This window comes from Thamnophis sirtalis, unplaced genomic scaffold, assembly GCF_051295495.1.
Source record: "Thamnophis sirtalis isolate CommonGarterSnake01/CBP01778 unplaced genomic scaffold, rThaSir2_p1.2 scaffold_1, whole genome shotgun sequence".
NCBI classification, from domain to species: domain Eukaryota; kingdom Metazoa; phylum Chordata; class Lepidosauria; order Squamata; family Natricidae; genus Thamnophis; species Thamnophis sirtalis.
The window spans coordinates 114623624-114764011 of record NW_028261381.1 but is presented as its reverse complement, the minus strand read 5'-3'; the positions used below and the strand labels follow the sequence as shown (position 1 = coordinate 114764011).

General features: G+C 38.4%; 5 protein-coding genes, 1 non-coding gene and 1 pseudogene across 10 annotated transcripts; 4 read left to right on the top strand and 3 right to left on the bottom strand.

Annotated features, from left to right (window-relative positions):
- Nucleotides 1-41032: 41032 nt before the first annotated feature.
- On the bottom strand, nucleotides 41033-42321 carry LOC106544868 (prolactin-releasing peptide receptor-like; annotated as a pseudogene).
- A 10161-nt stretch (nucleotides 42322-52482) lies between these two features.
- Nucleotides 52483-63770, bottom strand: CCDC32 (coiled-coil domain containing 32). Of its 2 annotated transcripts, none has more exons than XM_087722692.1 (4): nucleotides 63616-63770; nucleotides 60468-60726; nucleotides 58304-58460; nucleotides 52483-54289 (listed from the first exon to the last, which is right to left on the bottom strand). In XM_087722692.1, the coding sequence occupies exons 2-4, from the start codon at nucleotides 60712-60714 to the stop codon at nucleotides 54145-54147; spliced, it is 549 nt and encodes a 182-aa protein (XP_087578818.1). In that variant the 5' UTR covers nucleotides 60715-60726; nucleotides 63616-63770; the 3' UTR covers nucleotides 52483-54144. The 2 variants fall into 2 exon arrangements, with proteins under 2 accessions (XP_087578818.1, XP_087578808.1); XM_087722682.1 differs by lacking the exon at nucleotides 63616-63770 and adding an exon at nucleotides 63448-63604.
- Nucleotides 63771-65229: 1459 nt separating this feature from the next.
- Nucleotides 65230-72245, top strand: LOC106555704 (protein-L-isoaspartate(D-aspartate) O-methyltransferase). 2 transcript variants are annotated; one of them, XM_087722663.1, is made up of 8 exons: nucleotides 65230-65466; nucleotides 66545-66649; nucleotides 68410-68441; nucleotides 69009-69113; nucleotides 69751-69871; nucleotides 70509-70594; nucleotides 70989-71158; nucleotides 71976-72245. In XM_087722663.1, the coding sequence occupies exons 1-8, from the start codon at nucleotides 65355-65357 to the stop codon at nucleotides 71986-71988; spliced, it is 744 nt and encodes a 247-aa protein (XP_087578789.1). In that variant the 5' UTR covers nucleotides 65230-65354; the 3' UTR covers nucleotides 71989-72245. The 2 variants fall into 2 exon arrangements, with proteins under 2 accessions (XP_087578789.1, XP_087578797.1); XM_087722671.1 differs by having other exon boundaries at nucleotides 65307-65466; nucleotides 70989-72245.
- A 1822-nt stretch (nucleotides 72246-74067) lies between these two features.
- On the top strand, nucleotides 74068-78146 carry RPUSD2 (RNA pseudouridine synthase domain containing 2). Its single transcript, XM_014074595.2, has 3 exons — nucleotides 74068-74634; nucleotides 75411-75707; nucleotides 76675-78146. Exons 1-3 carry the CDS (start codon nucleotides 74122-74124, stop codon nucleotides 77422-77424), a joined length of 1560 nt encoding a protein of 519 aa, XP_013930070.2. The 5' UTR covers nucleotides 74068-74121; the 3' UTR covers nucleotides 77425-78146.
- Nucleotides 78147-81345: 3199 nt separating this feature from the next.
- Nucleotides 81346-81427, bottom strand: TRNAS-GCU (transfer RNA serine (anticodon GCU)). Its single transcript has one exon. It is a non-coding gene; the product is annotated as a tRNA-Ser (tRNA).
- A 2052-nt stretch (nucleotides 81428-83479) lies between these two features.
- KNL1 (kinetochore scaffold 1) lies at nucleotides 83480-112641 on the top strand. The gene is made up of 25 exons (XM_087704493.1): nucleotides 83480-83514; nucleotides 83757-83796; nucleotides 84546-84617; nucleotides 85438-85499; nucleotides 86764-86810; nucleotides 86923-86968; nucleotides 87360-87397; nucleotides 88477-88526; nucleotides 89473-93912; nucleotides 94238-94382; nucleotides 95666-95733; nucleotides 96027-96125; nucleotides 97354-97469; nucleotides 98455-98545; nucleotides 99763-99879; nucleotides 100745-100832; nucleotides 103533-103616; nucleotides 105158-105197; nucleotides 105292-105393; nucleotides 107492-107592; nucleotides 108015-108083; nucleotides 108521-108630; nucleotides 109466-109584; nucleotides 111594-111716; nucleotides 111839-112641. Exons 1-25 carry the CDS (start codon nucleotides 83480-83482, stop codon nucleotides 111975-111977), a joined length of 6441 nt encoding a protein of 2146 aa, XP_087560619.1. The 3' UTR covers nucleotides 111978-112641.
- A 1472-nt stretch (nucleotides 112642-114113) lies between these two features.
- On the top strand, nucleotides 114114-124908 carry RAD51 (RAD51 recombinase). 3 transcript variants are annotated; one of them, XR_015697669.1, is made up of 10 exons: nucleotides 114114-114391; nucleotides 114656-114763; nucleotides 115598-115735; nucleotides 116241-116358; nucleotides 117004-117095; nucleotides 118169-118263; nucleotides 118367-118480; nucleotides 119739-119868; nucleotides 120381-120549; nucleotides 124210-124237. XR_015697669.1 is itself a non-coding variant. In XM_014061333.2 (10 exons), exons 2-10 carry the CDS (start codon nucleotides 114677-114679, stop codon nucleotides 124331-124333), a joined length of 1020 nt encoding a protein of 339 aa, XP_013916808.1. In that variant the 5' UTR covers nucleotides 114114-114391; nucleotides 114656-114676; the 3' UTR covers nucleotides 124334-124908. The 3 variants fall into 3 exon arrangements, 2 of the variants coding, with proteins under 2 accessions (XP_013916808.1, XP_013916816.1); XM_014061333.2 differs by having other exon boundaries at nucleotides 120428-120549; nucleotides 124210-124908; XM_014061341.2 differs by having other exon boundaries at nucleotides 114114-114396; nucleotides 120428-120549; nucleotides 124210-124908.
- Nucleotides 124909-140388: the final 15480 nt, after the last annotated feature.

The window sequence follows — 140388 nt, the reverse complement described above, 5'->3', positions numbered from 1 at the left end:
TCTTTAACATTCCATTAAATCATTTCAGGATAGTTATGTTTCTAGGTCCATGATGGTGAACCTGTGGCACGCGGAAGCCTCTTTTTCAGGCACGCAAGCTGTCAGCCCAGCTCAGCTCCACCGGGCTTGCGTGCGTGCCACCCGCCAGCCACCAGATTTTTGGGTCTCTGCTGAGCATTTGTGGGGAATGGTGCATGCAAGAGTCGTGTGTGCATGTACAGGAGCGGGGGTTGCATGCTCAGGGGCAGAGGGAGCATGGGGGCGGCTCTTCCCCCACCCACCCCCCATTTTTGGTCCCAGGAGCATTCAGAGAAGTCTGCTAGGCCCAAAATGGGGCACGGTGGGGGGTCACGTATGAGCATGGGATAGCGCGGGGGGTCACTCACACATGTGCAGGAAGTGGGGCACATTGCATTATGGATAGGGGCACACATATATGTTCTGTTGTGCTTGCACACTTTTGGCACGCAAGGACAAAAAAGTTAGCCATCACTGATCTAGGTGTTTCTTTTAAATAAAACTCAGTACTACACTGCAACAACAACAAATAAAAAAATTATAATTCTGTTACTATCTAACGGTTACCCAGATTTCTGTAGCCTCTGTGTCAGCCTTAGCCCTGGTCTTCCTTGAACTCAACAACTGAACAATCATCTGCCTTGGTGGGATGAGGCAAGGGGGAATAGTGGGCATAGATGAGAAAACGAAGATAAAATTTATTACAATGCTAGCTGCATGTTTTGGATCTCTTATAAATGCAAAATTTTCAAAGTAATTTCCTTATTGTTTTACCCAGCAAAAATGATAAAATTCCAATCTGTTTACTGAAATTTTGCTTTATGGATGTTTTAAATATACCTGTTTTAAAGCTATATCCTTAGTATTAAAACTTAACTTTGCAGATTGTGGAATATGAATTTTGTCTTTTAACCCGTCTTTAAAAATTAATATACACTGCACATTTACCATGTTATATTAAGGGAGGGGGGGGTCTGCTTGCCAAAAATAAACAAGGAAAAATTAGTCACCTCTTCTCTGATGAAATGACAAGATTAAGAAAACAAAGAAGAAAAAAAAAATCTTATCAGCCAGGCAGCCAGCACTGATATTCTATAGTAAAGATCAGTATTTAATAAAACAAAACATTCATCATGATTATGGAGGTTCTCAATCATCCAGGTCATGGTTGTCCCAAATGTGCTTTTTCCAAAAGGCAACTGGACTTTCTTGGATTTTTTTTTCCTTCTAAAACATTTTGCTTTTCAACCAAGAACTGAAGAAGTTTCTTGGATGAGAAGTGAAAAGTTTTCAAAGAAAAAAACGAAGTCCAGTTGCTTTTTGAAAAAAGCAGACATTCATTGTGAATTATGCATGCAAATTTCCTCAGTAAAGCAACTTACTTCTACACTAGACTTGCTAACATGATAGACTGAAACACTGTGATGAACAGGTCTTGAATCAACAACTTCTAATGTACATTTACAATAAATGTACTATAAAGGGAGTCAACCTATTCTCTAGAGCACCTGTGGGCAGAACAAGAATCAATAGGTGGAAACTAATCAAGGAGAGAAGCAACTTGGAACCGAGGAGAAATTTCCTGACAGAACAATTAATCAGTGAAACAACTTGCCTCCAGAAGTTGTGAATGCACCATGCACTACATTCATGAGATCCAAGAACTGTGCAGCTTGCCCGTGCTAAAGCTGAGCAGACCAACTATTGTTTACATTTTTAAATGCCAGTGGTATCTCCACAAATGAAAGCGTACAAGAGAGAATGTAATGCAATGGTTCACTTGGATAGTAGGCTGCTGGCCAAGCCAACAGATAGCACCTCTGTTCTTGGCAGGACATCAAACACACTGCCCCAGGGAGGTACAGCATGATAATACTATAAACCTCTGGCAATGCAGGCGTTATAAAGTTTATTAAAACAAAGATAGTGTTGCCTCTGTCCTGTCTGAGCAAACTAAACACTACTGTAGTATCACAGAAAACAGAAGGTGAAATTGAGTGTTTTGGAGGGGTTGGGAAGGAACTTTATGTGCTTGTTTTTTTATTTTGGTTTTGTTTAGTTAAGAGCCATCCATGTTAACACTACTAAAACGTATTTGTGAACATTGCAATTCCAAAGACCATGAACATTTAGTAGCAATAGGTTTTGTCGTTGTTTATTAAAAGAAGTTTTGATAATTCTTTAGTGGCTGACTTTCGTTATTTTCCCACAGGACTTATCTGGCAACCTAAAAAGATTGTTTGGAAAGATCCTCACTCTAATGTAGAGTAAAATGGTTTAGTATATAAAGGGTTTTTGTCAGCTCCACTAGATAAACGAGTCCATGAAGTCAAGTTCACAGGAAGGCTAACATTCCTTTCATTCAATACAATACAATACAATACAATACAATACAATACAACACAACAATACAATACAATACAATACAATACCAGAGTTGGAAGGGACCTTGGAGGTCTTCTAGTCCAACCCCCTGCCTAGGCAGGAAACCCAATAATTCAGATTGATTATAACAACCCAATTTTGCAAATGAGACTGTGCGGTACCTTCTCCCCTTCTTGAGTTCAGAAAATTAGGAATCTGTTTCAGCTGTTTCCCAATGTTGGAATTTGAATGTTCTGGATTTAAAAAAAAATGTTTCACCCCCTTCAGCGAGGCCAACAGCTTCTGCCTACCTCCATCAAAGATCATCTTCTTTACCCTCAAATGCAGTTTTGAAAATTTCTAGACCATATAAATTTCAACTTTTCAGCTTAGATTTCCTGCTGTAAAAAGCCAATTATAAAAAAAGGGCTGAAGAATAGGAAATTATATTAATTATGTTATACAAGATTATTCCAGTAATAGAGAAATGAAAGAAACATAAGCAATTAAGTAATTGAGCTGGACATATTAGGAGGTTTTTCAACATTGAAGAAAAGGAGTACTCAACAAATGTTCTTGTTTTCTCTGTTCTTGTTCTGGTTTTCTCTGTTTTTAAGTTATGTACTGTCTATTTTATTGTAGCAATGAGAAACAATATCTTAGTAAGGACCTTCTCTTGGGGAAAAAAGATAACACTACACCAGTGCAATTATTTAATGCCAAGAAAGGATTAGAATGTGGACTTTCTTTTTTTTAAGCAATACACACTTTTATGTACACAGTGAAGCTCAGAGGAAAAGACACACTAAATTGATCTTTAAAAAAAGAATGTTTACTAAAATATGCATTATTCTCTAGGAGATATGACCCAATTGAATTTTGGAGTGTAATGTTCACAATAGGATCTATACTTTATTTATTAACAAAGCCCATAATATACTTTTACTAGGACCAGACAAGCTGTCAACTTCTCCAGAACTTTTAATCAGGCAAGATTAAAATTAAATCTAAACCTAGAAAAAATAGTATATCAAGGAACAAGGTGGTTGTATTTGACAGGAAAAGGGAAGTGAACAATGACTAGACAGACATAATTGGAAAATAAGTCCCTCTAGAGTAAGTAGGTGAATTTGTGTAACTTGGTATACAAATTCTTGTTTTGCATAGTATTGCTTACTACAAAAAGGAATAGCTTAACATGTATTTTTTATGCATTAAAGATGTCCATGTCATCTTTAAATAATAAGATTTTGGCTTACATTTTCACAGTTCATAGCTTCTACTGCTTAATATAACCGCAGAAAATTTAAGATCAAATCAATAAGCCACAAAATGTTGTTTTCCATTTAAAAACAACAACAATCCTTCACTCTCATTCAGTACATTTACATATTTCGTACCTTTTATAACTGCTTTACTTTTTCTATAACCTGCCTGTGTCCATACACCTATTAGTATGGTTTCATTATTAACATTAAGTCAATAATTGCCATTATTGATGTGAACATGTAGCAGAAATATACAAAAAGAATAAGTGTATTTCATTATAGGCAGAAAAAAGAATGAAAAACATATATCAACAAAAGAATGAAATACAGATCAACAAGCATCAACGTTAAAGTGAATTGCTGTTTTTAATTGTAGCAAATCTTTCACTTAATTATTTTGGACCCTATCTGCTAGTCTACATAAATAATATATAGATTTATATAGATCACCAAATTCGATGCAATATTCGATGCACAGCAGTGGCCAAAATTGTGGAAACCTTATGGGAAAATACAGTATTTTTGAGGTTTGATGGCTAATAACATTTTGGAGTAGTACCATAAAATTATACATCGTTGGAAATATAATTTAATCAAGAATGTAATGCAATAACTTTTATGAATGATTTGCTATTAAAATAGCAGTTATAAAGAAGAAAAATGAAACACATAGAAAAAACTAGATATACAAAAATTATCACCATGTCAGTTAATACTTAGTTGAGTAACCTTTAGCATGAATTACAGCCTTACTACATTTTCCCATGGAGTGAACCAAGTCTTTTAGTTCTGCAGCTGTTATAATATGAAACAAAGATTGAATGATCGCTTCTATTAACTTGGTTTTATTGCTGGCTATATTTGGCTATAACCTTTCACAGAATATAGATAATTGAATAAACTTTGTTGCATTACATTCCTGATTAAATTATCTTTCCATTGATATATTATGGTACTACTCCCAAAAAAGTAGTGTTATTAGCCATCAAACCTCAAAAATATACTTTTCGCAAAAGGTTTCCACAATTTTGGCCACTACTGTAATTCAGTTACACCTCTAAAATTACAATCCTTTTAAGTAAATCTATAATTATGTCGATCAATGTTTGCTATCAGAAAAAAATGCAGCTTTATAATATGGAAAGCTGACAACCCAGGCTTAAAACCCAAACGCTGCTCCTGTTCTTGCCCCAGCTCCTGCTCACCTGACTGTTTGAAAGCATGGAAATGCGAGTAGATAAATGGGTAACACTTCAGTAGGAAGTGGGAAGCATTTTGTGTGCTTCAGCATATAGTGATCTGTTGTGGCCCAGCAGGAGCCGTTGCAGCTGCCATCAGACTCCGACAGCGAGGGGCCCTATGAGTCGGCCCTGGAGGATGTGGAGGACCCTGGACAGGGTTCTGACTCCGAGCAGGGCGCAGAGAGACTGGTTGGCCACCAGGTGGCACCTGAGCCTTGGACCAGTGGGGAGGAGACAAGGGAGAGTGATCCAGAAACCAGCAGTGAGTTGTTCCTGGATGCATGCCATCGAAGAGCTACTCGGTGTCAAGAACAATTACGCAATTACAGGAGGTAATTGCGCTCAGCTGGTGGTCATTAGGCTCCTCTGCAGACTATAAAAAAGACTGCTTGTGACACGCCCCTCTTGCAGAAGTCAATGCATTGACTAAAGAGAACGTAACTAACTTGGCAGGCTGGATTGCTGCCAAGGTTTGTCTGAATTACTGCCAAGGTTTTTCGGACTTGCTGCCAAGGTCCTTATCTGTTTGTTTGCTTGGCTTTCAGCCACGGAGATTCTGGTCTTGCTATTAAAGGACATTCTAATTAAGCTTGTCTTGGCTTTTGTTACTGGACGGAGGAGGGGGTCAGAACAATGATCCAATCTCTGAATACAAATACCCAGTTATAAGAATACTTTGAAATGTAATGGCTGTAAGAAGAATACAAATAAGGCATTTGGATGATAAAACTGCTTTATTACATGAAGAAATTTAAAATGTAAAAGATATAAATATGGAACATCTTCTGGTTTGAGGATTCAAATCTATCAAAAACTAGTGTATAAACTTGAAATGAGATAGGTTGAGAGCTTTCAAGCTACTTGAGAGATTTTAAAGAAAAGAGATGAGGAAGTCTTGTAAATGTTCCCAGAGGACAAAAGTCTATAATTCTCAAGACTTTTCTGAGCTATAATACCAAATATCTCTTAGAAATATGGAGAGTACCTGAGTTGGATGGAGAGTACCTGAATTGCGATTAAGATGCAGCTTATTTTTCTCCATTATCTGAATATAATATATTATGAATCATTTATAAAGAAGCATCCATGCATCTTAAATGGATAATTTAACCAATGGAGGATAATGAATATTAATAAATCAATGAATAATAACAAAGTGGAAAACCAAGACTGAAAATGGCAATTTCTGCTTTTCTCTGGGACTCCAGGCAATATATATTGTATCCCTACAAGAACAACCATGTAAGATAAGATCCTTTGCACAATATCATTCCGTTAATGCCATACTCAAGAACCTTAGTTAGGTTTCATTGATACAAGTTCAAAAACTATACTAGCTCTCATCAGATAGCATCACCATGATATCATCTAGTACATGAAAGTCCTTTTGTTGTTTGTCAAATTTGCTGTTGGGTTGCAATTCAAAGCTGGAACATCAGCCAGGATGATTTGGGTTTGTCCTTCTATTTCCCTTTGATCAGAAATTCATAGGAATACTAATTACATGGTAATCAGTGCCAGGCTTCAGCTGGAGGCCAAACTGATTAAGGAAGTTCAAAAGAATTTCACCAAGGTTAAACCTGAACTAGCCTTATTTTTAAATATAAGGTTCACAGTTTGCTATGTTTAGTTTTTTGCTCTACACTACTCGAATTATCCTACTTTGGACACATTTATCTGAAGATCTAGTTCTCTGGAAACAGCCTAATGCTGATAAAGGCAGAAGGAAAAAGAAGAAGACAATAACCAGGAGCAAATTCAGCTACAGTAGTGATGAGGTACAGTTGGAAAATTTGAAAGATCAGGTTGGGAACAGATCATCATCAATAAAATCTATGTATGTCAGGGGTGTCACACGGAAGGCCTGCCGGCCGGATCTAGCCCAAAACTGCTTATATCTGCCCCATGGGGCCACCCTGGAAACAGCAAAGGACTGGCCCGCAGTGCCTCTTCCAGTGAAAATGGAGCTCGGGAATCCTCTCAAGCTCCGTTTTCATTGGCAGAGGGTTGCAGGAGGCTGTCACAGCCGGAAATGGAGCTCAGGAGCCAGTTTTCGCTGGCAGGGCACTTGGGTCACGACAGGCACCTCTGACACAAGTGACATCAAGCTGGCTTTGCCCACCCTGGCCACACCCATTCCCCCCCCCCGAGGTCAAACACAATCCTGATGTGGCCCTCAATGAAATCGAGTTTGACACCCCTGATCTTTGTGGTCACTGGAGTCAAAAGCAACTTGAAAGCACATAATTTTAAAAAAACTAACGAAGAACTTAGCTCCCTCTTTTTGGCAGGTTGTCCTTTGTTTTTACAATGATTATGAGAAAACTCTCATATTCAGCATGATTTTAATCACCGTTTATCAACAATGCTACCTGTTCTCTGGCTGTATCTCAAGTATTTGAAGTTTATCAAGGCATCAAAGATTATTATGAATCATCTGTCTAGTAAACTACTCTGCAATACTGGGAAGATACGTGAATGCCAGTGTCAGGCCTCCAGTCATATTCTTTTTAGGATCTTTGGCCTGCCACACTCACTCTTATTTTACTACACTGTTTCATTAGTAGGGAATTGGGAGGGGGAATAGTAAGGAGTAGAATATTGTTGTCAAAATAAAACATTCCTTTCTAGAAGCCCAAGATCATTCTTTGTCTCTAAACCTCTGCACCTGACCAGAAGTGGATGGGTGGAATTGCCAGTGTGGCAGTGGAAGATTGGACAATGTGATGGACTTGTGGGTGTGGGGCAGTGGTGGGTTTCAAAAATTGTTCGAACCTACTCTGTGGGTGTGGCCTCCTTTGTGGGAGTGGCTTGCCAGCCATGTGACCGGATGGGAGTGGCTTGCCGCCCATGTGACCGGATATGAAGATGCCGACAACACTTGTCAGAACCACCTTAAACTACCTCACACACAGCACTGGCATGCATAAGAATATGATGTAAACTTGTTTTTTAAAAGGCATCTTTGGTTTGCGTTAAAACAACTTCAACACACGCAATGTTCTGATTGCACCACAAACGCAGTAGTCATCCTTACCTTTCACAGAGGCACTGAGTTTTATAAATATGAGCATGATAGTGTACAATAATCATATCCAAGGATCAGTGGTGGGTTTTAAAAAATTTTGGAACCTCTTCTGTAGGTGTGGCCTGCTTTCCGGGTCCACTGGTGGAACCTCTTCTAACCGGTTCGGTAGATTTGATGAACCGGTTCTACCGAATAGGTGCAAACTGGTAGGAACCCACCTCTGGTGTGGGGGCAAGATCATGAACTTTCAACTGGGTGAGAAATCCCGGAAGTTTTCAGATTCGGGTTTCCACAGATGTGCCAACATGTCTCTCTTAATAAATTGGAAGTTTGAGGAAAGTTCTGCCTTGAACTTTAGTTTTGGATGATATTTGAAATGCTGACAGCTGGGTCCATGGGTCCTGTTTTGTCAAATTTGATTAGTCCTTTTATTATTTATTTTATTTATTATTATTATTTAGAATTATTTTTACAAATAACTCAAGCAGCAAACATATCCAACACACCTTCCTCCTATTTTCCCCACAGCAATTGCAGGTGTGGCAGAACAAGTGTGCAATTTAACCTACACAGATTGGAAGACTAGGCTGAGAAGAACAAGATGTCCTTTCATCGGAAGAAAAGATAATAAGAAAGAAATATAGGGCCTTAATGAAGAATTCATGGTTTCAAAGCACTACATCAAAAAGGCCTGGAGGATTGTCATTGATAATAAACTGAAATAAGCAAATAGTGTGAGAAAACTACTAGAACAGCTAACACAAATATTAAAAGAACGGTATCAAAGATACACAAGATCCCTATTCATCTTTATTCTGCACACGCGGAGATTGGAGCAGCTTCAGAGGAGGATGACAAAGATAATACAGAGACCTGAGGACTTGTCTTATCAGGACAGGCTGAAGTAACATGGAATGTTCAGTCTAGAAAAAAGGAGGCACAGGTAGGCTGAGGATAGGCAACATATTATTTTTCAGGAACCTGAAAAGGTGCCATAGGAAAGACAGGAAGTGTATCCATAACCAAAGATACTAAGATCAATTGCATATACATTTAGATTTGCATATGCATTTAGATTTCATTAACCGATGAGCAAACACATACATATACTGTACATATTAAAAAAACACCATGAAGAGGTGTATACAGCAGTGGAACAGTGTAAAAGCAGTGGAACAATTTACTTGCAGATTGTAATTTTTTATTTATTATTTCTTTAACTTATATGCACCCATCTCATCTAGGGGCAACTCTAAGTGATTTACAATTAATTAAAAAACACAAGATGAAACATTTAAAACAATAAATAATAGCATTAAAATTGAACTGAAATTAAGAAAAGGTGGGATGGAGGGGAGCAAGGGGTGCACAGGAAAGAGGTAGAGGCTTATCTTAGCCCATTAACTACCCCTGGAATGGCACCATTGGGGCCTTAGGCTAATTGCCAGTTACAGATCTTCAGGCCATTTTAGAAGGTCAAAAGTGGAGGTGCAGCTCCTCCCTTGGGGGCATAATGTTCCAGAGGGCGGGAACCATGTCAGAAAAGGTTCTTCTCTTGGTCCACACCAACCGGAATTCTATGGTCCTTCTGCCAGTGGTGGTGGGGTGACCATTGGAGGTGAGATCATTCCTCAGAAATTGTGGGTTCTCTGTCTCTGGATTTTTTTAAACGAAGAGGTTGGGTACCATAGTCAACTCTCAGAATGGTTGGACTGGTTTTCCTGCACATTGCAGACAATTGGATTAGATCGGTGTTTCTCAGGGGTGAGTTCCAGCAGAGACTGCTGCCGGTTCACTCAGGGACGTGCTGCACGTTTGAGGCACGCTGTGCGCGCATGCACAGTACAACTAAAATTGCTCTGTGCATGTGCAGAAGCAATAACCAAGATGGCGGGAGAACCAGTTTGGGGGTGTGTGGCAGGCCTGGATCGCTGCCAGACCCAGGCTGCCAAGCTACTACTGGTTTGGGTGAACCAGTCCAAACCGTTAGGAACCCACCGCTGGTGTTTCTCAATCTTGGTAACTTTAAGATGTGCTGCCTTCAACTCCCAGAATTCTCCAGCCAGCTAAAGTTGAGAAGCACTGAAATAGATTATTTTTATGGTGATTTTCAACTCCACAATTCGATGATCGGCTTTCCTTAATCTTGCAGGTTTTTGTTTTGTTTTGCCTTGGTGAAAGACAATTCAACCCACCACACCCTCCCTATTAAGTACCAGAGGAATACTTCCTTTGGATGGGCCTCTTTGTGTCCTCTTTTGTCTGTGTGGCCTGATCTGAAATGCAGCAACCTGTGTTTCAGAAAGACCAGGCCAATTGAAGATTGGGTTTATTTTGCTTGCTTGTTTTACCCCTGTTTGCTTGGATTGTTGTTTGTGCTTGAAAACACAAGGACAAGCTAGTCTCCAAAGTATCTCACAGAGAAGAGAAAATAAGTGTGCTCTGGGCATCTTTCAGCTCCCAGTAAAAGCCATTTCATGTGGTGATAATGAGGGCAGAGCCCCTCTAGTCCACAGGAGGCGTATTGATTCCTCAAGCTACTCACTATGAAACTCCAAGAGAAAGAGCAGTTCTTCAAAGGTCTGGCCTTTCAGGACAACAGCTGTCACCGCAGTAACAACTTTGGTGTTTTTCTCTGCAGGAGGGGAAAGGATTATTTCTTCCATATGGTTAACAATCTCTCTGGGCTGCCCAGCAGTTATTAGATAGTTGGTACCCATAAAGAGCCAAGGTGGCGCAGTGGTTAAATGCAGCACTGCAGGCTGACTGCTAGATCAGCAGTTCAGCGGTTCAAATCTCACCGGCTCAGGGTTGACTCAGCCTTCCATCCTTCCGAGGTGGGTAAAATGAGGACCCGGATTGTTGTTGGGGGCAATATGCTGACTCTGTAAACCGCTTAGAGAGGCCTGAAAGGCCTATGAAGCGGTATATAAGTCTACTGTTATTGCTATTGTTATTATTGCTATTGCTATAAAGCAGAATTGGCTTAGCAGGCTAGCTGCCTCTGCTATTGCTTTGCCATTATTTAATGGGAGCTGTCGATAGAATTCTTTATTCTTTATTGGCCAAGTGTGATTGGACACACAAGGAATTTGTCTTTGGTGCATATGCTCTCAGTGTACATAAGGAGAATAAAATACAGTTATCAAGAATAAAAAGATACAACACTTAGTGATAGTCAAGGTTACTAATAAGCTATCAAATTGTGTTAGGAAACAAATAAAAACAATGTAAATTGAAACATGGTTATAGTCATAAGTTGGGAGAGGTAGATACTAGTAAGGAAGAGAAGAAGAATATTAATACAGTCTTAGTAAACTATTTGACAGTGCTGTGGGAATTAGTTGTCAAGCAGAGTGATGGCATTCAGGAAAAACTTGTGTCTAGTTGTTCTGGTGTGCAGTGCTCTATAGCATCATTTTGAGGGTAGACGTTGAAGCAATTTATGTCCAGGATGTGATGGGTCTGTAGATATTTTCGCAGTCCTCTTTTTGACTCGTGCAGTATACAGATCCTCAATAGTAACTCAGCAAGGAAACATCACAAATTAGCTGCCCCTAGATTGTATGAAGCTTTCTTGCATACAAAAAAAAAATAGGGAATTTTAAATCATAAGAGTACTTTGGGCTAGGGAGACACCTTTTAGTACTGATGAACACCTTTGATTCTTTGAAAACTTGCCATGGAAGTTATCACAAAGGGTTGCCTTCAAGAGTCACCAAATACCCGTGTAGAATCACAGATTCAAAAGGGGCCATTCAGACCACCGAACGCAGCTCTCTGCCCAGTGCAGACGACTCATGGAAACATCCCAGACAGATGGTTGCTCAGTCTTTGCTTGAATACATTCAATGAAGCTACCACCTGTTGGGGTAATTCATCCGATTGCCAAACTGCTCTTACTATAGGAAAGGTTGTTTCCTAACATTTACTTGGCATCTGCTGACTTTTTACCAAGTAGGTGCTGTTGACATTTATCGAAAAAGCAAAATGGATCATCATCCAGAATATTCCTTATTATCTCAGCTTTCCTTCATCATTTTTTTCTTCTTAGTGGATTGCAACTCCAACCTATACCTTATATTTAAACTTAGAAACTAATTAAAATTTAACATTTGAATGTTAAGAGTCTGGTGCTGTGCTCTGCAGCCTGGCAGTGTCCCATTAATTTTTCTAATCTAAAAACCATAATGATTCATATATTACCAAAAGGGAGCCTGGCAAGCAACAAGAAAGGTATCCATGGACACCACATTATTTACCCCTAACTTGGAATTTAATAGAATTCTACGGAGCATGAAAGGGATTAACACACATTATTTCCGATTCCGATATTTTTTTAAAAAATGAAACCAAAGTGCTTAAACATAATAAATGCAAAAAATTAAAGTGATTATTATTTAAAAAGCAAAACAACAAGTAACAAGGCAATCTAATCTTAGATAGGTTACTATACCATAAGCGCTTCGGTGCAGAGGCCCATCTTAAAATATTTTCCAAAACAATACATTTTATGGTGCCATTTCTTAGGAGAGAGCTTTATGATTGAGGTGCTACTGTCACCAAGAAGAGCATTCTCCTGGCAACTCATAGTGAGGCAAACCTATCTCCAGGACAGGTCTAGGACAACTCGCCATGGCCAACTCACCACAGCCAACTTGCCACAACCAACTCGCCATGGCCAACTCTCAGCAGGATAACTCGTTGCGGGACCAGTCAATACCGTATTAATCATTTCATTCAGTTACTTTTATTATTGGTGATCACATTTTTGTCAGAATTATTGTAATTCTTGTATTTCTGGATTGACTTTCTTTATTCTATTTTTATTGGCCACAGTTGCATTGAAATTAATCTAACTTTTGTATTTGCTGAATTGTTCTGCAGCGAGTTGTCCCAGGGTGAGTTGGCCATAGTGTGTTGGCTGTGGTGTCCTATTCTGTTCTGGGATTGTGAGCAAAGCCTTCACAGCTGATCTTATTGGGGGAGGCATTTTTAAAATGACTGGGTCCCAAATTGCTTAGAAATCTATGGACTAAGGTCAAGCATTTTAAATTGGACCTCCTAATTCCCAAGTAGCCCTTGTACTCCTTTCAAGGACTGATTTGATATAATCCCATTTAGCCACCCTACTTAACAATTGATAATTGTGTTCTGGCCTATTATGGATTGCCGTAATTAGAGTTATTATTAAGATAAGTAAAGTCTTCCAGATGTGTGATACCTAATGCAGCAACCAAAGCTGGACCTATGTTTTTCTTCTTGCTAAAGCTGTATATGTATATTCAGATTACTATCAAGGGGCATTTCCATATCACCTTTTCCTTTAAAAGGAGTGGCACTTTATCCAGAACAGGTTACCTTCAAAGCATCCAGTGCTGAAAGCACCTATTCAATATCTATCTCTATTTAAATTCATATGTGATCTGTTTGAACCCTCATTACAGCCTCTTGGAAATTGTCAAGTCCCAGGCTAGTCTCTCCTGATTCAGGTGAAAAAGACAGAATTAAGTGTCACATCCATATTAGACATCAAAGACGACATGTCCAGATGGCCACACCAGCAGCTTCAAATAGAATTACTAATTTGTGTAACTAAGTTGTATTCAAGAACAGCTACAGTACCACAGTTTTGAAGACATTGAGCATTGTACAAGAACTGATTGGTTACAAAATCCACAGTCAGGGAGAAATATAGATTTTTCTGGGAAAGAAGCATTGGAGAATGCCTTGTTGCATGTTTTTAGTACTCCATGAATACTTATTATTTATTTATTTCACATTTCTAGACTGCCCACTTTCCTCAAAGAACAATATGAATGCCATAACACTGACAGGAAATAAACTGGGCAGTATCTTCACCAAGTCTTAATATAAATGAAAAAGGAAATCGGATGAGCTTCTGAATGTCAAAATTAACCATTACACAATACTGATTATTTCAAAACATATGTATGTATGTATGTATGTATGTATGTATGTATGTATGTATGTATGTATGTATGTATGTATGTATATGTGGGTGTACATACATAGAACAGAATTAAAAAACACTTCAACAGGCAGCAGTGTTCCACCCTCCATTCCTGTTTCAAAATTCAAGTTTCCTCTAGAAATGCTAATATTTGTGACTATTCTGTTCTGGGATTGTGAGCAAAGCTTTCACAGCTGATCTTATTGGGGGAGGCATTTTTAAAATGACTGGATCCCAAATTGCTTAGAAATCTATGGACTAAGGTCAAGCATTTTAAATTGGACCTCCTAATTCCCAAGTAGCCCTTGTATTCCTTTCAAGGACTGATTTGATATAATCCCATTTAGCCACCCTACTTAACAATTAGTAATTGTGTTCTGGCCTATTATGGATTGCAGTAATTAGAGTTATTAATAAGATAAGTAAAGTCATCCATATTCTCCAGATTGATAATTTGTTATTACACAAAACAAAATTTCCAACCTGACATACAGAGAAATAGTTTGAAAAATCTGTTTGTATTTTCTTGATTTGCATTCATAGCCATGCTAGAATTATTTGGCGAAATAAAATGTAAGCATTATAAGCCTGCTGGATTGGGAATTATGGGAGCTGAAGACCACATCTTTTAAAGGTTGAGAAACTCTAATCTAGAGGATCAGATTAAGAAAGGATGTTACGCATTCACTTTTTTGTTTATTATATAAGGCTGAAGGAAAGAGGAGCGGAATTGAGCTATGAAAATAAATTCTGTGTTGTCATTCAAATAATTGCTTGAATGAGATGGCTAGCATAACAAAAAATTGTTACCATAGAAACGTCAAAAGTTGTTTATTAGAAGTCATTATCCAAAAGCAAGGAACATGAGAAAAACAACATGTCATTAGTGCAAATCACTCAATATAATCACTGGTACAACTAGAAATTGTTCTTGTAGCTGGCACTTATAATCCAGCAGCTATGTGGATGACCAAAAATTTGCAACAGATGATCGGCATAACAGTTTTTAGGCATAAACATCTGTGCTGATATGTATATGACCCACCAAGACTGACTTCGCCTGATACACAATCCCTGTATCTTAATTTCTTTATTTTGTATTTTTTATATTTTATTTATTTATTAAGAAAATTTAGAAAATATGGCCACTCAACTAACTCAGGGTAACTCCAGGTTGTTTATAGAAATAGAACTCCAGTGCAAAAGCCAATAAATACTTAACCCTCCTTCCAGATGACAACAATGAAACCAGCAATTTGATAAGTTCATATTACCCTGGGGTCCCCAGACCTGTGGGCCAATCCATGTCTTTAGGGCTTTTTGAAATAATGTCAAAGTAGCAGGCAATCTTATTTCCATAGAAATGATGTTCCATAGGGAGGGAGCCACCACAAAGAAGACCATCTTCTTGGTCCCACCAGAGAGTGGACCCATAACATATCCTGCCTGGCTAATTTGGGTGGCTTGGGTAGATATAATTAAGTAAATATGGTCCTTCAAATAATCTGACCCCAAGCCATGTAGGACTTTAAAAGTGACAACCAGCACCTTGAATTGAACCTGGAAGAAAATCAGTAGTCACTGCAGCTCTCACAAAAAGAGATGATGTGTACAAATCTAGATTTGCAAAGAATCATGTGGGTTATTGCATTTTGAACCAATTGAAACTTCAAGACATTTTTCCAGGACAGCCCTCTGTAGAGTGCATTGCAGTAGTCAAGACAGGTGGTGACTAGGATGTGGGTGACTGTGAGTAGGGATTGTTGCTCTAGGAAAGGACAAATCTCACACACAATCTGCAGTTGCACAAAGACCCTTCTATCCATAACTTCCACCAGCTCCTTGAGTAGGAGTTGTGAGTCCAGGAGAACCCCAGTTGATGCACCGCGTCTTTCTGGAGCAGTGTGACCCCCATTGAAAACCAGAGATGCCAGTTCTCCATGGACCAAAGAGTCCCAAACTCAGAGCCATTCTGTCTTGCTAAGGTTCAGTTTTAAGCTTGTGGCTCCCTATCTAGTCCTTAACAGCCTCCAGGCACTGTATCACTTAACTCACTATGTCATCAGTATATTAATGTTATCTCAGCCCATGGTGGTGAATGATCTCACACAATAGCTTCATGTGTATGCTAAACAGCAGCAGAGAAAGTACAGGACCTGCAGGACCCCACAAGTAGACAAGGATGGACATGCTACCTCCATCCTGTTCCTGCCAGAGATAATCAAAAAATGCTGACCAATGCCATTTCCATGCCATATTCAGACCTCAACTCTGACTGGAAATGGTTTGATCCAGAAACCTTAAGTATTGCAGCGCAACCATCTTCTCAAGAACCTTCTCCAGAAAAGGAAGTTTGGAGACAGGATGAAAATTATCCAATAGGGTGGAATCTAGCAATGGTCTCTTAAGAAGAGGATGGATCACAGCCTCTTTAAAAAGCTGGGGCATTACCTCTTCCCAAAAGGAAGCATTGATCACTCCAGGAACATATCCACATTTCACTTCGCAAGAAGCTTTCATAAGCCAGGAGCACATTGATGTAAATGCAGGGTACCTATCTATTGTTATGTTTCTCCCAATATATCTGGTGCTTAGAGAACTACAGTATAGCAATCTTTTACCCACTAATGTAAACTTCTGATATATCAGAATGTGCTTTGGGATTACCCAGTAAAAAATGATGTGCAGAAAAATAAATGGACACATTTAATTTGGGTTCCAGTGAGTGGCTATGGTTATGAAGTTTCAATGCAGCAAAACGTCTGCTGTCTCATACTGCTACTTCTTTATTCAAATACACAGAATTTATGCACAGAAACACCAGGGAATGAAATGATCACAGTGACTTCCTGTTTTACAAGTATTCACAAGGGGCCAGTTCTACTTTGCTAAATGTAACAAGTATATGAAGTGTGCAAAGGGCAGGGAGAGCTTTGTTTCTGATTCCTTGTCTGTTGTACAGTTTTTGTCAATTTGTTCAAAAATGGCAGGTAAAGTTTTTGGCTAAGATTAGAAATAAGGTTACATATAACTTGATCTCCTGAAGCTTCTTTAATGTCCCAAAAGCAATTTACAAGCCAATTCCAATAAAAGTGATTAAGAGGGAAGGTGGACAATCCCTTTGTCCTTATGATCCTGACTTGAAAAAAAAGCTGTTTCTGTTGACTCCCAGAGCTCTAAAATCCACTGGAGACCATTACTCACTATCACAGAGATCATCTGTAAGGAGCCCTCTGGATGATCTCAAGCCCTCTCTTTTTCCAAGAGAAGAATTCAGAAAGACAGCTGCAGGCAGAACTGCAGCCTATTCTGATAGCAATTTATGAAACAAAGTCAAAAAGAAATAATTGGATGTGTTGGGGCTAAAGTTGTCAATATGCGGGTGAAGATAAAAGACTGAACATTTAATATGTATTGAAATACATTTTTTGAGAATGTTCTGCAAAATGGCATCAGGTTTAATTCAGACTCACACTGCTTTAATGAATAACAGAAGGTGTTCCACTGACTAGAACTTACCACAAGGTCCAAGGACTACTTGTGAATAGTTTTCAAAGCATGCACCAGCCTAAACATCTATTTCTAGGGCATTGAATAGAGGAATAATGGACAATTTCCAAAGCTGTCAAAATGGGAAAGAACAGAGTGTAAGGACCTGAGAGAAAATAGAAATGCCAGAGTAAGCTTTAAAAAAACCAGAATGAAAAAAGTCATATTTCCAGCTCATTTCCTTGCCAATAGCATCAATATGCTTAATTGGGAAATACTTTAACTTCAAACAGTGCTCTTTATGACCTCTGATAGACATCCTTATGTGACATCCATTACTCTGGGAGTTGAAATCCACACCTCCTCAAGCTGCCATGGTTGAGAAACATTGTTGTGGAGACTTGGGGGGTCTTCCTTTTCCCCTTAAAAGTGTGAGCATGCCAACTAAAGAGAGAATGCCAAGGTTTAAGCAGATAAAGCACAGCTCTCTAGTACAGCATTAGCATTCAACAGACTTATCATATCTATTTGCCTGTTCCTCCCACTCCATCCTATTGGTTTCTATAGCAACAGGAGGTTACTAAAACCAGATCCTACCCGAAAATAACAACAACAACAACAACAACAGTTCCTAGGTCCTTGGTTAGGACTCGAGCTGTTGAGCTACTAACCAGCCCCAATCACCAAAGATTGCATCATTATTATTATTATACAATTGTATCACAGCGGCCAGTTGTTTCGCCGGATTTGGCATTGGTTACTAGTCGGGCCCCACCCAGGGGCCTAGGATGTCGTAACGTATTTTCGTAATATGCGTGCAGATCCAAGCAGTGCGGCTTTTTGCATTTGACTGATGCTGATTTTGTCAATTTTTAACTGTTTTAAATGTAATTCCAGTGCTTTTGGAATAGCACCCAGTGTGCCAATTACCACTGGAATTACCACTGCTGGTTTGTGCCATAGTCGTTGAATTTCGATTTTTAAGTCCTGGTATCTTGCGATTTTTTCATGTTGTTTCTCGGCGACCCTGCTATCACCTGGTATTGCGATGTCTATGATTGTGACCTTATTTTTCTCAACCAGTGTGATGTCTGGTGTATTATGCGCCAGTATTTTGTCGGTTTGTATACGGAAATCCCACAAGATCTTGACCATCTGATTTTCTGTGACTTTTTCAAGCTGATGTTCCCACCAGTTTGTTGCTGTTTTAATATTATAATTTTTGCACAAATTCCAATGGATCATTTGTGCTACTGAATTGTGCCGCAATTTATAATCAGTCTGCGCGATTTTTTTACAGCAGCTGAGTATGTGATCAACAGTTTCGTCAGCTTCTTTGCAAAGTCTGCATTTGGCATCATCAGAGGATTTTTCGATTTTGGCCTTAATGGCATTTGTGCGGATAGCTTGTTCTTGCGCAGCCAGGATTAGTGACTCTGTTTCTTTCTTTAATGTACCTGTTTTTAACCATAACCAAGTTTGTTCACTGTCCACTTTATCTTTTATTTTTTCCAGAAATTGGCCATGCAGTGCTTTGTTCTGCCAACTCTCCATTCTTGATTTTATCACATCTTTTCTGTATTCTTGTTTTGTCTGTTGGGCCTTCAGTAGATTTTTGTTCTTTACTTCGATTAATAGATGTTCTTGACTTTCTTTTAAATAATCAGCCAGTGCATGTTTTTCTTCTTCAACTGTTTGCTTCACTTGTAATAATCCTCTGCCACCTGATTTTCGGGGCAGATATAGTCTATCAGTATCACCACGTGGATGTAAACTGTAGTGCATTGTCATTAGTTTCCTGGTTTTTCGGTCCAAAAGGTCCAAATCAGCTTGTGTCCAGTTAACTATACCAGCTGTGTATCTTATAACTGGTATTGCCCAGGTATTTATGGCCTTGATTGTATTTCCACCATTCAATTTAGATTTCAAAATTTTCCTAACTCTGTTGGTGTACTCTCGCCTGACAATAGTTTTTACTTCTCCATGCTTGATGTTATCCAACTGCAGAATGCCTAAGTATTTGTAGGCTTCATTTTCTTTGCATTTAATTAATTGGCCATTGGGCATTTCAACTCCCTCAGATGCAGTGATTTTGCCCCTTTTTATGGATACAGTGGCGCATTTTTCCATGCCAAACTGCATTATTATTATTATTATTATTATTATTATTATTATTATTATTATTATTATTATTATTATACAATTGTATCACAGCGGCCAGTTGTTTCACCGGATTTGGCATTGGTTACTAGTCGGGCCCCACCCAGGGGCCTAGGACGTTGTAACGTATTTTCTTAATATGCGTGCAGATCCAAGCAGTGCGGCTTTTTGCATTTGACTGATGGTGATTTTGTCAATATTTAACTGTTTTAAATGTAATTCCAGTGCTTTTGGAATAGCACCCAGGGTGCCAATTACCACTGGAATTACCACTGCTGGTTTGTGCCATAGTCGTTGAATTTCGATTTTTAAGTCCTGGTATCTTGCGATTTTTTCATGTTCCTTCTCGGCGACCCTGCTATCACCTGGTATTGCGATGTCTATGATTGTGACCTTATTTTTCTCAACCAGTGTGATGTCTGGTGTATTATGCGCCAGTATTTTGTCGGTTTGTATACGGAAATCCCACAAGATCTTGACCATCTGATTTTCTGTGACTTTTTCAGGCTGATGTTCCCACCAGTTTGTTGCTGTTGTTGTTGTTGTTGTTGTTGTTGTTGTTGTTGTTATTATTATTATTATTATTATTATTATTATTATTATAGAATTGTACCCGTTAATGTACAGTGCAGCTGTAATAGTCACTAATGAACTAGGCATTAAAATCAAAGTACCTAGTCACACAACAGAAAAAGCATCAAAGCCAAAGTGGAAAATCCGTTTAGAACAAAAAATCAAAAAATTAAGGGCAGATGCTAGTAACTTAAAGAACATGCATGAGCAACGGCTTAAAAACAACAAAACCATAGATCGGCTAATCAGAAGATATAAATTGGATAAAAGAAACATCAATGAAGCTGTAGAGATTGTAAAACAGCAGATAACAGCAACAGCTAGAAAAATTGAAAGATATGAGGCACGAATCATCCAATATAAACAAAATCAGCAATTTCGATCAGACCAACGGCGTTTTTATCAAGTCTTAATGTGAATGGTGACACCAAAAGTGAAAAACCAGAAAAACAGGCCACAGTTGAATTCTGGAAAGAATTGTGGGAAAATGCAAAGGACTACAATAAGGAAGCAAAGTGGATACATGACTTTGAGAAAAGCATTGGCAACAAACAAATGCAAGTATTAGAAATAACAACTGAGATGGTCAAAAATCGAATTAAAAAGGTAAATAATTGGACATCACCTGGAAAGGACCAATTACATGGTTTCTGGCTCAAATATCTGACCAGTTTACATGCAATATTGGCCAGGCAACTGAATGAAATTTTACAAAAGGACCAAATTGATGAATGGTTGACAACTGGAAAAACATACTTGACTCAGAAAGATGCAACTAAAGGAACAACACCTGAAAACTACAGACCAATAACATGCTTGCCAACAACCTTCAAATTACTCACAGGCATTATTGCAGATAACATGATGGATTATTTGGAAACAAACAACATCTTTCCAGTAGAGCAAAAAGGCAACAAAAGAAGGAGCAGGGGCACAAAAGATCAGCTTCTAATTGATAAAATGATATTAGAAAATTGTAAGAACAGAAAAACGAACTTGAATATGGTCTGGATTGATTACAAAAAGGCATTTGACTCACTGCCACATAGTTGGATCATAAAATGCTTAGAAACAACTGGCATTAGCAAAAATGTTACATCCTTTACTGAAAAGGCGATGAAACAATGGAGAACTGAGTTGGCAGTAGGGAATGAGACCTATGGAATGGTTAATATCAAGCGAGGAATTTTCCAGGGTGATTCACTTTCACCTCTTCTCTTCATCATCGCAATGATCCCACTATCAGTAATCTTAAAAAAAAATGAAATTAGGCTACCAAACAGCCAAAGAAGCTGAAAAAATTTCGCATTTACTATATATGGATGATTTGAAACTCTATGGAAAGTCAGAAATAGAAATCCAATCATTGAAAAACACAGTCTGAGTATTCAGCACTGATATTTCAATGCAGTTTGGCATGGAAAAATGCGCCACTGTATCCATAAAAAGGGGCAAAATCACTGCATGTGAGGGAATTGAAATGCCCAATGGCCAATTAATTAAATGCAAAGAAAATGAAGCCTACAAATACTTAGGCATTCTGCAGTTGGATAACATCAAGCATGGAGAAGTAAAAACTATTGTCAGGCGAGAGTACACCAACAGAGTTAGGAAAATTTTGAAATCTAAATTGAATGGTGGAAATACAATCAAGGCCATAAATACCTGGGCAATACCAGTTATAAGATACACAGCTGGTATAGTTAACTGGACACAAGCTGATTTGGACCTTTTGGACCGAAAAACCAGGAAACTAATGACAATGCGTTACAGTTTACATCCACGTGGTGATACTGATAGACTATATCTGCCCCGAAAATCAGGTGGCAGAGGATTATTACAAGTGAAGCAAACAGTTGAAGAAGAAAAACATGCACTGGCTGATTATTTAAAAGAAAGTCAAGAACATCTATTAATTGAAGTAAACAAAAATCTACTGAAGGCCCAACAGACGAAACAAGAATACAGAAAAGAAATGATAAAATCAAGAATGGAGAGTTGGCAGAACAAAGCACTGCATGGCCAATTTCTGGAAAAAATAAAAGATAAAGTGGACAGTGAACAAACTTGGTTATGGTTAACAGCAGGTACATTAAAGAAAGAAACAGAGTCACTAATCCTGGCTGCGCAAGAACAAGCTATCCACACAAATGCCATTAAGGCCAAAATCGAAAAATCCTCTGATGATGCCAAATGCAGACTTTGCAAAGAAGCTGATGAAACTGTTGATCACATACACAGCTGCTGTAAGAAAATCGCGCAGACTGATTATAAATTGCGGCACAATTCAGTAGCACAAATGATCCATTGGAATTTGTGCAAAAATTTTAATATTAAAACAGCAACAAACTGGTGGGAACATCAGCCTGAAAAAGTCACCGAAAATCAGATGGTCAAGATCTTGTGGGATTTTCGCATACAAACAGACAAAATACTGGTGCATAATACACCAGACATCACACTGGTTGAGAAAAATAAGGTCACAATCATAGACATCGCAATACCAGGTGATAGCAGGATCGCTGAGAAGGAACATGAAAAAATCGCAAAATACCAGGACTTAAAAATTGAAATTCAACGACTATGGCACAAACCAGCAGTGGTAATTCCAGTGGTAATTGGCACACTAGGTGCTATTCCAAAAGCACTGGAATTACATTTAAAACAGTTAAAAATTGACAAAATCACCATCAGTCAAATGCAAAAAGCCGCACTGCTTGGATCTGCACGTATATTACGAAAATACGTTACGACGTCCTAGGCCCCTAGGTGGGGCCCGACTAGTAACCAATGCCAAATCCGGTGAAACAACTGGCCACTGTGATACAATTGTATAATAATAATAATAATAATGCAAAATAATAAATGCAAAAAGCCACACTGCTTGGATCTGCACGCATATTACGAAAATACATTACGACATCCTAGGCCCCTGGGTGGGGCCGGTATTCAATGCCAAATCCGGCGAAACAACTGGCCGCTGTGATACAATTGTATAATAATAATAATACACCTACTTTCTATTTCCCAAGATTAAGAAAGATGGTTCTGGACAATATGTACATTATTATGCTCAAAGGTCCTCCAGCCAAGAGGGGGACAGTATTTGCATTATTCTGAAGGGAAATCAGAATAAAACATGAGTGATAAACGTCTTTATTTGAAAAGGCATTGTTCCTGCCCTTCGTTTTTAAGCATGACTTGCTCCGCAGTCATTGCCTTTTTCTGAGTTGATATCCAGAAACTTATAAAAGGAGAAATTGATGGGCCGATGAAAATTTCTCATTCTCCTTCCTGCTTCTGAATCTCATGAGCTCCATAAAAATGCTCAAAAGACGCTAACATAAGGGCCCCAATACTTAACTAGTAGAGAGGTTCACTTCTCCATCCACAAGACAGAAATCTTGCCTGTCATGCCTCCAGGAATGGTTGTTTATTTTTAATGTTGCTGTTGTTGTACTTTAATGTGTATTGAGCTCCAACTGGGTAGCCGAACACCATCTTTCATTGTTTGGAAATTGATTTTAAACCTCAAGGCACCCATTTCCCACCATCCTTTATTCTGGAAAAAAAAGGGCATCCTGAGAAGCCAGATGCCATTTTGTAAAGTTCTGAGGTAACAGAAACATCTCTAGAAGCTTAGTCTTTGACACATATTCTTCTGAAGGCAAAATCTATATCCCATACCTAGCATTACTGTTTCACTTTACCCTGTTATTTAATAAAGTATCAAGATTTAAGTTTACGGCCTGACTTATTAAAGGATAGGAGGATTTAGTAGCGTACACACAGGGTAATGTGTCGTGAAGTACACACAGGGTAATGTGTAGTGAGGACAGAACATTGCTTCTGAAACCTAAGCAGATAATACAGAAAAAGAGTGTGGTTCAGACTGCAGGTTGCCTCACATACATATTCTTTATCCTATCTTGTTATCTCATGCAGTCACCTGGGCTGCATCCTCCATTGCTGGAAGAAAGATGTTGGGCCTTTGGACTTCTTGTTTTCCAAGCCACAACCTGGAGGGATAGTAAATAACAGGAAAGAAAAGTATCTGGTAGCTAAATCTCCATTAATATTACCAACCACATTAGACATCAATACCAGGCATTGCTAAGAACCACATTTCCTTTTTCCATGGAATTGGAAATCACCAGCAAAGAATTCAAGAGGCTTTTGATGCATCTGCTGCTTAAAGAAAATCTGAAAAATCTCCAACTGAAAATCTGGCATGTGCAGGGCCATAGAAGAGTAACATCAACTGTAAATTAGAGTGTTCAGATGTTTCTTAGTGATTTGGTAAGAAGATATGTATCAAAGCCTATATGTTCCATTGAACAATAGCTATTATGGCACTCAGCTACTAGGATTAAAAAAAATCCCCACAATATATTAAGGTACCCACTAACATAATTTTATCAGCATGCCACTGTTATATATTTCATAGACCTCAAAGAAGAAGGTTTAATCTACTTCTCTGAGAACTGATCATTAGCTTATGCCTTGTTTCTTCTTTATGTGCTTCTATACTACACTAGGATACTTGAACATGCCTTATCCCTGAAAACTGCATTTCATCCTTGTTTAAAGTGTACTGATTTTCTGATAGTTTGCCCAACACACTAAAAAGTTATGGTGGACATCCATTGCTCAAAGCCTGAGATTTAAAAAAAAATCTTAGCTGAAATTCCTTACTTACAATTCAGGACTGGAATAAAGGGATTTGCGTGCTCATATAAACCACTCAGAAAGGTTGGATGTGTTGTATGAGAGAACCCAATGAAGTAGCCAGATGATGTATGCCAAGCATGAGTAGCGAAATCTCTCTCATCAGATCCAGCCAGCTTAGCTAATGGAAAGAGGAGCTGTGAATGACAGTTCTGGACCCTCTAGTTTGTTTGTTTATTCATGTCAGAAGCACCACAATTAAAACGAGGCATTCTAAACAACATAAAATATAAAATACAAAATTAAAATATGTACAAGTTAAACAAATCTTGCCCAGAAACTAGCAACATTAATTGTGTTCTGTCATGCTGCCATGAAATCCTCAAGTGTACACTGATTAGGATACAAAAGGCAGGTATACACAATGTTGTCTGCATGTCACCACAATTGCAAAGGGCAGAAGCCACTTGATAGCCCCATTTGTTCAGAGTGTCTTTGAATCTTGTTGTACCTGTGCTGTACAAAGATTTCCATATGTCCCGGTTCTCTGCCAGACTCAGGCACCAACTCCTCCATTGGCTCCATCCAATGTTGGTTCTTTGTAGCTTTCCATAAGTTCACTCTGCTTTCAAATTCTTCGAAATCTTCCATCTACATAAGGAAGCTTATCCTGGATTTTAATTTCTGATGAGCTGGTTGTACACCACAGAGAGAGTTGTCTAGATATTGATGATCTGAGCCTCTCTTTGTATTCTGCTTCTTCTCTGTAAACAGCAGAAGTGTCAATGCCAGCTAGATGGAACATCTAGTTCCCTCTCTTTAACATGTCATTTAGGCAGAGGTGAGACTTTCTTTAAAAATCTACTCTTACTTCTAGAAAACAAAGGAAGGCCCTTTTCTAATTGATATTTTGGCTTCATAGAATGTCCTTCTCTTAGAATTACAAATTGTTCTGTCCTTTTTAATATTTGGGAAGCTGTTGTGGCCCAGCAGGAGCCGTTGGAGCTGCCGACAGACTCCAATCGCGAGGGACACTGTGAGTCGGCTCTGGACGATGTGGAGGACCCTGGGCAGGGGTCAGATTCTGAGCAGGGACCAGAGAGGCTGGTTGGCCACCAGGGGGCGCCTGAGGCATGGAGCAGCAGTGAAAGCCAAAGGGAGTCAGGCCCTGGAGCAGTGGTGAAGATGTCAGGCCCTGGAGAAGTGGGAAGGAGCAAAGGGAGTTGGTCCCGGACGCCAGGCAAAGAAGGGCAGATAAGTGCCAGCAGCAATTACGGAGACATAGAAGATAGTTGTGGTTGTGATTAGGCTCCTCCCAAGAGAGTATATAAGAAGAGATTTTGGGAGGAGACCTTTTGCAGGACACAACCGTTTTACTAAAGCTGGAGCAGCTCTTGTGTGTATTTCTTATCTGTGGGAGTCTGGGTTGCTGCCAAAGTCTTGTCTGTGAGTAATTACTGTGAATAAATTGGCTAACAGTAACCTTGTGTCAGCATGACTCACCGTACGGAGGGGGGGGGGGGTCAGAACAGGAAGCTACTGAAGATAGTACTTTTCCAAAGAGTGTTCAGTTGAATAGTTTGCTATGGTTTGTCTTTAATTTGTTTTACTTGGAATTATTTATATTGATGGTTATGTTATGTTATGTTATGTTTTTATGTTATATTTTATGTTCTTATATTACGCTATGTTTTATGTTACATTATATTATATTATATTACATTAATTGTTGGTATTATTTTATTTGATTCTCTTCAGTGTTTTATCGATACAATTTACCCTCATATAATTATACATTTGATTGGTTATTGATTGTTTTAATGTATTTATATTTACCATACATTGAAACGTTTACACGTGCTTGTCAATTATTTTACAAACCACCATTGAGTCTATATTGATTCAACAGTATCTGGTAGAACAACCATGATAAATGTAATGATTTTTGGTTAGCATTCATTAGCAGCGGGGCTAAGCCCATATATTGTCCTGCTACTTAATTACTCTGTATTTGTTGGGATCTCACTGCATGCTCAAGAACAAATATTCTTTCTCCAGCCATTACACAGCTGCGAGCTATGCCCTCTCTTATCTGACCGTTTCCCAGATAATATCTCTTTGCCCCATTTCTCAAGGTCTTTCTTACAAACCATCACAGAGGGAAAGAAAATGGATATACAGTATGTTGTGCTCAATCCTTGACACCTGACATGACACTTAGGAGCAAAATCTTTGGCCATTTCAATATTAGGATGTCTAGAACATTGGCAGGGAATAAACATATTTACTTCCTAGTTTCTGAATAACCATCCAAGGCTTACAGGTTTTTGAGCAATTACAATGGGCCAGATCTTTTATCATTCAAGTAGAGGCCTATTAAGTACTATGATGGGATTAGCCATTATACTAAAACCTGGGTGCTTTGATGTCTGAGTGCTCTGATGCATCCAAAACTTGCCACCAACAGGAAACTGAAATAAGCACCACTTTGTTTATTATCCTTTGCAACTCAATTGAATATTGCGAAGAAGTAATGTAAAAGCCTTTTGAACTCTGTCTTTACGTCCATCCATGTATTTGTTCATCGGAAGGACAACTTTCTGGAAAAACAAGAGAACCGGACCAAATTTACTGCAGGGGAAAAACCTGACAAAAGAAAGATCAAGTTTGACAATGGACCAGATCCATCCTAAAGCTGTGGAGAAAAACATTTCAGGGGGGGAAAAACCCCATCTCCAATGCATCCCTAAGGGAGAGGCACTTGCAAAGTTCATGATTGTCCCAGCCACTCTTCCTTCCTAATCTTGGGACCAAAGCAGGGTTATCAGTTGATATCACCAACCAAGCACTTACTCCCTCCTAGTGCAAAACAGGCTAATTTATTAGCGGCAACCCAAGGGAAGGTGGAATTGGGTATGAGGAAGATGCGTTTGAAAGAAAAATTGTATACAGAAATGATTTAATTCCAACAACTTACTGCTCCCACTCTGCCTTAAATTAGTTTCACAATCTCTGTGGCATAGAAAGGTTTTAAGAGGTTTCCAAAAGATTGTGAGTGTTGGGATTTTAAAATGCAAGGGTTCCACTGGGCCCCTCACTTCTTTTACTTCATATGGGATAGAGAACAGAGATATTATTCAGCCAGTTCTCTCCAGTTTGGGCAAACCGGTAGCGGCAGCTATGGGAGGTCTGCCCACTTGCCCCGATGCAATGCGCAAGCACTGCGCAAATGCAGAAAGTGGTGCGCATGCACAGATGCGGTGCATGCAAGCACTCACATTTGAGAACCGGTAGAGAAGGTAAGTGAAATGCAGGGGTGGACAAAATCCTGCTAGGCGAGGTGGTTCTCTGGCATCTGAAATCAAAGCCATAATTTACATTATTGTTGTTTTTAAATTGTATGCCCTTGCTGTTTTAACCAGGAATTGTTCCAGATCTATTTTTGATAAAATGGCAGTATAGAAATTTAAAAAGCAAAACAAATATTTCATAGCCTTAACTCCATCCTCCTCCCCTCCCCTCCCCCCCACCCGCAGCAGTTATTTTTGCAGATTCCTTTGTCGGTCTGGAATCATCCCAGAGAAAATGTGGGCGGCAGTGTTCTACATACATAGGTATCTTCAAATAGTGAGCAATTTGAGTTGTATCTGTGTAATGAGTCTCTTTTATATAAAAGAAGAAAAAAAATCAATTTGCAATAATGCGACTGTTTGCTTATAGAAGCACAATTCTAAAGAGCGAGACCTTGCGAGACCAGCTCAAGCTGGTTCAGAAGCAGCAATAAAATTAACAGATGCTGGCAGAACACCAGACTCTTACATCAACAATTCAAGGGATCCTAATTACTCTCTGAAACTAAGAATTACTTGTACTAGATGCCACCCAAAAAATAAAGGCTAGGGACAGATTGGAACTCCCCCAAGTGTCAGTTCCAGAGCTTTACCATGGAAAATGCTCAGTCTTAAGCAACCTCTCCTATCACAGAACAGAACCAAACCTTGGATCTCTGATTTGAATGAATGAATGAATGAATGAATGAATGAATGAATGAATGAATGAATGAATGAATGAATGAAATCTTTGGGGGAGGGAAATCTTTATACAAATTTGGGCCAACCTTCATTGCTGTATTAAGAAACTTTCTTGTCTTCAGCATTATCTTCAAGCAAATTTGACAATCTCTCCATAACTTTCTAAGTCTATGCTTCCATGAAGTTTTCTCATTTAAGCAGTTCCTGAATTCACTTAGAAGGGAAGAGAGGGACCAAGACATATAGTTAGTGCTAAAGGCATTTGTTCTCCCACCAGAATGGAAGACCTTGATGGAGCCTATTGCTCCAGTATCAATATGTAACTCTTTAGTCCAGGGAAGCTTCTAAAAAACATGAAATGTTTTGTGTTGTGCTTGCAGCAAGTTACTATTCTCTCTTTCTTCGTGTTACTTGCTCATGATGGCAGCATACCAGGGCAGGCCAAAAACTTCCTCTACTTTCCTTTGTCATCCTCTTTGGACAGCCTGGGTTCTGAGAGGTAAAAGTTTGCCTCATAGAGCAGTAAATCTGCTTTAAATTTCTGTAGGATTTCGGAGATGCTTCTTTATCTTGGCATTAAAAATGAATCCTAGGAAAGCAAATTTTCTCTGTTCCACATGAAAACATGCCCTCAAATGCTTTTAAGGGAAGGACACGATGTTAGCAGCTAAATGCAGGTTGTTGATGGCATTATTTTCAGGCATATCATCTGACGCTGATTCTACTTTTAGCTGCTAAAATAAGGCTTGTTTTGATTAATCCTGTCAGGGATGAACCATCAGGGCAAGCATGCAATCAAAGCCACATCTTGACTTTTTTTTTTATTAAAAAAAAACCTCATTTGTGAATGGCCTTGACAAGCTCTGTGAGAGTGAATAGTTGGAAGACCAAAACATTCTCTTCCACATCTTCTTACATCTTAGAAACCACTCTTGTGATTGTGGAGAAAAAGGCTATCTTAAAATTGTAAGAAAGGAGGGGGTGTGTGACAATACAAAATTAGTTTCCCTAATCAGCAAGTAATGATTAGAGTGCACAATGTCCTAAATAACACATATAACAGGGTTGGCTGTCTTATAGAAGAGGGGAGAGATTTTCTTTTTTTAAGAAAAAACCTCTCTCAAATGAACTAAAAACTCCTTCAGTCTTACCATCCCTAAATAGTCAAATAAAAAGCCCATTCTGATGGCTTGGTTTAGGTTCTGCTGACATCATCCAGTAAATGTTTAGTCTGCCCTATGGTAACCTTTGACGACATAGACCTTTTCAGAAATAACGGATAAAAACTCAGTCCATTTCATTATGATATACAATTTATGCTGAAGATAAAAAGATAAATAACATGCTCTTGTAGATAGATGAATAATCAGGGGCGTTTATCTATCCACTTCTGTCTGGCTCATAGTTGATGTTAGATTTTTTTCCCCCTAGCCCAGAACATCTCTCTGCTTACCTTAAGTGAAAAATGGCAGACAGGACAGGACATTCAGAAAGGACTCTCACAAGATTCCAGAAGCTCATCTCCTCCCAGTAAAGTGGGGATCCAAACAGGAGGAAGGATAATCTCCACGCACTATAGGAGGACATGTCTCAGCACGTTGGTCCTCTCAGTCCCACCTTCTACTTCTCAGTTTTCCCCACACTTTACTTGTCTAAGAACCAGTTGTTGCGAATTCAAATAACATCACTTGGGAGAATATGGAAATGGTTAACCCTTCCCTACTTTTGGGTATGCTTTTATAACTACCCAAAATGGTCTAAAACCTGAAATTTCCTAGTGAGTCCTCTTCCAAATAGCATTCAGATTTGATCTTGCTAAGCTTTTCTCAAGATAAGCCAAGGTGATCAGGGGCATCATCTGTTGTGATTGGTTATTGGATAGGTTTTTGCTGACAGGTTACAATTGAATTGCCATTTATGCTCACATATCTGTAGAAGCCTTTTTGAAGTCTTCACAGCTTCATCTCTAGGATGGATCTTCTGCATCATGCCGTTTACTTTTCCCCTTGGACTAACTCACAATCCAGCCTGCCATGAGAATTGGAAATAAGTATGTGCATCAAGCACAACTGCTGCCATGCCAAAGCATGGGACTCCAGATGACTTTAGTGCCATTTACTGCATCCAGTTTTGGTCACCACATTATAAAAAAAAGATGTTGAGACTTTGGAAAGAGTGAAGAGAAGAGCAACAAAACTGATTAGGGAACTGGAGGCTAAAACATACAAAGAACGATTGCAGGAATTGGGTACATCTAGTTTAATGGAAAGAAGGACTAGGGGTGACATGATTGCAGAGTTCCAATATTTGAGGGGCTGCCACAAAAAAGGGGATCAATTTATTTTCCAAAGCATCTGAAGGCAGGACAAGAGGCAATGGATCAGTGGTGGGTTCCGGATCCCGGTGCAACTGGTACGGTGCAATGGGGCCAGGCGCCCACCGCGTGCATGCGCACGCATGTGTACCTACCACCCGCGATGCTCCAACTGCTCGGTGGAACATTGTGCAGGTGCCGTATGCTCCATGCACATGCACAAATGCCCCGATTGGCTCAAATAGTGGTAAGGAGAGTGGGTGGGTGGGTGGGTGGGGCCCTCCGGAGCACCATACCGGAATGGTACCTGGTGCTTCCCCGTACTGGGGCGTACTGATCGTATCCCATCCCTGCAATGGATGGAAACTAATCAAGGAGAGAAGCAACTTAGAACTAAGGAGAAATTTCCTAACAGTGAAAGCAATTAACCAGCAGAAATTTTTGTCTTCAGATATTGTGGCTGCTCCATCACTGGAGGCTTCTAAGACGAGATTAGACAGTCATTTGTCTGAAATGTATAGAGTCTCCTGTTTGAGCAAGAGGTTAGACTAGGAGACCGCCAAGGTTCCCTCCAACTGTTACTCTGTTAGTCTATGTGATTAAAACAAAACAAAAATGATAATAAAGCCCACAGTAACACAGGCTGTGATTTCAGCTGAAAAGAAAGCAGTGTTCTTGCCCAGGATTATTTCTTTTTAGACCTTGTCAATGTATAACAGCAATCATTCTGTCCTTTAAAACAGAGCAGCACTTGCAGAAGGCAAGGATTATTTCCGGCTTAAAACAAAGCAATGCAACAAAAGGAAAAGCTGTTAACCAACAGATATGGCTTGTTCCTGATGCCTGACTAGTTCTCACTTCGTTGTTAATAGGACATTCCTCTGGTACTTATCAATTACTGCTCCATCTAAGGGTTTCTGGTGGGTTTGATAATTTATTTTTTGAACTAGGATCTGCCAGTTAGGAAGAAAGTGTTGTTGCTGATAATAAAGGTGAAGATTTAACTCTAGCTGGGAATTATGGGAGCTGATATAGCTTTGGAGAATAGCACTCATGCTCTGCAGTTGCATCAAGCGTTGCCTATGCTCTCAAGCCTGTATCTTTAGCACATAGCCTACAGATGCTGAATGTGACACTTGCTACAAACATTTCCATCATGCACTTACCAGAAAAAAAGCAGCCTGATGATAGCCTTCAGCACGGAGAATAAAACGTTAATTTTATACTGAGAAATGTCCAGCTTCATTTTGGCTGCCAAGACTTAACTTTTAATTATTCAGAATCATGTCATTGTATGCAGGCTATAATTTTCATACACAAACATGTACACACCAACAGGAAGTTTTCATCTGAATGGAGCTCCAGCATCCAAAGAAATTGTGTTGGCACACATTAAAATTGCCAGCTGCTATCAGCCTTCCCCCCTCCAGTTACCTTGTGTTTCCCTTAGTTGAAATTCAGTTTAGTACTTCTCAAACAAGCATCCTTCAGTTATGATGAATTATGATTCCCATCATCCCATGATAACAGGCGCTGAGGGTGAGGACTGAAGTTTGATACAGACCCATCAGACTGTCACTATACATCACTATAATAAATTATTTATGTCTGTTCCTATATTGATGCCTGCAATGTTTGGAAAGGAAACAGAAATAGTGCAATTTATGCAATTCTTCTAATGTTAATAACTCCGCTTATTACAAGACATGGAGAAAATTTATGTGATCGCTAAGAGTCAACAACACTTGATGGCATGTAATCAGTTAATCAATTATAGGATCCATGGATAATTTGTTCTGATACAAACTTATAATTTTGGCCCTCTCCTATACACATAAGCCAAAATTATTTCAGCCTATGCATATGATCTCAAATGTGTTTGTTTTAATCACAAAATTAATAAACTTGTAAATAAAACTGCTGGTGGCTTTTGATATTTGCTTTGCAACATGCCAGTTTTTTCTTTCTTAAAATTAAACTTTTAAAAAATTAAAAACAGATAATTCAGGAATCCAGAAGGATGTAAAAGCAATGCATTATGCCAAATATTAGTTGTGCTCTATCTTAGCAAGGATATCAATGATATTATTTGTGCTTTTTAAAACAAATAAAATCCTACTATTGCACTTTCACCATTTCTTCAAGTAGAAGGAGTTTAGACTCACTCCCAAAAAGCCCATGATTTTCTTAAGCCAGTTTATAATCACGTCATCACAAGCATAAGACAGGAGCACCTTAAATTATAAATGCAGTTATTTATTAGTTATTTAATATTAGGCCATGTATTCTCATTCTTGGCTTATAGATGGATGAAATTTGATAGATCTGGGCCAGGTCTAATTTTTTTTTAAAAAGTTGTTGATGCCCAAACAATGGCGGATTCTCAAGAATCTGATGCAGATAAGGTCATCCTTGCTGCCCTGTTTAGTGACCATTTCAAGTTACAACGTCCCTGGGAAAGTAGCTTTATGACTTGTCCTCACGCTTATGGCTGTTGAAGAGCCACATAATCAAGATTCAGGTGCTTTTCAAGAAATGGATGTTTACAAAGTCACTTGCAGTGAAATGGGCAGCAAACAAATTTAATTAATAAATAAATAAGCAATGCGGGGTCCTGAAGTCATGCAATCACTATTTGCAACTTCACAGCCAGAGTCTAACAAACAAAGTCAATGAATTGCAATATGGTGTCTCACGTAACAACTGCATTGCTTAACAAAGTTGCTAGTCTCAGTTATGGTTGTTAAGCAAGGACTAGTTAAACTGAGCTGAACAATCCCTGCAGGGGTGGGTTGCTGCCGGTCCTTGCCGGTCCTTGCGGACCGGTTGGTCAACGGACCCGGAAGTAAGTTCCAGAACGCCTGCCCCGACCCCGGCCCTGTATATCCGGCTCAGAAAAGCAACTCCGGGAAGGTCCTTTGGTAGCGCTGCCTTGTCTTTCATAGCTGGGTCACACTCCCTTGTCTTTCAAGCCGCCTCATTTCCAATGGGGGGGTGGTGGAAGAAATTGATCTTTTTTGTCCCTCTCCATGGATCTCCTTCCCAATTGGAAATGAGGTGCCTATGAAAGACAAGGAAGCGCGACCCGCTTGGCATGTAGAAACAGCAAAAGAAGGAACAGGAGAGGAGTTCCAAGTGGGGCTTTTCAAACAGCCAAACTCCTCTCCTGTCCCTTCTTTTGCTGTTTGAATAAGCCGCGCGGGTTGCACTCCCTTGTCCCAGCTGCCCTGCTGCCCGCGCGCGCCTATGTTTTCCAAGGCATGGAGAGATTCTGGAGCCCATCTGTCACCCCTGTGGAAAACATAAGCATGCACGCACAGCCTGCACAATTACAATCCCGGAGAGTGGAGACTCTCAGAAGGAATCCAGAGGCAGCGGGGCAGCCGGGTCCCTCACCCTCAGAGGGAGGAAGGGCCAGTTGAGAGAGGGGCTTTGGTCCTGCTGCCTCTGGTGGACGAAGCTTTACTTGCCCGCGATGAAGATTCCATCCCTCATCCCAGAGCCTTCAGAACTTGTTCTCATTCGCCCAGGCTTGTGTAGAGGCTTCACTCTCCGGGCCTGTAATTGTGCAGGCTGTGTGTGCGCGCATATGTTTTCCACAGGGGTTACGGATGGGCTCTGGAGTTGCTCCACGGTGTGGGGCCATGGCTGGAACATGAGGAACATGAGTGGGACCAGCGGGGCCTTGTCCTTCTGAAGAGGACCTGTCCCCAAAGAGGGCAGATGTGGTGGCATTGGTCTTGGGATATTCTGCGGAGCCCCCCAGGGAAGAACACTGCTGCCAGGTACTTTTAACCATATATTTTGCTCCCATGTCTGCAGAATGCTGCAAAAATCCATGAATACAGGCCAGTTGTTGAGTGTTTCAAATGTGATTGGAACACTCAACAAGATGACCACAGTATGTGTGTGTGTGTCTGTTTCTGTGTCTATGTGTGTGTTTGTGATAGAGACAGACAGACAGAGGCACAGAGAGATAGAGGGAATGACAGACAGACACAGACACAGAGGGAGGGAGGAGAGAGATACTCCCACACACAGAGACAGACAGACAGACACAGAGAGAGAATCACATAGAGAGACACAGAGGGAAGGAGGGAGGGAGGGAGAGAGAGGCAAAGACACACACACACACACAGACAAACAGACAGACTCACACAGAGAGAAAAAGAGAAAGAGAAAGGAAGGAAGGAAGGAAGGAAGGAAGGAAGGAAGGAAGGAAGGAAGGAAGGAAGGAAGGAAGGAAGGAAGGAAAAGAAAACACACAGCTGGCAAGCCACTCCCACCAGGTCACATGGCCTATAAGCCACTCCCACAAATGAGGCCACACCCACAGAGTAGGTTCCAAAAAAATTTGAAACCCACCACTGAATCCCTGATGTATCTTTCTACTGCTTTCTTTGCAATTAGAGAACCAGAAATAATTATGGTTTGTAGAAGTAAAATAGCATTCTAGCTGAGTCAGTCCAAATCAATGGTAAGAAATCAACAGATTCCTAAGTTGAAAAATGATTTTCCCAGAAAGGTTTACTTGGCAAAATCAAGGCATAGTTTGAACTGAGATATCATCACACAACAATGTTGTTTTTCATGTATCACATACACTTTAAAGAGTATTCAATGCTACTATTTTTCAGACTAATTTTGCCAAATGCAAAATCTGATCATGCCATCTCACAGGCAGTTTATACTTAAATATATAGAAATTGGCTGTTATAATGGGGCACAGATCTTTTAATCAAATGATTAATAGCCATGTTCTTTTATAGTATGCTTTTAGTTTATTTAATTAACTACTTAGGGTCACAAATTTCTAATGAGGTTTTCAGTCCAGCAAATAAGCAATAGTATTCATTAGCTTCCTATTAAGTCCTTTACAAATAACATTTAATCATGTGAAAAGTATGTTGCGTGGCTGTGCTTTTATTAAGCATTAAAATCTCTGCCACTTGCACATGAAAATGCTAAGTACTACAATCTGCAGTAACAGTTTGTGCTCTCTGTGAAATTCACATATTATTTTCATTTTTGAAAATTAAATCTAGGCCTTGATCTTGGGAAATCATGAAAAATATTTTGAAATTGCACTATTATAATACTTTGAGCTTTCTCCTTCTCTTCCCCTTCTATTTTTCAGTCTCATGTTAGTCATGACTTGTGGAAAAAAATGCTAAATTGCTGAATTCACACAAATTATTTACAAACAATTATAGCTTGGATCACATTTTGTCCTTAACCCAAACCAAACATTACATTTTGTTTTAGTATAATATATGAACTCAGTATTCTCTTTTATGAGGAAGTGTCATTTTATAAGAGGACTCCCTAAAACATAGTTTATCTGGATTGGCATATCATACACAAAGATAGTTTGCTTGCTTAGCATTTTGCATGAATCTAGCTATCATAGCTTGTCATGATAAAACAGGTCAGGACTACCATATCTGAATTTCATAAATCCAGATGGCCACTAGATGGCACCATTTCTCTGCCTGTAGTGCTATGTATACATTCTACAGTGTTTTGCACTCTAAAGTATATATAGCAGTTCTGTTAACAAAGCCTTAACCATAAGCTCTCAGAAAAATCTAATTCTCTAATAACTTTTTTTTATGACAAATTGCATTTTTCAACGGAATTTATTTTCCAAAGCCTAGTAAATCTCAATTCAGAGTGAAAAATAATTTGTGCTGTAGAAATTTCTGCTTTAAAATATCCACTATGTCTAGTCAGTCACATATTTAGAGAATATCATGTCTGAAATTAAAAGATGGTGGGGTTTTTTTTTAATGAATTATGCAACATTGTCCGGTTCAGAATTGCTGAATAGTGTTGATGTCAATACTTTAAATTATAGTAGTCCTCACTAAACAAATGGTTGTGACTTAACAACTAGCAGTAATTGCAAACATCTTCGGTAAGATTGCTCTTAGGAAAAGCTTGACCACAACTAATTAACACAGGTTATAATGATAATGCATTTACACATCCAGACAGTAATTAGATTACAGAAAGTTCTTCCAAATTTGTAACCAGAATAGGTAAGGACTTTTGAAACAACTAACATTTCCTTGGGATAATTGAAAATGTTTCATCTTGGATCAGGGTAGGTTGCTGCCAGTTTTACTACTGGTTCGTAACTCGCACGCGTCAGGCGCGCGCACATGCACTGTTCAATTTAAATTATTCTTTGCGCATGCGCAGAACAATTTGCAATGAACTGTGCTTGTGCAGTCACTAAAATCCAAAATCGTGGCGGCCCGGCGGTGGCAAGGGAACCGGTTCAGGGGCGTCGCAGGCCTGGGTTGCTGCCGGTTCTGTAACCTTGGCCTGAATTCTACTACCAGTTTGGCCAAACCGGGCCAAACCAGGAGTAACCCATCTCTGTCTTGGATTCTTTAATCGAAAGAAAAAAGAGGATTAGTGCTTAAACTCCACCACCTTGAAGAGTCTTCTATCATACAGTTCCACAATTTCTTCGTAAGTCAAACCTCCTTTGAGTTCTGAGTTCAGTTGTGGGTACTAGAACAAACTAGAATAGATACAAGTTAGAACAATGAAGGTGAACAGGGGCTGATCATGATATTAGAAGTCACTGAGGAAGCTAGAGATGTTTAGAAAAAAAAACACCCAACTTAATAGGAGTCATAAAAGTTTTATTTTTATTTTTAAATATACATCAACATTAGTACAAGAACAGTGTGGCATCTGAGTGTCATTCATTTTGATACAAAAATAATATTGATACCAATCAGAATTACTACATTAATCAATCTTACGTGGTTCTAATCTTATTATACATATTTGCGTCAGCACATAATCCTTCATTCTTCAGTTATTCAATATTTGCTACACTCTTCTAATAGTAATAGCATTATTCTTGAGCATACCTGATAACACCCTTTTTCAAAATCTGATCTTAACCTCTTTCACTTTAAATGTGTTATGCAAAAATAAGTATAACAATATTCCTCGTATTCCTAATTTCTTAATCTACTCTAATTCTTAATACAGCCAGTCTTGTTTTAACAAAATAAAAGAGATCCTTTCTATCCATCGTCTCTCATCCTCTTAGGTGAGTATTAACAGTGAGTATAACAGGAGTATTATCACACTTTTCAGACTGGATAAAGATTAAGGCACCTGTTATGAATGTGTGAATCTGAAGTTCTGTAAATGGTTGAATCCAACGATAAAACAAGAGAAACACTCAAGTTACTACACTTATGAAGTAGATTTCACATTCTGTAAAATAAGTTCAATTATCATTAGCATTTTTCAGATTCATTCAAAAGCAATCTGCAGAGTAATGAACAATCTGATTCACATGCACATCTATCCTTGTGTCAAACATTCATTTGCTTCCTGTACTGAGCTGTTGACTATGGGATAACCATAACTTTTTTACGTATCAGTAATTATTAATGATCCATAAGAAAAGCTGTCATCTTATTCAAGGGTTGCTTTACTCAAGAGCCTTTACTGAGGAACTGAGAAGCATTTGGAATAAATTCATTTTTAAATCGTGTGTGTGTGTGTGTGTGTGTGTGTGTGTGTGTGTGTGTGTGTAGGATCAGATAGTTCATTATTCTGATTGCTCTTCAATGGATCTGGATTTTTCTAACCTTCCATGATTATGTTTTACTGTATTTCTTAAGTCAAATGTTACCATTAGTTACTGTTACGTTCATTTTGATGTTTTTCTGTATATCCAATACTGTGTGAGGATATTTAGAAAGGGTTTTCTACCACCGGTGCTTTAGAATTGTGGGAATTCTATAAGATGCCTTCAGGGAAACTCCCAAAGGTACTTTTTCAAGAGACAATTGGACTTTATGGTTTTTCTTTGAAGACATTTCACTTCTCATCCAAGAAGCTTCTTTAGCTCTGACTGGATGGTGGGGAATGGAAGGATTTATACTCCTTGCAGACAGCTGGTCATTTGTATTCTTTCAGTGAGTCATTAAGGCCACCTGGAGGTTTATCTATGTCCTCAGGATCACCTGAGTAGTGCAAATGGATGTGGAGCTTTCTGGGAACTGCTGAAAGGATGACTTACTAAAACACAGGTGTCAAACTCGCCACGTCACATTGTCGTCACGTGATGTTTCACATTTCCCCATTCACAGAGCTGGAGTGGGAATGGCCTGCACGTGACGCATCCAGCCCACGGGCCGATAGTTTGACACCCTGCACTAAAGGAATGCAAATGACCAGCTGTCTGCAAGGAGTATAAATCCTTCCATTCCCCACCATCCAGCCAGAGCTCAAGAAGCTTCTTGGATGAGAAACGAAACATCTTCAAAGAAAACAAGAAAGTCCAGTTGCCTCTTGAAAAGGAAATGTTGGGACAACCATGGCCTGGATGACTGAGAATCTCCATAGATTTCAGGGGAACTTATTCAATTTATCTTATTAGTGTAGTTTAATTGACTCCTCCCACCCCACTCCAATTTTATTCCTCTTGATTTTTTTCTCTTTGTTTCTTCTTACCAGCCTAATGCTTACTGTTCTTTCTGTCCCTTTCTCTTTACGTGGACCAGGGGTGGATTTCTACCAGTTCTAACCTCTTCTATAGAAGAGGTTCCAGAAATCTACAGTGCCATTTAGAACCGTTCCAGCTCCCTCCCCCCGCCCATCCGCCCATCATCAAGATGAAGAGCGAGAGGAGGAATTCTGGGAGTTGAAGTCCCAGTCTTAAAGCTGTCAAGTTTGAACAGCTCTCAGGGTTTTTTTCTAAAGGGTTAGGGGTGCAAGGGTTTTGTAACTTGACAGCTTTAAGATTGCACACTTCAATGCCAGAGTTTCTGAGCCAACATTTTGGTTGCCAAGCAAGAGCGTTGTTAAGTGAGTTTCACCACATTTTACAAGTTGGCCATGCCCACCCAGTCACATGGCCGGCAAGCCACTCCCACCGAGTCACATGGCTGGCAAGCCACTCCCACCGAGTCACATGGCTGGCAAGCCACTCCCACCCAGTCACATGGCTGGCAAGCTACTCCCACAAAGCAGGCCACACCTACAGAAGAGGTTCTAAAAAATTTTGAAACCCACCACTGACCTGGACATACCAAGGTACTTTTCCCCCTCTTTTCTTTGTTTTTAAGAGAGTTTGGGTAAGTTGTACAGCAACTCTACAGTGCTATGTTCTATGTTTATAGATGGCTTTTTTTTAAAAAAAAGGGGGATTAAGACAATATGATAAGGGTGAAGAATACTGAAGCTCTATTTATGTGATGGGGGCTCCAGGGTCAAAGCTCCTAAATTTTGCCTGGTGGTGTTGCCCTGCTGATATCACTCTTTCTAAGCAATTACAAATGAAACAAAAACAAACACATTTCAAGTCAAGCCCTACAAAGAAATCTGGTAGGCATAAGTATTTATCTTATTCGATACTTTAATGTTAATCAGTCCCATGTATATCATTTACTCTTGAAAAGTTTTGATTTATAGATTTTAATCTTTGCTATGAAATGTTAAAATATAATGTGTAAAAGTGCAATATGTGCAGCCACATCTAACTTTCAACTTTGGCGAATAAAGAAAAAAAAAAAAACAGAAGTTAAGGTTGTTCTTAACCAAAGGACCCAGAAAGAATAAAGAACAAACCAACTGAATACAAGCCAATTCTAACCTGACACTTATGTTTAGTATTCAAAATATACACTGTTCTACTACATCAATCAACATGTATGTAATGTAGCCAAATACCCATTCTGAATGACGATAGAAGATAGAACTAGTTATTTCTCATTTGACTTCCAGGAAAATAAATAAAGAAAACTGCTGCTGTCTATCGTTTCTCATGCCTTTTGTCACAATCACAGGATTTTATGGGATGAGCACTTTTGGAATGGGAATGAGAAGGCAGCCATGTTACATGTTCAATCAATCAGAATAGAGCTGGAAGGGGCCTTGGAGGTCTTCTAGTCCAGCTGCCTGCTCAAGCCGTAGACCCTATACCATTTCAGACAGGTGACTGTCCAGTCCCTTCTTAAAAACCTCCAGGAATGAAGCACCCACAACTTCTGAAGGCAAGCTGTTGCACTGGTTAACTGTTCTCACTGTTAGGAAGTTTCTTCTCAAGTCCAGGTTGCTTATCTCCTTGATTAGTTTACATCCATTGTTTCTCATCCTGCCCTCTGGTGCTTTGGAGAATAAGTCAACCCCCTCCTCTTTTTGGCAGCCAAAGCAGAACAGGTATCTAGTTGTGAGGTCTTGTGGGATACGAGGCTTGACTCCTTTCTCTGATAAAAATAGTTCCCAAAATGGAGTTGTAATTTCTCATGGAGGGAAGCATAAATGAAACAGGCTGAACTCATGGCAGCCACATGACATGAAACTTGGATAACATTGACGTATCACTTGTTTAGGATAGCAAACTCTGCACCCAAATCTCTAATCAAATTAACCACCTGGAGTGGGAGCCAACAAAGACCAAAACACAGGACTGAAATTACCAGGATCTGAAAGGTCTTTTCTTTTTTTGTAGTCCACTTTTCTTGGTTGTGACATACGACTCCTGGGATCTTCCTCTTCTGGAGATGATAAGAAATGGTACAGTAAGAGAAAAGTATGGCCGAAAGTGGAAGCATGTAAGAGAGGAGGAGCATCAGGCAAGAGTACAGCTGTCTTTCTGTCTTCCAGTGCAACCAGATTTCTTCACAGATAATCATGCCATGGCCAATGCTGTTGAGATCTAAGTAATAGGTATGGAAATAGGTCGGTAGAGAAATCACAAGAGACAAAAGACAAATAGTAGCCACCATATAGATACAGAACTTGCATCTCACCCTTTGGAGAATGGGATACACAATTACAATATATTGATCGACAGCAATGGCTGTAAGTGACAGGACAGACATGAACACGGTCGTCCCTTGCATCAGGGTGACAAAGTAGCACATGAACGCTCCAAAAAGCCAGCCTCGGCTTTCAAAGGCATACACAGCAGTCAGTGGGACGCAGAAAATGCACATAATCAGATCAGCCACTGCCAAGTTCCCAATAAGGAAATTCATGGTGCTGTGCAGCTTTTTGGTGAAGCTGAGGAGACAGAGGAGGATAAGATTCCCTGTGCAGGCAACTGTCACCAAGAGAGGAATGAAAAGCGGCTTCAGCTCAAAGACCAGTGAATAAGAGATCTGAGCTATTAAAACAGGAGTTGTTCAAGAGCTGGGAATGGACTGCCATGTCAGAATCTGTTCGGGGGATCTTTTACATTAAAAAAGAAAATGGGAAAATTATTAAAAAAAGAAAATAGAGAGATGGGGATTGTTCATCCTTGTGGAAATACCCAACTCTACTTCTTCTTCGGTATGTCACCAAGACATGGGGAGTTTAGAAGAGTAGAAGGGCACCTGGGGCTGGTCCAAAATAATTTCTTGCCCATTTTGAAGATTTTGCAACTGTCAAGTCTCATCTCCTAGCACTCTTAGGAACTCTTTAAAAACCAACCCTTGAAACTTCTTGACATATCACATTTCATTAGACTTCCTTTGAGGCTATTCTTTCCCTCAGAAGGATTTTCCAGGGCTTCTGTTAAGTACATTTATTTGCAGCTACAAACATGCCCTTTCCCCCAGCTTCTCCCTCTGGGTTCCTTCTGCTTTTGGCCTTTCTCTCTGGTTAATCCTGGATGGCAAATTTATCTGAGCTTGACAATGAGATTGGGCAATTTTTATGTCAAACTCTTACTTAAAATTCACTTGTTGCATGAAGTTATGGGTTTCATTGCATCCTTGTTTATGTTTGTTTGTCCATATGGACCTGCATAAACATAAATAAATGACAATAGGGAATAATTCCAAGGACATTATCTCAAAAGATTTGATAAGAACAACACTGCATTTTAAAGATTCATTTTCCTAAAATGCTAGCTTCCACATTCAGTTAATGTTAATTACTATTGCATTAATTCCTCAATAAAGTACCTATGGTATTTCTATATCATGGTATATCTATATCATCCATAACATATAATCTCAAGCTTTGTCTGTCTGTCACATCTCTCTCTGTAATTTTTGATTCTTAGTTTCCTCTTTTGCTTTTTTCATCATGATGAAAGTATTAACTTCAGGAGTTTTGCTGCTGCCACCAAACTCTTTCCTGAAGTAGACATTCTTTAATTTTTGGTCTCTATTCATACGGTATTTGGATCTGGCTCTGGTTCTTTCAGTGCTATCTCTATATCTGTGTTAATGTGACTAGGGAAAAGATTGGGAAACTATAGACACAGTCTACAGTCAACTTACAGACAGACAGACACACATGCACATGCGGTCACAGAGAGAGAGAGACAGAGAGACAGAGAAAGAGAGACAGAGAGAAACAGAGAGAGACAGAGACACAGACTCACGCTTTCTAAGATGTTCTCCTTAGTCTCCCAATCCTTCTGGAATATATACTGGAATGACATATAAGTACTTATATGCACCAGAGCAATAGAAAAATAGATAAAGTGAGAAACAATATACTCATAAAAATGTAAAAGAAAATAGACAAAACCAAAGTATTCTTAAAAATAACACCCCAAAGAATCTAAAAATCCATCAGATGCTAAACTGACAAAGAAATACTGTAGTTTTGAAGCTGATTTGAAGGCTTTTATAAATTAAAGAACTCTGGTCTCTCTTAGGAGGCAAATTTATGGTTGTGGCACAGTTTTTTTCTTCCCAAATATAAAGACCTGTCTTATGCGCCCAGCAACCCTCAAAGAACTATTTGAAACAAAGCTATAGCTCAGGGTATTCTATATTGCACCACAAAGAAGCATTTTTCTCTTTTTCCTATTATTATAAAAAAAATTGAGTGTGAGCTAATACAATACTTTATATGTCTGTTTTTTTTCCAGGGGAAGAAGGCACATAAATATATATAACTGAGTTTTATGTGGTTTATGTATATAACAAGAATTGTATGAATTCTATTAAAGATCTACTTGTTAGTTCCTGCAGTGTTACCCCCACTTTCCAGATGGGCTAAAATCCCTCTGCTCCTTTTGTGGTGCTGGCAACACCAAAAACCACAATGGAAAATTAAGTCAGCATGTCCAATGAAAAGCAGTAGGCTTCGGTGATTCAGCCCTGATTTGATCTACATAGGAGATTTAAAACATGAAGTACTGCTATGAGTATACGATTCAAGATTTAGATATAGATATAATGGATGCCAATGTAGTGAATGGACTAGGACTGGAAGATAAGAGGTTCAAATTCACCTTTAATCACAAAAACTTACTGTGACTTTGGACCAATTTCTCTGTGTAATGTATTTGGGATAGAAATCTAGCAAATAAGTGGATAATTTGAGGGTGGGTGGACAGAATGGATTGAGAATGGCAGAACTAATAGTCCCTTTAGTAAGTATTAAAACTACTGTTTAATATTTCCACCACAATATTTCCAAATACTCCATTCCTCTTGCACCCTTTTTTCAGGTAGAGGTAACAGGCAAGAAGGAGGAGGAGAAGGAGAAAAAGAAAGAATGAATGGAAGAAAGAAAGAAAGAAAGAAAAGGAAAAGAAAAGCATCTTCAAATTGTCTAGCAAGGAATGTTAATTTATACAGAACCAATGCAAAATATATATATCTTACATTAACTTAAAAAGAAAAGGGTTCAACATTGTTGGAAAAGTTAATTCTTACTGTTCTACTTGCTTTTTTGAGATACATTCATAAGCCATTTTATTCAGAAATATCATCTCCCAGAGCCCTCCAACTCCAATTCCTAACATTAAACCGTCCACCCACCCAATGGGTTTCCTTTAACAATGTGGGCTGGACATTCTGAGCTCTAAAGTCGCAGCATATCTGGGCGATACTATACGTTTCCATTGTGAAAACCCGTTAACCACTGGGGAGGGGGAGGGGACGCAACATTAAGAAAAGTCACTCAATGTCCTGGACCTGAACGAATCGAGAACACTGAGGTTTGCTTGTTCTCGAGGATTGGAGGACCAAGAACCCTCTTACTTTATCCGCTCTTTACACGCGTTCTGTTAACTCTTCAATACTTACCATTGAGGGAAAGAAAGAATATAGCCTCGACATTTTGCTCGAGCTTCCAAAGCTACCGTGGGGCGGGGGGGGGGGGTTGGTCGGGACTCGGGCGTCTGATAGGAGTCGATGAAGATCGTGGAGAAAGAAAGGATTTTCGGCTCTTCCTTATCACAATCTGTGGTGCTTTTCTCTTTTATTTTTCCAGAGCCGACGGGATGGAGGAAAGCTGGAGTCGGGGCTGAGAGAGGCCAAACGTGTTTTCCCTCGCTGAGATTCCCCGTATTGGAGCTGCAAGGAGGAAAAACCTCCCTTCTTAACACAGACGCGGCTCCAGTTGGGTTACCTGAGAACCGAGGAAAAGCTGGGAAGGAAAGCTCTGGAACTGTCCGCAGCTTATGGTGCTGAATCTAAGCGCTGACCCTCCTTTACCCTGAGAAATAGAGAGACGGATAAATCTCCTCCCACGGCCCCCTACTTGGACAAGGATTTAAATGATCTCCCCTCCCCTTCTCCTCCCATTTCATCTTCTTACGCTGGAATATATTCTGCCCATTTTGGAGAAAAAAGCATAACGATGTATGGCGTATAATACTTCCAAGGAAGTTAGGATCACTTCATCCTAACGCAGTGTTTCTCAACCTTGGCCACTTGAAGATGTCTGGACTTCAACTCCCAGAATTCCCCAGCCAGCATTCGCTGGCTGGGGAATTCTGGGAGTTGAAGTCCAGACATCTTCAAATGGCCAAGGTTGAGAAACACTGTAACGTTTTCTCTAGGCAGCCTTACCTAGCCTGGTGCCCTCAAGAGACACTGATTTCTGTCAGCACCCATCATGGTGCTGTTGGCTATGAGTGACAGGGGTTGCAATCCCAAAAGTCTGTAAGGCATCAAATTGAGGAAAGCTGCTTTCTATCATGCTAATAAGCTTACATATGCATGTAGTCCTCAGCTTATTATCACAATTGAGCGCAAAATTTCTGTTGCTAAGCAAGACAATTGTTAAGTGAGTTTTGGCCCATTTTATAACCTTTCTTGCTAAGGGAATCACTGCAGTTTCTAAATTAGTAGCATGGTTGTTAAGTGAATCTTTACTCCACATTGACTCTGCTTGTCAGAAGGTCGTTAAAGGTGATCATATGACTCCAGGACACTTAACTGTCATAAAATTGAGTTAGTTTCCAAGCATATGAATTTTGATCAGATGACCATGGGGTTGCTGCAACAGTTGAAAGTGTGGGCAATGGTCATGTCACTTTTTTCAGTGCCCCTGTAACTTCAAATATTCATTAAATGAACTGCTGTATTGAGGACTACCGATATCCTTCTCTCCCTATGAAATACCTCTTGGATTTTGTTTTTGCAGCAATAATACATGGCAAAGTTTTAAAGGTGTATTTCACGTACAAGGCATCGTTTTTTAAAAATCCTACTGATTTTTGACATATTAAAATACAACTACCTACTAACATCACTTTTAGAAAAATGAAAAGACAAAATGTGTCTCATTGTAAAACAATTAAAATCATTTTTTATGTAAACCTAAAATCTGGATTTGGCAAACAGATGGAATAGATAAGTGGAATTTAGAGATCTTTGTTGGTAAATCATAACTCGTATTGAAGCATAAAAAATTAGATTGCATTGAAGTTTGTATCTACCAATATTTAGCATTTTCTACATTATCTTTTTACTTTGAAAGTTTTCTTCATAATCAGTTTCAGATTGTGATTGTATTCCTACCATCAATAACAGAATAACAGAGTTGGAAGGAACCTGGAAGCATAATCAAGATAATTTAGAATGGAAATATGAGATATGTGCTATTTTTATTATCTTAAATTGCTGTCATTTTATTTAATGTGTACTGTTCGTTTGACAATTTACAAAGGTTAAGATGTACGTATGCCACACAGCACTTGACTTTGATGGAGTTGTTTATAAGCTCCGTTAAAATAGTTAATATATAAATAAATTTTAGTAGTGGTCTCATGGATATGGAAAACAAATCCAAACAGCATATTTTAACACCTACTACATCAAAGTTTTTCAAGCAGATCACTAAAATATATATTTCCTAAACTGCTTTTTCCTGGGATTGTTTTCCTGCAGCTGGTTATATATTTTACTTATTAGATCCCTAGAGTATTTTAGAATATGATTATATTTTGCCTCAAGGCAATTAAAATTGGTTTGATGTATATAAAGTATTTACCATATTTTTCGGAGTATAAGATGCACCAGAGTATAAGACACACCAAGGTTGTAAAGAGACATTTTTTTAAAAAAAAGTAGGTAGGTAGGTAGAGAGGGAGAGAAAGAGAGAGAAATATAGTAGGTACGTAGGAAGAGAGTAGCAGTTAGGTAGGTGGGTGGGTAGGTAAAGAGAGAGAAATACAGTAGATAGGTAGGGGGAGAGAAAGAGTAGGTAGGGAGAGATAGAAATACAGGAGGTAGGTAGGGAGAGAGAGTAGGTATGTAGATGTTTCCAGGTATATTTATCCATGTGTTGGAGAAGGAAATCACTGACAATCTGCAGCACCTAAGACTTTGTTTCTGCTGGCTCAGCACTTGATCAATGTAATTCTCATCAATCAGTTAAAGAGCTTTCCAAAAGGGGGAAAAAGTTTTTACACTCTGCAAACCTCCCAAAAATGGCCCATTTTTCACGAAAATGGGCCCGTTTTTTTTTAAAAAGGCATAAATAACCTCCTGGGAAGGTGGCCCCCCAAAAAACGAGCAAAAAATGGCCCGTTTTCACAAAAACCTCAAATTCCCAGGCCTCTTGTAGAGGACTCAAGATTGTGGAAGACATATAATACCCATAGAGATAATAAGGGATCTCTCCCTTCCTCCCTCCCTCCCTCTCTCTCTCGCCTTCTCCCTCCCCCTCCCCCTTTCTCCCACACCCCCCCCACAAGATATGTTTGACCCTTCCACTAAATTTGCTGTGATTTTATTGTTCTCAAATTCATTGACTGAAACAGTTTGAACCAAATCGAACAGAGGAAAGGCAAAGAGAAGACCTTTGAAAAATGCCTTCCTTTCAGTGAACTGGAAAATTCTTACTTAACTGCAGGAAAGAACAATGGACACATGGAAATCTATGCTTATATTTCCTTCTGCCTATTTTTAAACCCCAAAATGAAATTAGTCAAAATTGAAATATATTTATCAATTAAATATTTAATCTGCACAGCTTTCAGATGCAGGTGATTTCTATGGTATTCCATATTCTTTAAAAGTAATCAACATTTCCTATTGCCTTTTCTATTAAATTCTATTAAACAGCATCTTAAGAGGATATTGAAAGCTTTCCTTTCAAGTCGATCTTTATCACTTGTGTACTTAGGAGGATAAATAGCTGTTAAGTTTAAAGAGTACAACTGCATCAGCATGTTTATATAAAGATAATTCGGCATGATGAACAAATAACAAAATAGGCTCAGTTTATCTAAGCATAACAGCTAATTGATGCTGTTATTGGAAAGTTGTCTCATTTCATGAAATACCGAAATGACACACAATGTCATGCCTACTTTCCTTTTTATTGTATAATATAAAGAGCACTATTGTTTCAATTTTCAACTATTTGCCATTTATACAAAAACAATTATTTATTAGAAGTCAGCTGCTATAATCTCTGCAGATTCTCGGAATTTTTAACAAGGAGCAATTGGACATTAACGAAAAAGCAATCATGAAATACAAAAATAAAAAAAAATCTATTTACTTTTAATGGACACTCAGAACTAATCAGAACCAAATGCACCCTGGAATAAAAGGATCTTACATGCTTTGTGGAATATGAGAAAAGGAGAGATCAAGTTTCATTCCGGGAGGGGGAGGTATTTGCCAAAGATGACGATGGAGGAGGTCCAATTGTGAGGTGGTATTCAGCAGGTTCTGACCAGTTCTGGAGAACTGGTAGCAGAAATTTTGAGTAGTTCAGAGAACCAGTAAATACCACCTCTGACTGGCCCCACCCCCTTCTATTCTCTGTCTCCCGAATCCCAGCTGATCGCGAGGGAATGGAAATTTGCAGTAACCTTCCCCTGGACTGGGGTGGGAATAGAGATTTTACAGTATCCTTCCCCTGCCACGCCCACAAGCCACACCCACCAAGCCATGCCACACCCATCAAGCCACACCCACAAAACCAGTAGTAAAAACATTTGAATCCCACCACTGGTCCATTTGTGATGCCCACTCCCCAGAAGGTCTCAGAAAATGTAATGGGAGGGTAATAATGACATTAAAATATAATTCAATAAAAAGGAAGCAGTTGGGGTTCTTTAAGAAAATATTCTTGATCAACTGAGAAGTGATTAAAGCCGAGTGAGCCTTCTGTTCCTCTGCCTGAGGCTGACGGTTGCTCTTCCCTGCTCTACAGTTCCATATTAGGGATTGATACATATTAGTTAAATAAATCAGAATAATTTCCCTCACCTCCCCTTTCAACAGAACAAAGGACTCTTCAAAGTAGATGCACGGATATCAACATGATTAATATTTCTTAGAATCAAACAGAGGACATAAGCGGCACGCTAATTTTACATAGCTCTCGGCCTCTTTTCTAAACCCTGTTGCAAGATATATTAATTCAGAGCATTGGTGAGATTTTATTGTCTGCTTCCTGGGAATGAAATGAGAGTTTCAAAAGCATGGGAAAAGGTATTGGGAAGTTGTTCCCACTTCTTTTTCTTCTGGCCTTACCCACTGCTTGTTTCACTCTCAGTTACTTGAAGCATGCACCCCCTGCCCAATAGGAAAATAAGACCCTGGGAAACTTACAATTAAATGTTTTTTAAAAAGGACAAAGTGGAATCACAAATGGTTCCAGAAAGAATATATCACCATCCAACATGAGCTCAATTGCTACTCTGACGTGAAGCTGGAGACTATAGCCAGATCTTTAGTGGCTTTCTGATCTCTGGATGTCATTCCAGAAGGCAGGTGCCATGACAGAGAAGGCGTGTCTCCTGGGCCCTACAAGGTGACTCTACTTACATGGGAGCCGGAGCATGATTATCCCATCTGATCACTCTGGATGGCCAGAAAGAACTGGAAACAGGCAGTTCCTCAAATAGTCAGGCCACATGGCATCAAAAGCTTTAGAGGTGATAACCAACACCTTGAATTGCACCCAGAAGTCAACTGGTAACCAGTGCAGTTTGCAGAATTGTGTCACACTGGCTTACTCTAGCACACCCATCACTGCTCACACCATTGCATTCTGGACCAGCTGTAGCTTCTGAGCATTTTCATGGGCAACACCATCACAGTAATCCATCACAGTGATGGATTCCATGCTTCAGAAATATCTTTTGATGGATGTACATATAAGGAAATTAGGCAGATTTTTGACATCTTTTCCTGACTAGTTAGCAGGCATTTCAACAATCACTTGGCCTAATTATTGTTCAAAACTAGGACAGACATCTCCAAAAGGGATTTATAACCCAGATTTGCCTTCCCATGGTCACACGATATTTTGGCCAACTAGCAACCAGTCATATTTGTGGCCATTTGTAGCACCCCATAGTTATAAGACCACAATTTATGATGTTTTTGATTGAAACCCACATTTACTTCTGGTTTCCAGCAAAAAACACCCCATAGCAAACAATGGGTTTGTTTAATGCCTATAGCGTTCATTTAATGACTGCTGCAAAAAGGTTGTAAAGTCAGGTATGGCCACTTGACCTACTTACATAAGCTGTCATGACATGACCAAACTCAACAGGCTCAATTATGGTTATAAATCAAGGACTAGTTAGTTGTAACTTCAAAAATAATATATTTCTAAACATTTCTGGTTGCAGAAATGGCCTGTTTGCAGACTTTCTAAAATTCTTGGCTAAATATCAAGGATTCTGAAGGTACAAAATATCCATCAACAATGATCCATGTGGGGATTTTGATGGATGTGTTTTTTCAATCTGTGTTAATTGCTGTTATTAATACTAACCTTATATCTTAAACCGTACCCCACTCATCATTTGAATGAGTCCTAGTTGACTTGTCAATAAAGATAACGATTTCCCAGTGAATTTGGAAATTGCTTCGTTAATTGCTCTGCCATTTACATTTAGCCAGAAATCATGCACAATTGTAATTAGTACTGTAAACATCGTAAGCATTTAGAGTACTTGGGGCATAGCGACCTTGTTCTAGTCCTTTTTTGCTCATGTTTTCAAATGTTCTTTACACAAGCCACCTACAGTAGTGTGCTTATAATTATTCAGAGAGCTTTCCATTCTACTATAATGTTCTGATTATGGAAATGAGAAGCACAAAGGTGCCAAGGTGTTTTTTTTTCCTTTGCCAGTTTCTGATTCATGTAACTACTCAACATTGGCTGGTTCACACGAATTCAAGCAACAGGGACTTTTGCATAACTAACAATTATTCTCCTGTCGGTGATCTGCCTTTTTTTTTACATTAACACTTGGACACTTAGTATTCTCCTGCTTCGGTATCAGAGGTGATATTCAGCCAGTTCTGACAGGTTTTGGAGAACTCGTAGCGTAAATTTTGGGAGTGGGGAGAAAATGGGGATTATGCAATATCCTTCCCCTGCCACACTCACAAAGCCACACCCACAGAACCAGTAGTTTGAATCCCACCACTGTTCAGTATCCATCTTACAACTCAATTATTTGGCCTCGCAAGAATTTCTGAAAACAGTGACAATTTAAATATCAGATCCACATAGAAATATTCAGAACAATCTTCTTTTCTTTTCTAAGGATCAGTCCCATGCAGGTGTGGGATTCTACTGGTTCAGACCGGTTCAGGCGAACCGGTAGTTCTGGTAAGCAGCGGAGAGTGAACCAGTTTGCGGCCGCCTGCTCGTCCCTGCTCCATAACTGTTTTTATCGGGAAACAACAAACTGCACACACATGCACATGCGCAATCGCCACTATCCCTGCTGTGTAATCAGCTGTTCATTGGAGTGATTGGGAACTGTGCATGCATGTGTAGCGCACGTCAGGCATGTGCGCGCAAAGCGAACCAGTTGTTACACTGGTAGGCTCCCACCTCTGGTCCCATGCACCTGTTGCAGGATTCATTGCACAGAGGTGCATGGGACCAATTTTAAAATAGCCAGGTCAATCGCCCCACAATTTTTGTTTGATATTTTTGGGTGACTATAAGCTATATAGACACAATGACATTAGCGAAGAGAGTGAGTGTTTGTGGATTGGGGTTTCATTCTTTGATTAATAACAAACAAATGTTTACATGCTTCATTTTTGCTCTTTTACACCAGCCAAAATGCACCTATTTCTCTGTGAAAAAATAGTTTGGTGAGTCATCTCTATTCTAAAACATTTACCAAATCACCCCAAATTCATCTACACAAAGATATATATTTTCCACTGGATGTAGACAGAAAACATCACAATCAACTTTTAAAGTCTTAATTATACAAGTAGACAATATTCAGATTACAGACAAAGCAAAATCAAACTATACAATCCACTATTCATATTATATTTCCAGATTCAGAAAATCCAGTTTGGCTACATTTGAAATCAATTCAGTAAAGAAATAATATGTAAACTTCTCAAGTTTTCAACATTTTGTCTAATACATTTGGTGAATTTTTATTTCCTGATCTGTTTCATAAAACAAGATATCTCTTCAATTTTAGAGAAGAAATAACAATGACCTGCATTTAAACAGACATCAGAACTTCCAGTTGAGAATTTCAGTGCAAAAAAGAACAAAACCCCACAGTGGGAGTATCATATCATTTGCCCAATATAATTATATGCTGTCTTACAGCTAAACCAACGCAAATAATTGTTGCACTCTTTTTTTAAAAAATGAGTTGTTTTTCTCCTTACTCAGACCTATCAAGGTGGCATGTAGCCACTCAGATTTGACTACATAACTTTGCCAATTGGTAAACAATGAAATTCAGATAGCGGCTGTCCTCATTTTTTTCCATATATAGTTGTTAATGATAATTTCCATGGAAATAGAAAAGAAAAAGCATTTTTTTTTAAAAAAAAACATCCAAACAGCATATAGTGGACAGCAAACCAATGAAAAGAAGGGTTGGATGCAAAAACTATAAAGGCCTGGTGATTAAAAAAGGGGGAGAGAGAAAGACCAAAGCTATGTTATAGCATTGAATGGGAGAATGACCTCCTAGCAGTCTTCCCCCACCCACCCCACAAAAAACTCCAAAATGGGAAAGTTACTACAAAAACTTGCATTTCTGTTCTGCCCTTATATCAAACTTTGTCTTCTTCATTCAACTGACAGCTCTGGGTTTTTTTCTTCATTATGCATTGTCTTTTACTTTTTGCAGCAAAAGAAATAAGAGGAAGAAAAAGTGTGGATAAGTATTAGCCCAAAGCAAAAAATAAAAAAATGAAAAGATGGTATCAATCCTTAGATGAAATGAATGATAAAAAAAGAAATAGCCATAACAGAAAAAAGCTACACAAAGTAGGACAATTTTTTTCTACCCAGCATTTCTTGTGTTTTTGCTAGGAGGTGCTTATTCCACCCAAGGATGAAACTGCAGTGGTGTGGCTCAACTTTTAGCCCAAAAAAATCATGGCAGACATTTTTCACTTCCCAGGGGAAAAGGTACAGATCTTCGGAGGTTTTTTTTTCCCAAGTTGGGAAAAAGATACCTGTGGGTAAATCAGGGGAGATGTGAATGATGGAATTATATTCTGCGAGGAAAGTATTGCTAAGAATTTTTCCATAGATGATCATTTAACTGCAAAATCTTCTCTGCATTTGAAGGAAGAGGATTTAAACCTGTTTGCCAAATTAAGTTATTCTATCACGTTTCGTCGTCTTAACCAATTATACACAATTAATTAAAATCTGCAACATTACGTATGACTTTAAATCAGAATCTGTACATTATAAACTTTGGTGGAGAGAAAAAATCCACAAGGTCTATTTCAAACAAACTCTATCCTTCTTTTGGTATTTTCACCCAACGTGCCAACAGCCATCCGTGCTGCAAGCGAGATCCGAGTGCATTCACTGTTCTACAGGCGCAGGTTCTTCATCTTCTCCAGCCTCTTGCTTCTCAGGAGGAGCTCCAAGAGGGATGAGATACTGGATCTCCTCACTGCTGACGGCCACCTTCTCTGGTTGTAGCCAACGTTTCAAGTATTCCAAAGTACTGAGAAGAAGCAGAACAGCAAGGTTACAAGAGCAGCTCACAGTAAATAAATAAGACAGGCGTTAACAATATGGAGCCTACAGTCACCAATAAAGGACTTTAGATTAGTACAGGGGCCAGCAACCCGTGGCTCTGGACTGGAGCCACATGTGGCTCTTTCAGCCCTCTGCTGCGGCTCCCTGTCGCTCAAAACATGTGTCACAATTGCCAATGTGCGACACCCACCAGCACACAATTTATTGAGCTTTTCGACCCCCAGTAAGCCAATCATGGATAAATCCAAGAGAGGAAAAGTTTCAGAAGAAAACAGAACCTTTAATTCAAATACACATGCTGGTTTTGTGGGTGCTCAGGAAATAGTCAGGCACCGGAAGGGATTTGTGGCTCCCGGTGTTTTCTTTTTTGTGGGAAATGGGTCTTTTGAGTGTTTAAGGTTGCCGACCCCTGGATTAGTACATCAGGCTTTCTGCACCAATTTTTAAAAACAAGCAAACAAAACTACAATTTACTTGCTAGCATGCTTCAGCAGATCAGGGTCTGACAAAGATCATAGAAAGATAGTTTCTTTCTTGGAAAAAGTTGGTTTGTGACTGTCCATATCAGCCATTTTTGTCAGTAGGCAAATCTCCCAAGGTAGTTATTTTCTGAATATGACCATGAGGTTCGCTTCAAACTCACATGAGCCTGTAGTTGAGAAAGACTAATTACCCCTGAAACAGGCAATGATTAAACTATTCATTCATGTATGCAAGGGCAGAATCTGTTTCTGAAATATACCTTCTCTGAAAATTCCAGTAGACTCCCCATTTGGTCATGCTGAACCCTGATAAGATTATGGGAATTAAGCCATTATGGTCTGGAAACTCCCATACTGACTTATCACAACACCGGCTACAGTAATCATAGCATAGCTAATAATATGGTTAAGCAGACTGTCACTTGGTGAACTAGGTCAGTTCCTCAAGACAAGTTAGTTCACAGGGTTATTATGAGAATGGAATAGGAAGAAGCAGCACATTAAATGCCTTGACTTCTCTTTTGAACATAGGAAGGCTATAAATGTAAATTTTGTTTTTAAATTATTATTTTTTACAGTGTTACATTTATAGCCTTCCTATGTTCAAAAAAGAAGTCAAGGCTTTGCTTAAAACTAATGTTTTTCTGCTGCTGCAAAGTCTCATGGGAGCAGAGTCCCAATATTTGCTCCCAATGGAATCCATAGCAAATTGTACACACACACACACACACACGGATAATGACAACTTAGTTTCCTATTTAAATAATGTTTCTACCACGAACATTCAAAGAAGTATGCAAAATGTCAAGAGTCAAATCAAGACAACTTCTCCCCTAGGACTCTAATTTAACAAGTCTGTAGAAAAGTGAAGAAGAAAACATTCACTTGTGAAACCAGATTTCCCAGGTAACAGGACCACAGTAATTGCTTAGCAAAATCAAAGAAAAAATAATAATAGAACTGGGTTTTTGCAAACTAGAAGGGCTTGTTCATTATTTCAATTTCCTTGAACAAAAGCTTCGAGGCGTAAAATGCAAATTGTGAAACGTGCAGGTTTTACCCAATATGCACGTTCTAATTTATTTTTCACTAGTTCAGGGGCATTTTTTTCAAACCCATACAGGAAAGAGAAAAGGGTGCAATAAAATAAAACAGGTTTTTTTGTTTGTTATCACATGCTAGTGCAGTCTCACTGGCTTTGAAAATGCTAACCAGGCTGCTACCCAAAACTGAAAAGAAGAAATATCAGCCTAGTTGAACTGAGAAAGAGCAGTAGGGAAAAGCAGTCAAGCAGTCAGAAACATAGAAAAGCCAGCAATGTATTCAGAAAAGTTTGGGAGTGGAAGAGGGTGGTTGAAGCGGGTAGGACCATGATGGTGAACCTATGGCTGGAGGGCATATCTGAGGGCATGCAAGACGTTGCCCTATGTCAACTCCAGCGCGCATGCGGTGCTGGCCAGCTGATTTTCAGCTTTCCAAAGGGCGGGGGGAAGGTCGTTTTCGCCCTCCCTAGGCTTCAGGAAAGTCTCTGGAGCCTGTGGATGATGAAAAACGGTACCAGAAGTTGGTTTCTGAACTTCCAGTAGGCTTGTTGGGCCCGTTTTTCGCCATCCACAGGCTCCGGAGGCTTTTATGAAGCATGGGGAAGGCAAAAAACAGTCCAACGGGCCTACCGGAAGTCCAGAGGCTTCAGTGAGGCTTGCGCGCATGCACAAGGGTTGTGCGTACATGTACGGGGGGAGGGCATTGCATTATGGGTGTGGGCACGCACACACTATCACATGCACGCGCACCCTTTTGGCACCCGAGCAGAGAAACGTTCGCCATCACTGGAGAAACAGGGATATGTGTTTTTGCATAATATGTAAACAGAAATATATCTCTATATACTGTATTTTTTGGAGTATTTATTATGAAAATGGGCCCATTTTTGTCAAAAAAGGGCATTTAGGAAGCTTATAGAATGCACGTTTGCAAGTTTAATAACATTTATATGCCGCCCAGTCCCGTAGGACTCTAGGCGGCTTACAGTACAGAAATAAATAAATAAATAAATAAATAAATAAATAAGGAAAGAAAAGATAGCTTTAAAAACAGCACACCATGCACTCCGTTCTAAATGGGGCTGGACCGTATTTAGGGGTCAACAGCCCCAGGCCTGCCGGAACAGCCAGGTTTTAATGGCTTTCAGGAAGGCCAGGAGAGTGGGAATGCTCCTGGGGTGGGGGCAAAATTGAGCAAAAAACAGGCTGTGGTTTGCTTATTTCTGCCCTCCCCAGCCCCCAGGAGCTCTTGAAAACCTCCTACAAGCTATACATGGCCATTTTGGTGAAGGAGGCAGGGTTTCAGGAGGCAAAAAATGCTGCATTCAGTGTATAAGACACACCCAGATTTTCAGCCTCTTTTTTGAGGGAAAAAGATGCCTCTTATACTCTGAAAAATACGGTACATAGGTGGGTAGAAATGTTATTATTTTTAAAAAGAATAGCTTTGGGAGAAGTGCAGAATAGCCTGTATTGTATGTGCTGAGAAACTGGAATCTTGAAAATGGAAAAAAGGAGGAAACTAACCCTACAGGGAAAGGCAGCAACACTTACCCAGTTAATGAAGGATAATGATATTTTGAAAACAAACTTCAGTAGAGTTAAAACAGTATTATTCAACCTTAGCAATGTTTAGATGCAAAGGCTGGTTGGAGAATTCTGGAAGTTGAAGTCCACACATCTTCACATTGCCAAGGATGAGAAACTCCAGAGTTAAAACAACAGTTTTTTTCCCAAAGGTTTTCCAGTAATTGAGCATTGAGAATAAAATGAAAGAAAGCAGGTACCGTAGTTTTGAATTACAGATTTGTAATCCATAATTAAGAGGATGTTGGACTGCAAGAAGAACCAATCAATCACTTGCTAGTCATTTCAACTTAATGAACAGCAAGCAGAAACTTTTAATCTTTGGTACCTGTGTTACAAGCAGGCAATGAACGAAATAAAATGCTTAGATTTGAATGAAAATAGAAGGGGAAGATTACAGATAAGGTAGACAAAGAGGATTTAAAAAAAAAAAAACCTTACAGGAACATCTGTAATACAACTGCAGGTTAAACAGACATGTTGAGATGGTAATTGTCCAGAGTTACCAGACAGCAAGCTTGATTTACTGGCATCTCACTCACAAAGTATCCAAAACACATGCCATCATTTCCCCAGATTAGCCACAAATATTAGTCCCAATCTTGCACATGTGGAAATGGAAATACGTTTTTGGTTGGGATAAGTAAGAAAGTAAGACATACGGTGTTTGTAGAATTCAATTGGAGCTCCTTCTAAGCGTACTTCGAGCTGACCTTTGTCCCTAAAAACATTCTTAGGTGTAAAAGAAGCCCCTACAGTATAAATAAATCCCCCAAAATATCCTTTTCCCCCTAACACTTGAAATTTCTACAAGACAAATATTAAAAAGAGGTGTTACGTATAAAATATTTATTACACAAGCATTACCTCTCATCAGAATCTGTTCCCTCCAAATAAAAGTCAGATTCGGACTTCTCCTGCAGAAACCTGTCCCAACTTTCTTTCTTAGCCTGAGAAAGTGTATGCAGGATATCTTTGGATGTCACTTCCTGAGACAAACCCTTTATTCTCATTAATCTTCTCTCTGAGGAAAGAAACAAACTGATAAAGGAAGAATGCACTCTGTAGGGAAATGAAAACCAGTGGGCAGGTTAAAGCGAGAAATGTTCAGTTCTACTCTTGAGGTTTTGTATAAATTGTAACCATATTAACAGTTGTTCTGACCTAGGCTTCCCAAGAGCATGAAGCAAACTCCTTGTCCTGACAAAAAACCCTTTTTATTAATTTACTGTGAATTCTGCTCATTCAGCAAAGTCTTTCAAGAGAGGATTTACAGTCACAGACCTTATCTGGCTTGGAGAGCTGCCAATATCTGCCAAACTTGGCAAGGAATCTCGGAGAGTCACGAATCAATTAAGTGAACTACTTGTCTCCTGCAAACTCCACTCCCCTTTCGCTCCTCTTTTATTTCCTCTGGTAGGAGCCATTCATCGTCCACCTGTGGCCATTGTCCACTCCTTACTCCCAAGTTGACTCCTGTTCTTTAGCTGTTCCCTTCGTCTGGCAACTCTACACATGCACTCACTGGGAACAGGCTCCAGCTGTTTGTCTGCCTCACTGATGTCTTACTCTGAAGGCAGCTGATAACTGTCATATGGCTCTGGCCCCCTCTCTGTTTTCGACACAGAGCCCTCATCAGAGCCTTCCCCAGACTCCAGGACTGGCCCGTGTTCCTCCCCAACCTCTTCACTCTATGAATCTGCTGCCAACTCCTCTGGCCTCTGGCCGCTGACAACAGTGTGTATACTCTGACAGACCCTTTTAATGTCAAAGCTTCATGTCAGAGCTTTATTTTGTTGGGGACTGGATAAAAAAACTATTAGGATGGACCAAGCCATTGTTTTAAAATTTTTCTTTTTCTTTTCCAAATCAGAATTTACTTTGAGAAACCTGTGCACCAAAGTGGCATTTAGATTTAAAAGAAGGAAGAGTTTTTACTCTTCTGTAAGGATCATGACTCTTAATTATTCCCACAAATATTTCACGAGAAAATGGACATCATTACATGCACAGCAGACAGGAAAAAGTGGAATAGAAATCTTTACATTCTTTAGGAATTTCATCCACATTAAGAAGAATGCCCATACTTCTTTCTCCCAATTGGCTGATAGATTAATTTCTTTTTTTTCCCACATGCAAATTATTGAAAAAGATGATAACTTCAGTTATATTTCTCACAGTTTCATCAAAAAACCAAATTAGATAAAATAGGCGGTGATTTTTCTTTCGCATCTGTGTAAAATTTCAGCTAGAAAAATGCGATAAACCTTAGTGTCACAAATCTTAAAAATAAAATGGTAATCTTTCTGATGTCACAGATTATCAGACAATATCCAGAAAAATGTGAAAGTACAAAATAATCACTTATGCAACTGATAAACCTCACAGATGTACTGTTTAAAAAGCGCATCTCTATCAGGCTTAAAGACTTTAACCATAATCCTTCAAAGCAGTATTTTTTAATAGCTTGACAACTATAAACAATATGTGCATTTCAGCTCCCAGAATTCCTCACACATGCTTGCTGTGAAATTCTAGTCCACACCTGTTTAAATTGCCAAATTTGAAAAACACTGCTTTAAAATTATATACAAATATGTGTCAGAAAAGATACCGTATTTTTCAGAATATAAAATGGAGCTTATAGAGTGCTCCTGGGGGCTGGGGGAGGGGCAAAATTGAGCAAAAAAACTGCCCATTTTTTGCTCATTTTTGCCCTCCCCAGCCCCCAGGAGCTCTCTGGAAGCCTCCTAAAGGCTATGCATGGCCATTTTGGTGAAGGGGGCAAAAAATGTTGTATTCAGTATATGACGCACCCAGATTTTCAGCTTCTTTTTTGAGGGAAAAAGGTGCGTCTTATACTCCGAAAAATACATATGGGTAGATTCAACATTCTCTGTGGTACATGATCCTCCCAACAATATCATTTGCTGTAGCTGCGATTGTAGGATTCAAAGTCTCACACATCCAGGTTGAAGAAAGTACCAACTCCTGTGAAAAATCCTAGATTAGAAAATACTTCGATACTGACCTAAAGAGGCCAAGTAGAGCTCTGAATCTTTCAATGGTACCCAGGGCTTCTCATTCACTTGCAGAGAGGGGCCTGTTACTTCCATCTGATTCTCCATCACATGAATGTAAGAATCTGCAAAGGAATCTGCAAATGCATTATTGGACTCTTCATTCTGATCTGGATGTGGCAGAGATGAACAGATTTCAGTCCAGAGGTCCTGGCTGGAAACAGCAACTAGAGAATCAACACTTTCAGTCATGATCATGATGCAGCAATTCTGAAAAAAAAGGAAAAGAAAATGATGTGTGAGTTATCAGGTATATAAGATTATATTGACATATATCCTTTTTCTTTTTTTACTTTGGGACCACAAGAAGAGTAACTTTTTTTAAAAAAAAGCAGATGTATAAATTTTCTCAAAACTCTAAAATTATTTAAAATTATTGGTGTCAAATTATCTGTTGTAGCACATACAAAACTTTGCCAACTCTTCCTTTTTTCCAAGTATTTATAATCAAAATGTTCAGGGAATTTTCTACAGAAAAAAGATTCTAGGCTGGAATACTGCAATGTGCTCTACATGGGGCTGCCCTTGAAGAGTATTCGGCGACTTCAGCTGGTCCAGAATGTGGCCGGGCGAGCGATCGTGGGTGCACCCCGTTTCACCCACGTAACACCTATCCTCCGCGAACTGCACTGGCTGCCTGTTGATCTCCGAGTGTGCTTCAAGGTGCTACTTGTCACCTACAAAGCCCTGCATGGTATTGGATCTGGGTACTTGAGAGACCGCCTACTGCCAATTACCTCCACTAGGCCGATACGATCCCATAGATTAGGCCTCCTCCGAATCCCATCAGCCGGCCAATGTCGGCTGGCAACTACCCGGAGGAGAGCCTTCTCGGTGGCTGCTCCGACCCTCTGGAACGAACTCCCCGTGGAGATTCGTACCCTCACCACCCTCCAGACCTTCCGCGTAGCCCTTAAGTCCTGGCTGTCCCAACAGGCCTGGGGCTAAAGATTTAACCCCACTCGAATTGTATGACTGTTGTGTTTTTAATGATGTATCGTTTTTATGTCTGTGACCTGTTTGTCCTCCCTCCCCTTGAGTTGTGAGCCGCCCTGAGTCCCCCCAGGGAAAAAGGCGGCATACAAATAAAGCATCTCTCTCTCTCAACTTTAAACATCTGGGAAGAAAATATTGTAAACTGAAAATAAATTTTTACATGTTTTGATTCCACAGAAAATTAGCCATTTTAGAACTGGATTGTCTGCATAAGAAGCTTTATTTATTTGTGTTCTGCCTTTATTACTTTTAGAAATAATTCAAGGCAGTGAACATACCTAATGCACCTTCCTCCTATTTTCCTCATGATGACAACCCTGTGAGGTGGATTAGGCTGAAAGAGAGTGACTGGCCCTAAGTCCTCCAGCTGTCTTTCATGGCCATGGCAGGGTTAGAACTTATAGTCTTCTGCTTTCTATCCTGGTGCCTTAAATACCAGACCAGTGATGGCAAATCTTTTCAGTACCAGGTCATTCAGCGTTCACTCCCAGATCATCTTGCAAGTGTCACCCCTATGATCTCATTGGATTCCACTGATCCATCATGCAACTTATAATGCATTTCCATGCACATGAGTTCATTGAGATTTAAATCCAAGCAAATAGGTTATAGATCTGTAATCACTATTACTCATCATCATCATCATCTTAGCTATTGTCTATCCACTGCAAGATGAAGGCCTCTTCCGCATGTTTCCAACCAATACAATCTTGAGCTTTCTTTTGCAAATTGGGCCCGCAATAATTGCTGATGCCATCAATCCATCTTGTTTTAGGTCTCTTTTGTGGACACTTTTTATCAAGTGGGATCCATTCTATGACTGCCTTGGTCCACCTGCACTCAGTGCTTTTTTGCTACGTGATTAGCCCATTTCCATTTCAATTCTTTTACTCTTTTGATGATATTGTATATTTTCGTTTGTTCTCTAATCTATCTGCAGGATGGATGCCAAGCAGGTATATTTCCATGGCTCTTTGCGTCATTTCCAGCTTTTGTATCAATTGTGAGGTTGGTGTCCATATTTCACTAGCATATGTTAGAATAGGTAGCAGAATTACTACCATTACTACGGTAAATAATAACAACAACTTTGCAAAACTGCGAAGAATGCTGGCATTGTCCTTACAGTGCAATTTACAGATTCAGTCTGAACTTTAAATTGATACGCCTCTACCTTTATCCTCATATATCATCTTAAGGCATAGCACCAGAGCAGTGTTTATCAAGCCCAACAACTTGTGTGGACTTCAGTTGCAGAACTGTCCAGTTAGCATATGAATTCATGAACAGCATTCCCCAGTCCATGCATCTTAAAGTTGCTAAAATTGGGAAACACTCAACCTTGGAAGCACCAGAGACTTCCAAGGTAAATTGCTTCTGTAATGTAGGTATATCATAGACTGTGACAAAATCAAATGCCAGCGTCTTATAAAACACATATTTATGACTGTGCTGAGCTGTTAAATGCTTTCAATTGAAAATCTAGGAAAGTTTGGAGTAGTCAGTGATAATGCTACCATAAAATTGGAAGGGACCCTTTAAGCCATCGATTTCAGCTTCTGTTCCATGGAGAAATCCAATTTGGAGATCCTCAGCAGATGGCTGCATTAACCCACCTGAACATCCCCAAGAAGAGTTCACCACTTCCCTAGGGGGATTTGGTTCTGCTGTGCAATTTACTCCTACAGAGTTGGGGTTTTTCCTAATTTCCAAGCTACTGTCCTCCAGATGCGTTTAGCCATGCAAAAGTCCCAGACCCACTGAATTCCGAGTGCTGTGATCCAGAACAGCTGTATTGCTATCCTGGAGAAAGTATTGTTAGAAAAGCCTTTCAGATTAAAAAAAAATGCCTTTGAAAATTAAAACCCTGAATGACTTGGCCAATTAAAAAGAAAAAAGAAAACATGATACAGACACACCGCGTGCCCCACCTACCAAGAGAGGTGCATTGCCGAAATAGCACTGATCTGGAGACACAGAAACGGAAGGCCTTCGACAATGATCTTCCCAGGTGATCGCTCCCGTTCTGCAACGCGATGGGTTTTCCCCCATCCAGCCACACCCGCCCCCTCCGACTTGATCGGCGGCTCCGACTCTTCCTACCTGGATGCTTAAACCTGCCGCGAGTCAAACCCCGCCAAGAGAAGGAACTGAGCTAGCGGGTCCCTCTCGCCTCCACTCTGGCCAATGGGCGACGAGAACGGGAACGCAGGTAAGAGAAACCATCAATCCCCGACAATTAAAGATGGATCGCTGTCTCGAATGGGATTCCTATTTAACTTCCGGTTCCGTTATAGCCCGTTGTGGCGGTCTTCCATGTGCGGGGCAGGAGTGCTGGAAAGACAGACCTCAAAGAAAGTTGGGGGAGGGAGGCATTAAATCCGAGCGCTATTCCCATAGGGGAAAAAAGAAAGCATATTCATCCAGGGAGAAATACGGAGGTGAGGAAAAGACAAGATTTATTTCCTAGAGAAAGCGAGTCTTTAATATCGCTAAGGAGCTTCAACGTCGCTTGTTTTTGCTTCAGAGAGCCCGCATATGGAGATGCCCAATAGCAACGGAAGTGGCAAACGTCATCTTTTTAGTCTATCTCTTTAAAATAATGAAAGCCTCTCCTCCGTGTAGTTAAAGGCGACATCTTGGAACCGGGCATTACTTAGGGCGTTTGCGTTAACTGCGTTTTACGAAGCTCCCAGGACACGAAGCGCAGCTTCTGCCTCTTCTCCTTTCTAGTTTTGTGTAACGGACTGAGAAGGGTGGGGATGTGGCGCTAGGTTTACTGCGTTTGGACAGAGGAATCCCCTCTATCACCTCCTGGTGGGTGCTTTGAGACGCCCTACTAGCGAAGGGCTGGTCTGGTTCAGTGTGCGGTGTGAAAGCAGAGGACTAGCTTAGTTGGGTTAATCGTGGGCAGGCGTAGCAGGAGAGCACAGCTTCGAATTCAGCATATATGGTTTTGAATTTGCTCTGCTAAAATCGTTGCTGTAGCTTTTTCATGCAGGAGGAAGGCCTGAAGCAGCCTGCCTCAAACTGGATAACTTTAAAATGGGTGGATTTTTCATTTCCCAGAACCCCCCCCACCTCACCGGATGGTTGGGGAATTTTCTTGGAGTTGAAGTCCACCCGAGTCAAAGTTGCTAAGTTTGAGCAACACTGGCCTAAAGAATACCATCGAAGGCAGCAGATGAAAGTTTCCTGGAGAGAGAGTTGTGAAGGAGAGTCGCCCTGGAAGTCCTCTGTTGTGTTGGAGGAAAACATAGAAAAGCTCACCTGTTTTTGACATGAAAGGGGTACTAGCAGGAACTTGGCTTCTAAAGCAGATTAGATAATTTAAACAGAGTTTGGAAGTTGAGGCTGAAAGGCAACTGAATTCTTTCTGTATATAAAGACAGAATAATTTTGGGGAGGGATCTGTGTGTTCGTGATTAGCTAGAACTTTCAAATTATTGTCCAGAGCTGCTTGGCACAAAAATTAGCTAAGTTTGCATTTATAAAACTGCACAATACCTGCTGAAGTGGAATGGTGCTAAAGATCTTTTATTATAATGATGGTAATTCTAAAATTCAGATTTGGATTGTTATGTTATGACCAACTGAAGGATTACAAGCAAACAAACTTCCGAATTCATTGCCAATCTCTGTGAAAATCTCTGCTTACTTTGAACTTTAGCAGCAAATGTGTTTTCTATTTATGTATGCCTCTGGGCATCTATTCTTAATCTTGGCTGCTTTCTGGTTGATGTAGGATTGTGTTTCTACAAAGTTTTATTTAAACATCTTTTGCTTCCTTTTTTTTAAACCCACTGTGACTGGCTAGGAAGGATTGGAAACATTTATGTGCAATGAGCTATTTGCTGCCTTTTTCTGTTTTGCTCATGGGACTGCTACCAACGAGAGCCATGGCTTGGACCTCAACTGGGAAGACACATGCTGAACTGATCAACAATCTTTATAGTGAGTTCAAACAGCAGTTAAGACAGACTTCTAAAACATTGCTGAAGTACCGGGACATTTTTTATAATTAACAATTCTAGTGGCATAGTAAATTTGACAATTAAGAATCTCTTTTAACAATTATATCAAATGCAACAGCACAACACTGAAATCTTAAATAAACTAAAGCAGGGGTATCAAACTTAAGACCTGCAGGCCGCATTCAGCCCGCAGGGTGCTTAGATCTAGCCCACGGGATCATCCTAGAAATAGCAAAGGACCAGCCCACGACCAGTCCAGCCTCTGCCAGAGAAAATGGAGCTTGGGAGGGCCACACAGCCCAGACGCCCTGACACGAGTGACATCAAGCTGGCCATTCACCCTTACCCCCCTCCCCCAAGGTCAAACACAATCCTGATGCAGCCCTCAGTGAAATCGAGTTTGACACTCCTGGACTAGAGAGAGTTAAGTGGTGGACAATCCATCCCTTCCATTCTAAGGTGTATGATTCTTTCCCATCAAAAAAGTTCCAACTATATTATGCAAAAAGGCTTCCTATTTTGCTTTACATTGGCCAGATAGATAGTGATGGGATGCCTTTCTATGTTTCCAAATAATTAATGTTGAAGATAATATGTAAGATAATAATATGGTACTGATAACTTTATTATCCATTGACATTTAATTAGGGTTAAATGATCCCAGTTGAAAGTTACTATGTTTGTAATGAATTCCAGTTATCTAAGGACTACACAAAAAATATTTTTATGCAAGTTCTAATATGAAATACAGAAAAAAAATCTGAGGCTGAATTGTAATATTAGCAGGGTACTGGATTTCAGATATAGATCACATTCCTTGGTATATAGTTGATGAATGTTAAGAAACTAAGAAATTAAGAAAATAATTTATGTTCTTACTTTGACTTATAACTAAGATAATTCAGTTTTCTTAGCTTTTTATAAAATCTAACACAAGCTATATACCAAGGAATATGATCTATATCTGATCTGTAGCTGCCCTGAGCTATTCTCCATTTTGGGACAGACATGAGTTTTGTACTGTATAATAACTTGTATTCATTTCTCTATTCCTGTAGAAAATGGTGTGATTAAATCCCAACGTGTTCATGCTGCGATGCTGGCTACCGATAGAGCCCACTATGCCAATAATTTTCCATATATGGATTCTCCTCAGTCAATTGGTAAGATTGCAGACTATTGTCAGTTAAGAAAGAAATATTTTATTTACAGTATTAGAGACCACATTATGTGTTGTTTTCATGCTTGGAACCTCATGTCTGTCCCAGACCACTGGAAAGCATGGTTTCATCCAAACTATTCTGCAGGTAATAAAGTTAATATGAAGACTTTTTAAATTAAGTATATTTATTTTGTTTTATTATAAAAGATAAAATACAAAGCAAAAACAGAAAAACAAACAAAACAAAAACATATGTCCAGCACTAACAACAAAAAAGAAAAAAATGGTGTACAAAAAAAGAGAAAAAGATCATCCAAATACCAAATAAATATTTAACACATAGAATCCACCTAGTTGAAAAAAAAGGAAAAACAGTAAATTCTTCTCCCCTTTTACAAATATATGTGTATAAAAGAAAAAAGAAGATCAGTTAACAGATTAAGCTAAACATTACACTAATCTTCAAATCATTCTATTAACTTATTGTTTTTAGTGTACAGAAAGTCCATAAATAGTTTACAGTCTCTTTATAGTTTATTATTGTAGTCGTGGTGGCACAGTGCTTAGAATGCTGTATTGCAGGCTTACTCCCGACTGCCAGGGGTTCAATTCTCACCGGCTCAAGGTTGACTCAGCCTTCCATCCTTCTGAGGTTGGTAAAATGAGGACCCAGATTGTTAGGGACAATAGACTGACTCTGTAAACTGCTTAGAGAGGGATGTAGACACTGTGAAGTGCTATAGAAGTCTAAGTGCTATTGCTATCTCTGATCAAAGCAGTTGATTTCACCATCTCTGCTAATTCAGTCAATTTTAAATCCATTCTTCAACAGTTGGCATCCCTTTTTCATCCAGTGCTTGGCAAGTACAATATTTGCAGCCGTCATCATGTGAAGGAATAGCACCCCAAATAGTTTTTTAATTGGCTTGTCTATAATACCTAAAAGAAAAGTTTCAGGTTTCATTAATATTTGTATCTTAAATATTTTCTACATTGTAATTGTTATGCTTGTCCAGTATGTTTTCACATATTTGCAAGACCACCACATATGATAAAATGAACCTGGATTTTGACTACATTTCCAGCACTTATTAGAAGTCCCTTTATACATTTTCGCTAGTCTATCTGGGGTTAAATATCAACAATACATCATTTTATAAAAAATGTCTTTCAAGCTATAATTTATTGTAAATTTTAGTCCATACATTCTCCCATTTATCTAGTGTTATACATAATTTTTTGCCCATTTTACCATATAATCTTCAACATATTTATCTTCTAGAATCATCTTAAGTAACATTTTATAAACTTTAGCAATCAAGTGATCACCTCCAGAACTTCAATTAATATGAAGACTTTAAACAAGAATCTTAATTCTTGAGTGTCCATAGTTCCTGAATCAACTTTGGGCAGCTCCAGAGTTGTTTCTGAAAAATCTAAAGATCAGTTGCATTATTATATGCCAGTTAGAGATGAAAATCATACAATGGTATTGTGTACCTTAGATTGGGCTTCAAAGGGTTTTTAAAAAGTCCCCAAATATGATTCAGTGAAAAGCCTTAGAAAACAAAACAAAAAAAATTGTGCCCTTTGCAACCCTTACCTTCTTAACAACTATTATACCTGCATTAAAAGATTGCTCACCATCTTACACTTTTTAATTCCCTGCAAGGATTGAAAAAAATGAAGTGTTTATAATGTTGCTTGAATGATGGTTCTTAGCATGGAGAAAAACCCACCTTATTGATGGATTTATTTCAGGCTACAAGGCTACTATCAGTGCACCTCACATGGTAAGACCCATTTTTATATTAAAGAGTATATGAAGACATTCTTGCATTGAAATATATTTACTCAATAATGCAGAGCGACCACCAATGTAAAGCTTTATAGCTTTGAATTATCATGCAGCTTACTCTGGCATTGCCAAGAATTTTGATCATGGCGAATGCTGCAATGGTCGTAACTGTAAAAAACAATCATAAGTCATTTTTTTCCAATGCCGTTGTAACTTTGAATGGTCACTAAATGAACTGTGGGTACCTGTATACCCATACTGCAGAAATCTATCTGCCAACACTAAGTTGGTAAGAACTAACTTGTTTCTTTTTTTGCCTGAAAGAAAAATGGCATTAGAATAAAGTAAAAAAAGAATTGTTATTTCCACCTTGGTGCCATCCAAATGTATTGGACTGCAACCTTTTCCTTTCTCAGCCCAGCATGTTGGTGGTTTGATGTAATGGAAATTGTCATTCAATAGATCTCATTTAAGAGAACAAGTGGGGGAAGACTGAGCTAAAAACTGAAAATAAGTTAATGTATAAAATGTGTAATGTTATGCATAATGCTTGTTTCTACAGCATGCTCATGCTCTTGAGTTACTGAAGGATCAGCTAGTGGAAGGAGCAAAGGCATTAGATGTAGGATCAGGAAGTGGCTATCTCACTGCTTGTTTTGCTCGAATGGTAAGCAAAAAGCATTTTTACCACCAAAAAAAATCTCTCTTCTTGCTACAGATGAGTGTTTTTTCTAGTTAGTATTCTGTCAACTTGATATATCTGATGCAATTGCTGTCTAGCTATTACAAAACTTAAACTCTGAAAAACTAAATGGAAAACACAAAAAATTGATTTGTATCTCTCTGTGTGTGGACAAAACCTCATATAGAACATTCTTTAATTATTTCACTAGTTTCAGGCAATATAATTTTTAGCACTGCAAAGAGACAAACCAAAAGTGAGTTCCACTGAATATGGTGGAATTTAGCTTTGAGGTCAGATTTATACAAATTACATATTTTCCCCCTCACATTGGAACTGGAAACGAGATGCAATTCTGAGACAGTTGCAAATAAATTGCTTGTGAGTGTAACTTCCAATTACGTAATCAATGTTAAAAAATTCTAAAATTCTATTTAGAATTCATGGATCTTTACTAAATTCCTAATGAATTATTTAATGAATTCTATTTTCTCTATAATAATGAATTTGAAGTAGTGGTTTAGTGGTTTTTTTGACTTGTATGCCGCCCTATTCCCAAAGGGACTCAGGGCGGCTGACAAACTAGTATTAGAGTTTGAAGTATACATGACTTCTTTTATAGGTGGGCCCCACAGGCAAGGCAATAGGTATTGAGCACATAGAAGAATTGGTTCACGAATCCCTTAGGAATGTCAGAAAAGATGATCCAAACTTACTTAGTTCTGGACAAGTAAAACTTTTAGGTGAGTTATCTGTTTTGTTGCTGTGGTATCAATTCTGGTTTTATGTGCTTGCTGTTTTCAACAGTAGAGAAAGCATTGTAGAAGGATAATTCTTAAAATATATTTTTTCAAAGCTACAGGGGTGAGTTGTCTCTAAAGAATTATCTAGATATAATAATTCTTTTTATGGTAAATAGGATAATCTGGATGTTTTGATACTCACTGCTTCCCATATGACTTTTTTAAATTTTACCCAGAAGTTCTTAATTGGATTTTTCTTAAAGGTCCTACTAACTGGAAAATAAGAGACTAAATTATAATACTGAAATATTGAATGGAATAACACTGAATGGAACCTTTTCTCTAGTGATATCCATAGTGTGATGTTTCTACTTCAAAATAGATCCCCCTTTTTCCAGGAAAACTATGTTTATGAGGCCTGACCCTGATGATTAATTAGGTTGCATATATCTTGTTCTTTAACTGTCATTTTGCTCTGTTGTTCTTGTGTTTTTGTATTACATTTAGAGTTTCTGTAATTTAAACTAGACACTACTTTCAGTCACCTGTGGGTTTCATAGAAAATGGATTGTGAATGAGAAAAAATCATTTTTCTTCCGCTTATAAAATCCTCACTGTCCACATTCTCTCTTCCCAGTTGGGGATGGTAGGAAGGGATATCCTGAAGAAGCCCCATATGATGCCATCCATGTTGGAGCAGCTGCACCCACTGTGCCAATAGAGGTAGGATACCGAAGGACCCATCTCAGCTCCGTTCAGTAAACAATAATCTTGTATTCTGTTTTCCAAGTTCCCAAAAGTGCTGTGGAACCCATGTTGGAAGGTTAGCCCCGAATAATATAAACCAGAAGAATGCTTCAAATATAGAGGCTTTTGATAATTCTTTCCTTACATTATGAGATTTAAACTTTCATGTTTTACCAAAACAAACTATTTTGCTAGATATCTGCCATAGAACCTTTCAGGAATTAAATATGTAGAACAAGTTGAGTTAAAAATAAATGGCAAGGTCCCCGAGTCTCAAGAAAGACTTTATTTTCACTATATCTCCTAGGATGCTCAATGTTTAGCTTTAATTTGCCTTACTATGTTTACTGATATTTTTGTGTATTACCAGTTGCTGAATGAACTAAAACCTGGAGGACGACTGATTTTGCCAGTAGGGCCAGAAAATGGAAACCAGGTTATGATGCAATTTGACAAAACGATGGATGGCCAGATTGTGGAAAAACATCTGATGGGTGTGATATATGTTCCTCTGACAGACAAAGAAAAACAGTGGCCTCGGTAAAATATTAAAACTTTTTTTCTTTTGTAAAGTTACCCCTGGATAGTGAATTGGTGTCCTAATTGGCTTTTGCTAAGCAAAGTATAGATACTAATACAAGAATGGAATCGCTAATGAAACCACTATAGAAACTAGAATTATCTTCCCTTAAGCAGACAAGCAATGAAATCTTAGAAAACAAAATCTCAAACAATTTGAGCTCATTATAATTTTTGCCAAAACCACTGTTCAAAATGATGATGATTTCAGAATCTCTTTGTATCTTTCTGACATGTTACTGTTTTAATTTTTCAAGATTTAATGCTATGAATAGATACAAACTGCAAGTTAAGTTCTACCATATTTTAGCTTCATGGAACTTGCTTTCCCAAAAACATGCATGTGACTGGACAGGAGGTGTATTTATTAAGTGTGAATTTATATATACTTCAGTTTAATATTGATGTTCTAAGGGGTTTTATTATGAATATTGTAACTCCAAAATTTAACAAATATTCCTATACATTTCTTTGAATTAAAATTAACAACGGTAAAATCAGTTTAGTAGTTGGGGTGGGGGTGGGGAGACTGAGAGTTCCTGCTTTGCCCCTCCCTCCATTCCTCATTTATGTTCTAATCACAATTATTTGTTCAATCCAAAACTGGAAAGCATGATTTAGTATTAATTTACTATTCAAAATATTCAGTATTTATATAACACTAAACAGCCACCTTTGGTAGTATTTTTTTCACTCACAGCCATATATTATCATTGGGTTTTAGGAAGAAAGAATTATTGTGTGATGTAATAAAAGTCAATTATTTTTTTTTCTCTAGGGGTGAACTTTAAAAGATTTAAATAATTTATAAAGGACCTTTTGAAAATCTATGAACTATGTTTGGAAAAATGATATTTGCAGTACCTTATATTTGAATGCTCATTTCTCCTCTTTGAAAGTAACATTTGACCTGTAATTTTAAGAGCTTGGATGGAATTTGGAAAGAAAGCAATGGAAATTCGTTGATTCAGGGATAACAACATATTTCACAATTAACAATAATTCTTGTGTGTACCATTGTAAAATAAACAATGGATAAAAAACTGCATTTTCTCTGGCTTTTATAAATGTGATAAATTGTTTATTTGTGATTTAATATTTGGAAGGTATTTTTCACATATTCTGTTAATGCAGAAAACAGTAGCAATCTTACCAGTGAAGGGTTCCTACTGGTTCAGCCGAACGGGTAGTAGTTTGGCGGCCTGGGTTGCTGGAACTGGCAGCGATCCAGGCCTGCCATGCCTCTGAACTGGGTCTCCAAGTGGCGCCATAGCCGCTGCCGTTTTGTTTTTTGCTTCTGCGCACACACAATTTTTATTTCATTTTTATTTTTAACATCACGTGCGCATGTTGTGGATGAGGCCCGGAAGAGAAGATACCTAGTGGGCATGTGCATGCCAGGAAATGAACTTCCAGTTTCCGGCACATGCATGCGCACCAGAAAGCTTGTCATCCAGTTACTGGTGCATATGATCAGCTGACTGGTGTGCATGTGCAGCTCTTCCGGTTTCTGACACTGCTGCACGTGCTAAAAACAGCTGATCATTGTGCTCATGCACACCAGAAACCCCAAAAAGGATCAAGCGATGCTGCGCATAACAGCAGACATGGCTCTGCGTGCCACTTTGGACATTCGTGCCATAGGCTCGCCATCATGGGGATAGACTATAGTCATGATGTAATCTTAGAGAACTTAAAATATAACACTGAAGATCAGAAACCAGTTTATATTTTTTATCTTTCTACTTTTTTTTAACCCACTTATTTTTTCCTTTATGCACTTTTTTGCTTTTAGTGTCATTTTTTCTTCTTTTTCTCTTTGGGTTTGCATTAGTTTTTATTATTGTCAAAAATTATATTAAAAAGAGAACATGAGAAAAGCTGGGACTGTATGTCATACTCATCAACAGCTTGGGCAGATGATTCTGATCTTTGCCACCCGTGATAGCGCCAGACAAGTGAGGTTTATATAACACTTTAATAAATTAAAATCTGTACTAGATTACCAACTTTAATTGTATCTGCAATATGCTGATGCAATAGTAAGAGCAGCAAAAGTCAGTTTTGGCTCATTTGGGCCACTGTGCTGCACATGCAAATAAAGCCCACTTTTAATTAAGATTAACCTATTCAAGGGGACTCAGTGGCTAAGATGCTGAACTTTGTTGATCAGAAAGGTCGGCAGTTCAGCGGTTCGAATCCCTAGTGCCACATAACAGAGTGACCTCCCCATAATTGTCTCAGCTTCTGCCAACCTAGCAGTTCAAAAGCATGTAAAAATGCAAGTGGGAAAGTAACAGTGTGCGGTGCACCTTCATGCCGGCCACATGACCACCGAGATGTCTTTGGCCAGCGCTGGCTCTTTGGTTTTGAAACGGGAGATGAGCACCGCCCCCTAGAGTCGGGAATGACTAGCACATATGTGCAAGGGGAACCTTTACCTTTACCCCATTCAGATTACGATGGCTGGAGTGTACTATTAACAGACTGGTTAATCTCTTCAATGCAGTTATTGGAAACATGATCTGAGCTTATAGAAATTGCTATTATTATGGAAAAGCAAAAAGTTGTGGTTTGATGCTGATGTCTTATTTTCCTGCAACAGAGGAAGTTAACGTTTTTTTTCTTTTTCCCAGCCTTCCCTCACGTCTCTTCCTCTCCCCCTGCTTTCCTAGCTACTTTTGTATTTTGAATCTTATAATCTAATAAAATGTTTAAATGTTGATCTGAGCGTTGCTGTGCTTGGTTCCTCCAGAGTCCACCAAACAAAACGCGCAGCCCTCCTAAATCACTACCGCGTTTCGTCGCTTGCTTTATCCGTCAGAGGCATAGATTAATGTGATTGGGTAAAGATGACTGAGGTCGCGTGGGGGGTGGGGCTCCACAACGCCACGTGGTCGCCTTCTCCGCCTCCACTCCTCAGCATGCGAGCCGAGCCTTTTTGGAGATCGTTGCTCCGCTCTTCCTTAGCCCGGCCGGACGCAGAGCGCGCTTTCTTGGCTTCTCTAGCCGCCCTGGTGCCCGGGAGGAGCATGGAAGAGAAGCCAGTCCCCGAGCTTAAAGAGCAGGGAGGCTCTGCTCCGGTGGCGAAGAAGAGGCGGCTGTCCAAGGGGCAGAAGATGAAGCGGCCGGGGCCGCTGGAAGAAGGAGAGAAACGCTACGTGCCGCCTCCGAAGAAGCGGAATACGGGCGTCAGTTTCGGAGAGGCCCATTTCGCCGAAACCAGCTACTACTTCGAGGGCGGACTTCGCAAGGTTCGCCCGTACTACTTCGAGTACAATACTTACTGCAAGGGGCGCTGGGTGGGGAAGAAGCTCCTGGACGTCTTCCACTCGGAGTTCCGCGGCCGCCCCATCGAGTACTACCTGGCCGCAGCCAAAGCCGGACGCCTGCTTCTCAACAAGCACCCCTTGAAAGACCTCAGCGTCGTACTCAAGGTGAGGAGGCCGGGCGTCAGGCCAAAGGCCGAGAGCTCGTGCCTGGGACGCAGCCCACGCGGCCAGCGTCCCGTGGGAGAATGCGGTCACGCAGAGAGCCAAGTCAGGCAGTAAAGGTATAGCTGTAGCCAGCTTTCTGGTCTTAATGCTCTCTCCTCCTTCCCTTCCCCCTTTTCAATATGAACATGCTTTTGCAAGTATCGTAAATCTGTTTTTTTTAGACAGTATAGTCTTTATTGTCATTGTACATCATGTATACAACGAAATTGGTTACAATTCAAATTGGAAACAAACAACCCTATAAGTTTTGTGGTAACAGATGTTTGGGGGAAAAACACAGATATAGGTGTGCAAAAATTCTTCATCAGTACTTGAGTTGCATGGGTTACGCCTCACCACAGGCCCCAAATTATTACAAATATGTCATGACTCATTCTAAATCTAGGAGGACATTCTAGGCCATTTGTAATGGGACTTTAGTTCCATGTGGCACGATAAGGAACTGTGCATCGGTTTTTGCATCTCAGTAATAGAATTTCATGGCTGATTTCATACAGAGGATTGTGATCTGTAATTTGATGATAGTTTATGTTTACCAGAATAAAAATCAGTGCCGCTTGATTGTTAGAGTTCACTCTGAATGCAGACATTCTTATATGGTAATTCAGGTGATTCCTTAAAAAATTATATGGAAAGCTATGACCATAACTGTTGAAACTAATTGTTCCAGAAAATCATCTGGCTAAACTAATGTATAATAATTGCTTTGCTTGCAGAATAATGACTTTCTGGAGAATACCATACACCGCCATGAACCTCCCGTTACAGCACAAACGATTGAGTTTATAGAGGATAATGATGAAGTTGTGGTTGTAGACAAGCCCTCATCTGTACCTGTTCACCCTTGCGGTGGATTTCGGCACAACACTATCATTTTCATTTTGGGCAAAGAGTATAACCTGAAAGAGCTGCATACTGTTCATCGGCTGGATCGCCTGACATCAGGTGTCCTCATCTTTGCCAAGTCTGCAGAAGTATCCAAGAGAATTGATGAACAGGTTCGACAGCGGCAGGTAAAATTGGTTTTGGTGATATCTCAATATTTCCAACAGCATGAATACAGATACAGATTTAACCATCATCCTTAAGGGTGTAGGTTAATGTGAGAGAGACTGACTACATGCTCAGTGAACTTCATAGCCCGAACAAAAATTCTTATAGGACTTCCAGAGCCAGAACTTTAACCTTTGTATTTGATAAATTCCTGTTTGGTATAGTGGTTGAGGCAAAAACTGGAGACCATGAGATCTAGTCCTGCCTTAGAACCAAACCAGTTGGTTGACTTTGGACCAGCCATTCATTCTCAGCTCTAGATAGCAGGCAGTGGCAACTCAGTTTTGGAATCTTGCTAAGAAAATAGCCAGGACCAGTCCAGGATGTTGCGAGAAGTCAACACTGAATTGAATGCCCACAAGAAAAAGAAAAAATGGAAATGACTAAGAAGCCATATATCTGCATTCATTGCATTCTTTGGTAGATAAGCTGCAAATAATAAGTTCTGGCAATTAAAATAATGTTTCCTTAGCTACTAAATAAATGGATATGAAATCAGTCTCTGGCTTTTGAGGTGCTTTAAAGCCAATTGAAGGTGCTTCAAGCTTGCTTCCTGTCCACCTTAATTCTGATAATTAGAATTAAGTCTCAGTACAGAACATAGTTAGTAGATTAACTAGATGTCAAACAATTTCTCCCTTGTAGATCCAGATAGCTCTGACTCTTTTAACCTTTAAATGTCTGGGCCAAAAGATTAGACTTAGCCCTATTAATATGATTTTTCTGATTGGAAGGTATCATTCCCCAAGCAGCCATGGGTTATTATTTTTAATTGTTGGGCTTTAATTTTTGTACACCATCCAGATTCACTGTTGTGAGATGGATGGCCATATAAATTACTTACATGCATAAATATTCTGAAATGCACATTACTTCTACGTTCTAAACCCTAATAGTTATTTTTTTTTCTTTCCTCATGTCTAATAGCTGGAGAAAGAGTATGTATGCCGTGTGGTTGGAGAGTTTCCAGAAAGTGAAGTTATCTGTGAAGAACCTATCTTGTCTATGTCTTACAAAATGGGTTTGTGTCGAGTGGATCCCAAAGGCAAGCCATGTAAAACGGTCTTCCAGCGGCTCAGTTACAATGGCAAGACTAGTGTAGTAAAGTGTTTCCCATACACTGGCCGTACCCATCAGATCCGTGTTCACCTACAATTTTTGGGGCATCCTATTGTCAATGATCCTATCTACAATAATGAAATTTGGGGTCCTCAAAAGGGCAAGGGAGGCAGTGTTAATAAAACTGACGATGAATTGCTTCAGTCATTTGCGGAAGAATATATCTCAAAAGAGAGTCTGGGAATCTTGGATATTGTTGAGGAGGACCTGAAAGCAGTTTTAGCAGATAAAAAGCAGGAAACTCCAGATAATGGAACTAAGTCTCTGCAAGTCACTACTGCAATTGATCATTCTGACAACATTGAAGAATCAGAAGACAATGAAAAGACACTTTCTCTGAATTCTGCCTCTCAAGCAAATGCGCATAAAACTGAGAGTGGGGAAACTGAGTTCCACAATGAGATGGACCCACTATGTGAAGAATGCAAAACAATGAGGCCTGATCCATCACCCAGAGAGTTAGTGATGTATCTCCATGCTTTGCGCTATAAAGGAATGGAATTTGAATATTGTTCCAAAATGCCTGCTTGGGCCCAGGATGACTGGAAAGAGACTTAACTCTTATTTTATAAAGTGAAGAGTGAGTGAGAAACTTTCTGCTAATTGGAATGGAAGAAGAGTCAGTATATGTGAAAAAGCTCCAAAGAATTCGTTTTCTTTTTATTGCAAGAAAGTGAAATAATTATTTGGAGAAGCAATATTTCTTACCAAGTAAGAATATATAAGTAATCCTCGAGTTACGACAGTAATGGAACCTGCCCATTACAGTACTATTGGAATCAGGATAAATAAGCCCCATCTTTGCTCATCCCAGTGCATTTGGGAAACAAATGTATGAGTCATTACGTGCACAGGGGTGCCTCAGGAATGACACTGGAGGGATTAGTGCAGGCACAATTGCCTTGGGCCTTCCAAGGCCTCCCCCACCACCACCACTGAGATACCCCATTATTTGCTTCCGATCCTTGGGGTCCCCACAACCCATTGGGTCTCAATTTAAGTCCATATATCTCCATACTCTGGTCTATTTTATTGTGACTGCTACTCAGCTGCTCTGTTTCTTAATAGAGCTGCATAGCCTCTCCAATAAATTAACTTAATAAAAGGGCTCATTAAACAACTGCAATCATAGTTAATGTCTTATGGGGAGCTTGTACTGCCTATTTCATTGCTTTTAAAAAGCTGTGTAATAATAAAGCTGTTTCAGTTTCCTAGGAGCAATCATTGGTTCTAAAAATCTGATGAAACTGAGCTCTTTCCAATAAATATACACATTAAAACATCTGTTGCTAATTACTTGTACAAAGTTGGCTTGATTTTAAATACTTGAAGCAATTTTGTCATGTGGGAAATGCCAATCAGTTAATTACCAATTTTGTTTAATACATTTTGAGTAATGAAATTATTAGAGTATGCCAAAAGTTGAAAAAATGCACTCTGCTCTGCAGGCAAGAAGTGTAATTACAGACCCTCACTTTAGCAGGAGGAATACAATGAGATATTTTTCACAAGTGTTCTACTCACTGTGACCATTCCAACAGAAAAGCAGGAATCCCATGAAGATTTCTATTCATGCAGTGGCTGTGATCACTTTCATAAATAATAAGATGTCAAAAATGGAGTTCAGAAATGTAATTGATTTAGCTCAGTAAAATTGAAAGCACACTGGAAATCTGGATGGCTAGAAACAACATTCAGCTCTGCAAGTACGATGGTAAGCATAGGAAAAATAGTGTATACACACACACATACATATACTAGTAATTTCTGACTTTGTCATGAACTTCACAAGATAGAATAGGACTAAAGAAGTTCAAAAGTAAGTATCGGGTGTCAGATTGTCATTAGAGGATGGGAGTATTACACATTCATTCACATTATCTTTCAAAATGAATATCACTTATTCTCAGAAAAATATCATTAGAAGGAATATTTCTATAATGCAGATGAATAAGTGATACTAATAGATCAGGGGTTCCCAACCTCTGGACTGTGGTCCACTACTGGGCCATGAGAAGTTCAGAACTGGGCTGCAGAAATAGTGGGCAAGCATGTTTGCACATGCATCACCACTTACACAAACAGTGGGTGAGTCTGCGTTCCATTTGCGCAAGCAACAGGCCTCCACCTGCCAGCATCCTAGAGAAACACACAGACCAGTCCACAAAGCAGGATAGTTGGGGAATTCTAATAGATTATTGAAAATCTTATTAGTCGGGGGGGGGACGGGACTTTGGGAAATGAATATAGCATTGCATTTTATATTTTAATAAGGATGTTTATGTAAATTCCACATGTATTTTACAAAATTTGCAGGTTGATGGAATGGTCAGGCTCCAAGATTCCCTGTTCATGGTCACAATTAATTGGCGATAATAGTGGGGAAAAATATTTTTCTGCTCTTATCACAGATAATTGGCTCTGTTCTGAATGAGCCATATCCTCCTAGGGTAGGGGTGCCAAACTGGCAGCTTGAGGGTGGGATGCATCACATGCAGGCCACACCCACCCCAGTTCTGCAAAGGCAAAAAATGTCCCGATACACGTGACGTGATCAAGTTTGATACTCATGCTCTAGGGAGAATTTAGAGGGCCATCTTGCAGCAGCATTCAAGACAACTTAAAAAACTTGCTCAAATCTGCTCTGATTGGATTCTAACTCTGTATGTCCTATGGACTTGACTGAGACATGATCTTGATATCTTAGGAGTTTATTGATTCCAAGGCAGTAAAGAGTCCTTGGCATTTAAACTCAGCTACTTGTACATTGATTCTATGTCCATCCTGCTCTGTTAGTCCTGCTGAGAAGTTTCATGGCAGTGGAGCCAGGAAGTGGTTAATTCATCCTTGAATGAAAAGGTGGCCTTGATGATAGATGATACTGGGTAATCATCCAATTCCTAACATCTCTGTTTTGGAGAAAGTGGTTGAGCTGCAATTTCATAGGACTGGGGGGGTGGGGTGGATTACACCCAACAGAATAGAATAGAATTCTTTATTGCCAAATGTGACACAAGGAATTTCAGTATACATAAAGAAAAATAGAATACATTCATCAAGAATCACAAGATACAACACTTAGTGATAATCATAGGTTACTAATACGCAATCAAATTACTAGAAAAAAATAAAACTAAATTTTAAAGATAAAAGCAATATGGTTATAGTCATAAATGGGAAAAGATAGGTACTAGGAAGGATGAAAAGAATAATAGTAATACAATCTTAGTAGGCAATATGACAGTGTTGTGGGAATTAATTGTTTAGCAGAGTGATGGCATTCAGGGAAAACTTTTAAGTAAAGATTGAGGCTTAGGTTTAGAAGTAAGGTAGCAGTGATTGCATTTCTGTCCATCTCTGAAAGGCTAAAAATGGCAGTGGGCATCCCTGAACTCTCAACAGTTGTGTCCTGTGCTGTAACCTTTAGTCAAGCAGTGGCATTTGATCGGATTAGAACAGGGGTAGTCAACCTTTTTAAACCTACCACCCACTTTTGTATCTCTGTTAGTAGTAAAATTTTCTAACCGCTCACCGGTTCCACAGTAATGGTGATTTATAAAGTAGGGAAGTAACTTTACTTTATAAAATTTATAAAGCAGAGTTACAGCAACCCCCTACCCCCCCACTATGAAAGCTGGAACGCCCATTAGTGGGCAGTAGAGACCAGGTTGACTACCACTGGATTAGAAAGTGTGCCTTCTTCTAATGGAACAGTCTACTCACCCACCTTCCTAAAAAAAAATGGCCCACTCTGTTGGCTTTCAAAAGGCAATAAAGATCAGCTGCCCCTATGGGCATTGAGCCAAGATCTTGAGCAAGTTTTTTTCCACAAAAATAAATTATCCCAACATAAACTATGTCAGCTAGTTTACACTAGTTAAGATGTCAAGCATGTAGAATGAGCTGTATTTTAAAACTAAAAATGAACCTAAATCTACAAGCAAGAGCTCTCTCGAAAGGATTTCCAGACTCATGAAACTCTCAGTGCCAAAATAATTCTAAAAAGTGTTTTGAAAGGTTTTATGGAGATGTTGATCCTAGCCTGCAATGTGTTCTGTTTAAAGGTTGATGTTTGTGATTTGACTTTTGGTTTTGTCGTAAACTGCCCAGAGTTGTTTTAAATTGGATAAATCAATCAGCTATATTTTAAAAATATGGAATTTATTTACATGTCTGAAAGATGAAATGTGTACACTCTCAGTCTTTGAAACGACTATTGTCATGGGAAAATTGAATAATTAGTCCATATTTTCCTAGAAAAATAAATGAATAAACACCTGATTTCCAGTATTCACTTTTCATCTATAATTTGTATAGGTAATGGTTACTTGTAGTGTTCATTTTTGTTACGTTAACTGTAATAGTAACAGCAATTAATTCAAATCTGTTATAACAAGATGCTATTTTTCTAAAAGCATTTATATAATATAAAGACGCAGTTGCGGTTTTATAAAAGCTGGCGAAGTAAAACAAACACAACGACGAGGATGGGATTCGAACCCACGCGTGCAGAGCACAATGGATTAGCAGTCCATCGCCTTAACCACTCGGCCACCTCGTCGCGGAAGCCTAGCCTCTCTCCAACCTTATAAGAAACGATTCCTACCAATGATTCTCTCCTATTCATTTTTGTTTGCCTGTAGGCTTTCGCTTGTAAGCAGCGACAAATCGATATGTAGCGTTTTGTGCCGATACACGATAAACCGCCCGGATCCTAAAAATTATTTGCTCGGATTTTTGCTATTCCTCCTTCTCCCCCCACACCCCGCATACACATTACTTCGGCATAAAACACTGGCGGCCACTTGGGGGGGTTGGGGTGGAGCATGATGTTATACGGCAAGAAGAAACCGCCATGATGGAAAAGAGCCTTCAGGAGCATTAGAGGCGACGGCGCATGCGTGAAGCCTGGCGGTTGGTTTGAATCCGACGGCTGTGGCGGCCTCAGCGTTTGCAAGCTCTGGCAACAATGGCTGGGAAAGTCGACCGAGCCTGACAGCGGAAAAGGGGAATCTGCGGGAACGAGAACCTTGGTTGGCCTAAGTAACCGGTGTCTGGTCGGGACAGGCGCGAGTTCACGATCAGGTGAGGCGGGTTGGCAGCTGGTTTTTTCTGAATCTTCCGCCCGCGCCCTAAGCCCCTTTCCTGGCGGCTAGTCGTGGGAGTCACCCGGAGATCCGCCTCAGATGACGCCATTTTCTTAGGAACTTCCAAACAACCCCCCCTCCCATCTTTCCCTCCCCTTTTCTGTCAAAAGTTTCTGCTCCTCAACTGCCCGCGGCCCACCCCGCAGAGGAGCAGTAACTCCTGTTGTATGTTGGGAGGGAAGGGAAGAGGGCTTTACTTCAGCCCGAGCGAGAATCCTCGTCTTCATCAGAGTGGCTGTTGGCCGTAGTGAGCTTCTGCAGTGTCAGCCTCCGGCCCTACCCTGCGCTTCTTCTGCGCGGGACTCTTCCTTGCCTTTTGAATCCGCGACCCTCCCTTTCATGCCAGGTACAAGTTCCCGGGCAAACCAACGCAGGAATGCCGAAGAGTCTCTTTTATCCTGTACTCAAAGACTTCCCCAAGTGGCCCTTTGGCCATTCCAGATAGGAGCAGAGGTTAAGTACTTGGTGGTCCTCCCTCTGGGGAAGACCACTGTCTTCCAGATGGCTACACTTCCAGATTACCTCCTGGGAACAAGGTTCGTTGCAGCGGGAGTTCATCCATGGTCTCCTGTTCACACACTTGGAAGGGACTCCCATTCAAAGCACAGGTAGTCCTTGATTTACCAACAGTGCGGCTATCCTCATGATCATGTGATCAAAATTCAGACACCTGGCAACTGGTTTATATTTATGACCCTTGTTGTGTCCTATGTGATCACCTTTTGCGACCTTCTGACAAACAAAGTCAATTGGGAAGCCAGATTCACTTAACAACTGGGTTATTAACTTATCAGCTGCAGGGATTCACAATTCACAATTGTGGCAAGAAAGATCATAAAATGGGGCAAAATTCACTTAATAAATCTCTCACTTAACAACTGAAGTTTTGGGGCTCAATTGTCATAAGTGTAGGACTACCGTGTTTCATGACAGCCATGACAGGGTCTTATTTTCTTTTGAGCCCTGAAATAAGCACTTGGCCTTATTTTGGGGAGGTCTTATTATTTTTGAGATGCAGGAGGAGGTGAGTGTGGTCACCTCATGGCTGCTACTGTATTGTAATAATTTTTGGGAGGGCTTATTTTCAGGAGAGGGCTTATTTTAAAGCATGAGCTCAAAAGCCTGTGGGCTTATTATCCGGGGAGGGCTTATTTTCAGGGAAACAGGGTACCTGTACTGTATTGATCCATGCTTGAAACGATCACTTTGGTACTTTGTGTTCAAAGCAGCAACGCTTATTTGTTAAAATTCAAATCCAGCAATTTCAGTATTTTAGGTTTTCTCTCAGGGTCTTGTTTGCTAGATCATTGACAACCATTTTTTTTATCATTTACATTGTATTATACAAGATGTGTTTATATTGTTTCCAGCCTGGAGAAAGGTAGCTTGTGCTTTGCCATTGTGTTTTGATTTACTAATGTCCCATTGTGTTTTGACTAATACTGCAGACACCAGAGGCTCCCAAAATGGACAGGATATATGCTGAGATGACTGAGGAGAAGTAAGTTGAGCTTTTAGTGGAGGCCTTTTCTGTGAAGGGTTTCTTACCCTATGTAGTTTACAATAATGCGGTTATAGCTGTTTCTTAAGTTTTAAATGCTGTTTTTATTTTATCTTTTGAAATAGTAACTATTTTCATTGTATGCATGTTATAAGTTTAATATATACACATACTCTTATATATTCTGTTGGTAATAAATGGTTATTAACTTTCATATAGTTTTCTTTTTTCCATTATTTTAGAGACTTTACAGATGGCACAAAGAAAAGAAGAATTTCATCAGTAAGTATAACCAGTATATTTTCCTTGTGGAAGAAAGTAATAGTACTTTCATAACAAATGTTATAAAAAAGGGCACTACTTTATAACATGAACAATTTATCACAAAGATGTTGAGACTGATATTCTTTATATTTTTGCCTAAGTCTAGTTAAGGCACCAAACTAAAAAGCAGGAGACCATGAGTTCAGGTCCTGGCTTAGACCTGAAAAATAGGCTTGGTGACTTTGGGGTAGTCACTCTCTCTCAACCCAACCCACCTTACAGGGTTGTGGTGGCGAAAATAGGAGGAAGGCATGATGGATATGTTCACCACCTTGAGTTATTTGTAAAAATAATAAAGGCGGTGTGTGTGCTGGCATGTACTATTTAGATATTAGCTGAAATGTTCAGCTTATTATAAGCTTACTAATAAGATGTGAATTAGTATCTTGTTTTTGGTGTGTATCTACAAGACACGACCTTCAGAACATTTCTTAAATAGTTGAAGCATGTTAGAATCCATTTTGAATCCACTCTTTGAATTTTTCCAAAATGGGTTGCTATTTCGATTACAATAATTGGACTATTTAAGAAATATTCTGCAGGTAAATGCTTTCAGTCTTGGAACAGAGAGAGGCCAAATAATAGAGGTAAGCTATAGTTTTATGCTATATGTTAAAATAAATGTACCTATCATGAAAACAACTGCTTCCCTCAGAAATTAATTTGGCAATGTGAACACTATTTTCTGAACTATATCTTCTTTTTAGATTCTAAAAACTCCCCGAGAACCTGCCCGAGAACCTCTTTGTGACTTAGGCACAGGGAATGAATTTACTCAGGTAAGCACTAGCATTTGTTCATTGGAAGAGAGTCTCATTTTAAAAAAAAACCATATTTTATAGGTTATAGTAACTGCAAAAGAAAACAATGTGATATGTTTATGTGGGAAAAATCCAACTGAAGATAATGAGATATACAGTTTCAAGGAAGTTTATTTAGGATGAGGTTGCAATGTTATGGGAATATTCTACAACATTATTCCATGATATAACTTGGATTGTATTCTATCACCCACTATGGTCCTTAAGCACACACCTTGATTGCAGTTATTTGTAAAACTCTGTTCTAATGCTATAGAAAATTCAATTTTTCTCCTGAAAAATGCCAAACAGGAAGAGCATATATTTTTTTGGTTTATTTCAGACTCCAGTCACATCTAGAACACAGTGCATCATTTCCAGATTTGGAAGATGTGCTTCTAGAAAATTACAGGCCATTCCCACAATAGTCAGAATTGCGTTATAGAATAAAAATTAAACATTGTGTTTTGCCCATTCCTGATGAACTCTGCTACAAACAAAGTACATTAACATGACAAGAAAATTTCAAGATATATTGGTTATCATGCCCCTCACTTAAGAATCAATTCTATTAGTGTAGAATTGTGCTGCACAGCACATTTACATGCTAAGACCAAGAGGAAATCAAACTATGTTTATGATTTTTGTTCCATGTTTACATGTGATTAAATATCACAGATACACCCATCCTTTAAAGTATGCTTAGATATAGGCAGTAAGTTATATGTTGTGTTGCCCATTTTGGATTTCTAGTCAAAAGAGAATTTGCCTTTGAATTTAATTTGTCGTGCATGCACAGGAAATCAATGTTGAGAAATGTCAGAAAAACTCCAGGCGGGTGAGTTTTGCAGAGACCATAAGGTGAGTTTGTTGAAAAAACATTTTAAATAGAAATGCATTCTTGAATATAAAAAGCAAAATACGATAGTGGCTACAGAATATTCTTCAAGAAGTTGAACTGAAATCTTTCAATTGTTTTAAATATAAATATTGCTTAATTTAATACAAAAGAAAGAAAGGAATCCTAAAGATGAATCTCTTAAGTACTAAATAAGAATAGTGTCTTCATTTACAGATATTAATGTAGTTAATAATATATAGTTAAATTGCTAACATTTAAGTCATTTAATGCTAGCAATTCAAAAGTAAATAAAGTATATAGATTAGGATATGCAGTGCAAACATCTTAACTGTTAAAGCAGGTGTAACATTTTCTGAAGAGTCTCCAGTTTATGCCCAGAAATGACTTGGTAAGAGCAACTTTCCAGGCACTGAATAGAATCAAGTTTGAAAGAGAGTACAAGTTAATTCAGTCAGGGCTGAATGCAAGATTGGGTAATACAATACAGCTGTGAAACTATCTGGAGTCCAAGGAGAGAAGATAATTTAGAACAGGGGTGTCAAATTGGTGGCATCACCGTGGCGTCAAGTAACGTATCAGGACTTTTTCCCCCTTCACTAACCAGATGGGGGTGGAGCAAGCACATGACATATCTGGCCCTTGGGCCGCGAGTTTGACATCCCTAATTTAGAAGATGTTTGGTTCACAAGTTGCATCTGTCAGCACTTTATTAAATAAAATAAACCTTTTTCACATTTAAAAGTGCAACTTCTTTATGAAGTTGCTGACAATTGCAGTTCATTCCCAGTTACCTTTTTTCCTTGAAATCCTAATAGCTGCACAGCTCTATTCAAATTTCTTCTTCTTTTGCTATTTGTGCAGTAGGAAAGAAACTAGACCAAGATGGCTGACTGAGTGGATATATTTCTTTAAAAAAATATCTATCATCTTGCAAGCAGCTAAGAATAATAGATATTTGAATTATTTTCTTGAGAGCTAAAGAATCAGAAAGGAGCATATCAGAGTTTTTCAATGTTTATAATCCCTCAGTGTATATGATTTTAATGTTATGTTGCATAAGCCAATTGCCATATCCATCCCATACTTAAGAACTATTCGGAATATAAGACTGGAAATTGCTTTTTTGGGGGGGGGGTATCTTAAGCAAAGTGCAAGATCTTTAGGTCAGTATTTCTTGTGAAGTGAAAATACTGTTGTGTTAAAAGATAATTTCTTCTAAATTTATATTTTAAGTAAAAATTCTAAATGTATCACTGTTTTTAGGGTCTTTCCACATGATCCTCAAACTTTTGTTGAATTAAATCATGCAGGTGAGAATTTTTAAATTATCCTTAATTAATATATATAGATAAAATATATGTATTACATTACTACGATAACCACATATGCTTCTTATAACTGATCATTTTTCACAATGTTCAGTTGTAGAACCTTCAAATGAAACGAGAAATCAAAATCTGCTAAATGAGTAAGTTATTGAATGAATAGAATATCAAATAATTTCTTTTAAAATGGCTAATCACTTTATTTTGTATGCATTTATACTAATATGGGATTGTTTGTTTGATACATTTAATAAATTCATCTTTATCATGTTATTAGTATTACAGTTCACAATTCTAAACTTGTTGACTAAATGGCCTGATCCATACTTGCAATTGAAGCTTAGAAGGTTTTCACTAATAATATGTTTTCAGACAAATCAATATTTTAACAATATCCATAATTTTGTTATAAGTGTTAAATTTCTTAGAAACATTCTACTAAGTCCAGCGTTTATAATTTCAAATTATACTTCCTGCTTGTTTTGCTTAATTAGCCTTTTAATAAGTTGATTTTAAGTTGGTTTCTTTTTCCAGAAATGAAGAACCAGAAGCTACCAAGTGTGAGATAACTGGTAATATTTATTTTCTTACTTTTTATTTATGCAGGTATTTAAATGGCCATCCAATCAATATTCAAAGCTTTATTGATAAATGTGCTTTATAAAAACATCATTGCTAAGTAGTCATATACCTTGATTTTGTGACAGAGAAGCTTCTGAATCCCAATAGGCTCATATCAAATGGTTTTATGATAAAACTTCCAGTTTTTTGAATTGCAGATAAACTGGATATAAGAAAAAATGGTAGAACAAACTGTACAGAAGAAAAGAGCTAAATCAAGGGGCAATATTAGACAATGCATTAGCAATAGCAAGTAACACTTATAATTATATTCTGCCCCATAGTGCTTTACAGCATTTCCTGAGCATTTTACAACGTTAGTATATTGCCCCCAACAAGCTGGGTACCCAGTTTACCATCCACAGAAGGCTGAGTCAACCTTGAGCAGATCAGGATTGAATTCCTGGAATGAGCAGTATGTTATCCCTGCAGTACTGCATTCTTACAATGCCATCACAGATCCACATATAGGGAAGAATGTATCCCTATATGAAGGTGAAGGGGAAAAATAAGACTTGAGGGCATGCCATTTGCAAAGAGAACAAAAAAAGAAGTGTGATGTCATCATGCAAATGACACAACTTACATATTTATTTCGGATATCATGAGTTCTAGTCCTGCCTTAGATATGAAAAATAGGCTTGGTGACTTTGGGCTAGTCCTCTCTCTCTCAATCCAACCCACCTCACAGAAAAATAGGAGGAAAAAGGTATGCTTGCTACCTTGAGTTATTTATGAAGAATACTAAAGGCAGGATAAAATTAAAAAATCGAATAATCATATCATTTGCCTGATTATGCATATAATATTGTGGTTCGTAATTAGTATCGTTGCTTGAACAATAGGAAACAGAATGGATACCAAATGGGATACAAGATGGATACTATAAAGAAATTTCTTGAATCTAGAAAATGTAATCTTTTGCTAGCACTAGGTTAGGGGAGAGAACAGATTGATTTTAGTAAAAAATTATACGGCATGTTAACATAACACTAACCAAAAGGATTTAATCCTATTTTCTTCCTCAAAGGGATGAACACTTTACTTCATGCTCCTATCCACACTTTGCAACATATGGAGGTAAAATATACTAATTTTTAATTATGTAATCATATCTATTTAATACAGTACAGTATGATGTATTGGAATGGTATTGGAATGATAAAAACATCTATAAATACTAGTACAAGTTTTTTAAAAAAAAGAGCTAATACTGCTTTCAGTAATTCCATGAGTTGACGGATATCTACCATATCATCGTTCTTTTCATTGTTGCTTATTACTTTTGGCAGCAACTCAAATAATACTTTAAGCTCTTATTTAAATGGATGATAGTTTATTTCATTCAAATTGTTTGGACAGAAGATTTAACTGGAGAGCTTTAGCTTGCAAATTACAATACCTGTTCATACATAAGAGAAATACAAATTTAAATATTTTCAATATTTTTTTATTTAGATTCAACAATGATTTTTAATTCCATATTTTTCATTTTATACTCTTAACATACGTCCTTAAAACTTTCTCTTCATTTCTCTGCTTTCATGTAATGTATTTAAACACCTTTCTGCCAGTAAACATATCTTGAAGATTTTCTCCTTTCTTAAAAATAACTTTATAAGAATGACTATTGAGAGCATTTGGAATTTGTGATGCCCTAAGTACTCATTAAAACTTTCTTTTCTTTGAAACCTGAGGTATAATCTGTACATTAAATATATGTAATTGATCTGAACTTTTAGGGAAATATCTCTCTTTTTATCTTCTTTTATTGTGGATAATAATTGCTTAGTTTCAAAATTCTTTTTTGTCATGGTTTTCAGTTTAACACAATCACATTTGAGCCCAGAATTATTGAACCATTCCCATTTTTATGAAATTCAAAAGATGAATTTAAAACAAGTAGTGTATTTTAATTTATTTATAGAAAGGACAGAGCTTTGGCATTCAGTGTAACATAGGTTTGTAAAACATAGCTTAAATATAATTAGTGGTTAAAATGTCCGTGCTTTCTTCTTTTTTATAGTGTCTTGATGCCAACCCTAGCCAAGAGTTGAACATGGTAGATAGAACACTGATTTTTTCAGAACAAAATGAAATGGATATGACATCTGGTCACACAATCTTGATTACCCATGACACTAAAGTTTGTCAAGACACTGACAAACCCAAGAAAATAAATTTTGAATCATTTTTGTCTGAGATAAAACCTAGAAAAAAAACTTCACAAGTTACTGAAACCTGCTTCTCATATAGTTCTGTAGAAATGAATGAGGGCAATTTATCTCAACAGAAGACAAATACTGAAAAGACACAGAAAATTAATTTAGGAGAGTTTTTGGGAAGTTTAAAGTCCACTAAATTGTTTTCAGCACCCTGTAATGAGATCCCTTCAAGTGGAGCAGCTTTAGAAAGAAGCACTTATTCTTCCAAACAAAATGCAAGTTCTCATTTGCAAATGGAAAATTGCAACATGACTACTGTCTTTGGAGGACTTGATAATAGGCAACATGGTGAAACCTCTGCTCTATCTATTGAAAAAGGCATTTGTGCTTCAAAGCAATTAGGATGTGCTGAAAGTATGGATGTAATTACTACCAATACAGAAAGACTTTTGCCATCTGGAACTAGCTCAAGTAGCATGATACATCAACAACAGAATCTTGGAAAGGATAAATCAGTTACTCATAGCACAGTTAGCTGTACTCTAAGGACTTCAAATTCTCAGCTTGGTATTCAGCAAAACACAAATATGTCTCACAGTGAAATAAATGTAAATAACAAGGAAGCAAATATTAACCATAATTCTGCCATAACTAACAGGGACACTTTACCCTCACAAACCAGTTTTGTGACTATTACAGAACCTTCTGTCACTTCTGTGCCTGTTCTCCATGGTGATAAAACTAATTTCTCTGAAGATATGGAAATGACCAAGAATTGTACAGGTTTAATCTGGGAAGTTCATTCTAAAGGAACAGATGGCCCTGTTCATGGCTTAGATCAAAAACAGAAAACTGATGTTTTTGAGCTAATGGACAGAACTAATATTAGAGAGATTGAGATGGACATTACAAAAAACCATGTTTCCATGAATTCTTACTTAAACAGCATGCATCATTCTAACTTAGTCAGTAAAATGACTGCTGCAGATCAGCAAAATTATTACGGTAACGTGGAGCTTTTAAATCAAAGAGTAAATCTTAACTCTGCAAGAAATATAAACTTAAATACAAGTCAAGTTTCCAAGAGTTTTAAAAAGCAGGTAGAGACTCCATTAATGCCATATACTACTAGTGGTATCACTAAATGGACTAACTCAGCAATAGGAGATAGTACAATTAATAAATCAATTGGGCTTTCAAACAATGCAGTATCTTTAATACCTGAACATGAAAATACCTTCGCTTCCAGTGAGAATATGGAAATAAATAAAGCAATAGGATCCTTAAGACATAATTCTCTGAAGCCTGTTGCATTCTGCGATATACCACAGCAGTTGACAGGTGCTAGTAGGAAAAGCATAACTGATTCAGATTCTGATAAGTTTATGGCATTGCCGTTGAGCGAAGACAATGAAATGGAGATTACCAAGAGCTGTACGGTGCCAGTAAATTACAACATGCTGCGGCAAGAGAGAACCACTGAAGTGTTTCCCTTCGAATCTGTAGACAAAACTACTAATATATATAATGATATGGATGAAACTAAACCTATAACATGTATAATAAATCAGCACGTAGAAAATTCTGGTTCCCAGATTATGCAAAAGCCTGGTAGAACTAGGCCAACCAAAGATAGGACTATTGTGTTTTCCCTCAATGACGGGAATGAAATGGACATTACCAGAAGCTACACAGTAGCATTAAATCATGATCCTGTCACTTTTGCAGAAGATAGGCCTGTTCTTTCAATTGTATCTTCAAATGAAGCTATCCTATCTACATTAAATGATGGTGCGGAAATAACTAATCCTCTTGCAAGTGAAACTCTTAGAAGTATATCTGACTTCCTTAACGTGCCAAAGCAGGGTGCAGGAACTGGAAGGAAAACAATTGAGTCAGATAGTGATAGGTCTGTTGCATTTCCTTTGAGTGCAAACAGTAAATTAGAATTTAGGAAGAACCTTACAGAGGCAGTAGAAAGAACTCAAGAACAAACTTCATCTTCTGAAGAGAATATCAACATTAATATATCAAATAATATGGCAGTAAATAAAAGCATGTCTTTTGCTCCTTCAGATAAAACTGTAATGTTTGTGCATAATAATGACATGGAACTCACTAAACCAATTAGTATGACATCTATCAAAGATACTGTCTTTGAGACTTTACAGTCAAAAAACAAAGAAAATAGCAAAGCGATTCTAGTAAAATCAGCCAAGAAAGGAACTGATCTGTGTTTTCTGGATGAAAATGAGATGGAAATGACAAGAAGTCATACAGTAGCAGTCAACTATGATCTCCAACATGCTAAGGCGGCCCCTCAGAAATTGTTCGTAGATCCTGCAAGTGAAACCAGTTTGTCTGTACATAATAACTTTGAAACAATAAGTAAATCTTCAAGTTTTGTTCCTGCAGAAAACACCATGATTATGAGCAGTCATGATATGGAAATGACAAAATATTTACCAGCTGAAATTTTCAAAAATAGTCTAAAACCTTTGCGACAGAAAAGAAATTTAAATTGTGATTCTACTTTAGTAGACCCAGATAATAATAGTGTTTTTGCCCAACAACATAATGAAATGGAGATTACAAAATGCCACACGGTGTTAGTTAACCATGATGATGTTTTCCATAACAAAAAGATTCTACAAACATCTATTCAGAATAATATGGATACTGCAGGATTTCCTAAAATTGCCAAAAATCCTGAAGAAATTTTTCATAAGAAACCAGAAAAGAATGCTGAATGGGAGTTCTCTTCAAATCAAACAGCTAATGAGCCAGTAAATACTAATATGCACACAGTAATGTTTGATAACAAAACAATTGAATATTGCCAGGTTGCTAACCAAACTAAACAACTTTTTCCTTTCAATAAAACTAATGCATTCACATCTTATCAGGATGGCACAGAAGCTACTAGTTTGCACTCTGATACTATAAGTTGTGGGAATCTGCAGGAATTTAAGAAAGAGATGCTAGAAAAAAATATGGAACAGAATCACGAGGAAAATGATCTGGAATTTATAAAAAAAGACACAGTTACCAACAAGGAACATAACTGCTACGTGGTGTCTGCTGAAAAACAGATACCAAACACTTCCAGAATGTCAAAAGAAAAAACTGTTGCTTTTTCAGATGATGGGAACATGGAGATAACTAGCAACTACACAACAGGAATTGAAAAGAAGTTTATGAGTGATAGAAATGAATGTGAGTTGCATTCCCTTGCTATATCTAATGCAGAATGCTCTGCTTCAATAGTTGATTGTGAAAAGAAATTAAATATTGACAAAATTACATCTGAAAAGTCCATTGTCCAAGCACAGCAGAACATTTTGAATACTAAAGAGAGACTAGAGCCTTGCACAGCTAAAATTAATCATATGAAAGAAACGATCTCAATTGTAGATTCAAATAAAGAGAACGAATTGATATTTCCTATCAGAAAGTCCTCTCTAGTGCCAACCTTACCTGATGAAATTGCCCTTGGTTTAAACAGGGAGAAAAACCTATTAAATGAAAGCAAAATGGAAAAAGACCTTAAAAAACTATCTCAGTCAAGACAAGTAGATGATATTACTATAAAAGAAATGGATGTACTTCCAGTGGAAGAGCCAGTCATTTTAAATAAAGAATCTAGTGTTATCAACAACTGTCCAAAGTTACAAGATGCTGAGAAGAAACCAGAACTTGTTCTGTTTTCTTGTGATGCCCAGTCCAGTCTTAGTGAAGAATTGCCCAAGCTGATAATGAAGCCAGATTGTTCCTTGAAAGAAGATAGGAGAATTGAATCCAATGCAATGGCTTCTAAAGCAGGGATAAATACAAGTTCTACTGATGGCATTCCTCTTAATGTACATTTAAATACAGATAACAATAAAATAAGAATAATGCCCTTGGCTGTCTTCCCACCTAAATTACCAAATAAAAGAAAATCTGCACTTTCCAACAAAGAAGCTCCTGCTGCCAAATTGGATAAAAATTCAGAAATTCAAGATTCTGAAGTTTCTTTACTTACAAAGAGTTCCTCAGATAAAATAAACCAGAAATTGTGTCCTTTTTACATAGATGAAGAACTGCTTCCTTCATATGCAGAGGAAATGGATTCTAATGAATCTTTATGTCATGAAGTGCCAGAAAAATGTCTTGACAAGATACATGAAAAAATGATTGTTAATAAAATGGTTGAAACAAATCAAAAATTAAAGAGACCTATAAATCAAGAAAATGAGGACATTCAAGAAGAAAAAAAGTTCAAGAAAGATATGGACTGGAATGATATTGCAGAAAAAAAGGTTGGTAAAAGTTTACTATTTTGTTCAGTTCTTGCAAATCTGTGGGTTAAAAAAATAATTACCAACCATAGGATTTTATTTTAAAGAAGATCAGTACTACCTACAAATTAGCTAGGTAATATTGGAAAACAGATTATTTCAGTTTTAATGCTGGCACCTGTGCCTTGAGAATAAAAATACTCTTAACAAAAAATGGTGATAATGAATAGGTTATATAACTGAAAAAAGCATATAATTTTAAACTAAAGATGTATATAACCTGTAAAATATTTGTAATATTTCTTGTGATTTGATATTTTATGAATAATGACTATTTTAATTTTAGATCCTTCATAGCACAGAGGTACCTCATAACGACACAGAAACTGAAGAAAATAAACATATTCCAGAAGTGGTGGCCACAAAACAGAAAAAGAAACAAAGCAGCAATAACCTTTTTGATTCATTTAAGGTTGAAACAAGTTGCAATAGTAAGATTTCTTTCAAACTAATGACTTAAATAACAACTGAAATACAGTAGAGGCATTTGCAGTATTGTATATGGAAGTTTTTCCTTCAGTTGTCAGAAGGTATTTGGGCTTATTTCATGCAGCTTATCTACTACAATTGCTCATATTATTCAGAAGTAGTTCACTCTAAAGATGGTTCTTGTTAAGAGTAACAAATCTTTAGGTTCTATGCACAATTCCTCTATATGTGAATTTTAGCTAATGTGCTGTGGTCCTGTTCATTCATACAATTACTGTTGTACTTGTCATGCCAGTTTCAGAATATTGATTACCATATCAGATACTCCATACCTCCCAAATAGATACAGTTCCAAATGAAGAGCTACAGATAATAAACTATTTTTTTTAAAAAATTAGAGCCTAACAGGGGAACAAGGGAAATGTTTGTGGCTCATGATTTCTCAAGGCATCTTTATGGGAGTTATCAATAGTGAGGATGGACACAGTCAGAAAGTAGGGGAAGAGAATGTAAGACGGATATTGTTAACTTCTTTAAAGTTGTCTTAACCTGAACCCAAACCACATTCTCTCTAGCGTTTCTGTGTATTTTCTATCTGCATTATATTTTCTATAATATAGATGATAGAAAATACACAGAAATGCTAGAGAGAATATTATATTATATTATATTTTCTATAATATTATATAATATCAGTCCCTCTGTTTCCATGAATCTGGGTGGGCAAACTAATTATTGGGTTTCCTTATGTGGGTGGGGCTGAATTATTGAGACTAAGTTTCTAAGAATTTAAGAAGGGAACTGAAAAAGGTTTTTTTTTTATTATTATTTTTTTTTTAAACTGGGAAGGTTGGTTGGTTGGTTCTTCCTGCTCTGTGGATGTTATGACATCACTGGCCATGCCCACTATGGTCTAGGCAGGATCCAAAAAAGAATGCAAACTGGAGATTAAAAAAAAGTTTACCATCACTGCCATAAATTGGCAGTTGTGTTTTTTAGATTTAGATGTTTTTTAGAAACATGGGGTGAGATGCTAGATGACTTTAAATTCAAATACTGGTAGAATTATTTCTTCCTATTCCTATCAGAAACCCTACAAATAAGGTGCTGCTTCTCATTTATCTCAAAGTTTATTAGAATATTAAATGAGAAAAAAATGAAACTTTATGCCAAATAAAATCAAAATTAAAATCATTTAGGCTGTAAACTAATGCTATTGTTACTGATATATATATCTTTAGGTGGGATTTTTTTCTCACATCCCTCACCTATTTTTTTCTTCTAGTTCATCAAAACATTGAACTGGAGACTCAGCTTCTCATGGATAGTATTTGTGAACAAAATTTGCAAGAGGTATATATTAAATTATACTGTTTTCTTTCAAAACATTTTGATACATAAGGAATGACCTAGAAATCTAGCAGGTTTCTCATAATGTTTAATTAGCTAGATTTTGTGTTGCCCGTTTTGCTGAAATTGTGACTGTCGACCTATTATCTTAGATAATGCTTTCATACACTGAATTAATTTTTATTCTTACATTTTGGTTATAGCTTAATGTGTATATTAAAAATATAATAAAAAAATCTTGAGACTTTTGATTTCAACTCCAAACTAATGTTTTTACTTAAACGTTTCCATTTTAGAAATTGCTGGAAGGTACTATCACAGTTCGTGAATTTTTCACACTTCTCCAAGTCCATGTTTTAATACAAATGCCTCGTCAGAGTCACCTTCCGGTCAAGGTATGTATGTGTAAAAGGTCCTAGTATCGTATTTTTTGGAGTATAAGACGCACCGAAGTATAAGACGCACCAAGGTTTTGAAGAGGCAATTTTTTTTAAAAAGTAGGTAGGGAGAGAGAGTGAGAGAGAGAGAAATACAGTAGGTAGGTAAGGAGAGAGAAAGTAGGTAGGTAGATAGATAGAGGGATAGAGAGAGAGGGAGAAATACAGGAGGTAAGTAGGGAGAGAGTGAGAGTAGGTAGGTAGGTAAATAGAAGTATAGAGAAAGAGAGAGAGAGAAATAAAGTAGGTAGGTAGGGAGAGAATGTGGGTAGGTAGGTAGGTAGTTGTTTGCAAGTGTATTTATCCATGTGCTGGAGAAGGAAATCGCTGACAACCTGCAGCACCTAAAGCTTGTTTCTGCTGGCACAGCACTTGATCAATGTCATTCTAATCAATCACTAACTAAAGAGCTTTCCAAAGGAGGAGGGAGTTTTTGCACTCTGCAAACCTCCCCAAAATGGCCCATTTTTTGCGAAAATGGGCCCTTTTTAAAAAAAAATAAAAGGCATGAATAGCCTTGCGGGGGTGTCTTGCAGAGTGCTGCTGAGGGGTGGGGGGGAGCAAAAAAGAGCAAAAGGTCATTTTTCGCGAAAACTGGCTTTTTTTGTAAAAAAAAATTGCATGCATAGCCTTATGGAGGCTTATCAAGTGCTGCGGGGGGGGGAGGCCCTTTTTTGGCTCATTTCTGCCCTCCCCAGACCCCAGGAACTGTCTGAAAGCCTTCATAAGGCTAGGCCATTTTGGTGCGGGGGGGGGGGGGCTTTGGGAGGCAAAAAAATTCTCTATTCAGTGTATAAGACGCACCCAGATTTTCAGCCTCTTTTTTGAGGAAAAAAGGTGTATCTTATACTCTGAAAAATACAGTAATTATGTTGCAATATGACTAAGAATTTGATTTTACTACTGAAACAAGCCTAGTGCTTTATATTAGAGATTTAAGATTCATCAATATGCATATTGTACTTTATAGGTCTCATTCAGCCATTATAAACATATTTTTTAACATTCAGTTTAATTTACATTTATACAATTTTGGCCTCTGGAATAGCTGTACCAAGAAGGAAGCAATTAGTATTGCTTCCAGTTCAATTCTGTGCATATTGGTTTTCTCAAGTCTAAACAGGAACATTCTAATTCTAATTAGATTCCTTCTTAAGAAACTATATATGTTTTTTCCCCTCTGTAGCACACAATCAATACATCATATGTCCCAGAAGATGAAATTCTCAGCTACTGCATCTATCAACCCAAATTACAGGTTTATAAGGAAGACTGTCAAACTCTTCACACAATAATAGAAGAGTAAGATACTCCCAATTTTTCTTCAGACATTACTTGTATTAATATCTACTTAAAACTTGATATGAATTGCAATATTATTGATATCAGTTGATCACTTTAATGTGTGCATTGTAATTCAGAAATAATTATGAATTCTTATAAAAAAGATTACAAAGTAGAGCTGTGCATTAAATGGAAACAAAAGCAATACATGCCAATTGCCCAGTGTCTGAATTTTGATCACATGACCACGGGGATACTATGACATTTAGCAATGGCTAAATGTGAAAAACGGTCATACAGACACTTTTTTCAATGCTATTATAACTAAATGGTTTAGCTCTGCACTATCTGTATGTTTAGCTTTTTTTAATCCCATACTTGTGCTTAGGAAAAGTTCTGATAATGTCACTAAAGCGAGAATAGAAGGAGAGCAGATTTGAAGTGTAAATTACTTACTGCCTATGGATTGATCACTATGTAGCACACTATGGCATTAGACAAAGTCCTTGAGAAAAATCGAACAATTGTAATGCAGATATGGACATTTTTTTTAAAAAAAGAAGTATCCCATAATTTCAAATGTGCTGCCCTCTTAAAAGTCTGCTTTCTTGCTGTATAGTAGACATCCAGTAAAGATGACTGTATAGAAATCCTCAAAATTAGAGCTAACTACAAGAATAATGTAATATGTCTATTAATAATCATTTTGGTTCTGTTCTGTGAATAGTTCTACAGTTTTTTGTGTTTAGACATGCAGGCAAAGCAGAAGTGAGTGAAAATAGAGGTTAAACATTAAACATTATGAGTGCATGGCTCAGTGACCCAACATCTCCTCCAAGTTGTTTATATTTGGGTATCTGAAAGCTTTCTTTAAAAATCCCTGAAAACCTTGCAGGGATACTGCAGGAAAAGTTGGTACAGCCACCCTTTGTTTTACTGGATCCCAGCCAAGTTATTTCTGCTTTCTATCAATAGACTTGCACAGATGTTTGTTTTATTTCAGATTAAAACTTCATGCAGCTGATCAAGATAAACTTCTGATGAATATGAATAAAAGTTTTTGGGAAGTAATGAAAACTTGCTCAAAGGAAGAGGTATAAGACGACTGATTTATTCTGCTTAATTATAACTATTGGAATGTGTCAATAACCTATCTTAATTTATGAATATTTGGGTTTTTTACTAGGGCACTTTGTATAAAAATTGCTTAAATATGCTCACTTTAAAAATAGTTTTATATAAATGAAAACAGTATATAAATAAAAAGATATAAGAAAAATATGTACAGATAGTTACTGCATGCTCCTTCATTGATAATGGACTATTCTTTTAGATTGAATAACTTTAAATAAAAATTTAAAATGTTTCAATAGGTGTTGTAGAAGCAGATGCTTTTATCAATTCCACAAAGATCTTCCAGAAAAAACACTACTAAGGAGGATTTGTTAAATAGGACAGAGATGTTGAAGTGATAGGTAACATGATAGCAATATTTTAGTATTTAAGAGGCTGTCACAAAGAAGAGAGGGTCAACTTATTTTCCAAATCATCAGAAGGCCAGACAAGAAACAATGGATGGAAACTAATCAAGAAGAGAAACTTCCTAACAGTGAGAACAATTAACCAGTGGAACAGCTTGCCTTCAGAAGTTTTGGGTGCTTCATCACTGGAGGTTTTTAAGAAGAGACTTGTCTCAAATTGTATAGGATCTCCTGCTTGAGCAGGGGGGTTAGACTAGAAGTCTCTTCCATCTCTATTGTGAATGATTGATTGATTGATTGAAGTGAGGCTGGGGCTATCCTTAGAAATTAAACAGAAGCTTGCGATGGACTTCTTGTTTCCAAGTTGTCTATATGATGAAGTTAATTCAGCAGATTCCACCAATTCATTCAATACTACATTTGGGGATTCAAAATAAGTGTTTTGGAAAGAGGTGGATAAGAGAAATTGTTTCTGATAGCTGTTTGATGTGGCCAACATTTGAATTCAATCTATTGCTGATGACCCTAACCACTGCGCTGAGGTGGCGCAGTGGTTAGGGTGCAGTACTGCAGGCCACTTCAGCTGACTGTTATCTGCAGTTCAGCGGTTCAAATCTCACCGGCTCAAGGTTGACTCAGCCTTCCATCCTTCCGAGGTGGAATGAGGACCCAGATTGTGGGGGCAATTTGCTGACTCAATTTGCTAAAAATCTGTAAACCGCTTAGAGAGGGCTGAAAGCCCTATGAAGTGGTATATAAGTCTAATTAATAAATAAATAATAAATAAATGAATTATCAGCTAAACTAAGGAAAGTTTAATTTCATTGCAGCTGAGAGGTTTTGGTGCTGAGCTGAACAAAATGAAATCCCGTTTCACCAAGCAAAGTAAAGTTCTTGCTCACAAAGGAAAAGCAAAATTATATGTGAAGTTGGTGCACCATGCAAAGGTAAATTATTTATGGTAAACAATGAGATATAACAGTTGACCATTTTAATTATTAAGAATTCTGTTTTTGTATCCTGCCCTCCTTATAAGCTGTCTTTTTTCCTTTACAATGCAATTTTATAAGATTAATAGCTTGTTCCTAGAAAAATAAGCAAAGTACATTGTGGTTTGATATTCTGTATAATCCGAGTTGCTGACTATTCCAAGATGAAATTTGCATCTGAACAGGGATTTGAATTCAAGCTACCTTGTCCCAAAGAAAATGTAACTTGGGTAAATTGTGAATTTACTTGCAAATAATATGTAATATAGCTCAATACTCCCTAATTGGAATTATTACTTTTTAAAAATCTTAAACAATAAAATAGAAATGCATGCAAATGAATTGCGGGATACAATTTCCATCTAAATTTAACTTGCAATGATATAATGTGGATGGCCTACTACAATTACTAACATTGTCACTAGAGTTGTTCATTATTAGTTTTCTCTCCCCATAATAGTACAAAACTCATTTTAATCCTCTCCTATAAATAATAGAAGAAAAAGTGTAGCAAATTCTTTGTTTTCTTAATTTTTAATATGTTAGTAAGAAGCATATTCCATTATGGACATTACCATTTTCATTTCGCATATGATAAATAGACCGGAGACCCTGATTATGCAGCCATTAAATGTGTATATGTGTCAGATCTATCCTTTGTGTGATACATCACCCAACACTTTATGTAATATTTGAATATGATTACATTTTTTATTTTTGCATTAGCAAACAAACGTTATTTGATGGCATTAATATTAACTTTATATTTACTGTAATATAAATATTACATTACAAATAAAAAGTATGTTCTTTATTATATAAGATGGAATGTGAAAAACTACAATCAAGATTAGCTAAAATGGATGAACTTATGAAAGAAATTGATAGCTGTCTTTTTGTTCTGGAGAAAGGTACAACTTTTAAAATTTTGAGACAATTCAGTCTTCTTGAGTTAGTATAAGATGCTTGCTTTCCTAAATTTATAGCAAACTTCTATTACAATAAAAATTATAAGAATTTGGCACAATGTATGGTTTCCATAAGGTTTATGCCCTAGCCTTTGTTTATATTTTCTTTAACAAATAGAGAAGACAAGAATCGTGGCTTTATAAAATTATATTTAGCTAGTTCAAAACTGAGCAATTTAGACATGTTTGTTCAACCCCAAACAGAGTGAACAAACATCTTTTTAATCTTTCTGTTTGAGGTGTAGTAACGATTTCTGCCAGATCACATAACACCTCTCCATATTCCAGGTCTCGTGCCACACTCCTGACACCCGGTGGGGCTATTCCCCTCCCCCCCCCCGATACATAGTTTATCAAGAGGGGTGGGGTGCAAACATCCAGTTACTATGTAGCACATATCACTAGGCTCCCTATCTATCTGTATAGCATGCACCGAGTAGCCTCAGACAGGGCAAGCATATTCTCTTGACAAACAACATAATGCAAGGGCAGTCATTTGCAGAGTAGTAGAGTGTTTCTAGCCAACTTTCTAAGGAAATTATTGCGAGTAGTGTTCTTTTGCTTTAAATTGCAACATGGTCTTTTAAAATATAACACAGCAATAACATAGTGTCTCACAATGTACCAGACTCACTCCATCCCAAATAAAATTAAGCCTGCATCTGGCCTGCCTCTTTTTAAGATGGCATGCACAATTATTAAGTTTTTGATGGATTGTAAACCATTGCTTACTAAAATTAGTTTCTGTGTTGCAGTGATATAAGTGTACATCAGTCCTCCTGAAACCAATGCAATATGATCACCAGTTGGAAGTCTTGCTTTTTAAAATTGGAATTATATCAAACCGTAGGTGCAATATAGTAAAAGTAAAAGCTGTATCTGTAATTTACAGATGAAACTCAAAAAATTAGAATATCATGCAAAAGTTCATTTCAGTAATGCAACTTAAAAGGTGAAACTAATATATGAGATAGACTCATTGAATGCAAAGCAAGATAGTTCAAGCCATGATTTGTCATAATTGTGGTGATTATGGCTTACAGTTCATGAAAATCCCAAATCCACAAACTTAGAAAATTAGAATATTGTGAAAAGGTGCAATATTCTAGGCTCAAAGTGTCCCACTCTAATCAGCTAATTAAGCCATAACACCTGAAAAGGGTTCCTGAGCCTTTAAATGGTCTCTCAGTCTGGTTCAGTAGGAATCACAATCATGGGAAGGACTGCTGACCTGACAGTTGTGCAGAAAACCATCATTGAGACCCTCCATAAGGAGGGAAAGCCTCTAAAGGTAATTGCAAAAGAAGTTGGATGTTCCCAAAGTGCTGTATCAAAGCACATTATTAGAAAGTTATGTGGAAGGGAAAAGTGTGGAAGAAAAAGGTGCACAAGCAGCAGGGATGACTGCAGCCTGGAGAGGATTGTCAGGAAAAGGCCATTCAAAAGTGTTGGGGACTTTCACAAGAAGTGGATGGAGGCTGGAGTCAGTGCATCAAGAGCCACCACACACAGACAGATCCTGGACATGAACTTCAAATGTCATATTCCTCTTGTCAAGCCGCTCCTCAACAACAAACAATGTCAGAAGCGTCTTACCTGGGCTAAAGAAAAACAGACCTGGTCTGTTTCTCAGTAGTCCAAAGTCCTCTTTTCTGATAAGAGCAACTTTTGCATCTCATTTGGAAACTAAGGACCCAGAGTATGGAAGAACACACTGCAAGATGCTTGAAGTCCAGTGTGAAGTTTCCACAGACTGTGTTGATTTGGGGAACCATGTCAACTACTGGTGTTGGTCTACTGTGCTTCATTAAGTCCAGGGTTAACGCAGCAGTCTACCAGGAGTTTTTGGAGCACTTCATGCTTCCTTCCGCAGACAAGCTTTATGGGGATGCTGACTTCATGTTCCAGCAGGACTTGGCACCTGCCCACACTGCCAAAAGCACCAAAACCTGGTTCAATGACTGTGGGATTACTGTGCTTGATTGGCCAGCAAACTCGCCTCACCTGAGCCCCATAGAGAATCTGTGGGGCATTGCCAAGAGAATGATGAGAGAGATGAGACCAAACAATGCAGAAGAGCTGAAGGCCGCTATTGAAGCATCCTGGTCTTCCATAACACCTCAGCAGTGCCACAGGCTGATAGCTTCCATGCCACGCCACTTTGAGGCAGTAATTGCTGCAAAAGGGGCCCAAACCAGTACTGAGTACATATGCATGCTTATACTTTTCAGAGGTCCGATATTCCTCTATGTACAATCCTTGTTTTATTGATTGCATGTAATATTCTAATTTTGGGGTTTTCATGAGCTGTAAGCCATAATCATCACAATTATGACAAATCACGGTTTGAACTATCTTGCTTTGCATGTAATGAGTCTATCTCATATATTAGTTTCACCTTTTAAGTTGCATTACTGAAATAAATGAACTTTTGCACGATATTCTAATTTTTCGAGTTTCACCTGTATACTTACCAGAAGCATTTTAGCATTTTGTTTAGTTATTAAACTACTCAATTTCTGGGGTATAAACTTCAAAATTGGAAGCATATTAATTTACAAAATGCATTTTCTACTAAACTATTTGATAATGTATGTTATAGTTTTGGATACATGGCTTTGTTAAACATTATCTGATTTTTAGAAACTGCTACTTTGAATGATTTTGAGATGGTTGCCAATGATGCCACGGCGGAACTTGAAACGAAAGTAAAACATATAGAGAGAGGTAAGTAGGCTTTTTTAGTTAAGTGAAATAAAAGATTCAGAGTTAATTTTCAATATATGAGGGTGACATTTATAATATTGTTCTTTTACAAAAATATTTCAGGCGAACAAGAAAATTGGGGTCCATTACTGCTTAAAAATAAAGATTATATTATCTTAATAGTATTCCTTCTGTGTAATTATATGGCTTTTATAATTTCTTAACATGGAAGTATTTTAGATAGACTTATTGATTGATTATTTTTGCTGTTTTAATCTAGCCTACATAAGGTGGGAGTGTAAATCATTCAGAATCACTTGATTATTGGAATCATATAAACCTGGTAAAATAAATTGTGATGACAATCCTACATAAAGTTTATATAGGGAATATTTGAAGTACATGAAACCTACTGATAGCTGTTTGCTAGCAGAGTATGCATTGTTACCCAAGTTTACCTCTCTTACTGCTCCAGGGGGATGCTTTGGATAGTTATCTCATGTCACGTTCAATATTGCTTATGCTCTTGAAAACCTGTGGTTGACTATACCTCCTAATATGTGTACATTTTGGTTATATGCTATGAACTGAATGCTTCGAAGATTATCATAGAGTATTAGAATAATGTACTCTTTCAGGCCAAAACCTAATGTAATGTTTTCCTGGCATACCAGAAGGGCACTACAAAAGGTGAATGGCTAGGACCAAAATTAAACTTAAATGAAATTAAATACAGTTAATATGATTGTTTCCTATTTATTTAAGAATTATTCTCTCCCATTAAATTAAAAGTCACAGTTTGGCAAGAACTTTTCAATGACCTTGGAGAGAGAGGGGGGGGGGGGAGAGAGAGAGAGAGAGAGAGAGAGAGAGATTTGTGTGTGTGTGTGTGTGTGTGTAGGATACTTATATCTAAATTATTTCCATGTAATTATTTTCATTCAGCTCTAGATCTCTTGTTCTACAATTGGTTGCCTTGGGTCATTGAACTAATTTATTTTTGACTTAGCTGCATTGTATTTAAATATAGCAAAATTAAAATTTTCTTTGAAATGTTGCAGCTCTGTTGAGTTTGGATGGTCTATTTCCCATTTGCAAGAACTATCATTTCACATTGTCTTCTGAAGTTAAGTTGTCCTAGCAGATCTTTCAGGATTTGCACCCCCTGTCCACCCTTTAATAATCCCTCAGAATATTTTTTGCAGATGACCAGATAAACTCATACAATATGAAGTAAGGATAGGCAAGCTATTTTACTTATGTTATGTCCCTTGGAGTGGGGAAAGTGAAATAATAATTTTCTTTCCAAGCCTTGGAGCTGCTTAGGATGGGACACTTGTTCTTAGTATTGCACAAACTTGGCAGGCATGAACACAATTGCATATTGGCATCACCTGCTATTGAGAGATTGGAGAATGGAAATTACAGCTGCGTGGAAGTTCCAATAATTTTATCTTGAAAGGAAAAATAGAATTATTTGGGACTGGATGTGTTTAATTAGAATAAATAGCTTTATTTATATTCTATTGCCAGATTTTAAAAGTATTTTTCTTTAATTTTAGAACTAGAAAATTACAAATCCCAAGAAGATAATCTTCAAAGGTAATATTTAACACCAAAATACCCCATATTTGCAACCTATAAAATATGTCGGCTTTCAGTACCACTATTTTATTCACATGTTGCATTTTTGCAGAGAACAATCACATCTTAGTGATAAAAAACAACAGAGAATATCTGAAATCAACCAGCTTCAAAGAGACGTAAGAAGTTGCCAAGAACTTACAGAGAAATATAAGTAAGTAAATTAAAGAGGATTTTTCTTGTAATGCCATTCATCTTCTAGAATTGTCCCAATATAAGCTGTCCCTTTGGGAACTTAACTGTGATCACAGGATGGTCTCAATTGACAGAGAATTGTCTAAAGTTTAATTTGATTATTTCATGACTACTGTTCATTCTCATTGAGGGATAACAACATAATTACTCTAAAAATCTATTTGATGTTGATAAAATAGTCTAGGAAAATAAAACTCATTAGTTTTCCAATAATAGCTAAAAGACCAAGTTCTCTGTTTCCATATTTATGTGTATACAGGCAACTACCGTGTTTCCCCGAAAATACGACAGGGTCTTATTTTCTTTTTACTTACAAAATATGGCCTTGGGCTTATTATAGGGGAGGACTTATTGTTTTGGGGTTGCCGGGCGGCTAATGCCTTGCGAACTGGCTTCCGAAGAGCCGGGCACAGCCTCAGGGGCGAAGAGCCATGAGGGACCAAGCTCACGATCAACCGCCCGGCAAATCCCCTCTCCAGCCGCGCCATTCACTGACCTAAAGGGTATCCCTAAGGCGCCAAACCACATGATGCTCTGCCCACTCCCCAGCTCCCGCAGCTTGGCACATTAGGGATACCCCTTAGGTCAGTGCATGGAGCTCTGCCGGGCTGGAGAAGGGGGTTGCACAAGCTCCTGTTCTGCCCCCAGTAGGCATGCCTCCTAGCCTCAATATGTCCGGGTCCAACTCTCCCTGTAGCAGCTGTCGCCGTGCTCCGAGCATAACGTCTTCTCCAGTTCCAAACTTCCAAACTCGGATGCCGAATTTTCCAGCAGCGGCCGCTCTAGGAGTGCGCTCTATGTGGGGTGGGCTGCTGGAAGACTCTCTGTCTGGAAGATTCTCTTATAGAGTCTTCCAGCAGCCAGCTCACAACCATAGAGCGCATTCCTAGAGTAGCCATTGCTGGAAGACTCGGCAGCCAAGTTTGGGAGTTTGGAACCGGAGAAGACATTATGCTCGGAGCGCAGTGGCGGTGGTGGCTGCTGCAGAGAAAGCTGGGCAACTCCCCCCTCCAGCCAGGCAGAACGCCACTCCCCAACCTAGCGGTATCCCAAAGGCAGCAAGCAATGTGAGCGTCTTTCTCCCCCCCCCCCCCCCGCCCCCCTGGCTCCTGCAGCTTTGTGTCTTCAGGATACCGCTATGTCAGTGAATGGTGCTCTACCTGGCCGGAGGCGGGGGGGGTTGTCCATGGGGTTTATTTTCAGGGGGGGGTTATATTTTTGCCCACATGAAAAATGTGGCAAGGCTTTAGTTTCAGGACAGGTTGTATTTTCAGGGAAACACGGTATATGCCCCAACACTGGAAGTCTTTAAGAAGATGTTGGATAGCCGTTTGTCTGAAACGGTATAGGGTTTCCTGCCTAGGCAGGGGGTTGGACTAGAAGACCTCCAAGGTCACTTCTAACTCTCCTATTGTATTGTAAGTCTCTGCATGGTTTTGAAGTTAACTGACAGTTTATTTTATGTTATTTTTATTTTATTTGTACCCCACTTTTATTATTTTCTACAAATAACAAAAGGCAGCAAACATATTCAACACACTTTCCTCTTCCTCTTTTCCCCACAACAACAATCCTGCAAGGTGGTTTGAGCTGAGAGGCCCAAGGTCACTTAGGTAGCTTTCATAACAAAGGTGGGCCTTCAACTCATCATCCCTCACTTTCTAACCTGGGTCTTAACCACTAGACCAATCTAATTGATTTAATCTTACAGTTAAAGAGACACTGATGTTCCTAATCTGTGAAAGTCCGAGTTTCTTTTGGAGGTTCTGCACAAGACTTTGACTAAAGAATTCTGCTTCCTTCCTGGAATGAAGGTTCCTCTTCCATTTGGAACCTATATTTTTTACTTTTTTTCTCCCAAAGAAAAAAAAAGTATTTTAAAGAAAGACATACAGAACTGATTAATATTAGTAGCACTAACAGCCTAGTGTAGAAACACTTCTCTTTCCAAAAGTGGAAAGAGCATTAATAGCAAACATTAATGTTTGTGCGTATCTTGTCTTTCTAATATTTTCTCTTTAATTAATCTGTGATTGTGTAATGTTTTCTTCTTGCAGTTTCTCTGAGTGGGTAATAAAGGAATGGAATGATCAACAGGCAGTATTTACTTTCCTTTATGATTCTATTGAGCTCACTGTGGGATTTAAATGGCCCTTAGGTAAGCTGCAAAATAGCAGGAACTCTTACCTGCCTTCTATGGCACTTCTATAAAAACTGTTTAAAATTATTTGAATTTAACTATTCATTGTGGCTATAGTGTACCACTATTTTGTGAAATTGTGTTTTGTATTGGAATGGAACTTTTTGCACTAGAAGGATAGATTGTAAATACTGAATGATCAGAGGGTATCTAAACTGGACAGCTTTAGGGTAGATGCTGACATAACAAGTTACTTCTCCATATAAATATTCCTCAATATTGGAAATATGTATAGGAGGTTATCCAGCTTATTCAGAAGTAAACAAATCTGATTCACACATCACCCTAAGTCATACTATTTGTAATACAAACTATACATTACTAGAAATGGAGTAACCCATTTTGAAGATGTGCTTCACACGGTGTGTGTTTTTTTGTAGATGATGCTACTTTCCAAAACAAGTTCTACTGGGAGATTGTTAGTCTGAATTTTGAAACATTATTGGATGGTAAGATTGCAATATTTTATTATCTTAAGGAATACCCAGAGCTTCATGAGAAACGTATTGGTGAAATGGAAGAAACAAGGCAAAACAAGCTGATATCAGGCTCCTTTGCTTTCTAATTTTAATTTCTTCTGCAATATATTCTTTGCATTAGAAAAATAGCAGTCAAAGCTGTGGGGAAATGGAAGATTTTACAAGTAACTGCATAGGTCCTTGGCAAAATTATACAAAGGAGACATGCGCATAGAGTATTAATGATTAAAACATGATTTGTTGTTTTATTCAGTTGTTACACTATATGCCACCAGGAGTCACTTTGTGTGAAATGGGCAGCTATATACTGTAAATGTGATTAATAAATAAATAAAATAACATGAAGAGATTTAAATAGAAATATAATTTTTGATTTTTTTTTTACTTTTACTTGGTGTTTTTTCCAGAAACAAAAGCTGAGCCTACGGCAAAACTAGTGCATAAGCTTATCTTTCAGTTTATTGACAGTCAAAATTCATGGCAAAAGAAATGCTCAACAGTGTATCAACTTTCTCAGGTAAGGAACTAATTATAAGGAAGTCTAGAATTTGTACACTAATGTAGAATAAAGTAGGCATGACAGTAAAGCTCTTAAAACTGTCCTCAAATTCATTATTTTACTGGTTCATGATGCTTATGAGATGAACAAATAAATTTATAGTGAAGCTTATACATTCTTGGGAGGGGGAAATCTGGATAATACTCTAATGGGTAACTATGGGTTAGACACTAGAGTATTATTTTTGTCTTAGTAGCAGTAACACTTAGCTGACTGATTGCCTTTATTTAAGTAATGCATTTTTTCTTATTGTCTGCTTTATTGTTCTACATGCTGCCTTTAGTGTGCATTTAGTATAGAACAGAGGTCCCCAACCTTTCTGGCTCTGTGAACCTGCAGCGGTGGTGGTTGTGGGGATGGTTTCATGCACATGCCTGCCGCTTACACAAATGGAATCTGCCGTTTCCACGGCTCACTTTCCAACAGGCCGCTGATTGCTATTGGGCTACGGACTGGGGGTTTGCAACCCCCGGTATAGAAAAGCCATACCTTTCTCTGCGATATATTACTTACAATGGGTTGGTTCGAGCCACTTGTTTTGCCAAGAGACAACTGCTGTCAGGAGAATTGAAAAAGGATAAGTTAGGAGGGAGGGAGGGTTAGCCAATTATAGGCCTGTTAGTTGAGAAGTGAAATGTCTTCAAAGAAAAAACAAAGTCCAGCTGCCTCTTGAAAAAGCACCTTTGGGACAACCATGACCTGGATGACTAAGACTCTCCATAGACATATTTTCTAGAAAATCTATGTGTGTATTAGGATCTCAAGATTACTTTTATTTTAATTGTTCAACCAGATACTGCATGATCTGTCTCTCGTGGTGAACCGTTGTAAACTTCTGGAAGAAGAGATAGAATTTCTGAACAAATGGGGTGGAAAATTTTACTTGCTGAAAACTGAAGTGAAAGACACAAAGTAAGTGCTTGTCTAATCTACTTCTGTTTATAAGCAGACAAATAATTGGGGAAAAAAACACCTCTGCCCAGTTTGTAAATACATGTTATAATTCAGCCAAATTTACTCCATAGTTTTATGCTTAACTGACAACACTGGTGTATTTTAGAACAAGAGGTAGATTGGAAGTGATTAAAGACCCAGGCTGGAAACAAAGAGGCAATGAGTTCTAGTTCCTGCCTTAGGCACAAAGTGAGCCGGGTAAAAATCAGTCACTATCCCTCAGCCTAGTACAAAGTCAATGACAAATCATTTTTGAAATTGCAGCCTAGAAAACTGGATGGATTTGTCCAGGCAATTGTCAGGAGTCATAATCCATTTTGTTGAAGGTAGAAAAAAAAAGTTAAACATTTTTTGGTAAATAGAATTTCAAGGGGCATAATAAGGAACAAAAATGCACATTTATTCAATGTAGTATAAACTTTAAAAAATTCATAAAAACGCAGTAAAATAAAAGAACAGAGAAATATTCAAATAGTGGATTCCAGAACCAGATTAAAATACATAGTAAACAAAATAAAAGCTAAAAAGAGTTATGAACATAAAATTGGACAGGCAACTTAAAAACAAGCACATCCAACAGGCAGATCTGGCAGAGAGTTGAAAGAATACTTACACAATTTATGTATGTGGGCTTACCATGAGAAAAACATCTAATAAGGGTTTTTGTTAACAGTTTAGATTTAAGATTTAATAAATTTGTATGCCGCCCAATCCTGAAGGACTCCGGGCGGTTTACATAAAAACAATTTAAAAATATTAAAAGAATTCAAAATGCAAAGACAAAGCAGTTAAAAGGAACACAACATACACTCAATCTCGGTGGGGCTGGAGCACAATCAAGGATCAACAGCCCCAGGCCTGCCGGAACAGCCAGGTCTTAGTAGATTTCCGGAAGGCCGAGAGAGTGGGGAGTTTTAGTTATTTATGATGATGATAATTTGTATACCACCTCTCATTGAATTTTTATAGATGGATGTAATGAGATGCAACAATAAAAACACAATTAAAACAATAACATATCAGAATATCTACAAGGTATATTTATTAAGGAACTTTATTAAGTTTCTGATCATTTATGGCTTTATAATTTCATATTATTTAAAATGTCTCCAGAAATAAAGTGGAAGCAAACAAAGATTCCTAAGTATTAGCAATTAAGGTTGTTTTTTTTTAAAAAAAACAACATTAATAGACCATTGGCCATATCTGAAATTTCCAAACATGTTTCAAGAGTAGCCTATTTATAACACATTATTATATATCAATGAATCCAGGATGTTATTAAATCATGGTAAGTAGACATGTCATTCATGTCATTCTCCTAGAAGGCATAGCTGATACACCATCTGAAACTTGGCCATTTGAATATTCAGTAAAAAAACAAGGTAAAGTAGTCTGTGAGAGAGAACAAGCTGAATATGTTTATGATTGTCTACATCAGACCTGGACATTTTAAAGCCCATATCCAGCATGTCCCTGTCCGGCCCATAGCGGAGATGGCAGCAGAGTGGGCAGTAGTGGCTTTCCACAACAGTCCCAGTTTCTCATGTGGCCTCTTGGGGAAATTAATTGGCCACCTCTGATTTACATGATAAAGTTACTGCAAATAGGCCGAATTCACCTTTATTTATCATTTACCAAATTATTAATTTAGATCCAGTTCAGATTATCTCTCTATATCATTTAGTTTATCATTTAGTATATCATTTAGTTTAGGTCAAAGATAAAGTTATCCATCCATGTTCATTATTTTTCATTCTAAATCTGATTTCTTCTCCAGTGCACTGCGAGGAGAGTCCAATAGTGGGTTAACACAGCCTATCTGCCCTTGGACTGAGTGATGTTTTTCTGTTGACCACGCCTCCCTTTGCCTCTGCTTTCTCCCAATTATTTCATATGAATGGCATTTTGCTTGGTTAGTAAAATACATAATTATTAATTTTATGTATTTTTTTTTTCATATGTAGTGTCAGTCTTTTGTTCTCCAGTTCTACACCTCTTGCAAAGTTTGAAGTTGAACTCTCTTTATCTGCCAATTATCCAACATCTCCAATAGATTTCACTATCCCAAAATGCATAGGAAATCTTGGGTGAGTAAAACCAAGATGAATGTCTCTGGGTAATGATATATACATGATATATTCATTTCTGTGAAAAAGTTTATCAGAAACATTGTCTTAATTAGTTTATTTTTTTTTTTTTCTGTTCTCAGCCATGAGGAAATTTCTGTGATTTTGTCCAACGTTCCAGTGGGAGCCAACTATTTGAAGAGAATGGTCAATCAGATTAGTTGTAATCTACTCCAATATACTTCAACAATTCCAAAAAATAAAACAGCAAGTGTCCAATAGTTTGCTGTTCTTTGGGGGGGAAATTATTTCAACTATCAAGCATGCAGTACTAGAGTGATTACATCTTTGTTTAAACTATAGAAAAGTTAGTTAGTCTTTCTTCTACAAACTATAGTGAAAAACTGTAATGTGGTTCCTCTGTTGTTGTTTTTCTAGTATTTTATCTTGTATTTGTATTTTTCCAGTAGTGCTTTGCGCTGCCTTTTATTTCTGAGAGACTATTTTATAACAGAATATATTGCATTTGATGTAATTTCAAAACATATACTGCAGGAAAGGAATGCTAAGATGAGTAAGAGGAGCTTTTGAGTCCTATCTATGACACTTAAGTAATTGAATATTGGATATAGAATACTGGATCAATCAATTAATTTTTTAGAAATCATAGGATGTATTAAATTTTTATTCCATTATATTGACGGAGGAAAGTCTTCAGTTTCAGTGAAGGCAACAGACATTATTATTAACATGCATCTTTGTGAAGGCTCATCTTGTAGATGTAATATTAACATTCTTACAACAAAATTTCTAGGATATTTCTCCCTTGTATAATATTTTGTTTATATGTAAAATATTGCATATTTAAATGCTTTGTGATATTGGAGTGTTTTTTAATGTTCGTATTTTGTCAAAAAGTGTAATAAAGTTTACAACAGTACTTGTACCATCTTGGTAGTGATTTAGAAATGAAAAAAACACTGCCAAAACTTAATTGATTTACTTGTTGTGTTAATTTTTTAATTTTACAATATTTTTTATTTTAATAAAATAAAATATTTTACGTATTTTATTCTTATTATTTTTAAAAACTATTCCCTCTAAAATGTGTGAATCACATTTTGTTATATGTTTAGAACAGGGGTCTCCAAACTTGGCAACTTTAAGACTTGTGGACTTCAACTCCCAGAATTTCACAAGAACAGGTTTATTCAGCAAACTCCTGTGGGGGTCAGACAGGACATAAGAGTAAAATAGAGTGTCAATTTGATCTAGGATTTAAGGCAGGGGGCTAGAAACCAGGAGACTGAGTTCCAGTCCCACTTGAGATATGAAAACAGCTGGGTGACTTTGGGCCAGTCATTCTCAGGCCAGCCCACCTCACAGGGTGGTTGCTGTGCAGAAAAATAGTAGGAAGAAATGTTGTGTATGTTGTCTACCTTGAATTACATATAAAGTAATAAAGGCGAGATAAAAACCTTTTAAAAAGTGATCTAAGTGTTGAAAGAAATGTCCTTCTGGGTTCAGCTCCAAGTGGGGAAAAAGACACTGGAGACATGGAGGCTGCTTGGAAAGATGGTTTATTGCTGGACAGGACCATGTGGTTTGAGTTCTGAACAGAAAAGGTGATCACATGCTTCAATGTTGGTGGAGAAAAGAGAAGGGCTGAGTCCCTGGTTTTTCCCCACTCTGGCCTTTGATCTTGAGCTTGTATTCTGATTGGTTGTCAGACTCTCATGGGGCCATGCAGGGGCAACTCTAGGCTGTGTTTTGAATCCCAAGTTTGATTGAGTTTCCAGATGCCTTCTGAGTTTCTCTGGAAGGCTAATCCTTTATTATGTAAAGTACACTAGCTCAGGCCCCAATGACTCATTGACAAAGGTGGGTGGGGTGGGCAGAAAGCTGCAGGGAGCTACTTTGTCTTTAAAAACATGTTTCTCCCTTTCTGATCCAGGGAAATATGTTCTGCCTTTTCAGTATTTCCCAGGATATTTCATTTTTCTAGGAGAGGGCTGGGTGCTAACTTCGTACAATACATCGCGTATTACTCTGCTTAATTTTCCCATATATATTTTAAAAGTTTCAGGAAGTTGCACCCATGCAGATACAAGATGCAAACACGAATAACCCCAAAGAGAAAAGGCTCGAGTTGAAGTTGCCATTTTGAAAATTATGGCGCTCTAGAGTCTAGATAACCGATCTAGACATCACGAATATAAGGAGAGAATCTCAATCAAAGTAAACGACAAAATTGTTAAAACACACACTCCACCGGATCAAACACTTCCCTTCCCTTCCCTTCGGCCAAGCCCGTTAGAAAATGCGCATGCGCATTTTAACTTGTCTTTGGTCTAGCACGCGTCTGTACGCCTGCGCGTCGATCATGTGACCCGTGGCGGGTTAATCTGAACCGGGAGGTGGAAGAAGCAAACTAGCCTAAGCGGGTCGGCCTCGGAGGGGCCCGAAGGATCCCGGCTGCGCCAGGCCTTCTAGCGGCCTAGCGGCGGCTCGATTTACGACTCCACCGAAAGACCCAGTTTCGTTCAGTTTCCATACGGAAGGCGCTGTTGAAAGCAAGAGGCCGTCGGGAATCGCCCCTCTCTGTCTCCCTTTGGGCCTCTCTCGCGCGCGGTGTTGGCGGAAGACAATTGGGAAGAGAAAGGCGTTGCGATTTGTAAACCGTGGTCTTAGTTCCGGTGAGGTGAATAAAACGAGGGCTATTAATAGTAATGATTTTTTTAAAAATATTAATCTCACTTTTACTCCTGTTTAATGACAATTACTGCAGTATGCCAAGAAATGCATAACGTGTCCAGCGTTTGTATTTGTGGGTTGTCTTCGGTTACATTTCAGTGAAACGTATGAAAACAGGAGGATATTATTTACCGTATGACTATAAAATTAAAGGGCAATTTTAAAAAGCTATTTGTCCAAGCTGCATTTGTTTTCTGTCTCGATAGGAATTTCGGATACTTTGTGCCATGGCTATGCAAATGCAATGCGATGAGAGCATAAATATCTCAACGGAGGAGGAAAGCTTCGGTCCTCAGCCTATTTCTCGTTTAGAAGTATGTATTACTAACATGTATTACTGTAAAATTCTGTTGGGAGTCATATCTTCAGTCCCATCTTACATTCTTTATTGATAGTTTTCCAGTTTACTGTTTTAGTGCAAGTTTCAATGAAACCATTCTAACTTTTACATTCTTTTGATGAAATAAAGCTCCCTATCACCAGTGCTGATATTATAAAATATTTTACTTGACAACCGGCGATTTGTTTCTTTTTTTTATGCAATCTTTGAAAGAAGTTGAGAAAAGGAGGACAAATTGTTATCCAAATCATTATAATTTTCAAATCTTAGTGTTATTGAAATAACTTATTTTTCATAATGAATTTTTATTTTAATAATAGTTTTGTACCTTTGTAATGACTGTTTTTATATATTGCTTTTATTGATTATTGTAAACTGCCCAGAGTTGCTTCTGTGAAATGGGAGGCCATGTAAATGTGATAGATAAATCTTAAATGTGTTTTTGTTACTTATTGCTTATGCACAAAAAGGAAGACAATGTTAGGTATTGATTCATTATGTAAAATATATTTTCAAAAAACATTAAGAAAATATTTTTTACTAAAAACTTTACTTGCTGAAGAATTTAAAGCTGTGTTTTTGTTTATTTAAATTAATGGAAATGATAGAAATGTACAAAGCTGATTATAAATGTCAGCTGCTATCTTTGCAGACTGCAGGATCAGATCTCACATAGTTCAATAGAGCTCACTCTTACATTAGAATATTAGGTTTTGTAACCTATTACATTTGGATCATTATGTCTGACATGTATAGACATGTATTTCTACATTAAACATGTTATATAACAATATATTTGTTTCTATAGCAATGTGGAATAAATGCAAATGATGTGAAGAAATTGGAAGAAGCTGGTTTTCACACCGTTGAAGCTGTTGCCTATGCACCAAAGAAGGAATTGCTCAATATTAAAGGCATCAGTGAAGCTAAAGCAGATAAAATTCTGGTAATCATGCTTAGCTTAAAAATGTTCAGAAAATATGTACATCTGCAATACTGAGTATTATTTGTATTATCTTATTGACTGATTGATTTGACTTATATGGGTCTCTACTTCATATAATGATTCTTGGTGGCATATAACAATTCATAAAATAGAAATGACCTTCTCCACATGAAATAAGACTGAACATCCTCTCAGCTCAATTCCATCCTAGCCTAATGCAGTTTTCCACAGCGCTCTAAAAGACTAAAAGGATAGGGATCCCTCAAATCTCAGGTGGGAGGCTATTCCAAAGGGCCATCAAGAAAGAGCATCTCCAAGACACATTAGGTAACATTTACGAGAGAGAACCTGGAGCATGCCCACTCTATCATATACATTTTGCAAGTGGTTGCTTGTAATTTTTAAATGATTATAGGAAAAACATGAGAGTTTTAACCCAAGAATACAAATGAAATAACCGAGTTGTAAAATAAAAACAAACTCTTGATTTCACTGTCATTTGCAGGCTGAAGCAGCAAAGTTGGTTCCAATGGGATTCACCACAGCTACAGAGTTTCACCAAAGACGCTCAGAGATTATTCAAATTACCACTGGATCCAAAGAACTTGATAAGCTTCTTCAAGGTACAATGTTTGATTTATAAATTGGTCCTGAAGTCATTATCACATGTTATAAATCAAAAGTAGATAACATAAATATACAGGATGGTTTTGGATTGCTTCTAGCATTAATATAGGAAAGAGCATATTTTGAGATCCCATAAACCTTGAATTTCATATTTATATTACATTGCTGTGCAGACTTAATACAGTGAAGTTTGCTTCTGAAAAAATAGTAGGAGACCATTACTAAAAAAATGTACAGATTATTTCCCAAGCTAAAGTCCTCATACTTTAATTTCTCCTAAAAGAGTTTCTACAAAAATAATCTCTTTCAACAAAGTAATAACAGCATCCTGATAAGGTCATATGAAAAACGTCTAGTTGAATAATATTAAATAGTTTTCATAAATCAAAAAAATTGTTGTACAGTATGGCTGATTTACATAATAATGTCCACTATCTGAATTCTGTTCATTATGTGTCTTGTAATTGAAACAAGTATTTGAGTTTCAAAAGTAAATTTGTTCAATATGGGATATATTTGCAGAAATAAAGATTTTCAGATCTCTTAGGTTTGAACTTAAATATGTGATACACAAATCTCATGAGCATATTTGTATGTCTACAGTTTTTGTGGTATGCCTGAAATTTGTTGTTCTTATCCAGGTGGAATAGAAACTGGGTCAATAACAGAGATGTTTGGGGAATTCCGCACAGGAAAAACTCAGATATGTCACACATTGGCTGTAACCTGTCAAGTAAGCAACGGAGACTCTTCTTTGTGTAATACTGTGCAGAAAAATCTTTAGAATTTGTTTTATTCCATATATTTTAATTACATGTTTCACAGGACTGGGAAGATAATGCAGTAAGATTACAATTCTGTAGTCCTTTTTACCGTGAAGTGTCAATTAGATGTTTGGTTGATCACCCTGATTTGGAAGTCTTGGTTTAACTGAGGTGGAGAATGCTGCAGTTCTTTAAATATGCTAATCGGGCAGGACATCTTTAGATTAAGCATGAGGACATTCTAAAAGCTGAAAGTTAAATGAGATACTTGATAGTAGATCCAGAATTGGGAACTTGTAGGCTTGATAGATGCTCTGAAAATTTAGATTTTTAAAAAATTTATGCTAAAATAGAAAACTGTTCTTAATTATTTCTACAACTATAATTTTCACTGATAGGCCCTCTTTCTACAACAGCGGATTTATTTGCTATGTCATCATTCAGTTAATGGCCCTTAGAATGAATTTAGTTTTCCTCCATTATCTTTTCTGGTTTTATCGGATGAAATGTGCCCCATAAAATTCATCAACTAAATAAATATTAATTTTATATAAGTTATACATTATTAGATGGTTTACAGATATTTTAGTAGTTTGATTGTTGTCATTTAATGTTTATCTTAAATTGGCCTCTTTAGTTACCCCTTTCCTCATTTTCCTTTTAACAAGTCTATTCATAAATTATTTCTTTTAAGAATTACAAACAAAATAATGTATTTTGGTTTGTTTGGTTATCAGTTTGTATTTCTAGGTAATAATAAGACAACTCCCCAACAGCCTGATATAATGGATTATAGCCAATGATGTGTGTTCACTGACAGGGCAGATTAATTCTTTTTCATATACATACTTCAGATTGGCCCTAGTAGATTGGAAGATTCTCTGCAGCAAATTTAAATAAGGGATGAGTAACTGGATTGGGAGAGAATCATCTTGCATAACACTGGATATAAAATGTTGTATTGAATATCCATATCATAGAAAGATGCAATTTTGCAATTTAGTTCACTTCTGTAAACTGAATTGGTCTTTTTTTTCCTAAGCTCCCTATTGATCGAGGCGGTGGTGAAGGGAAGGCCATGTACATAGACACAGAAGGCACTTTCCGTCCAGAGCGCTTGCTAGCGGTGGCTGAGAGGTCTGTACTTCTATCTGGAAATTATAGGTGTGGGCAGTATTTAAGTCGCACGCATTTATTTCCACTCCTGTAAAATTGATCTATTTTTGCCTTCTTTCCCCAGATATGGTTTATCTGGGAGTGATGTTCTTGATAATGTGGCTTATGCTCGAGGATTTAATACAGACCATCAAACCCAGCTGCTTTATCAAGCATCTGCTATGATGACAGAATCAAGGTAAAAAAAAAAGTCAAGGAAACAGAGTTTTCTCGTTTAACAAATTAAAATATTTATATGTAAAAGATTCCAATTTAGGATACACATCATTTTATACAAGTTGGAAAGATAATGGCATAAAAACCTTCTTTGGTTCTTTCCCTATAAAAGTTCTTATGATAAAATTGCTTTTCAAAACAAGCTGTGTTTATCACAGGTTTGCCTGCTTCTAGGAGTCTTTGCTAAAGGCAAAACAATATGGATTACAATGGTTCAGTAGAAGTTTTGTTAACAAGTTGCATTCCTTTGGTAAATAAATTGCATACGTTCTATCACCATATGTTGAATTGCATGAAAATGCCTTTTATTATTGTTCCCCCGACGTCATACCATTTTCTGATATTCTAACATATGTGAGGGTATTTTTTAACCGATTACAACTTTGATTTTTAATAATTTCAAATAGTATCCTGATAAAGTGAATTTGGTGTTGTGATTAAAGGCAGCAGACTAGAAACTGGGAGATGGTTAATTCTAATCCTGCTTTACGCATAAGGTGACCTTGGACCAGTCACTTAGTCTCAACTTTAGCAAGAAGGAGGCAATGAACCATCTCTGAAATTTTGTCAGGAAAACTGGAGGGACTAATCCAGGCAATGTCCAGAACTCAAAAAACTGTCCCAACGCCCCCCACACATTATCCTGGCAAGAGATGGTGGACCGCCATACAGAGGGTGCTTGTCATTATTAGGCATGCCTGCTTTACAGAACTTAATGTGAAACTTAAATTTATACCAAGCAGGAAATCAAGGTTGTTCTCGCTGCTTCAGTTGTCAGTTGGTTTGGTTTTCATCCTGGTAAGGCTATAAATATTGCTAATGTGATTTTATCTTGCTCAGGAACAGCAGTAGAGGGTGTACAGGTAGTCCTTGAGTTACGACCACAGTTGAGCCCAAAATTTCTGTTGCTAAGCAAAACATGTTAAGTGAATTTTGCTCCCTTTTTCTTGCCACAGTTGTTAAGTGAATCACTGCTATTGTTAAGTTAGTGACACAATTGCTAAGTGCATCTGGCTTCCCCAGTGACTTTGCTTGTCAGATGGTCGTAAAAGGCATGGCCATGACCCTGGGACACTATAACCATTGTAAACATGAATCAGTTGCCAAGCGTCTAAATTTTGATCCTGTAACTGTGCGGCTGCTGCAATGGTTAAGTGATCATAAGTCTTTTTCCAGTACTATTGTAACAAGAAAAAATGTTGTTCTGCTCTTTCTTTTAGATATGCATTACTGATAGTGGACAGTGCCACAGCTCTATACCGGACAGACTACTCTGGCCGAGGGGAATTATCGGCCAGGCAAATGCATTTAGCCAGATTCCTGCGCATGTTGCTTCGACTAGCGGATGAGGTAATCATTAGTTCTACCTGCAATACATTGTATAAAGACCCTTGTAGCAAGATGTGGTGCTGAGTCCCCTGGGGATTTTTCAGTTATTTATTTTGTATTGGGGAAGGGCGGGGTGGAGATCTACACTTTACAGATTAATCCTGACAATGTAATTGATAGTTAAGTTTCACGCCTGCACGCTTGTCCATGGTGTGCCATGAAGTGAATTAGCTTGCACCATCTGGATAGCGGTATTCAGATTGTGACATCTTCTGTGGCCTCTTCTGCCTATCAAATTCATGTTCAGGCAGGGCTCCCGTTCTTGCACAGCTACACTTTCCAACAAAGCAATATCCATTTATCTACTCAACAAAAATGCTTTCAAACTGATGGGTGGGCAGGGCAGGAGTTAGAGGTGAGTGACGGGAACTCACCCTGTCCCATAGTACTACCAGGGCTCAAACCACTGAAGTGTTGACCCTTTCTGATCGGCAAATCCAGCTTCCTTAAACCACCATGCCTCTTTTTTGCAGTTTATAGTGAAGAAGCTGAAACTGATTGTATGTTTCTTTCGCAACAGTTTGGTGTAGCAGTTGTGATCACAAACCAGGTGGTAGCACAAGTAGATGGAGCTGCAATGTTTGCCGCAGATCCTAAGAAACCTATTGGAGGAAATATTATTGCACATGCTTCAACAACCAGGTAGGATGGCAGATGCTAGTTTTAGTGAACACAGTTTTCATGCTTTCATTTAATTAGAAATTTTGTGAAAATTAGAATGAAGCTTCAATGTGATGTCAGTTTTTTGCAGAAACTTGAACCAGGTCTTGTTTAGGTGATTTGTAGCTTCTATTCTAACTCAAGATAGCTAACATTTCTGAGTGCTTTTTACAAAGAAAAACAGAAAAAATACTTTAAATAGATTAAAAAGCAGAACATAAAATATACTCCTTAAGCTATTAAATATCTCTTTAAAAGTCTGTTTATTTTGTAAACCACGCTGGTTCAAAAAAATCCATATATGCATTAGATTTATCTTATAAAAGAAATTCAAGAGTCTGGTGACTACAGTTAAGAGACAAAAATTATGGAGAAGTACATTTTGTTTTTCAAAAAAGATGACGCTAAAAAATGAATTACAACAAATAGCAGATGCAGTAGTAGTAGTAGTAGTAGTAGTAGTAGTAGTAGTAGTAGTAGAAGAAGAAGAAGAAAACCTTGATTTTTTGTGCTTCCTGTAACTCATTTCCACCACTAGGTGGCCTCAGGTCCACTCTGTCTATAGACTTCATAGATTTTAGAGGATGTTCTAGAGATGATAGCCTCAAGAATTAGAAGCATATGAACAGTAGTCATAAAGTTCTAAAAGAACAAAAAGGATTACAATCTGCTTACAATGTCAGTGGTTCTCAACCTGTGGGTCGGGACCCCTTTGGGGGTCGAACGACCCTTTCACAGGGGTCGCCTAAGACCATCAGAAAACACATATTTTCGATGGTCTTAGGAACCGAGACACCAATTTTATGGTTGGGGGTCACCACAACATGAGGAACTGTATTAAAGGTTCGCGGCATTGGGAAGGTTGAGAACCACTGGCTTACATGATGGAATTGCAGATCTAATTAAAAGTAATCCTGATTACGAATACTATATAAGCAATTGTTATGTAACGTCTTCAAAATTTTCAATTAAATATTTGGAAGTGAATGGAAAGTATCTTATCGGCAAGCTTTGGAGAATACAGTAATTAACTATGTAGAAAAGTATTTTTAGGGAATTGAGCAGTTAATATGCAAATGGAGTCAGAAACTCCCCCGAACCAGTTTTATATAAATAAATATGTTTACATTAAGTAAGATAGGCAAACAGGAGCATAGTCCAGAAAATCAACACAGCAGGAACATCATCAGGTAAATCACAGAGAGCACACATAGCACATAAGAAAAAGCTGTAAACAAAGAAACACTCCCCCTTTTCACTTACAGCAGCCAGGTTGTCTCATGTAGTGGCCAGCTCTTTTTAACTAATTAGGTATAACTATGTGTTCTTACTCATTGTCCAACCCTTCACTGCTCCAGCTATTAAATTTTAAATATCTTAACATAATATGAGAACATTTTTTAAAATGCTCTGACAAGAAATAACTGTTTTTCAGCACCTAAAATAGTTGAGAAATTCAACAATAAAATATTGAAGGTGAATTATAAATAAAATGAAAAGGAAATTAATCTGTTCAAGCTTTTTAACAGACTGCGTAGTGGATGCTGGAACTGAATTCACATTATGTAGTGAAGACAATGAAAACATTTTTCCCTTTTTTCAGGGTACAATAAAGCATTTTAACATGTTTCCCTGAACCTGAAGTCTCTTGTCCCAGAGCAAGATGAAATTACACACACACACACACATTTTCTATTAATTGAAATAAATTATTTCATTCATTCCAAATAAGGTTTCCTTTCCAGCTGCATGGAGTCCTGAATAGCAACTTTAGGAGCAGAGATTCACCAACCTTTTTTGACAGATTCCTACATGATTGATTAATGCTGAGAGAAGTTGATATCCATAGTCTCTGTAGTCAGCATGATTTAAAAGTAGTTACAATTTAAGATAATATCAAATGTTTTTCTTCTATGGAAAACGTTTTAGTCCAAACCCCTCAGCATAAGTCATAGGGAAGTTTGCAAATCAAAGTCAAAATATTCTCCATCGTTTTCCCATTTGTGGAAACCTTCATTAGGGAACAAATCAGCAGTGAAATTCAGCAGGTTCTGACAGGTTCTGGAGAACCGGTAGTGGGAATTTTGAGTAGTTCGGAGAACCGGCAAATACCACCTCCGGCCCCAGAGTGGGGTGGGAATGGAGATTTTCCAATATCTTTCCCCCAGGAGTGGGGAGGGAATGGGGATTTTACAGTCTCCTTCCCCTGGAGTGGGGTGGGAGTGGAGATTTTGCAGTGTCCTTCCCCTGCCAAGCCCGCCAAGCCACACCCACAGAACCAGTAGTAAAAAAAAATTGAATTTCACCACTGGAACAAATTGTATGAATGGTAAAAGTCAACGTTTTATTGATCAAGGACAGGAGAAGCAATTACTGTGATTCTTTGGACCTGATTATATTCTATACCGGACTTCCAATTTGTACCTTCTAGAAGTATAAAGCTAAGTTTCAATCTTCAGCTACCAACATAATGAAGAAAATTACCCTACAAATTTATAATGATATATTGTAAAACAGTAGTTGAAAGCAAAAAAAGAAAAGGATATTTAATATGAATGCATATTTGTAAGATGCATTAAGTTCTTATGTGGACATTATTATGACTTAATAGAATGACTTATTTACCGTAATTGCTTCTTTAGCCCTTTCGGATATTCAAATACACATGAGTATTTTGGATAAAATTGTGCTCTGCTGTTGACGTTCTTGACATATCAATGTGTTGTGGGCAATCAGGCCAAATGCAGACTTTCTGTAAGGAACCAACTTAATATTTGACTGATGTCACTGGGACAATACTTAACTGCAGCACTTGTGAGGAGTAAGAGAAAACAGCAAAAAATACAAGAGACTAGTGTTCAGCATTGAATTTTGTTAGGTAAGCTCCCCGTTGGGAGACCGAGTGCGTTCAGAGAAGCGTTGTTAGAGTTGTGTTGGAGAACACACAAACCAGCATACAGAGACACTGCAGTTTAAATAGGATTTTACTTTTGTGGAAATAGAAGTATCAGAGTCAATCAAACAGTCCAAGTCATACACGGATAAGACAGTGAGTCATCAATGTCTTTCAGTTAAGGGATAATCCAAATAACATAGTCCAGTAACATATAATCAGTTCAGTACACAAAGTTAAATAACAGTTGCAAAACGTACAATAGCTCACGGCACTCAGATCAGATCAGCCCAGCATCTAACGAACAGAGAGAGAACTAACAGTCATTCTGGTTCCCTCTTATGGCTGATTGAGGAAAACAACCAATCACATTTTACAGCATGTTTAAAGAAACAGGTATAGCATTTTTACATGATTTATATATTGCCAACCCAACCGTTAGAATTATATTCCTAACAGATTTGGTTATGTAACTGTGTTAACAAAGATAATGAAGTAGGATTTTTTTTTCTGTTTGTGACATTAGCCTTTTCCTTTAACTCACTTACCTATTCTATCTGATTGTTTTGTTTGAGTTTTCAGTAGTATATCATGGATGAGGAAAACCTTAAAACACCAATAATTAACTGAATGTTGCCCAGAATATTCTCTGGCTGATATAATGGCATATAAATTGAATAAATGTCTAATGTTTTATTTAATAGTTCATTACTTTTTATTTTAATAACTGCATTAATTTGTCTGGTTAGGCTTTACTTGAGAAAAGGTCGTGGTGAAACTAGGATATGCAAGATATACGATTCACCTTGCCTCCCTGAAGCAGAAGCCATGTTTGCTATTAATGCTGATGGAATAGGAGATGCTAAAGACTGAAGAATCTGTCTCTTTGGTTTGTTGTGCAAAATTGGGCCAAAGAGGTATTTCTTTCCATATGATCCTGTTGTTCATGAGACTTCTATTACACTATCAGAAGAAACAATCATACATTGTTATTGTGGACAAACTATAGAAGACTCCTGGACTATCTAAAACATACCTGATAACTTACTAAGATCTTGTTGTTTAGTGCAGTAAAATAGTAACAACTCTGAGAAATAACATTTGCAGAATTTATGCAGTTTATGGATATATCAAGTGTGAAATATTCAACACTTTCTGATTTTTATGACTGAAGCCAAAATAAAATGGAAGAAATTTGATCAGTAAAGGAACTATCTAATAAAATTAAAGCAGCAATTGTTGAATGGCTAGCAGGAAATTTTATTAAATTTGTATAGTTTCTTTTTCAAGGACAAACTAAAAGTTGTATTTTTTTACATACACACACTTGCACATCTGTAAATTGAAATATTGCATCAGCCAAGAAAAGCTAGCTATTATGCTGTTATAAGCAAAAGTTGTAAACATTTTAAAGATGTGTTATATGCCTTCCACTTGTAAATATTATAATTATAATGATTTAATTAAAGTTAATCATATTATGATTGCAATTGATGATTTGCTATGTTTGTATTTTGATTCTTATATTTTGAGACAAAATGATGAATGAGTAATGTAGGAAATCTCATCTGGGGAAAAACCCAAGATTTTTTTATCTACAGTATTATGCAAATAATATATCTTCCATTTGAATTTTTTACTTCCAGTGATTTCCACAAATGTAATAGCTCCTTACAGGTGAGATAAAGTACAGAGAAAAACTAGAAAACACCCAGAAAAACTAGAGCAGCTCATTTATTCAATTTAGCTACCACCTGAAGCAAACTGGGTCATCTTCATTTACAGTGGTAGCTCGATACTCGCCGTTAATTGGTTTCAGGAGGTATGGCGAGTACGAGTGCCAAACAAACCATGCGACTAACAAATGACTTTTGTTTTGCTGTTGGTTGCAAGGCAGCCAACACTACAACTTCTAACTTGTGCACCAAGTACTGAACAAACAATGAGTACCTGGACAAAATGTTCATTTCAAAATTCAAGAATTCAACAACTTCCAGAGTTATCGAGTGCTGAGGTACCACTGTACTTTTTTGGGAGGAATTACCTGTGTCAGCTTGTGAAGCTTTCCTGGCTTGCTCTCAAGTTGCCATAGGCAGGGGGATGGGACTCACGCCTCGCAGCTGCACCAAGGAATTCATACCTCAGTCAAAACAAGATACAGCCTAGCCAGGAGTCAAGGCCATCTCCATGGAGACTTGTAATGGCTGGAGGGAGTGACTTGTATGACCCATGAAATTGCTTCATTGGGGAATGTAACGGTGAGACACTGGGAGGATGGGGAAACAGGATCAGAGGCAAGGCGCAAATTGGGTGAAACCAGACCTTCACCTAGGTAGCACTGACATGGTGTTCCTAATAAACAACTGGATTTGTCTTGCTAAATGGCTTGAGACTCTTAATTTTATTAGGGCATTGGTTGGAACCCTGACATCAAGCGAACTCTCCCAAAACTAACCAAAAACAACTGGGATTCCTGAGCCCCGGACTTTCCACTTGCTCTCCGATACCTGGGGTGCATGGAGAGAAACTCAGGCTACCATGGCAGAGGGTGGAATCTCCGAAGGAAGCCTGCCCCTGGCAACCCAGGAGGCAGACCCTACTCCCATCCAGGGACCTGCAACCCAGTTGGAACCCAAGTGCAGCCGTCTCTGACCACGGAAACCAAGACGCCCGGGGTGCCCATCACCGAAGCAGAAAGAGATGAGTATGACACTATTTTCAACAATGTTTAATCCTCACTAGACAAATGCTACTTGCCTTTGTTACCGTATTTTTGTGAGTATAAGATGCACCAAGGTTTTGAAGAGGCAGGTAGGTAGAGAGACAGAAACACACTAGGTAGGTAGGGAGAGTGAGTAGGTAGTTAGGTAGATAAAGGGATAGAGAGAAATACAGTAGGTAGGTAGGGAGAGAGAGTAGGTAGGTAGGTTTCATAAAAACAGGCCCGCATTTTTTTTTAAAAAAAGGCATGAATAGCTTTTAGGGGGCTTGCAGAATGTTCCTGGGTGGGGCAAAAACGAACAAAAAAAGCCAGTTTTTCACAAAAACGGGCCCCTTTTTTTGCCAAAAAAATTGCATACATAGCCTTTAGGAACCTTATAGAGTGCTGCTGGGGGCTGGGAGGGGCAAAAAATAGGCCGTTTTTCACTCATTTTTGCCCTCCCCAGCCCCCAGGAGCTGTCTAAAAGCCTCCTTAAATCTATGCCCCTTGGTGAAGGGGCGGGGCTTCGGGAGGCAAAAAATGTGTATAACTCACCCAGATTTTCAGCCTCTTTCTTGAAGCAAAAAGGTGCGTCTTATACTTCAAAAAATATGGTAATTATTGACTGGGCATTATATAGTCATACGCCCGTACTGCAAATGGAAGCATAATACAGTGTTGAGGTCCAAGACCATTATCAGCATCTTTTGGCAGGAGTTCTGCAAAAGTTAGCTTTAATGCCAATGCACACATTGCTAGTTCCACATTAGATGGACCACATTAGGAAACAGATACTACAGTATAGTATTATTGTATCTGAAGCCATCTCTCCTCTACAAATATGTAATAAAAGTGCACAAGGTCAATAGAAAATCTTTTTTAAAAATACAGAAATCTCTTGTTGGTCTAGTGGCTAAAGGCACCAGGCTAGAAAGGCAAACACTGTGACTTCCACTCCCATCTTAGCCATGAAAGCCAGCTGGGTAACCTTGGGCATCACACTCCACCCAACCCACCTCATAGGGTTGTTGTGGGGCGGGGGGGATAGGAGGATGGTGTGGGTTATGCATGCCACCTTCAGTTATTTTAAAAATAATACAGGATATAAACAAACATGTACTGAAAATACTTGTTTGAATATCAACTCAGCACTTAGAATATATCCAAATTTGAAATTTAGATGTAGTTATCTGAATGCTGAATATCGGGTGTCAAAAGTTCGTGAATATGGTCTAGGCTGTAATTTTAAAGTAAATGATAACTAAGGCTTAAGGACTGCAGAGCTTCTGGGGAAGTCTGACTAATAAACCCTCCCTGGATTGAGCATGAGTGTCTGCTGTTTTTTTGCCAAACAACACAGTAGAATGAGGTGGAGGGGAGAAGGCATTCTGCTGTCTAAACTAACCCAAACAGCTTCAGTACACTAGTTTAGTTAGTAGTCACGAACATCCCACTGCTGCTTTGTGGAGGTCAAACACATCTGCTGTACATATTCAAGAGAACTGGCAACACAGTGGGATGTGCAATTAGCATGTTGTACAGAAATTTAACTGCTCCCTAATATATGTGAGATGTGAGGAAACTGCTGTGCCAAAGCCAGGCTCTCAGTTGGAGGAACAAATGGGCGGCCTGTGTTATTGAGAAATCTCATTTTTGGAAAGAAAATCCACATCTTGTAGCAAGTTTGTGGAAAGAGAATTGGCTGAAACCATCACTGTGTGTGGCCACAGAAGTGATTTTCAGAAGCATATGCTAAGCTTTTCCGTATGTGAACATAATTTGTGTAAAAATAGAGATTGGTACTTCATGTCAACAATCTGGTTTTTACAAACAATTTGAGAGAGTTTAATATATGCTTACATATGACTAATGTAATGGATACCCAGACATGCAGCTCATATATAACAGGTGTGGCATCTTCTATTGGACGGTGTGAAAAATGCAACCTGCTGATTTTTGTTATTGCCTTTCCTTAATGTTCTCTATACAATTGAGAATTTTTAGAGATGTAGATGATAAATTAATGGGGGAGAGAGAGAGAGTATCAGTATTAGTTTTGTAGCCCTTCCATGCCAAAGTGTTTTTAAAACAATTTTAATGAGTTCAGTGATCGAGGCCTCGTTGGTTCTTCTTTCATGAGCTGGTCTGAAGCCTGAAATTGCAAAGGGTTACTTGTACTTAGATTTCAGCTATGGAAGAGAGTTTTGTAGGCATGGAGTGGTTTCTGTTTCCCTACAGAAATACTGCATTGATCAAACATACTTTTGTAACATAATGGTGCATTTATTTACAAAAAAATAAGTGTTCAAGTCCAGGTCAGTTCTTGATGACTTCACAAACATGTTCATGAAAATGCATAACAAACTTCCACACAAGCTTAGAAGGGCTGCAAACATCGTTATTTTTTCTTTGCTCTCTTGGTAAACTCCTTTGCAGAGCATTTGTAAAGTAGTCTTAAACTGAGAGATGCAGGGTTATGCAATGACAATCTCTGTCACAGCTGAGAAGCTACCGCACTAACTCCTCCCAATGCTGGCACCAGTTACGTTTTCTATATTTTTACATACTGGATCTGGCTGTCTGCATGTGTGTGGATCTAATAACAGAAGGAATGTGTAAACATAAACACCCATGCATCCTTAAATTGCTTTCAGACGGTAGGATTTTATGCAGCTCTGCTTCTTGGTTTTGAGAGTTCGGGCTTCTGTCTGACATGAGCAGCTGACACCAAACAAAGGGCACCGGTAAGCCACCAGCAGTGGCACAGCCAAGCCCTCAGGCCCCCCCAGCCTTTTCCAAAAGAGAAGGTGCCTCATCTTGGCCCTCTGGCTCTTCCTTCCCTTCCCTTGCAAATGGCCAGCAAGGAGTTAAGGGCCGCCGGTCCCAAGGTGAAAAAGTGGCTGGAAGGGAGAAGGCAGTCAGTCACGCAAGGCAGCCGGGTTCTCACGGCATTGCTGCAGTAACCCTGCTATCCATCTTGTCACAATCCAGGCCCTCATGTCAGCAGTAATCTACACCGACAGTGGATTAATCTTCCCTCACACACACAGACATACACACGCAACTCCCCAGGGTGAAACAGGAAAGTACCAGAAGCAAAGGGCGGGGGGGGGGGGTAACAGGAACAGCTCTTTCCCCCTTTGGCTCAGAATCCTTCTGAAGTAGCAGCTAGCAATGATGCTTGGATTTTTTTTATGCTGTTTTTTAAAAAAATATTTTAGTTTCTCCTTCCCTTGACAAGTTCTCCTTTTCTTTGGCAAGATACCCAAGCCTCTATACTGACCCGTAAATACATTGAGGGAAATTCATTAGAAGCATGGGGAGGCCTTTTTGGACCAAGCTGGGATTCCTTTTTGCTGAAAGCTACCAGCAGACATTCAACAATCCAGTGAAAAGTTTGTTCTCTGTATCTATATGGAATGATAGGAGCAGGTTGCCTTTTAAGCAAAGTGCCATAAATTATTTTTTCTTGGATATGGACATTTTGCAGTGGTGGGTTTCCATTATTTTTATTACCAGTTCCCTCATGTGCGCACGTGATTCTTCTGTACATGCACAGAAGTGGGTGGGCGGAGCCTCCCGCCGCCATTACCTGTTCGCCCGATCTGGGCCGAACCAGGAGCAACCCACCTCTGATTTGTTCCTTCTCAACATCCTGGACTACAAATCCCAACACTGTTTTAACAGAATGATCAATGTGAAAGGTTTCATCTAGAAATGATGGGAAACTGCAGCTGATTTTTGTAGTTGTAGGTCGCCTGGTGTCAGGGAATACTCCAGGGACACACAGGGTGCAACCCCTGTTTTACAGAGGCAGAGCTTTAATAAGTATGCCAACTTCGGACTAAAAAAGATTATCCAGAATAATTTTCAAAGACTTGAGACATTTCTCTTACTTTAGGATGTGCCAAAGACAATCTTTTCGTCAGATCAATTGGACTTTTTTTTTTGTATGGGAGTTATTTATTGCTGAAGATAAATGAATACACTCCTATCCCGTCTCTAAGAAAGATAACATCTGGAATGGAAGTGATCAAATTTGAATTTCTATGTCTTAACAATATTTGAGAAATGGAAGCCTTTTTATTTCTTTAGAATGTACTCTGCAACATTAGGCTGCAAAAATGCAGATGTTCTCAAGATAGCAACAAAGGGAATGAAGTCCAGGGTGAAGAAGCTTCTTGGATGAGAAGCAAAATGTCTTCAAAGAAAAACCAGAAAGTCCAGTTGCCTCTTGGAAAAGCACCTTTGGGACAACCGTGACCTGGAAGACAGAGAATCTCTTTTGTCTTCTAGAGACAATTACCCTATTCCATCTTCACTGCAGATAACTGTATCTCTGCCAGATTTAAAAGTAACCATCACAGGAATCTATGTGGTTGCTAGGAAGTGAAAAACAGCCTGATGGCACATAATCCATCACAGGAACCAAGACTTTGATTGAATAGGTATGTATCCTTTTCCTTATTTTAGTGGGAGGCCAGGCAGCAATACAAAAGATGGAGGGCTATGCATCTGAGGAGGCAAATTTGAAAGAATGGAATTCAACTATTTATGAGAGTAGCCTGGAATGCTTAGAAATGATCGGTTATCTGTTTTGTTAATGCTGCAAGTGTAAAATTGATGGTGAGAGCACACTTACGTGATATGGGTAGCACCCCAGTGGTTCAGGAAGTTGCTGGAAGGCAGAAAAATTTGCAACTTTGTTAAGCGAAAATCCGCAGAATGCAGGAAAAAGAATCTCCAGAGATGGTAGGTAAATAGAGGCACCGATTTTGGGAAGAGATAGGAAGCTCTTCCTAGACTTGCTGGCTCCAGATGAACATTAAACTAGCCCTTAAAGGCCATGCTGTGGGAGGGGGACCAAACGGAAGGAAAACATGTTATGGTGGAAGTGGAAAGCTGGCTCTGAAGTACATATAAGGCCACAGTTTTAGGTGTGGAAGGGAGAAGGAAATAAGAAAGGACCAATCTCTGGACTCACCAGGCTGTGAAGGTTGGGAATCACATGGTTCCAAGTCTTGATTGTATGGTGGCTAGAAGAGATCCAACTTCACAGATGTTTCTTGATGACTCCATAATGTATGAATCCTAGTATTGTTAATTTCCCTCTTTTGTTTATGAATTTTATGTTCTTTCGAAGTCTTTGAGTGTGCATGCATTGCGCTGAGTTAATAGTTTAAGAACATCAATGTGAGCAACACTACTTGTATCCCAAAGCATCTATATGAGTTTTTTCTGTCTAATCCTGAGTTTTGATTCTCTCCCTGACCCTTAAATCTGGCCCGGGGTGTGTGGGCCCCTCGCACCTTGTTTTTGGCCTGGACTGTCTCCTGCCTCCTCCTTTTGACCAGCAGGGTGCTGTAGGAGGCTGTCTACGCTGAAAACAGGCCACAGGGGGGGCATGCACGACCCTACACTCCGTTTCGGACGGCAGGGTGCTGCAGAAGTCGTCCGGCCCGTCTCCCCCCCTCCCCTTGGCCAGCCCATGGAGAACTACAATGCTGAACCGGCCGTCGAAGAAATCAGTTTGATATCCCTGCTCTACACACACACACACACACACACACACACACAACTGAACTTTGTAATGATTTCACAGACTGACACTTGGTTTGTGTACATAATGATAAGCCCATGTTTTGTTGGTTGTCACAATGCAATGAAGAAGTTACTTTAATTCTGGTAGCATGACAATAATTGCTGACAAATATAAACTTTAGAAGCTTTCATTTCTACCATCAGCAAGCAAAGAACATCTTGCACAAACTTTCCAATATTAAACAACATCAATAATGCAACCCACTTGTTTCTGTGAAATGCCAAGTTTGGGAGCAATTTGCCTTTGAACGATCTATTAACTGTTCATGATTTGTTTATCAGTCTTTCTTATGTGAAAGTCATTGGTTGCTGTTACAAGTCATCCACTTTGTTCTTGACTACAGAATCAACTCTTCCTGATTCACCATATTTTATATTGTTTGAACACATTTATTACCATAAACAATCTCACGTTCAACTGGAATGAAATGAAGGATGAAGGAATTCATCAGTAGTCAAGAATTCAATCATGGTATGTTACTTAAAGTGTACTGATCCGCACTCACTGAAAACTTTCATTTCACAAACACTAGCAATACAGCTTTTTGTCATGGTAATTTCCTGACAACTGAAATTAAAAAAGCAGAAAAAAATGTCAGAATTTCTAAATCATCAGTTTTGCCATGTGTTAGAAATTTAGAGGCACTACTTTTCATTCACTCCTTGCATTTTCTCAGTATTGCTATAGAGACCAATGCTTTAATGGTTCCATTTCATTGCTAAATTGGAGCCTGATCACACGTCTTCTTGCAGCCATTTGTTTTGAGCACTCATGACATCAATTTCATGAACATTTTAATGGATTCTTAGTTCCATTTTGGGCAAAGTCTAAAGAGAATAAGAAAGATGAAATATAACTTCCATTTTCCCTTGTGTTGGAAGCAGTGACTATTGCTCTTAAATTTGTCATGTACAAAATCTGTTATTCCTACTCACTTTGTTAAAATTACTTTCATCTGTCCAGATTTCCAAGTAGCAATAATATATACACTAATTCATTATCCCTTTGCATTTCTTTTTAGATTCACAGGGTTCACAACCAATATTCTATAATAATTATAGTTTATCTGTTTACAATTATTAATAGATATGACCATAAGGTTCTGTAAATGTATTGCTCATCTTTTTTCTTTATTTTAAAAACACTACAGAATTTTCTTTTGCACTGAATAGTTCGTGAAGGGGCAGTTTTTGGAACCTGAAAGTGCTATTTGCTTTCCTGGAGTGAATACAGATGTTTGTGTTCTATCTGTATAATTCATGCCTATGATTAAATTAATACCAGTTTTAGAGGAAAGAATATAGAGATGTGAACATATTGAAAGAATATACGTGGCCCTCCCAAAAGTGCTTTTTCAAATGGCAACTGGACTTTGTTTTTCCTTGAAGACTTTTCACTTCTCATCCAAGAAGCTTTTTCAGTTCAGTCAGTCAGAAGTGAAGAAGCTTCTTATCTGAGAAGCAAAACATCTTCCACCAAAAACAAAGTCCAGTTGCCTTTTGAAAAAGCACCTTTGGAACAACCATGACCTGGGTGACCGAAGAACCTCCATAGACATATAGGTGGTCCTCGTTTAATGACCATTCACTGACTGAACTTGTGATTTTGACAGGTCCTCAACATTCCATCCTTCAGAGTTCCCATAGTCATGTGATTAAACTTGGCAACCAGCCTGGACTTCCAACCTTTGCAGCATCCTGAAATGGTTCTCTGAAAACCAAGAGGTCCTCTGGTATCCATGCACACCTGAGATCTTCCACAGGCATGATACAGTCCAATCCAATGCGATTGTCACTTGCTCATTCCAAGAGGAGACTAAAGCCATGTCAAGCCATGGAACAGGACATGGGAACAACTCCAAGCTAATTCTGAAACGCATCTGGTTCATCGGGAATCTGGGATTGACTGATCAAATAAACCTTTCCTCCTTGAGGCAGGAGCAGCCACAGAGAATATCAAGGTTAACAGAGAATTGTCTGTCCCTGACAAGAAACTGATGATAACATTCCCAACTCCATATCACAGCACTACTACTTAAGACAAAACATACACCCCTCCACACACACACACACACACATCTCTGTCAATAACCTGCATCAGCTTGAGGGTTGCTGTGGTAGCCATGATCATGGTAGAATGTGGATATACATAAGATGGAGAGATGAACCAGAATTCTCATTCTGAAAATCATTTATGAGAAACAAGAAGTTATTGTAAGGAATGGGTTTAGAAAAACAGAATGATTCAGAATAAGGGGCTGTATGGTAACAATGCAAACCAATGTATAATAATGGCACGACTGGAAAAGGCAGCCAATTTTCAAGACATTTACAGTTTTAGATATGTAGATGATACCATATTAGTTGATAATAAAATAGAGTTAGAAGAGTGCATCATGATTGTAAAAAACTAGAAATTGACAAATGTTAAATATTACAGAAAAATAATAATGGCAGGCAGCATGCTTAATGAGTTTATAGTAAGTTGCTGGCAAATCAGTATTTTGGGATTTTTTTGAACAGAGACACTACTTCGATATAATCCTATCTAGGTCCTCAGCCACTCTTTGTCATGCCCAGGAGTCTGAATCTGCAGGAGAAGATGAGCTGGAACAAAAACTTACAGTGATTGCTCCGTTTGGCTTTGGAGGAAACTGAGGCAGGGCAGAGTCAGTCCAGGCAAGGCTTTTTGGAATAGTAAGGCCTGCAGGGAGGGAGGGCAGAGTCAGTCCAGGCAAGGCTTTTTGGAATAGTAAGGCCTGCAGGGAGGGAGGAAGAGAGGCAGGGTGAACATGAGAGACAGCTCAGACGAGGAGTAAGGACCACCCTCTCCTGATCCAAGGGCTCAGAGAGTGCAGAGAAGGTGTGATCAGCACAGATTGAGCAGGCTACTCAGGAGGAAAGTGCTCTGTCCATCTTCACCAGGCACACCTGGGAAATAAGACTTAAGGAGCCACTTTGGGGAGGGGCAATTTGTCAGGGACAAACGCTGAGTTCCTGAAGTGTTGCGTGCACGTTTGAACTTGCCAAGAGTCCTTGCATTCCTTTTGGCATTCTGGACTAATTATCTGGATCTTTGGCTCCCTGAACTCCTTGATTTGCCAAATACATTTAGATTTAGTGCCGTGCATCCTCTTGCCAGGATGGACTAATTGCTTGAGGTTTGTGGGAGGGTTTGTTATCACTCTGCTCTGGGACAGTTCTGGGAAACATGGGAGCATTTGGGAAGATTTGGAGCAATAAAGGGGTGGTTTGAACTGCCAGCTGTTTTGTGTTATTTCTGTGCCATGTCGAGTCATCACACTCTTGTATTCTAGGGTGCAATTAAACCCCAGCAGCACTGTTCATTATAGCCTCAAAAAAATAAAAAACCACCTCCAAGCACCCTTTGGAAATCAGAAGGATCTATTACATGCCTACAATAAACCAATCTACAAGGTCAGTGCTACCTTTGGATATTTGTTGCACTGATCAACAGAGTCAGAAAGTGAACTTGCCATAACATGGGATAAGAGGTAGCGTCGTCTACTTTTAGACTGCAGCTACTCAAGAGTATAATCTAATTGTAAGCTAATTGTGGCCTGTATGTGATTCAGGCCCAATTACCTTGGACAAGCTCATGGTAGTCATGGTGGTTATAAACACAAGCTGATTGTCGCCCCCCCCCCACCCTCCTCCTGCTCCAAGAAGTTAGATGAAAGTCCTCCAGTACTATTGGGATACTCAGCTGCAGATCCTAGGGCAAAGGCCAGGACTCAGATAGAGACCCTCCTGAGCAGCAAGTGCAATAGCAGCCCCAACTTGTCACTCCATGAGCTGTTGCAAAAAAAAATGATTTAGTATTATAGGAGGCCTATGTTTAAAACTGAAAAGACTGGCATCATTTTAGTTTACTCCCCAGATGCTTGTTTCCTGGCTGATTTAACATGCAGGTCTGTAGCCAGTTATAACCACATTGCTGTATTCTTTTCAGACGTGATTTTGTCTAAAAGTATGGCTTTCTCCTGAAGAAAAATGTGTATGTTTATAGATCATTATGCTTATGCCAATTCTGTATTTCTTCTCTATTTGTCATACTATCTGGATTGAGTCACTTTTAATGCACGTTGAGCTCTTGCGCCCGTTCTGACTTTTGTAAGCAAAGAGAGGCTTGTTCTGACCCTGTATTTTCCAGCGCCCCTTGTTTATCAGACCCAAAGAAGCTGTATTTAAATAATTGAACCTATGCAAACACTTCCTGATTGATATTCTATGTCCTTCTACAGGTTGTCCTTGACTTATCAGCAGCCACTTGGTGACCATTCAAAGTTCTGATGGACTTCCAGAGAGCTACTTACAACCTGGTTTTGAATTTCTGAAGGCTCTCCACGCTCACATAATCACATTTTGGTCATTTGGTAACCACCCCACACTTTCAGTCATTGCAGTTTCCTACCGTCATGTGACCAGAATTTACATCCCCCCCCCCTGCAAAAAAAATATATCGACATTTGTTTCTGATTTCTGGCAAAAAAAGCAGAATAATAGAATGACAAGAGTTGGAAGGACCTTGAAGGTCTTCTAATCCAAACCTTTGCTCCGGCAGGAAGCCCTATATCATTTCAGACAAATGCTTGTCCAACCTAGCCATTATAGATACAATGTATTTTTTTTCCAGAAATGAGAAAAAATGGGTTTGTTTAATGACCACAATGTTCACTTAACAATCATCACAAAAGAGTACATAAAATCCACTATCATAAGGTGACTTTATGGTCACACATCAATGACTTGATTTTTAAACATATAGCAGGGTTACATATATATATATATATATATATATATATATATATATATATATATATATATATATATATATATATATATATATATATATATATATATATATATATATATATATATATATATATATATATATATATATATATAAAAATAACCATTAGCTGGCAGGAAAGAGTTTGAGGGTTATGCATCCTTTCCTGCCATTTAGTAGTCGCCTGCATTTTTGCAAGCCCCATGGTATGCCTTATTATTTTTTGTGAGTATGTATGTGCACATAGACAATGTAGCAATGCCTCTGAATTAAAGCTTTGGCTGAAACTGGGGGAACACTTTGAACTACAAAAAGAAGATGCCGTTCAGTGGAGAGACTAATAATAGAGCTAAATACTTTGGACACTTAATGGAAATAACTGAAACATACCGTATCCTGATGATTGGTAAAATTGAAAGCAGCTGGAAAAAAGCCAAGAGAAGACAAGGAGGTCTTAAAGAGATAAGATCCTTTTATTGTTGACAATTAGATAGATACACATGATGACAAAAGCATGAACATCTAAGAAGACAAGCAATTATTGCCAATTTTGTCCAAAAGATGCCACCTGGTGCATAAACAACTACCAACAGCAACTGTTACATGGACTGTGTTCTGATAACATATCAAGTCTTGGATTCCTTAACCATAGTTGATTAAGAAAAACCACCATTGACTGGGTTCACATTTAATGCACCAAGTACTTTGGTTACAAATGGCTAAGCTTGCACAATATAGCAATATGCAAACAATATTCAGGCTTCCTTAGTTGTGTGAACCAAGCCACAGAGGGGTTCCCAGAAGGTAATGCTTATCCTCAAGCAGGACATCTATTCAAACATTGATACTCTTACCCTGTGCCCCTAACCAAACACAGATGTCAATGCATAAATGTAGTTTCTTAAACAAATGCACAATTTTTCCTACTTTGAAAGAGAAAGGCAAGTGGTAATTGACGTTTTATTCTTCAACCCTCCTGTTTATGGCTTGATAACATCGTCCCTCAGCTTGTTTACTCAGAAACAAGATCCAAGGAATCTACTTGGATAATATGCTGTCCTAGACCAAAATATGCCCACACATGTTTTTTTCCCCCTCCTGGGAGACATGGCCAGGAAACAGCCATCATTAATTCATTTTTAGCTTCTCTGTCATCAGAACTCAGCATTGAATATTTCCAGCTGAAAGGGCCAAAGTTTAATTCATGAACTAACCTACTGAAAAATCACTCTGGTTTATGGGGGCCAGAAACAGCATTGCCCCCCAGCTCCTTAACTACAAAAGGGGTCACACCCTGGGCCATTAGCAGAGGCATGAGCTCATTCCCTGAACCTATTGTACAGGATGGATAGGATTGCAACTATCAATGAACGATCCTGCAGGTGCACAGCTAAGAACTGACTAAAACCAGAGAAAGATGACATGCCAGTTCCTTTCTAGAAGGGTCAAACTTAGCTTTTCATTATTTCATCTCTTCTATATGATTTTAAGAGATCGAAATGGAGCCCTAATTCTATGCCTAATAATAATGCCTTCTTTGCAGAGATATTGATGATTGGAGAAAAATAAAAATCTAGAGCCCAAGTACTTTTTCTACTGAATGCTATGACTATATTGTATTATGTATTTTCCATGATAGCTGACACAGGTGTGTCAAACTCAAGGCCAGGGGCGCAGATCCATCCTATGTGGTGCTTAGATCTGGCTTGTGGGGCCACCCTGGAAACAGTGAAGGACTGACTCACGGGGCCGCTGCAAGTGAAACCTGAGCTTCCGAGGGCTTCCGAGGGCTCTTGAAAGAGAAAGCCAAGTGGTAATTGACGTTTTATTCTTCAACCCTCCTGTTTATGGCTTGATAACATCATCCCTCAGCTTGTTTACTCAGAAACAAGATCCAAGGAATCTACTTGGATAATATGCTGTCCTAGACCAAAATATGCCCAAACATGTTTTTTTTTCCCCTCCTGGGAGACATGGCCAGGAAACAGCCATCATTAATTCATTTTTAGCTTCTCTGTCATCAGAACTCAGCATTGAATATTTCCAGCTGAAAGGGCCAAAGTTTAATTCATGAACTAACCTACTGAAAAATCACTCTGGTTTATGGGGGCCAGAAACAGCATTGCCCCCCAGCTCCTTAACTACAAAAGGGGTCACACCCTGGGCCATTAGCAGAGGCATGAGCTCATTCCCTGAACCTATTGTACAGGATGGATAGGATTGCAACTATCAATGAACGATCCTGCAGGTGCACAGCTAAGAACTGACTAAAACCAGAGAAAGATGACATGCCAGTTCTTTTCTAGAAGGGTCAAACTTAGCTTTTCATTATTTCATCTCTTCTATATGATTTTAAGAGATCGAAATGGAGCCCTAATTCTATGCCTAATAATAATGCCTTCTTTGCAGAGATATTGATGATCGGAGAAAAATAAAAATCTAGAGCCCAAGTACTTTTTCCACTGAATGCTATAACTATATTGTATTATGTATTTTCCATGATAGCTGACACAGGTGTGTCAAACTCAAGGCCAGGGGGGCAGATCCGTCCTATGGGGTGCTTAGATCTGGCTTGCGGGGCCACCCTGGAAACAGTGAAGGACTGACCCTTTGGGGCCGCTGCAAGTGAAACCTGAGCTTCCGAGGGCTCTGCGCAGCCTGCCGAGCTCCGTTTTGCTGGCAGGAGGTTGCAGAAGGCTGTTGCAGCTGAAAATGGAACTCAGGAGCCTGCTTTCACTGGTAGAGTGCTCAAGCCACCACAAATCCCAGACACGAGTGAATCCCTGCCAGTCCCCCCGAGGTCAAACAATGATGTAGCCCTCAATGAAATCGAGTTTGATACCCCTGACCTACTACATGTGTGTGAAACAACCCAAAATATAGAAATTACTTTTGGAGTTTATATTTGTTTTACTATCTTGAATGGTTTGAGAAAGCCACTTCCATCTATGGGCCCAATTAGAATACCTTAATCCCAATGTTTTAAATTTTCAAGGATTTTTTTAAAAAAAACTCATTTATTTAAAATAAAAAATCTGCTAGACACTTGTAGAATTGGCTCTTCTGTGAAGCATAAACTGACAGCACCTCACTTCCCCCGCCCCAAATTAAATCTAACCAAGGAAATGGAGGAAACAGATCTGAGTCAAAATTTCAATGTGTGATCATTAGAGACTAGTTTGGGTTTATTTAATGCTAACATCTGGCTGAAAAAATCTGAGTCACTTTTTGCTGCTCAGATATGGTAGCTTTGGGATTATTGGTTGATTAATGGGAGGCCTAGCAAACTTTATCCAGCAAAGAAAATGATAAATTAAAGCCATATGTTCGGGAAAGAAGTTGATTTTAGAAGGCTCCTTCCTAATCCAGGACACCACGTAGCAGTTGGAAATATATTGCCAATATCAGCAATCATTACTATTGGTTTTATTACTGGATATTAAAGATGAGCAGAAGAGAAGCTATCAGGCTGGATATCTTGCAGACTTGTTATGAGACTACCATGTGCTGACCTTAAGAGACACAGCTTCTACATTAAAAAAGAAACAAAAAACAAGAGGCTCACTGTTGCCCAGATCCCAAATTATTCTGGGAACGATTAAGGTGAACATCTTATAGGATTTGCCCAGTTACATCTATGCCCCAAGACTTTGCGGAGGGAGGGACCATCTGAAACCCAGGCCAGTGAAGAGGGGCTCTTAAGCCTTTGTGGGGAATGGCAAAGGACCATGTGGCAATGTGCAAGTCAATGATGCAAAGTAGTTGGCAGAGCTAGGATTTCCTCTTGGTCATTTGGGTGTAAGGGGGATCCCT

What these genes read in the sequence shown, in the direction of transcription:
- LOC106555704 (XM_087722663.1), top strand. Translation starts at nt 65,355, where the DNA reads ATGAGCTATTTGCTGCCTTTTTCTGTTTTGCTCATGGGACTGCTACCA. An exon ending in CTGCTTGTTTTGCTCGAATG is followed by an intron (nt 69,114 to 69,750) that starts GTAAGCAAAAAG and finishes CTTCTTTTATAG; the next exon opens with GTGGGCCCCACAGGCAAGGC. An exon ending in TGGACAAGTAAAACTTTTAG is followed by an intron (nt 69,872 to 70,508) that starts GTGAGTTATCTG and finishes CTCTCTTCCCAG; the next exon opens with TTGGGGATGGTAGGAAGGGA.
- CCDC32 (XM_087722682.1), bottom strand. Translation starts at nt 63,564, where the DNA reads ATGGGGGAAAACCCATCGCGTTGCAGAACGGGAGCGATCACCTGGGAA. An exon ending in TCGGCAATGCACCTCTCTTG is followed by an intron (nt 60,727 to 63,447) that starts GTAGGTGGGGCA and finishes CTTTTTTTTCAG; the next exon opens with AATTGCTGCATCATGATCAT. An exon ending in GGAACAGATTCTGATGAGAG is followed by an intron (nt 54,290 to 58,303) that starts GTAATGCTTGTG and finishes GCTTCTTCTCAG; the next exon opens with TACTTTGGAATACTTGAAAC.
- KNL1 (XM_087704493.1), top strand. Translation starts at nt 83,480, where the DNA reads ATGGACAGGATATATGCTGAGATGACTGAGGAGAA. An exon ending in GGGATTTAAATGGCCCTTAG is followed by an intron (nt 107,593 to 108,014) that starts GTAAGCTGCAAA and finishes GTTTTTTTGTAG; the next exon opens with ATGATGCTACTTTCCAAAAC. An exon ending in CAGTGTATCAACTTTCTCAG is followed by an intron (nt 108,631 to 109,465) that starts GTAAGGAACTAA and finishes TTGTTCAACCAG; the next exon opens with ATACTGCATGATCTGTCTCT.
- RPUSD2 (XM_014074595.2), top strand. Translation starts at nt 74,122, where the DNA reads ATGCGAGCCGAGCCTTTTTGGAGATCGTTGCTCCGCTCTTCCTTAGCC. An exon ending in ACCTCAGCGTCGTACTCAAG is followed by an intron (nt 74,635 to 75,410) that starts GTGAGGAGGCCG and finishes CTTTGCTTGCAG; the next exon opens with AATAATGACTTTCTGGAGAA. An exon ending in AACAGGTTCGACAGCGGCAG is followed by an intron (nt 75,708 to 76,674) that starts GTAAAATTGGTT and finishes CATGTCTAATAG; the next exon opens with CTGGAGAAAGAGTATGTATG.
- RAD51 (XM_014061333.2), top strand. Translation starts at nt 114,677, where the DNA reads ATGGCTATGCAAATGCAATGCGATGAGAGCATAAATATCTCAACGGAG. An exon ending in GCTATGATGACAGAATCAAG is followed by an intron (nt 118,481 to 119,738) that starts GTAAAAAAAAAA and finishes TCTTTCTTTTAG; the next exon opens with ATATGCATTACTGATAGTGG. An exon ending in TGCTTCGACTAGCGGATGAG is followed by an intron (nt 119,869 to 120,427) that starts GTAATCATTAGT and finishes CTTTCGCAACAG; the next exon opens with TTTGGTGTAGCAGTTGTGAT.